The sequence below is a fragment of the Lissotriton helveticus genome, chromosome 12 (genome assembly GCF_964261635.1).
Source record: "Lissotriton helveticus chromosome 12, aLisHel1.1, whole genome shotgun sequence".
NCBI lineage: Eukaryota > Metazoa > Chordata > Amphibia > Caudata > Salamandridae > Lissotriton > Lissotriton helveticus.
Genome location: NC_136073.1, coordinates 179,264,308 through 179,408,486, shown reverse-complemented (window position 1 = coordinate 179,408,486; position 144,179 = coordinate 179,264,308). Strand labels below are relative to the sequence as shown.

At 43.9% G+C, this 144,179-nt stretch overlaps 1 protein-coding gene across 1 annotated transcript; it reads right to left on the bottom strand.

Moving 5' to 3' along the window:
• Positions 1 to 37,734: 37,734 nt before the first annotated feature.
• On the bottom strand, positions 37,735 to 133,250 carry LOC144799561 (arylamine N-acetyltransferase, pineal gland isozyme NAT-10-like). The gene is made up of 2 exons (XM_078670928.1): positions 133,122 to 133,250; positions 37,735 to 38,774 (listed from the first exon to the last, which is right to left on the bottom strand). The coding sequence occupies exon 2, from the start codon at positions 38,764 to 38,766 to the stop codon at positions 37,894 to 37,896; it is 873 nt and encodes a 290-aa protein (XP_078527054.1). The 5' UTR covers positions 38,767 to 38,774; positions 133,122 to 133,250; the 3' UTR covers positions 37,735 to 37,893.
• Positions 133,251 to 144,179: the final 10,929 nt, after the last annotated feature.

The window sequence follows — 144,179 nt, the reverse complement described above, 5'->3', positions numbered from 1 at the left end:
GATTCCGATTAAATTATCTGACTCTTTTTTTCGGGAAGTCGATGGTATCACCTCCAAATTTTTATGGAGCGGAAAACGTGCTCGGTTGGCATACAAATATTTACGTAGACCCTGTGATATGGGTGGTTGTAACTTCCCGGATTGGGAAAAATACCAGACTGCTTTTTTGGCCTCTCAAGGTGCCCTCTGGTTTTCTCCCCCAACCCGTCATATCCCTCTATGGCTACTCATAGAACAGGATTTAGCTGCTCCCTTACCACTTGCCTCTTTGTGTACTACTTCCACTCTACATATTCTATTCTCCCGATCTATCATCATTGATACAATCATCGCAATTAAGAAAGTTGACAAGAAAACGGCATTTCCTCTGCACAAGACTAGATGGTCTTCCATTTGGCGTAATTCCAAAATTAAAATCAATAACACTCCCGCACTCATGTCGTATTGGGCAATGAAGGGTGTCTCTCTTGTACAACATCTGTATAATGAGTCTGGTGAGCCCTTACCTTTCTCTAACTTAGCGCTCAAACACTCTCTAACAAATCTAGACTTCTATACTTTTCTTAAAATCAAGGTTGCGATCTCGAAAACTCGTCTTCACCCCTCCTCGTCCACCATCTCTCTGTTTTCTATCTGGCTCAAAGCGGGTCATGTTGCTTCCCACATTTATAGGTTTCTATCCTCTTCTTCGCTTCCTGATCAGACGGTTGCACAGCAAAAATGGTCGCGTCATTTTGATCACAATATTACGGACCATATCTCCTCCGAAGCTTGGCAATCCATTGGCAAATTAGCGTTACGTAACAAAATTGCTCCTTCCTTAATACAGTCCAAGTTTTTCTCGATCAATCTACTCCACTGGACTCCGGTGCGTCTTCATTCTCTCAACCTTAAAGAGGATGACCTCTGTTGGAGTTGTGGCGTTGAGGCAGGTGATTTTCCTCATATGTTCTATAATTGTTCCTTACTTAAATCTTTCTGGGACCTTATTCAGCGACATTTGTCTCTTATCTTTGAAATTGAGCTCCAGCTCTCTTTTCCTTTAGTTATTTTAGGCCCCTGGGCGGCTCCTACGCCTCTGCCCCTTGAGCCATTACAATTACAACTGTTAGACCTTCTTTTATCTGTAGCGATCAAAGTTATTCTTATGGAGTGGAAGTCTTTCTCGTCTGTCTCCTATCACACTTGGTGGGCATGGGTTTCCTTCTTGCGCAGTGCTCACACTTCAGTAGATCTAGCACATCTGTCACCTTCCATCTCTAGTGGGGTTTGGGCAACTCTGGATGAATATATGGAACTCTCTGCGAATGGTGTAGTCCCTCAATTTCCTGCTGTTATGTCTTCCTAATTTTTTGTTTGGTAAGTTACATTACATTGGGTTGTTCCTGTGGGATTCCTTCTTTCTTTCTTCCTCTTTCCTGTCCTCTCTTCCCGTTCCTTCTTTCTGCTACTTTTTTCCTTGCTCTCCTTCCTTCTTCCTGTTGTTCCTCTTCCCTCCCCCTGCCCCTGTCCTCATCTTACGGACTGATACGTTCTACGCTCTGAACAATGTATTCCTCTTTTGGCTCAATTCATTACCCTCATTTTAGGTGCCTGTTCTCCAATTTTACTTACATTGAGCTTGTTATTGCTCAAATATTGCCCATGTTTTCACATTTCTGCTCATATTGGAATGTATCGCATCTTTGTATTTTGTTTTGGATATTATTTGGATCATTATTTCTCTCAATAAAATCCTCTTGAAATGAAAAAAAAAAAATAGGAGAAGGTTGCCATTGCAATGAGTAACCTCCTACTCTGTCTGTAAAAAGTGCAAACAAAAAAAAATAATTCTTTGCAGCTGGGTGTCTGTTGTTTAACACTGCAGGAAGCCTGCATCAAATCTCCCCTCCAGCTAGCTAAATATGCATTTAAAACAGCAATTTAAAAGTGAAAAAACACACAATCTCCACATAATGATTAACAGAAAGAATTTAATCTTTTTTTGCCCCTTTTAACTACCAATAGTTTGCAACTTACTGCTTTTGATATACGTTTGATACCACATCAGTTTCATATCATAGTAAAACAGGCTAGCCACCTGACATAACCATGTGTTTTCTGGGGCAGTAACAAACCATTTGAGCGTCCCACTTGTATTTCTGTTAATTAAACAGTTCAACCAATGTAAACTACAGATTTTTATCCATGTTGTCTTGTGGTGCTACAAAGCCATTGCAGGGTTTAGGTGACGTGCAAACTCCTCCTCCTTGGGGCTCCGTAATTTACTATCCTGTCACTACAACCCTTCACTGTTTTTAAAAGAAGATGATAATACCCATTACATTTTACACGTTTTTCTTCAATACATGTGCCCAGTGGTTAATTTGACCCGGTGGTATCACCCTCACTCATTTTTTGGGGACTGGCATTTATTTTTCCTCATCCCGTATTGACCGCCAACAAGAGACAGAGCAACACACCAACTGGAAAGAAGAAGGAAGAGAAAGACAGGAAAACAGGCACAAAAGGAGAAAGCAGAGACAGGCAAGAGTGGAAATTGGTATTTTGCTGCATCTTTTTGTCTCTGCATCCAGATTTATAATACAACAAGTAACATTACACCTACAGCAGTAAAATCTTATGATGGTACCACCATTGGAGTCTTGTGCTTTTCTAAACTCGAAGTGTACTTGCCTGTGTCACCAATTCATGTCATGGCGTGTGTATCCAAATTGCAAACCTGCCTTAAGACCCTTAACGTGGTGCTGTATTTGTGGAAATGCACCGTCTATTCACTTTTTTAAGCAAACGTTTGGAGTGATATTTGGTGCTGAACCCACACGCGAGGTCTGGTTCCTGGCGCAGATAGCCATGGCTGCAGCGCACAGAGACACTACACTGCCGCACACAGAGGGAAAAATTAGAGGGAACATTGGTTGCAACATGTGCAATGTTGCACAAATTAGCCACTAGAAGAGGCATAGAATTGGAGGAGGAGGATGTACTACCTTACAATGATAACCAGCCTCAACAAACCCAACCAAGACTACATGGACCTGACGCAGCAGAAGGGAGAAGAAGAAGGGCAGAGATAACTCAACATTACTTTTAATAGAGGTAATTATTATACAACACATCTTTCTTTTTAACTGAAATGTTTTATTTTTAAAAAAAAATTAGCATGGTTTAAGGGTTCCTAACACATCTTAGTACATGCAGTGTGTGAACAGCAAATTAAATTGCATTTACTGATCATAGTCATTGAAATGCATTTTCTTCAGATGTACTATGTACAAAAGCTATGTAGGTAATGAAGTAATTTCCTACTTCTTGCGTCCACGCAGCTCTAATGCCTTTCCAGAATTTTTTGCTTCAACCAAAGTAGGCCTCTCAGTAATATCTTGACTTCTGGTGCTTCGACGTCCCCCAGGCACAGAAGGTTCATTCAGGCTACTTATATTTGAGGCCCCAACATTCCCTCCAACATGTAGTAGGCTCCCACTTGCAGCTTCACTTTGCATACCCTCCACAACATTCATGAGTGTCATCATGCCCCTGGCAACTTCACCGCAACATTGTGACATTTGCAATTGCATGGCAGCTGTTTGCTTTGAAAGCTGAGATGTAGTGTTGCAAAGACGGTGCAAGGCCCTGGTATACCCTTGCATGCTGGACATTGCCCTATGATGCCTACAGTCACTAGCTAATTGCTGTGCTGGTATTGTTGTACACAGTTTCTCCATTGCTGTTGCCACACGGTCAAGTTTCTCGGATGTCGCTCCCTATCCTTGCTCAATGATATTTGTCATTTTCTGAATGCAGTTGTGTATGCCACCAATGTCATTACTGGTTTTAATAATTTTGCCCTTCATGACACGGATGTCTTTGCCTTGCAGGCGCTGGACTTTCAGGATTTTAACCTCCACATCACTGGCGTTCCTTTCATCTTCACCTGGCCTTTGGTTCTGTGAAGGTCGTAGCCTGCACCTATAGAACTCTTGCAACCTACTGCGCCTGATCTGCTGTGTGTTTAGGGTTGCTGGGGTTGGAGCAGCCTGTGGTTGGTGGACAGATACATTGACATCTTCCTCACTCTCTGAGTGTTGTAGTTGGTGCACTCTGCTTGTTATTCTTGTACGTGCCATTGTGGGTGAAGATGTGGCTGCATTTGATTCATCTGTTTCTTGAAAGTTCTGACTGTGGAACTCAGACCATTCATGTTCATTTCTGTCCTGTTCTGTATCTATGATTGAAATAGTGCAAACAGTCAGTTACTTTTTTGATTTGCACTTAAGAATGTTTAAAATCATGTAATTTACAAATAAAACCTACATATTGCATTAAATGTCTCCTAATCTTTCCTCTTTAGTGTAAAATATTAACTTTTACCGACTTTGCCATAGTACTTCTGAACATTATTTAGAAATGACTACAACTCCCATGATGCATTAGTGCAGTAATCATAAGGGTTAGTAATTACTGCAATTACATACATTTTAAATTCTATAGTCAGTGGACTAATTCATGAATACTACAACAAACTTAGGGGTCTATCAAACTCACATTTACATGCAACACACATGTTGTTTTCTTACCTTTAGATGTATGTGCATGCTCAGAGGTGTCAATATCTATTACGCCAACAACTGCCTCTGGAGTAGGGGTGCCTTCCACCAAGTCCTCAAGGGGGGTATTAGGCCTGTCACTGGCTGCTCCTCCGCTAGTCTTCTTAGCTGCCTTCATCCTGTTGGCAATCCTTTCCTTTGCACGACTGCGCAGATCATACCATCGCTTTTGTACATTTGTGATGTCACGGTGTGCAACCCCAACAGCGATAATTTTTGCTTGGATTGAAAGCCATAGTTTTCTTTTTGCAGCTTCTGGAACTTTCAAAGATTGCATCCCAAAAAGCTGGTCCTGCCTCTGAGTGACTTCCTCAATTAGAATTTCCAATACTGTGTCACTAAATGTAATCTTTCTTTTTCTGGCTTGTAAATCTTCTCCAGCATTTTCTGAGGCCATTTCCCCTTCTGCTGCAGGCTCACCGTCAGCTCCAGTTCCTCCTAGCTGAGCACCACCTGCCAACTGCCTCTCCAACACCACTCCCTAGAACCAGGTGTGTGCAATCAGTGGCTTGCTTCCTGGTTGTGATGTCATGGAATGCAGCAACATGGGAAAATCGCAATTTGCGAATTCGCAAAATGTGATATTGCAATTACAGAATCTCAAAATTAATGCGATTCGATAAAAATTTCGATTTTTACCGAATCCCCAAAAAAGTGTGAATTTTATGATGAATTTCGTTTTGCAATTCCTTATTTGCGATTTCTTAAAATTCGCAAATAAGAAATCTCAAAATGATATGTTGATGCATGTGCCCATATGCCCCTAGAAACCTATACCAGCCTAAAATGTTAAAAAATCACAGTCGGGCAAGAATAGATCTCCAAGGGAAGGGGGAAAATTGGAAAAAAGAAAAAAGAAACAAAAGAAACACTCCACTGCTTGCAGTCCAAGTCGATCCGACACTGTCTCTGCTTAAGATGCTCTTCAATAAGGATGTGCTTTTGTAGTAACTAGATATCTACGTTCAAAATCTATAAATAGATGGTTTAACATTAACTTCATTGACTATACTCTGTTCATCATTAAAATAAGTGATTCACAAAACACCTAAAAATACCTTCTATGTTAAACACACCTTTTGTTTTGCATTGTTAGCTTTTTCTCTTTCTCTCTTTTTCTAGAAGATTGATGTAAATATTACTTTTCCTAAAATACGTGCTGTGGAAACAAAATGAGGTTAGTCATTATTATATCACATCACCAATAAATTTGTGTAATTCCCTTAACTGTGCATGTACTAATATTGTCTCAATTGAGTCCTATTATATTAACTCCTTAAATAAGTCGTCTTTTAATAAAAGCTTCTTCCTTTTAAAAGCTAGTCATATTTTGTCTTTTCCTACATGCGCTATATGCAGATATACTTATGAAGTTCACAGTCTTTTAGATAATATTATCCTGTGTACTGTTCTAAAATTATAAAGGTAAGTACAGTTTTCTCAAAAGTCTTTTTCTTTTGAATACACGCTTATTTTTTTTACTAATATAGTAAATGGAAAGATCTTACTTGTCTTATTGTGTCTTTTCTTTTCTTGATTGCTGATCGGACGTTTTTGTTGCTCACCGGAAGATTTAGGGCGCCGGTACTGGGAACCGGAAGAAAACTGCTTCAAGAGTTGCCAGGGAAACCTGACATGTGTCCGGAATTGAAAGGGAGGCCGAAGAAGAGCTTTCCCCCGAAGGCGCGTCATCAAGGAAACAGAGCGTTGCAGGGAAGTCGGAAGATATGCTGACGAAGCTCCGCTGGATGTCAGGTAAGGAAGATTCACAATGAGCGCAAGCACGTCTCGTTGTGGGTATGAGTCTTTTATAGGCTCGCACAAGGGTGGGGTTTTCAGGTAGGGTGGGGGTGAACATGTGGCAGAAATGAGTCAGCACCAACATCCTCGACTTGCTGAACATACAAATGAGCTCTTTTTAAATACCAGCACGTGCAAACTGCAAATCGTATCAATCATATCCTGTACCATGCCTTATTTACATATGAATCAGCTTATTTACATAAAAAGAATCTTTTTTATAATATATAAAATAAAACATATTCTCACAAGGAAACCATAATCTAATACACCACATGGGGCTGAGCTGAGTCTATGGTACATTCGTTAACATTCACCATTATGATCACCATTTCCTTCTTAAAGCAAGTACTCCAAGTGTAGTATTTAATTACACACAATGGGAACACTGCTTCACACCAGCAAGGTGCAGCTCAAATGCATTCGCACAGAAGTTTGCATATTTTTCTGGTCATGATCCAGCTGTCCCAGAGTCTTAATATTATAAACTCACACTCTCACGGGCTAAGAAAACTATGCTTACTGACACCAAGTAGATTTATTCTGCATCTTTCATTTCCCAGCTATCTGACCAAGGGTTTGGCTTTTGGAAAGGCAATGTTGATTTGAAATCCCTATGGGGAAGTAAAGATTGATAGGTTTAGTGGAACAAGGCTTTATTTAGTGCACGCCTTATACCACAACAAATAATTTTTCTGAACAAAACTGAGTAGCAAACATCCTGTCTTGTCCTGGCCCAGAAAATAGATTTAAATGTACCAAACATTCCCACTTTTGTATGATTTGCAAACTGACAACAATTCACAAATTACACGGAGGAAACATTAGACACTATGGCCCACATGCATCAATATCGGCTTTTGCGATTTCTAAATTGCGAAAAATAACGATTCGCAATTTAGAAATCGCAAAAGCCTATGCATGAATATTTTAGCTTTTTTTTTGCAATTCGGTAAAAATCGCTATTTTGCCAAAATGCCCATAGGAATGAAAGGGAATTGCGAATTCGCAATTTGAAATCGAAATTCATCAATGCATTTCAAGGGTGGAGAGGGGGGTGCAAATGACCCCCCCCTGCACCCATGAAATTTACTTTTCAGTATAAGTTACATACACACATGTCCTAAGGATATGTGTGTCTGTAACTTAACAGTTTAAAAAATGCATTTTTGTGCATTTTTGAACAATTTCGCAAATTACCATGAGGTTGAACTTCGTGGTAATTTGCACTTCCAATTTGAAAAATCGCACAACTTTAAGAAATGATGCATAGCATTTTAGAAATTGCACAATTGCGATTTCTTATGTGCTATCGCAATTTTAGAATTTGCAGAAAAAATTGCAATTTCTAAAATAGCATGATGCATCCCAAACAGCACTTTTGCATTCGCAAACGGCCGATTTTAAGGAATCGCACCGTTTGCGACTCCAAAAATGCTTGATGCATGTGGGCCTATACTTCGCAATGGCTCATGCAATTCTTCAAGAGAGATGGTTAGTGAGGCCGTTAGATACTAATGGATGTCAGGCATGTTTTTTGTGTGAAACCAATGGGTTTAAGATCAGCAGGCCCGAACCACAATACTCGCAGAAACAACACTCGAGGGTGGTAACAACTTACAGTTTTGGGAAGTTATATCTAGATTGACTAAAATCCTCAACATTTTCTCAAGTGAAATAACACTTGTCCCTTCTCTCTGATTATATGGGATTACAGGACTTTTTTAGTAGGTTTTCAAAGTCCACGTAAAGTGCTTTCTGCATTCAATATACAATGATTTGTGGGAGGCGCTAGGGGGCACACAGCGGAATGGCTGCTTAGCCGTGCAGCTCCGCCGGGCGGATCGCATGATTGCCGATAATGCACGCTTAAACAGACCGGAGCAGGGAGAAAAACACTTCGCTCTGAGGGGGAGAGTGCAGGGCACCTGCCGGTGGCCATGAAACAGGACTTGCTGTGCTGCTGATCAGGTGCGGACGGAAAATCTGCTAAGCCCGGGACGGCGGAAAATGGCGGCCGCTGCCCGGTCACCAGCCGGCCGGGCGCGAACTGAAGGCGCTAGCTCCTGTCGCTAAAATGTGGACGTAACGGAGTAAGCGGATTGGAATGCGGAGAGGCGGGACGGGACTCCTCTGCCGCTGGACCTACGAGGACATTCACGGCGCCAGGTCTGCGGGTTGAAGCAAGTGCGCCCGATAGTGAAATGGCGGCACTGTGAACCTGTGTGTGGCGGGTCCCCTCGGAACGGCTTTGCATGGAGCCAACAGTGATTGTGTGTTCACCGGCGCTATCACACGCCTGAAAGAAACGGATCAGTTCGAGTGAGGCGCAATCAGGGTAATTCCCGGTGGTACGATGACAGAACTTGCTGTTAACGGTCATCGCAGACAAAATGGCGGCGCCCATGCACCGGACAAATCAGCGCGCAACGCATAGTGCTTGAGTGCCTGCACAGCGTGATGTTCCTGACCCCGTAGCCTGCATATATCGGACAGGCAGACACTTTCTCTGCGCTAAGGCTGGGCGATATAAATCATATAACAATATTGCCCCCCAGAATGAGCGTGCACAGTGCATAAGACACAGGGATCCGGGCTGCTTCCAATTTTGCTTAGCGCACTCCCTGGCAGCGCTCTGTTACAGGCAGTTCCTCATGATTTTAAATATCCCGTTTTTTTGTATCTTGGTTATTTTCTGTTAGCGCAAACTTTCTCCCCTGGTTTTAGAATTACCTGGCCTCGCTTACCTTCACGCTGCCACCCTCACCTGCACTATAATAGTGGAAGCACCGCATTTCGCGGGTCCCTCGCCAGTGTCTTGACGGCGGCCATATTGCTTGAGGGGTGAGTTGTAGCGCGGTCTAGTCCTCACTTAGGAGGCGCGACCATTTAAATTGGAGGCAAATCTTAGGCGCGCTCTCAATTTTGCTTAGCGCACTCCCTGGCAGCGCTCTGTTACAGGCAGTTCCTCATGATTTTAAATATCCCGTTTTTTTGTATCTTGGTTATTTTCTGTTAGCGCAAACTTTCTCCCCTGGTTTTAGAATTACCTGGCCTCGCTTACCTTCACGCTGCCACCCTCACCTGCACTATAATAGTGGAAGCACCGCATTTCGCGGGTCCCTTGCCAGTGTCTTGACGGCGGCCATATTGCTTGAGGGGTGAGTTGTAGCGCGGTCTAGTCCTCACTTAGGAGGCGCGACCATTTAAATTGGAGGCAAATCTTAGGCACGCTCTCAATTTTGCTTAGCGCACTCCCTGGCAGCGCTCTGTTACAGGCAGTTCCTCATGATTTTAAATATCCCGTTTTTTTGTATCTTGGTTATTTTCTGTTAGCGCAAACTTTCTCCCCTGGTTTTAGAATTACCTGGCCTCGCTTACCTTCACGCTGCCACCCTCACCTGCACTATAATAGTGGAAGCACCGCATTCCGCGGGTCCCTCGCCAGTGTCTTGACGGCGGCCATATTGCTTGAGGGGTGAGTTGTAGCGCGGTCTAGTCCTCACTTAGGAGGCGCGACCATTTAAATTGGAGCCATGCTTACGCGCAGCGTAATCGCGCAGCAGGATCGCCTGACTTCCGCCGGAGTTACGCCTGAGTTCAGCCCGTCTGCGCCCGTCCGCGCTGAGGACGGGCTGCAGGTCGGGCTGGACTCGGTTGCTACCCCTCTCTCTCCTTCCGAGGTTAGCAGACAATACTCTAGGGTCAACCTCCTTTCTCTTAAACCGCGCTTGCTGCCTTGTGCCCATCGTCTTTCGCCAGAAGGGATTCTATATGCCCGCTGTTGCAGGGCATGTCTCTCCTCCTTTAATTTTGTTTCCAATGACTCTACCACTTTTTCGCCCCTTCCTATTTGTCCACCCACCTCTTTAAGAACTGGCTTTCTCATTAATGCGCGCTCACTGGTCAAGCACAATGTGGCTTTTCATGACTTCGTTGATGCTCGACAACCGGATTGGGTGTTCATTACTGAGACCTGGGCATCCGACACCTCTGGCCATGACTTGTTGATGGCCATTCCCGATGGCTACTCTCTGCACAGGCAGGATAGACTGCTCCGCAGAGGTGGAGGGATTGCTATTCTTTTGAGATCCTCCCTCCCATGTAGCATTAAGCTTTTATCCGGGCCTCAAGATCGCTTTGAAGCCTTTTATTTCTGTATCACCTGTGCCCCGTCGGCATCTTTTACAGGGATCTTAATATATAGGCCTCCTGGCCTTAGATCGGGCTTCCCTGCGGACCTACTGAGAATCCTTGAACCCTATTTTGGTAAGCCTTGTCTTACCATCTTGGGTGATTTAAATTTCCATCTTGAGGACACTAATTCAAGTGACACTACATCTCTGGTTGAGTCACTTGGAGCTTGTGACCTTCAGCAACTTGTGAGCAGTCCTACTCACACGGCTGGTCATATACTGGATGGGGTGTTTTCCAACGATCCTAGACTATCGACTGGCCATCCTCTTCCACTGGTCTGGACTGACCACTTCGCTGTCCCGTTGGAATTTATTCTCCCTGCCCCTAGTTCTGTTAATCAGACGACTTCCTCACATACACTCAGGAGGAACCTAAGGAATGTTACGGACAAGGCTCTTGTTTCCTTTGTCTCTTCCACTGATTCTCTTGTTGGTAAGGATGCAGGTGAGGCAGCTTCTGATCTAACGAACTCCATAGTCAGTGCTGTTGATAGGCTGGACCCAGCTTCGTTGCGATATGTAGCAAGGCGAAAGCCTACTGCTCCCTGGTTTTCCAGCCAGCTGAGACTTTTGAGGCAGGGATGTAGGTGTACTGAGAGAAGGTGGAGGAAATCATGGGACTCTAGGGACCGAGAGGCTCACAAGTTTGCACTACGGGAGTATAAACTGAGAGTGGTAAAGGAGAAGCAGGAATACTTTGCCAATCTGACCAGCTCTCTTTCATCTCCTGGGGAGCTGTTTAAAATCGCTGATTCATTATGCTCCCTCCAACTCCCGGATCCTGTAGTCCATTCACAGGAACTGTGCAACAAGATCTCTGATTTTTTCCATAAGAAGATTCTTGATATCCATGCTTCTCTGGATGTCGAACGCCTTCTATTGGATCAGAGTATTTCCATGGAGCTTTCTAGTTTTGATTCTTTCAGTAAGGATTCTGCTATTCCATCTCTATCGGAATTCCCCCCCTTGTCGTTGGAGGAATTGAATCTCTTGCTGGATAGAACCAAATCTTCTTCTCCTATGGATCCTCTACCTCTTAAAAAACTTAAAGAGTGTAGAAGCAGTCTTCTTCCTTCCATGCTCATGGTTATGAACAAATCTATTTCCCAGGGCTCTTTTCCAACGGTATGGAAGAAGGCCATTGTAAAGCCTCTCCTCAAAAAACCATCCCTTGACCCTGGCCTTTTAAAAAACTTTAGGCCAATCTCCCTTCTTCCGGCACCTGCAAAGATGTTGGAAGCACACCTAAATTCTCATTTGTCCGCCTTTCTTGATCATTCCGGATATTTAGATAACACACAGCATGGCTTCAGGAAACACCACAGCACAGAGTCCGCTTTGATTCTTGTGGCCGATAAGATCCGTCGGAAAGTGGACTCTGGCCAATCTACTGTCTTGGTTTTACTTGATCTCTCGGCCGCATTCGATACCCTGTCTCCCGCCATTTTAACATCTCGGCTTAGGGAGGCAGGGGTCGAGGGACCGGCTTTGAGTCTTTTGAACTCTTTTCTTTTAGAAAGAGAGCAGAGAGTGATGCTTGGGAACTACCTCTCCCCTGCCAAGTCTTTGCAATGTGGGGTGCCACAAGGGTCGGCCTTGAGCCCGACCCTGTTTAACATCTATGTGGCCCCCCTTGCTAGACTTATAAGATCGCAGGGGATGGAGGTAGTATCATACGCTGATGACACTCAAATCATGGTGTCTCTGGCTCATTCCTCTGTGGTAACATCTGCCTTGAGCTTCAGGGTATGCATGCAGTTGGTGGCAGACTGGATGACTGTCAATTCCCTGAGGCTCAATGGCGAGAAAACAGAGGTACTGGTTTTTGGAAAGAACCAGGATGTTTGGTCAAGCGAGTGGTGGCCTTCGTCTCTTGGCACCTGCCCCTCTCCCTCCCAATCAGCCAGAAATCTGGGTGTGATATTTGACACCTCACTCTCTATGTCCCCTCAAGTAAACTGGACCGTGGCCACTTGCTGGGGTGTGATTAGGACTCTAAATAGAATCCGTGAATACCTTTCTCCCCAAGCTCGGAAACAAATTGCAGTCGCTCTTGTTGGCTCCAGGCTGGATTACTGCAATTCCCTGTACATGGAGTCCAACAAGAGCCTTGTGCAACGACTGCAAATTGTGCAGAATGCGGCTGCACGTTTTGTATTGGCCCTTCCTAAGGTGGCTTCTGCGACTAAAGCCAGGAAAGACCTTCACTGGCTTCCAGTGCAGCACAGAATTTCTTTTAAAATTCTTTGCATGACCTACAGAGCATTGGCGGAGGGATCAATGAGTGGGATTAGTTCCTTGCTCGCTCGTTATGTTCCAGTTAGAGGCCTTCGATCCGCTGAACTGCTCCAACTTGTCGTGCCACGGGTCAGGCTGGCTAGATGGGGAGCTAGGGCCTTTTCAGTTGTGGCCCCCCAGCTCTGGAATTCGATTCCCATTGAGCTTAAGAGGTTGCCATCAATTGATTTGTTCAAAAAGGAGCTAAAGACATGGTTCTTTAGGAAGTCTTATCTCTAACTGAACGTTCCCTGGAGTGATAAGCTGTGATTCTGATGTTAGGCGCCTTGACGCCCATGGGGCAAAGTATGCGCAGAATAAAAACATTTTCATTCATTCATTCCCGCCACACAGATGGTTTTTTCCCTTGAGCACTCGCACAGCACCTCCAAGCGCACGAATACAGGTGGGATCAGCATCGGACCACAGCACTGACGCCAGCGCCGCCTGCAACTCCTACAACATGGGGATGTAGCAACATCTCCGTCCTCCTACATGCTACACGAAGCGGCTGCAGATGTTTTGATTTCGCGACTTCTACGGACAGCGATGGGGCTATAGAGCAGGCGGCAGATCCGACTATACCACTCCGCTCCAGTGACAACTACGTGACCGGAGGCTGTGGTGAGAACCATTATCACCTGGCGAACTCCCTACTACAGGCAGCCAGATACACGCGTAAAGACTTCACAGCGGACTGCGTCTCATACCTGCACAGTCACTTAGCCTTGCATTACCACTCCGGGGCGTTGTACAATGGAGAAGCCAGAAAAACAACAAACCAGGCTTAACTTCGAGACGAAGAAAACGAATAAGAGCCAGACTGAGCAAGTGGAAGGGGAACAGGACACAGATTCCCAAGAAGGCAATGTTATGGACAGTATCCTCAAGGCCGTACAGGCATCGCGGCAGGAAATAAATGCTAAACTGGACCTCTTGACGGGCCGAATGGACACCTTGGCGGCGAAGCTAGACAAGCAAGGCGAAAGACTTGACACAGCCGAAAACAGGATTTCCACTGTTGAAGACGATTCGCGCGCCACGGCAGCCAAGTGCAAAGGTATGGAGAAAGTCCTGGAAGTTATTAAGACCAAGTCGGAGGAATTGGAAGCGAGATCCAGGAGGAACAACATACGGATAGCGGGTTTGCCGGAATCCACAAACACAGGACGTATGGAGCGGTATGTGGAAAACCTGTGCAAGGACTTATTCGGCGCCGACAACCTATCGCCCATTTTCATAGTGGAGCGTGCCCATCGCTCCCTGGCCCCAAAGCCAAAGCCAGGTGCCACACCTCGACCAATAATAGCAAGGGTCCTCAACTACCGGGACAGAGACACTCTTTTGCGGCTGGCAAGAGAGAAGGGAGTAATTCAGCATCAAGGTAACAAGCTGGAATTTTACCCGGATTTCACGATGGCGGTACAGCAAGCGCGCAAGGAATTCAACGATGTCAAGGCCAAGCTACGTGATCTACAGATACCGTACGCCATGTTGTATCCAGCGCGTTTGAAGATCACCTGGGACGACAAGCCAGTGTTTTTGGCGACACCCAAAGCTGCAATGGAATTCCTGAAATCGACTGCCTGCATAGGTAAAAAGACTCACTGCAAGGATAGGCATTTGGACTCTGAATGAAGTTAAGACTGTCTATTACCACGGACGTTGAGCCTGAACACATGTAGGCAGTGATGGTTCCGACTACGAGAGTATGAGTCCCGGAGGGTAAGTCCTTCCTCCCCTAAACTTGAACTCTTGCAGGCAGCTAGAGATGTACTGATTTGCACCTTCTCTATTTATACGACCTATGGGTATGCAACTCTAAGGGCCCTTCTGCGCATTGACAGGGGGAATGCTTGAACAGTTAGCAATGTCGTACCCACTTAGATGACTGCTGTCAACAGTCTCAGGTGAACATTAACTGTGCTGGCGTACTCCCTGTGACCTTCCCTCCGGGGATATCCAGCTTTTCCTTGGGCTCCACCGGACGCTGGAACAGGATCAGAAGGAGACACTCCTGGTCGTACCTGCGGGATCTGTTTATAACCCATAGATCCGCCCCCATCTTTCTGTAAAGATGGTAGGTTGCACCCTCGGCGGACCTCTACTAGGGCGGTCCACAATCGGTTATGTTTCTCATGGAAGTTTTACGGGGAAAATGGCTTCGGCAGGATTGGGTTGCTGAAGTGGGTGGGAACTGGGGTAGTTGGGGTTTGTTGTTTTTGGAGCCAAAAAAGCAATTAAGATGCACTGCTGGAAGCCATATTGAACGATACAGCAAATGCAAGGCGACTCGTAATGTAAGCTTGCATACTATTGTGCAGGGATTGAATGGATTGCAGTGTATTGCACTATGCACTGATAAGGGCCTCACTTGTGTTGTCGACAACTGGTTGGTGACGGGGGCTGGGATGTCAAGCTCTATTATACTGGACAGGCAAGGGTTGGGCAGGTCACACCATTTCCTAGGATGGAATAACGAGAATGATGACTAGGCATGTCCTAAATCTAATAACGTGGAATGTGTGCGGATTTACTAATCCTAAGAAAGTTAGACAAATCTTTGCTAGTCTCGACAGACATCACATAGATATTGCACTGATTCAGGAAACACATATCGACCCCACAACACGGAGATCGATTGGCACACGCTGGGCGGAATCCACTCATTCGCAGCCTATTCTTCCTACTCTAGGGGGGTCATGACACTGGTTAAGAAAGGGACCAACTACAAGGTCACAGGCACGATTATAGATACCAATGGCAGATATGTGATTGTGTCCGGAGTTCTTAGAGGGCGATGTATAACAATAGTGAATGTGTATGGCCCAAATGTCGACGCTCCGGAATTTTTTCAGGAACTATGGGATCACTTGTTGGAATTCACTGACACGACTCTGATCTGGGGAGGTGACTTTAATGTAGCTTTGTGCAACGCAGTAGACCGCTCCACATCGTCCATAGAACCACACAAGAAGTCCGGGGAGAAACTGAGGGATATGATGGTAGAAATGGCACTTAAAGACATTTGGAGGGTACACCACCCGACAGAGCCTGGCGCAACCCACGTAAACTTGGCACACGGAAGTTGGTCGAGAATAGATTATTGGTTGGGGACTGACAATGCCGTCTTATGGACCACCAAAATTGACACGCACCCCCGCACACTGTCTGATCACAACCCAGTGGCATTTTCACTTCAGGTACCTCATTACACGCCCCCGCCTTTTAGTTGGCGATTTAATGCAAAGGCGTTGTTAGACCCGTTATATCTCACAGCCATAACTGTGGCGATTAAAGATTACTTTCAATTAAACGAAAATTCAGTAGATGACCCCTGTGTCTTATGGGAAGCATTTAAAGTGATGCTTCGAGGGGTATGCATTAGCACGACATCAGGAATACTTAAGGACATTAGGGCGCAGATAACTAGGCTGGAGCGAGACATTTCGTCCCTGGAACAGGAATACGCCACCACGGGGAATGTAGATTTACTGGGGGAAATCAAATTAAAAATGACTGACCATCAGAAATTCGCCGAAGACGAACTGAACTATGTCACCAAGCGACCCACAGCCAGACATTTCGGCGAGGGTGGACGACCTGGCAGGGTACTCGCGAGAAAAATATGCCAAGGGAGGGGCTCACACTTCATAACTCAGATGAGGGACAAGAATGGGTCACTACACTCACACCCCGAAGGGATACTTAACAGTTTTGTGGATAGCTATGCAGAGCTGTATACGTCTCGCAAACCGGCCAAACCACAAGAAACTTTTAGATACCTACAGGATATAGCCATAGCTTGGTTGTCGGACAACCAACGGGAATACCTGGCACAACCCATTACTGTAGAGGAGGTCACTGCAATTATACAGGCACTCCCCAACGGGAAAGCACCGGGGCCTGATGGCTACTCTTGTGAATTCTATAAACAATTTGCTGACATACTTGCCCCTCATCTCGTCGAGATGTATGGCGCCGCCTTTGACCAGGCGATACTACCACCGACACTACGTGAGGCAGTGATAGTCACCCTCCTAAAACCAGGTAAAAAGCCAGATCTCTGTTACTCTTATCGTCCACTGTCGCTCCTGAACGTGGACTCAAAAATCTTGGCCAAAATATTGGCGGATCGCCTGCAACCGCTGATGACAAACCTGATATTACCTGACCAGGCCGGTTTCATCCCCACTAGAACCACATCGCACAATACAAGAACATTATTCGCACTATCTCACTACCTTAAGCCGCAGACCAATGCAGCAGCCGTACTGTTGTGACGCTGCTAAAGCCTTCGACTCCATTGAGTGGGCTTTCATCCGCACGATCCTACAGAGAATGGGCTTTCCGGCGCGATTCATTGCATGGATTACATTGCTGTACACGAGTCCTATGGCAAGGGTTAGAGTAAACGGGTACATTTCGGAGCCTTTTGAAATAGCGAGGGGGACAAGACAGGGGTGCCCGCTGTCGCCTCTGATCCTTGCCCTGACACTGGAGCCACTTGCATGTATAATAAGGCAGATGCACAATCATTCGGCCTTGCATTTTCCTTGGAGACCTCTGCACATCTCGCTATATGCGGATGATACGAGACCCAGAACAGAACCTCAGCCCGTTGCTTCGGGAATACGTGCGATTTGGGCGTCTGTCTGGACTGCAAATTAATTGGGACAAATCGTCCATAATTCCGCTTACGGACTCTACCGCCCCTTTTATACCTGATTTCCCTTTAGAATGGCAGACGGAACCCATCAGATATTTAGGAGTGTGGTACAGTCGAGATCCAGAAGAGGTCATTAGGACTAACTATGGGAGGGTGTTCACGGAACTGGAGGGCAGGGTAGCCAGATGGATACAACTACCACTATCACTAGCTGACCGAATATCAATCGTCAAAATGAATATCCTACCTAAATTCCTATACTTATTCAACAAACTACCGATTACACCTCCCAAAGCGCTTTTCACAAACATAAAGTCCCTTGAGTTAAAACTCATCTGGGCAGATAAACAAGCTCGCATTGATCTACACACCCTAACATTACCCTACGAACAAGGGGGGTTCTGTGTACCGGACTTTCACCTCTACTATCTGTGTGCGCAGGCCCAATATGCAACACACTGGTACCACCCCACGCCATACCTCACGCACACAGCGGTTGAAGAGGGTGACGCCTCACCAATTCCATTGACTGCGATAGTGACACATAAAAGACCCCCACTTCACTCGAGGGATATAAACACGATAGACACCACTGCCCGTGCGTGGAGGTCATTAGGGAGATTGACACACAAATTACCGTTATATGCACCAGCGCTTCCGCTACACTTTCACCCGGAGGTGTCAGTGACAAACGAAAAAGTGGGTATGGACATGCTAAGGAATATCGGTCTAGCTACATTTGGGGACCTATATCACGATGGAACATTCCGCAAGACGGAGGACCTGACATATATAAGTAACCCAACACTACTCTACAGATTCACACACTATAGATTACAAAGGGCGATCCAAGACCTTTACCCAGACTACCCGGAAGAACCGCCGACTTTACAGTCACTACAATTCATCATAACATCTTCAAACACATCACACCTGGTGTCCAGGCTATACAAGGTAGCTCAAAGCGAAATCCCACATTCTTCCGAAAAAGCAATGCAGAGATGGAATGATGCTTTACCTGAAGCATTGACAGAAAAGGACTGGTCCATCGCCTGTACACTTCTTAGACTACTTACCCCAAATGGGAATCTGCGCATCACACATCTGAAGTACCTACATCAAACATATCACACGCCAAAAAAACTACACAAATACTGCCAGATGTAGGAGGTGTGGATGTGATGAGGCGGATTTTGCTCACTTAGCCTGGTATTGCCCAAAGATATATGAGTATTGGGAGAGGATGACTGTCATTCTGGGCAAAATGGTAGGAACTGACATAGAATGTACTACGAAGGTATGCCTGTTGGGCCTTACATCCGGGGTCAGAGCGGGGAAGGGTACGTTCTGTGCGGTAGCTCTGCTAATTGCAAAAGGGCAAATTTCCAGGTGCTGGGAGGGGAAATATGTCGTAACATTAAGATGTGGCTTAAGGACATGACGTATTGCAGGGATAAACTACTTACTTATGAAGAGGAATTGCCCAGTCGATCGCGCCCTAAAGACTTTTGGTCTTACTTGTCAGATTACTTATTAACTGTTGAGGGAGACGATGAATCTCTGTAGATCTGCACGGTCTGTGGGCGAGTCTTGTATTTCAGTGCACTGTTAATGCATTCAGCACAACCAGGGATAGTGTGTCGCCTTCTGGTACACCAAGGTTATGATGCGCACAAATGGCTGCAGAGTGTAGAATTGCCCTACGGCTCTTAATTTCACTGTTCGAAATGTTCTGTTTTTGTAATTCATAAAATACGAAAAAACTGAAGATTCATGTAATAACTAGGCGCAGTGGGTTCGAGCTGCTAGCTGAATATAAATGGACTAGCTTACAATATGCCGCTGGACCCGTGGGTTGCCAGCTGAATGGCTGTGTACACATGGAATATAAGCTACTGCCACGTGCGGCCGGCCTCCGGGTTGTTGGCCATTGGCGGTGATATCTGTGATGACTTTATGCCAATAAAGATTTTGTTGAACTTCAAAAAAAAAAAAATATACAATGATTTGTGGAGAATGTTGCAGCAGGAAGCTGATTAGTGACTGAGCAAAATTGACAGGGCATATTTATAAAAGGGCTTTGTCAGTAATAGATAATGTTACATAGAGAGAAGTTAGAGAAACTACCATTTACTGTTGCAGAAACACCATCCGCAGATTGGATAATCTACTGATATTTCTCTACCAATTTTGATATTTCACTTCCAATACAGCTTACAACATAATCAAGTGGGGAGATTTGAGATGTTATGAGAGGGGTATGAATACAAGTCCTGGATCTTACCTTTCAAATTTTCATGTAGCAATAGGAACACAGGTTTTTCCTAGCGGGACTGACCTTGCAACATTCCTTAGTTTGAAGGGAAGTTTTACTTTGTGGCACAAGTAAAGCATCAAAGGCAAACTTGTCATGTTATTTGAAGGGTTACAAAGCTGCTGTGATCTGTCTGACTTTTAGATTACTCTCAAATGAGAGTTACCTGATGATGAATGATCAAGACTGTTGTGGGATGAGACTGGGTTTACCTATCTGGTTACAGTCTCTCTAAATTGTCGCCTGTTGTACACATGTACTGTTTCCACCTGCCAGCACAGTTAGGGATGGAACACTTTGGCCTTGGCCACGTTTTTAAGACAATTGGTTCTGGGTTGGTTAGCACCTTCCAGATAGTCTTCAGAGTTATTCCATCATTAATACACTCCATGCTTTGAAGCATTTTTGGAAGCTTGCCACTTGTTTCTATTTGTTTGGAGTATGCTTTTTTTCTGCTCCACAATGGATGTGCCATCACAAAGCAGAATGGGGATTGCACTAACACACACTTGCTCCTATGACGTGGATGCATGATGCTGTGTTTTGGCACACCCATACTTCAGGAACTGAATGAACTCTGGTTATTGTCCTTTCAGCCTGCCTAGCCACAGTGCATGCAGTCCATTTTCCGCTGTCTGCTGTGCACTTTCAAGTCTGCCCTGGACATATGTGTGGGAAATCTCCCCCCAATACTCCTCCAGGGAGGAGCAAGACCAAAGCATGTGTAGAAAGTTTGCATAGGGTGTACCACAACGCGGACACTCCGATGCGGCCGCAAGGCACATTGTGTGTAGTTTATGTGGTGTTAAGTAAACCATCTGCAGGATAGAAAATTGGATACATTTAAATCGGGTATTATTGGAAATACCCTAGGGGTATTCTAAGATTCAGGACCATTCTTTGTCAGTTAGTTCTCTCACTAAGTCAGTTTCCCATTTGAGTTTCAGGGGATTGAGCGCTATCTTAGGATGTTCCGTCAAGCCTCGGTAGAGCCATCGTACCAGGTGGCTTCCTTGTCCCACTGTATGCAGTGCTCAAAGTAATTTGAAAGCAGCAGATTCCATATTATGTGCCACCCAGTGTTTGCATACATAGTGGAGATTACTAGCGTAAGTTAGAAACAGAGTCGGCAACCCTTGGACTTGTACAAACTCTGAATGAAGGACGTGATCTACGAATAGTGAACCGACTGCAGCCACCCCAGCCTGATCCCAGGGGGCAGCCTATGGGCCGTCAATACGCCAGAGGAGATTGGTAGACCGCAGAGGGGGATATTTGGGTGGTACGGTGTACGGGTGTTAGAGTACTTTAAGGCCATTTTGCCGTATATCAGGCCAGTGAGCAGCAATAATTAGTCTTCTTGTAATACCCGGGAGTCTGGACATAGCAGTGTATATAGCTTCTCTTGCTGTCAGTGTACTGTTGTGTATCCCATTTAAAACAGGTCATGACCAACTAACCAATATCATAACCATTGCAAGTGCCAGCAATGCAATAGGCTTTGTAATCAGGAGCTCCCATTCCTCCCTTGGATACCAGTGGTTACAATTTAGACAAGCTAACTCTATGATGCCATTTTTCCCAGACAAGATCAGTCAGCATGGAATTCACAAGTTTAAACACCCTGGTCGGGAACACCAATGGAAGATTCACAAAATGATACTACAACCGAGGTAGCATCACAATTACTGCCAGTGCCAACTGACCTGCAATGGATATGGGTAGCCTGATCTAAAAAGACTCCAGAGACCTTAGGGAATTAATTGTGCGTACCATGCTCCCTTCCAGTATATCACGAGATTCCTGATAAATCTGAATTCCTAAGAAACGGAAGGAGACAAGTTCCATTTTCATAGCAGCCCACCAAACTGAAGAGCAGGTTCCTTAAAAGTGTCATAGAAGGAATACCCAGAGGTCTTAGTGGAGTTTATTTGTGAACTGGACATGCAGCCAAACTGGCTAAGTAGTTCGGCCAATTTGGCTGTATTCATCTCGAGATCTTTAAGATATAGGAGCATATCGTTAGCGTGTAAAGACACAGAATGAACAACCTGACCAATTGAAATTCCAACATTAGGCATAGCATGACAGAGATGTGGGCTAGTGGTTCTACTGCCAATACAAAAAGGAGTCTTGGCTGTGGGCAGGGAATATAACAGTTTTACCCACTGAAGGTACTCCAACGAAATACTGTACCACTGCAAGGTCGCCAGCATAAAGCCTCACCCAGAATGTCAAAAGCTTGCTGGATGTCCAAAGAGAGGCATTCAGCATAGAGGAACCGGTTACGGGCTGCATCCATTATCCCAAACAGTCTACTTATATTTAAAGAGGAATTATGGTGTGGCACAAAGCCAGATTGGTCTATATGTATCAACCGTGGGAGGAGTGGAAGCAGGCTGCTGGCTAGAATTTTGCTGAGGATTATATACTATGTATTATGAATTGAAAGGGGTCTGTATGAGGTCAATTTGGCAGGCTGTTTGTCTGGCTTCAGAAGGGACGTCACCAATGCTTCTAAGGTGGTAGGTGGCAGTGCCCCCTCCATAAAGGACTCATTATAGAATTTCTCCAATTGTGGCGCCAGCTGTGTTCCAAAGATGGAATAAAATTCTACTGGAAGGTTGTATGAGCTCCACACTTTGTTACGGGCCATGTCTTTGGTGGCCCCACATATCTCATTAACCGTAATGGGGTATGCTAGACACTTTTTATCTGTGTCTGCAATAGTGGGTGTGGGTAGTCAAGCATGAGATAAGAAGTCAGAGAGCTCCTCCGGTATGGGGGGCAGCGGCGTCACATAAAGTATTGCATAATAATCATGGAACATTGTATTAACCTATACCTGCTCAGTGACTTACTGTTGTGTGGGTTCAATTAGGGTTAATTTAGATGTGGGGGAAGGAGTTGGCCGAATTAATTAGGCTAACATAATGCCCGACCTATCTGCTTCAGAGTGTGTCCAATGTACATATGCCCTCTGATTTATTAAGCATAGTCTCTCTAGAAGTTCAGAATACTGGATTCTAGCCTCCCATTAACTCCGTTGCATTTCCTGCATTTTATTGAGCTGCAATCTCTAGAGGGCCTAGTCTGCTCTCAAGTTTTGTAATGTTGCTAGTGATCTCATGCCCAGCACCAACCACTGCGCTAAGCAATGCACCACGGGCCACCACTTTGAAGGCATCCTATTTCGTTAATCGGGAGGAAGATGTGTCAGTGTTTTCAGAAAAATATGTGGTGATGGTTGTGGCTAACGTGGTTTTAAACACTAAGCATTCTAGAAATTGAGGTTGTAAACGCCATGTTGGTATGAGAGAAGGGACACATCCCCAAGTAAGTGTAAGTTCATGGGGATTATGATCAGGTATTGTTTTACCAAGATAAACAGTGTGGCTAACAGACAGGACCAAGTTCTCTGTATAGAAGAACCTATCCAAAGGGAAGTGTAAGGCATAGGGGCATGAATAAACGGAGAATTCACAGAGAGCTATATTATGCTCTCTCCATATATCACTAAGTCCTACCCGTCAACACAGCAGCACAATTCCTCAGCTTGTTTTTCTACAGACGCATTTGGGAGGTGGGGTGGGAGCGGTGTAGGTTTGGGTCTAACACTGCATTGCAATCCCCTCCCAGAAGCAGTGGGCATTGTGACCAATCCGCCAGTGCAGACGACAAGCTGGCCAGGAATTCCGCCTGGTCCAAGTTGGCTGCATTTACACATCATCCCAGAACTACCTGTTCTCCATCAAGTGTGGCCTGAAGGAAGACAAAACGTCCCTGCATATCTATAGTGGAGTCCAACACTGCACATGGGACCCCAGCTCGTATCCACACAACCGCCCCCCAGTAAAACCCGAAATAGGTGGTGTGGTATAGTTGCCCACTCCAACCCTTACTGAGCTTATGTGCTTCAGAGGACACCAGGTGTGTTTCCTGAAGGAATAATATCTGTGTGCGGCGCTTGTGCAGTTGAGCAAGTATCCTGTGCAGTTTGTGGACTGAACCCATGCCCCGGACATACCAAGTGATAAGGTTGTAGGCCTTATTTACTGTCGACATAACAGTACTGAGAAAAAGTAGAACAGATTTACTACCTGGAGTCAGGCACGACCCCTAGTGCTAGTACAAGAAAAGACCACCCACAGTACACAAGAAGAAAAACCACAATACTCGGTCCAGCGATTCTTTGTCGTTCGATCAAACTTGAAACTAAATAGGAACAATAGAAACTGTAAAATATTATGTGTATTTGTCGTAGGGGCAAGTCGACATCAGGTGTGAGTGGGGTACAATCATGAGTGGAAGAACCAAAAACCAGCAGGACCCAGGACCATAATAAATTCAGTATCCAGGTACAATCCCGTAGCCAACATATAAGTGTACAACAGGAAAATATGTATACATGATGCTATATGGTTCCTCTTGGTCGTGAGTAGTGTTGTTGCAGCCAATTCAGTCTACTTATATCACTGTCTGTAACATTTACCAAGCATCATCAAGGTGTCGATGGGTAGCGGGGCGCTACCCTGCCATGAAATGACAGCAGGTAGGTGCTAGCTTAAAGGATCCATTTTCAGTGATCATTTTCAAGGATTATTACTCAGCTGGGGAAACAGCGCCACACTACCAGCTGAATACATGTTTGAGGCATTGTTCTGCAAGGAGCTTGAAATGATGTGCAGACAGGTAGACCTGAGCAAAATGCCTCCTGCTGCCTCTCCAGGGTCTGCCATGGAGAAGGCGTGCCCCAGACACTGTCCTGTGTAGTGAGTACACTCCTGCGTCAACGGGGGTACGCTGAGACTTCTGCTGCACCAAGTCCCGGAGGCCCCGTCTCACGGACTTCGGAAAGTTCTGCTCCAGCCATTCCCAGGCACTCCCCGGCATATCAAGGAAGTGGGAGTGTTGCCCATGGAGTACCTTAAGTTTAGCCAGGAAAAGAAGGCCATATGTAAGGCCAGCTGTAAGTATGTGGGTTTTAACACCTAGGAATGAGGAATGTTTGCGTTGTACATCCTGTGTATAGTCAGGAAATATGGAAGCTTTGACCATCAGAGGGTCTTTGTTGCGAGCTGCTTGTAGGATCTCATTATAGTCCCTGAAATTGAGGATCTTGGCGATAACAGGGCGAGCATTTGCTCCAGGAATGGGCTTCTGTAGGGGACCCTATGTGCCCTCTCAACAGTAAACAGTTCAGAGAAACCGGTTGGGGCTACCTTCATTATGAGCAAGTCTTCGATATATTGTGTTGCATGGGGGGCCTCCGTTCCCTCAGGAAATCCCACGCTGTGGCGATTGTTACGATGGGACCTCCCTTCAGCACCCTCCTCATGTACCTGGAGTTGCTCCATCTGTTCGCGCAGCTGCAAACATTTGGGTGTTGTGTTCTTTCAAGCACAGGGCGAGAGTCTTCAAAAATCAATTCAGTGGTATTTGCCCTGTCTGTCAAGTTATGGTGGTTATCCTTCAGTAGGCTAATGTCTGTAGTGATCATCCGCAGCTGTTGCGCATTGGCCGCTCGAGATTCATGGATCTCCTTGAAGTATAGCATTCAATTTGTCCATGGGGGAGCTGGAGAGGTGTTACCCTCTGGTACGGAGTGGGTAGGTGAGCCCTCTGATGCCAAGGAGTCAGAGTGAATCCAGGCTGGAGGAGCCCCCAACTTGGTATTAGTGCATCCCATAATAGGCCTCTAGCTGGCCGTTCCGCTGGGACGATATGTAAAGGAGATTAACAGACAGAGCGCAGGGGCTAGATGTAAAGATTATACTGTGAAGATTGTTGTGTGAACTGCGAGACCACAGTTGCAGCCTATGCCTGGTTATTCATCACTGCTGGCCCCTCTGTCTCTAAGTCTACAAGGAGTGTCTTAAGAAGTCACATAGTGTAGTACAGGAAGTAGGGCCTGGCAGCACCTTTGTGATGAAACAACTCTGGGGGCGGGGTGGTAATCATATAGCTGCTCTCTGTATTTGCTTCCAAAACACAGTGGCTGCTGCCCACGGAAATGTGTCGAGTATACCCTGCGCCAACGTTGTGAGAGATAAGATATTCACACATTTTTGCAACAGTTAGAGAAAAGGTGAAGGATCACCGCTGAGGGAGTATTTAGTACAGATGGCAGTGTCTACATCAGACAGTCTCGGGGGAAGGGGGGTGCAGGGATTATTAGGGTGTACACTATTTCCCTGGGACAGCAACAGGGATCACTGTCCTTCCCCAAGCTACCTCACTCCCCCATGGGCAGGTCTTGGTGTAACAGGGCAGACCCTCATTCAGTATGTGTCCAATCGGACCTACAGTCTGTGAAGTGCAGCTGTCGGAAATTACATTTTTTTTCGTCTGTGGTGGGCAGCACGTCCATCAAATCCATGAGGCACCGCAAGCATGCAAGCGGCATCCACTTCATTTAAAGGCTGTCGTCAGAAGAAACCACAAATGCATCAGCCAAGCACAGGCCCCAGTACCACCCCCTGGGCACTGCACATCACTCCTCTATCAAGCGCCAAGGGGGCTGGCAGATTCCAGCCTCAGTGTCTTCCCCCCCACGTATCTGCAAGGAGCGGCCACACTGTCAGCCTCAACACTGCTTGGGTCTCAGTGCCGGATCACTTCACTCAGCAGCCACAAATACGGGCAATGTAGAACACCGACCAGTGTCAGTCAAGGTAGGCATGATCTGTGGACCTCCTCTCTAATCAGCAGCAACCAAACAGGTATTGAAGGTTATGCAGGTGCGCTGGCAAAGTGGCTGTTGTTCTTGAAACAGTTCCGGTTGTTTTAAACTTGCATTTTTCCACAGTCTTCTATGATTTTCGAATTTTAAATAATTGCTGACATTGCTTGCTGCTAAATACTGTTTACTCTGATCATGGCCATTTCTCCCCAGTCCACCACGAGACTAGCTCATTTGTGTAGAGTGAGCTTGATCCTACTTCCGGCTGCAAGGGAGGTTGACGCTCTAGTAGCCCAACCCCCTGTACATAACCAGAAGCTCCAGTCGCCGCACAGCGGACGTGCACTGGCAAAGTGGCTGGGGTATTATTCTTGAAGCAGCTTCTGTTATTTTAAACTTGCATTTTTGCACAGTCTTCTATGATTTTCGAATTTTGATTAATTGCTGACATTGCTTGCTGCTAAATACAGTTTACCTTTGCACATCTGATCACGGCCATTTCTCCCCGGTCCACCGCGGACTAGCTTGTTTGTGTGGAGGGAGTATGATCCTACTTCCGGCTGCGAGGGAGGTTGATGCTCTAGTGCCCCAACCCCCTCTGCATAACCGGAGGATCCCGTTGTTGCAGAGGGGGCGCGCCAGCGGCAAGCTTGTCTGCACCCGTCCGCACCCTGACGTCGCCAGGAGCCAGGGACCCTGGTCAATTAATCTTCAAGCAGGACCCTTTTCTGCATCTGTCATATTTTGCTAAGGAGATGCTGGAGATGAGGACAGACTCTATCCCTGCATGTTGGTCTGAGACCTGGCCAACCCCAGTGGGCCCCTTCTCATGTCAAGTCTGCCGGTTCCAAGGTATCTCTGTCGAGATGGCCCCGCTGAATGTGGAACCTTGCTGTGCCTCCCTTAATATTGACTCTCCTGCTCTCAAACCTGCCTCATCCACCAGTAACAGCACAGGCAAACCCCCCCATAATTCTCAGACGGGGTGGAAAAGCCTGTTATCTAATATCAGATCCCTGTCTAAGCACTCTACCGAGGTTTGGGATCTTCTCTCCTCAGTGCAGCCTGAGCTTAGGTTTCTGACCAAAACATGGCTTAAACTTCATTCTGTTCCCTCCATTATTCTAGCCCTGCCTGAAGTTTATGGGCTTATTCGGATGGACAGACAATTAAAGATAGGGGGTTGGAATTGCCATAGTATATAGAGACAGCATTATAGTTACCGCATTGGAACAGCGATGTAATACCAATATGGAAGTTCTGGTCTTTCGAATAGAATTTTCCTCCCAACTTAGTTGGAAGGGGGCCTTAGTTTATCGACCCCCAAGCCCTTTAGCTGAATTTTCATTACAACTCACTGAATTAATAACCCCCCACGTGATTTCCAGCGGGAATTTATTATTGCTGGGTGACTTCAACATCCACAGTGAATGCACTTACAATGCTGACACACTGATACTCTTGGCAGACCTAGCCCTATTGGGATTATCTAAGCTAAATGAAGGCCCTACCCATACAGCAGGCCACACACTGGACATTATTTTTTCTAATTCTCCCAGTTTTCAATGTGAGCCTCCTCAACAACAAACATGGTCAGATCATGCGTCAATTAAATTCTCCATCCATGGCCGAAGGGAGATAAATGGATCTAACCCTGTCACCTACCACTCCCGTGGACAATGGAAGAAAGTCACCCTGGAGTGCTTTCAAGCCTCCTTTTCAACGCCTTGGAACACTATACCGGACAACATTGAGAATGCTCTTGCCAAATACAACTCTCCTGTCTCCAGTGCCATTGATCAACTTAGGCCACTAAAATCACTCCCTAATCTCTCCAAGCATCCTCGGACTGCCTGGTTTTATCCCCAGCTTGAAGCTCAGAAACAACTATGTAGGAAAGACGAAAGATGATGGCGCAATACCCCTGATGAGAGGGATAAAAAACGGTTCTTGGTTACTCTGTCCGGCTACCATAGAAATATAAAGGCTGCATGTAAAGCTCACATTGCATCTCAATTAGCCCAGGCTGGCAATGATTCAAACATTTTATATCATATCCTTCAGTCTTTTATTAACCCCAAGGCCTGCGAGAATCTAGAGGTTCCTATACAAATGCTTTGCAACGACATCGCCAAATATTTCTCACCGAAAATAGAGCTCATCTATGGAAAAATTATCCTGTCAGGAAGCCAGTCTTTGGATATTATGACATCAGATCAGCCATTACAGGCAACCTCCCAGTTATTTGAGAGCTTCCATCCAGTGACACTGGCAGATGTAGAAACACTGCTTCGCACTGTAAAATCAGGTTCCCCTCTTGACACCATCCCGGCCAAAGTTTCCACTTCCCTGACCTGTCAATTGTCCCCTTCCATCGAGTGTCTTCTTAATCTCTCATTGAGAGGGGATGACGTTCCATTAGAATGGAAAGCAGCACAGGTTTTGCCTATCCGTAAGAACACCAATGCCCGCTGACGGGGTTCTCTAATCTCCACCCTATCTCGCTAGCAAGCTATTGGAGAAGCATATAAATAAACATCTCTCCAACCATGTTATGTAAATTGTAAATTGATACTTGTACTACTCACCCGCAAGGGTCTCAAGGCACTGTACGAATACCGCTGTGGAACCCATCCTGGCTTTCCCTGTGAGGTGTCCACTCCTGGGCACCCCCAAGGTGGAGGCCAGGCATCCTTAGCGTTGTGGGGGCCGTTGTGAAGATTAAGCAAGCTATTGCCCAGAGTTGCAGAGTGGGACTCCATGATTGAAATAGGCACCGAGGCGAGAATTATCAGGTCCGTGGAATTTTTGAGCCCAAGACCCACCGAGGCGGGAAATTGAACCCTGGTCCCGGGCTAGACCTCTGCATCAGGGTCTGCCGCTCTAACCATTGAGCCACACTTCTCCGGTCAACTCTGTTGAGTTGACCGGTAGCTTAGACTCTGCCCAGTCAGGCTTTAGGCCCAAATACAGCACATAATCTGCTCTGCTAGTGGTCACAGATAACATCAGGTTGACCCTAGACAGGGGCCAATCTATGATTCTTGTGCTGTTGGACCTATCTGCCGCGTTCAAAATGGTTTCACATCAGATACTGCTCAGGTGATTGAAGGAAGTTGGACTTAGAGACTAGGATTTTCAGTGGAAGATGAGTTTTCTATTTCTCGCTCTCAGACCGTCAATCTTGGCCCGTATCATTCAGCGCCTATGGAATTGACCAAGGGAGTGTCCCAGGGCTCCAGCCTGAGCTCAACCTTGTTTAATATCTATGTGGCTTCCTTGGCCAACCTCCTTAGGGTGTGTGGGTTCATTCCCATCTCTTATGCCGACGATACACAGCTGCTTTTTCCTTTCGACAAATTTACTCCGTCTGTACAGTCGGCCTTCTACTCTGGCATGAGAGCAATTTCAAACTGAATGAGGAGCAACTTCTTCCAATGTAATGTTGGGCAGATGGAGAACTTGCTCTTCGGAGAGGCCCCCTTACTATGGGCCCCTGAATGGTGGTCGGCTGACCTGGGTATTCCCCCTGCTCCAAAATCCTGTGTTAAGAACTTACGCATTTGCCTGGAACAGGCCCTTACTCTGAAGAAGCACGCTGCTCAGATAGCTGGTTCCTGTTTCCACACACTGGGTTTACTACGCCAAGGGTTTCCATTGCTCCTCAACTCGGAAGACTCTGACTCAGGCACTTATATTACGCTGTCTGGACTACTGCAATGGCCTGTTGGTTTCTGCTAATGAGTCTTTGCTTGGCAGATTGCAGGTAGTCCAGACCACCGCAGCGCGATTGGCCCTCAATGCCCCTTCCAGGACTGCTTCCCACCCTCTTCTCTGCCAGCTTCACTGGCTCCCAATACGTGAACGGGTTAAGTTTAAAGTCTGCTGCACCATCCATAAGGCTTTATTCAACACCGGCCCCATCTATCTTTCCAAGAAATGTACTCCTTATATGCCCTCTAGGTCCCTTCGCTCGGGATCTAAGTCCCTTCTCGTGGTTCCCCGAATCAGGAATGCCAGATTGCGCGGGAAGGCTCTTTCCTATCTTGGTCCCCTCTACTGGAATGAACTTCCACTGCACCTGAGACAATGCTCGGACCACCTACAATTTAGAAAGTAGCTCAAGACTATCTTCTATCCCTGATTTTGCCGTAGGAACTCCACCTCTTGTCGCCCATCCAAAGCGCAGAGATACCCCTCCGGGGGTCGATTGAGGCGCTTTATAAAAAAAACAATCCTAGCAGCGCCCTCCACAGGGGGCGATGCGGTTCCACAGCTTCACCGTCCTCAAGGCTCCCGCCGATCAGGCACTCTCTGGTGTCTGGCACCGCACTTGCCCTTGCACCCCAGGGACAGCCGCTGTGTTTTGCAGCTCCCCCAGCTTCAATGCAGCCAATGCTTTTCCCTCGCCTCACGCCGCGCCAGTTGTAGCGGAGCGGCAGGCCTCTGGGCTGCTTTGAACAAGCTGCGAAGATGTCACGGACAGTTGTGTCCACAGTACAGTCAAGTTGCCTTCTCTCCCTAAACACGACATTGGAGACACATTCAGTTGCATGCATATACAGTATAATATTGTTCTGGGGCTTTGGCATGGTAATATGGATGATACATATGACATCAAGCCTTTGTTTAGACTGTTGAGCATTTCGCTGGTACTGAGAGGTCAACTCATGTGGGAAATTCCAGCCCAGCTGATTCATGCTTATCTCAAGCAAGGGTTGCTGCCCAGCTCTCCACCAGGATGGGCAGCTTGATGACACTTTCGTACAGGTAATGGGGAGTTAGATCACCCTACAGGAATTTAACAGACTTACTCACCCTAGGCATGACAGGTTAGAATGCACTAGATATGAGTACAATATATTACAGTACTTTTATGCAAACATATATTCTCTGTAATAAGCAAAGTGGTAATCATATTATTCTGTTTCCGGCTATTGATTATTGCAGAGCAAGTATTTTACTCAAGAATCACAATGCTTCAATAAGTATTGAAATGCTCTACTGTGTATTTCTTATGTATCTCTTTGGGCATGCATTAGTAGCTAAGTGAAAGGGTTCTAGATCTGTTACCAGAATTTCTTTGGGAGTCAGGGTTGTCATGTTCTAAGATTGCACACCGATTTGTTAAGATGTCAGGTTAGAGGCACAAATGGTTCACTGTGCTCTAGCAGGAATTAGGCCAACATATCCGGATGGAGTGTGTGGAGTCAGTTTTGCACAGTTCTGATGGTTATGTTGTCCAACAAACACGCAGTTTTACTTGGGAAAGTGTAAGCTGCACAACATGATCAAAATTCTCTAACACAAACTACGGCTTAGTTCTAGTAACTTGGTTCAGAGTAGGACTTGGGGATTTTAATTCTTGTGAGTAACCAATATTGAGGTCCTGATCTTACTGTGATTTAAAGGGAAAGATGTTTTACTTGTCCGCTTTGGCTTTAACTGGGAGTCATTCGATTGGAACAGTTACCTTGTGCCCATACAACTATGGTTGCCATAGGTGGGATTTCTGCTCTCTGAACAGTCTGGAAGTTTCACTGCTCACTCTGATACGGCAAAATAGACAGCACGAGATGAGAGGAGTGGCTTCCTTATATAGGCCAATATAGAAGATGGTAACTAAGAGTTTTGCAGGATTTTGTTTCTGAAATCCCATTTCTCAAGATCTCACCAAAAACATAGTCTTATGCCCAAAACAAGTAACTGTAATGTTTGTGCATAAAAATATAAGTATTAAAACCAAGAAATACATTTTTCCCAGGTGCATGTGTAACAAAACAAGAGATGTGGCTGATACAAGGATGCCAGTATTGGAAGTATTTTTACACTTCATGAATGCACATCATAATGAAACAGCATGATTGTGAAGACTTAATCATTGTATACGTTTTATTGACTAGATAGTTGCTCTCAACAATGAACTCCAGTTAATGCATAGTTCTTAGTGATAAGATAATCGCTTTTACCAACAAATCCTAAATAAACTTCAGTTAATTTGCAGATCTTTGTGACAAGATAGCCGTTCTTACCAACCAATCCTCAGCAAGGTTTGTAATGCCTTGCCGTGGGACAATGCACACTGAAGTTGACTATGAGATGGACTTTTCACACCATCACTAATCGTGACCTGACATCCAAGAGACTTAAAGACTCACATGGAGTCAGGCAGAGGCCAACAGCAGAGTCTAATCCAGGTCCGGTTGCCACTGTTCAGCTGGGCAGTTGCAGGAAAGGCCTCTTGCAGCCTGTTGCCTCCCTATAGCTTTAAGATGTCAGTCTTATCAGTCTTGAAGGCTACTTCTTTGTCCTGGTTACAAGAGGGAGCAGGTCCAATCCTTTGGGGCTCAACTCAGGTAACAAACAGCATGTCCAATCCTCTTCAGTTTCCCTCAGGTCCAGGAATGTTCTGATGTGGGTGCTTGGAGGTGCCACAGTTGTGTCTGGCTCTAGGCTAGCTAGTGGGGGGAAATGATTCCTGGGCACCCCTTAACAAATGGGGTAACATTTTCTGGGTCAACCCTACCCTCTTTGTTTATTTTCAATATAGCTAAAATCTTCAGCCACACTAAACTTGGGACCTGAGGGATGCGGGTGTATACATGGGGAGTGTACTATGGGGAATCTTAGTTTCCTCCCATGTCTAACATCAAAAAGCAGTTTGAATCAGCCACTACACCCCTCAATAAAACTAGAGACATAAATCTGGTTGAAAAAAACAGTGTTCATCACCAACCAAGCAGTGGATACATAATAATAGTCTTGTCATTCAGTTCCCGTCTTTTCAAGTGCACGCCAAAGTGTTAAATGGTTTGGATGACAAAATACTGTGAACCCAAATACCATGTCAAAAATATAATTAACCTAAATATTGTGTCAAAAATATTGTGGAAGAGAATACCAACTAAAAAAAGGGGAACATTTAGTGTAATAAAACTCAAAAAAGGAGCACTGTCTGAGATTTGAATCAAGGCAGCATTTTAGGAAAAAGGTGACAACACCATAGCCTACTTCACAGGAACACAAAGTAGGGGGGCTAAATGCAGTGAGACCGCATGCCCTTGAAAAAAAACAAGAGAAATGCATAAATTGCAAGAAATAAAGCATGCTGAGTCCCAATACATATGGCAACATGGCCAAGAACTCACCAGAGGATCAACAAACTAATGTCATGTGGTGGATAGGGAAATTGTCGACATCACTAAGTTAGCATGAGCCCTGCCACAATGTTGCTGCTTTTGCGCATGTTACTACTTTACAAGACTCTGTTTATGCCTTTCACATGAGAACTGTTTGCTGTGTTCATTCTCTGCTTGTTCCTGGAGTTTAGTCTGAACATTATGAGCAAGGTCGATAAACAATGCCCCTTGTTATTCTGTTCTAGACAGGCCTTAGCACCTAAACAAAACACACTAACGCAGCTCCTGCTGGAAGCTCGTACTTCAATATTATGGGAATACATGTTTAGGTAACACACACTTGGAGAGGGACCTTTCCAGGGAGAAGAGTAACACCCTGCCTCGATGTAGAAACCCATTTATGCTTTAAGGTATGGGGTCTGCTGACAAAACCCAGAGATCTTCTATTAAATAATAATACCCAGTCCTGCCAAGGGGAGGGAAGTTAGGCACTGTAGTCCTTTCTCCATTATCTTTACACAATCATATCTCCCTTCATAATGTATGGACTGGCTGTGATGCTAACTTTTTTTTTTTTTTTTTCAAAAACCTTTAATGAAAAATGACAAAGACAGGTTACATAATTGCACCAAAATGAAGTACCATATACCTGTATAAAATAGAAAAGGACAAGGATGACCCACTATATAAAACTGCAAATGGCGACCGCATGGCAGACATTCAGTCAGGCATAGCAGGATAGAGAAACATTAAATGATGGGAGGCACAAGAGCAGTGAGGAGAGGAACAGGCCCAAGCAAAGAGTGCGGGGAAAAGGGGAGAGCTGATCATGGACCAACACCGGCGGCCGCCGCGGGCGCAGTGCCGGCGGGGAGCATGGGAGAGGGCGCAGGGCTGCGGGGTTGCGGGCAAGGAGATATGACACTAGAACCCCCATATGTCAGGTTGGCGAGATCTGGTAGGCATAAGGTCCCAGAATTCAGACAATAAGGTCTGGCAGCGCAAGGTGTCCTCGAGCCATTGAGCGAACTTGGGTGCAGGTTTGTGACCCCAGCACATGGAAACCCTACGACGCGCAAGGACCAGCAGCATGGCAATCAAGCGTCGGGAGGCATCTGGATAGAATTTAACAAAGCCCAGGAGGCAAAGTGGAGGATTGGGCTGTACCAGCGAGTAGGTGATCTCAGAGATAGCAGCGCAGACCTCACACCAATAGTCTAGTCGGAGACCTTAGGGCATAGCCAGGCGAGGTGGGAGAAATCTGCCCCTGGAGCGGAGCAAGGCAGGCAGTTGTCAGTGGGGATGAGCCCCAACTTATGCAATTGAACAGGAGTGCAGTAAAGCCTATGCAAGTATTTAAAATGAATAAGGCGCAGGCGATAGATGGGGGACAAACGCTTAGTCTGGTTACAGCAATATAGCCAGTCAGCTTGGGAAATGTCAATACCAAGGTCCGCTCCCCATGCCGCACACGCACGATCAGTGGAAATGGAGGTAGCCACCAGCGAGAGGCCGTAGAGCTTGGTCACCAACTTCTAAGGAGAAGAGGAAGAATACTAAAAATCAAGAGCAACCATCGAGCGAGGGGGCTGGGGGAACGAGGGATGGAGCTCCCTGCAGATCGCTTAAAGCTGATAAAAAAGTAAAGTGTCCATGGGGCCAGAATAATCAACAAGCAAAAAAAAAGTATTCCCGGGATAGAGATCTGCTAGCATGTTCAACCCTAAATGGGAGGCATGTTTAACCATACCAGAGGACTGAAGAGTAGGGAACTCCGGATGACAAGCGATAGGCATCAAGTTTGCTGAGAGTATGGGATCGCCGGAAAAGCGGCAGAGTCCCTCCCAGGCCCCGCACAGTGTCCCGACCGTGTTGATTTCAGTATGTGGGAGTGTGGCCAGACCAAACAGGGTGGTAGAGAGCGGCCACGGGGCTGCCAGATCCGCCTCCACAGCCACGTGCAGTTGAAAAGGAGTGGGGTGAAGCCAAAAATGCAAGAAACTGGCCTGAGCACATAGCGCGTATAGTTTAAAATTAGGAGAACCGAGACCACCGTGCGACATTGGGCGGGTGAGAGTGTCGTAAGCAATCCTGGGCTGCTTACAGCCCCAGATAAGAGAGATGAGCAGGGCACGGACCCTGTGAAATCATTGAGCAGTGAGGGGAACGGGTATGTTCAGGAAGAAGTGTAAAACCTTCGGGAGCACAACCATCTTGGTGATTACTATCTGACCTGCTAGCGGCAGCCGACTCCACAGGGGAATCTTAGACTCGAGCCAGTCAACGTGCGCCCGAAATTAGCCCCCCAAAGCTCGTCCACGTCCCTTCTGAGTCAGACTCCTAAATAGCGAGTAGGGCCTGATGCCCATACAAAAGGGAAGTCAGGGGTGAAGGGCACGGTGGCGTCGGTGAGAGGGAAAAGGACCGACTTATTCAAGTTCACCTGTATGCTAGAATAACCACCAAACCTAATAATCTTGCGCACAAGGGGACTGAGATTGTCTTGAGGGTTCCGGACGTATAAGGTGACGTCATCCGCATACATAGAGACTAAGAGGGCGAGGGGTGCAAATCCGATGCCCCTCTGGGTGCGGTGCTGTCAGAGTCTAGCTGCCAGTGGTTCCATCGCGATAGTGAAAAGCATGGGTGAGGGCGGGCACCCCTGGCGGGTGCCATGCCCGATGGGAACAGGATCGGATATTTGCACAATAACCCGAAGACGGGCAGTGAGAAGGGGGTACAACAGCAAGATTTTGCATAAGAAGATCGTACTGAAACCAAGGCGTGTGAGTAGGGAAAAGAGAAAGGGGCTGTGATTCTAACTTAATTACCGTAATACATTATTCTGCTTTTTGTGGCTCATATACTGCATGTTAGAGCACAATAGTTAAAACACACATTTTAAACTATATTCGTGTTTCGGTCAGATATTATTGTGGACAAGAGCGAGACTGTAAGCAAAAAGGTGTGTCTTTTGCAACGATTCCTGAGAGAGTGTTGTGTTCTGGGTTGTCTAATCATTTGCTTCACTGTTTTTGGGTAGGAGAGCGAGTGAGAGACTATAGCTAGTTGGTCCTGGGCTCATGGGCTATAAGGCGGTAGGAAGGCTCAGCCCTTATACACCAAGGTCCCATAATCCTGGGCATAGTTTTGTGTATGTGCAGAATCCCTGCAACACTAACCCCTAATCTCTTTCCCTTATGAAAACAAATACCTGCAGTGGTATGCTTGTCAATATTTTCTTAGTAAAACGTGGTAATATTTCTCTAGTTTCAAACATGCTAATTTGCATAGTGATTACATTACAGGAAATTAAGTCCCATGACATTTAACCTGACTGTGACATCACAGGAAATGTATTTCACAAAAACAGACTATAACCCTATTACTACCTATTTTGTATTCATCCACCGTATGTGATCTCCAAATTTGCCCTTGTCTGAGTTGCACCATGTGTTTTAGGGCCAGCCACTAAGACCATTTTCAACCTTCTCAGTACACTCATATACTTCATGGTCTCCAGCTTTATCCATCAGAGCTTAAGTATTGTAGTTATATTATTTGTTTGTGGTTTTAAGAGTAAAGCAAAAGGGGAGAAATAAATAGTGGGCTATAGAAGTGAAAAGGAGAGAACTTCAGAATAAGGGGGCGGAAAGAAGAGAAACAAGAGAGAAGGGTAGGTAACATAAAATGGGAAGAAATGAAGAATGAAGATCAAGGATGGAAGAGAAACGAACATACACGTTTGTTTTTGTAGGAGAAAAGAAAAAGAAGATTAGTACACAGAAGAGTTAGGGAGAAAGGAAGAAGCTGGAAATCTGAAAGGGGAAGGAGATAAATAGGAAGAAAGAGCAAAAGAAAAGATGGAAGGAGAATAGGAGTTGGGGACTGAAAGGCACAGGAATGAAGAGCTTGAGAAGTGAGTAAAAAGGATTGCCTAAAAAGGGAGGAGGGAGTAAAAAAGAGGAGGCGAAACAGTGGAAGAATTCCAAAGGGAGCTGTATGTAATTTATGTCAGTTTTAGCAAATCTATGAGACATGCAAGGTAGGTTGATTAGATAGATTTCTCCAGTTTATTGTTGAGGAGAAATGTCACATAAAATTTTAGCTAAATCGCAAAAGAAGCAAATTAATCTTGTCAACCAATTTAGAAACAAAAACGTTCTCTAGAATAATAATTTCTTTTCAAATCGACTTTTGGCCTGTGTGCTAAATTGTATAGAACGCTTTACTGTTCACTGGTACAAATCTTTTTTCTAATATCAAATTAAATTTATCTCTTAGAACCATCTCCACATCTTCATCATTAACTGTTGTGAATTCCACCAAGTCCATATTATCTTTGTAGTTGTATCTTGTCTCAGCCAAGGTCCAGCCAATCAACGCTCTAACACCATCAGTGAGTTGAAGAGTGCAGATAGATTTTTTTTTACACATGGACTCTGGCGATATCTGTAGGTACGTGTTAATGAGCAGGAAGTCATCGATTTTTCTCTCCTGAAGAGTGAACCGGTACACGTGTATGTGTGTGACTTTATTCAGTAGATCAGAATTCGAAAATCGTTCATCAGGAACAAACTGCTTTCTTTTGATTTTGTCAAAGTGCCAAAACCCGTTGACTTCTGTCAAGCGAAAGATGCCAGGACCCTGGGGCTGGTCTTTCCCTGATATCAGCTCCAGGGGCCCCCACATTTGATTGGAGGCACCAAAGCCAGCATCTACAATGTAGGTTTTGCCTTCAACAACCACTTTTAGGACAAGGTGAGATGACCTGTCACTATACATCGCCTGCACGGGAATGTAAACATTTCCTCCGTGCATTGTGACATCATAGCCCATGGTCTTTAGCACCCAATTCAAGAGCTGATTTTGCTCCATGCACCAACCTCCACGTCCCTTCTTCACAATTTTGTTGTAAATCGCATCTATATTCATCTGAATCTTTTCCTCGCAATGAATGCTGAGATTTTCAAAGGGCACTGCTCTAATGTGATGCTGGAAGATCTCCTTTAAATTTTGAAAGTTGCATTTTTCCGAGGAGCCCATGTAATGGATTCTTGAGAAATATTCTTCCAAATTCATTCTCTGTCCTGTGGAGAGTAAAGATTTTATCAGCTGAGCGCAGTTACACAAATAGCTACAAGAACATTATGTACTTTGTTTTTGTTAAGCTTTCTTTTTATTTACTGCGATTCACAATTTTTTACTATGTGAAATAATACAGACATAATGGACTTGGTCGAATGTTTTGCGTGTAAGATGTTATTGACAGTCATAGCTTGTCCCAGAAAAGTAACACCTTCCCCTCATAGCAACACTTGTTGCCTCTGTCCCACCTCACTCAGCTTTTAAGTCAGGGAGTTTTCAACAATGTTTCCTACCGGACATCAAAAATGGTGTGTTTTGCCCATTTTCAAGCCACGGGGTATTTTCTTTCTTAGAAAGGTTAATTCCGGCTGACAGGAGGTTTCATTGTAAAAAGTGACCCAAAACAGCCTTCCAGAGCCGAATTTCGGCCGTTACCGACCGGTATTTAGGGTTTGAGATGTAGGAGGCAGGTTTAAGGAGTCGGTAATTTACCGAACGGTAATTTAAGGAATCAGTAAATTACCGAATTCTTAAAATACTGATTCGTTAAATTACCGAAAGCACTCAAGTGAGTGAATTTTTCATTTAAGGATTCGTTATTTACCACCAACTACAAGTTGGTGGTAAATACCGAATACCTTTAAAAAAGCAATTATTTGCTTTTTTAAAAGTGCCATGTGGCAGACATACATGCCCTTAGGGCATGTATGTGTGCCACATGTGCACCCATGCACTATTCAGGGGTGCAACAGGGTGTCAAAATGACACCCTGCCACCCTTGAAAATGTTTCCCCTATTACCGATTCGGTATTTACCGAATCGGTAATAGTGAATGGCTTCCCATTCATTCCTATGGGCCTCCAGGCCCATAGGAATGAATGGGAATTACTGATTCAGTAAATACCGAATCGGTAATCCTGATTTTTACTGATTCGGTAAAATTTACTGAATAATTACCTACATCCTATTTACCTATTCTTAAATACCGAATCGGTAAAATTCGGTATTTAAGAATCGGTAAATAGTATTTAACTACATCTGGCCCCAAGTGTCCTTCGGTACACAGAATTAACCATACGTATTTTGTGGTTTTGTAACTGTAAAATACATCCGAACCTCCTTTTCACAATAATAAAAAGGATTGCTGCCTTCTAGACTGCAGGCACAACATAGCTCCCTTTACGGCAACATGCCTAGGGAGCTTAACGCCTTCACGGTCACTGCCCAAACCACAAATTTGCAAGGCGTCTCAAAATTAGTTCAACACAAAGAGACATTGGCGTTAGGTGCGAGACTAGTTCCCACAGCTTAAGACAGCTTAGTTGTAGGAAGGTTCAAGTAATCATGTACCCCTCAACTGAATGTGTTAGAAGCACAGTCTGTATCAAACTGAAATGTCCATCATCGCAGTAACAATCTACCTTCTCTATAGCAGGGCATGACCTTGAAGCATGCCTTGAAGCTAACAGAAGACTTCAGCTTGGTGGTAGATCGTCCATAAAAATACCGCTCCCGAGCCATACATCCCAGCATGCTGATGTGCATGCAGGAACTCCACAGGCAGTCACAACAATAGGTCACCACATAGCACTGCTTTCAAGAGATGCAGCAGCCAACCTGGATATAAGCAGGAAGACATCAGAGGATGTGGTGGGCATGTTGGATCTAGCTCACAGCTCTGCTCATGATAGATAGCAGTGAGCCAGATGGTGCTGCCATGAGGACAAGTGATGGCCATTTTGCAAGTCACTGTGAAATGTATTTGTCCTGAAAGTAGTGCTGAGAAGTTGTCTTCAGCAACATCACAAAATAGTATGATGGACGGAGTGTTGAAACTTTTCAAACGCTCACCCTCAGTCACAAATCTGGGTTTAATCCATCTTTATTTTGCTCGCCACGTCCCCCGAGTTTGAAACCAGCAATATGCAAATGAGTCTTGACCCTGCTCCCCATGGGAACAGTCCAGCCTGAGTTACCAGGCCAGGACCTTCCTGGAATGGAAACAAACAAACAAAGTGGTCTTCAGCACCTACTCATTAATTGTGTCTTGTCAGCCAGTGCATCAAATCATACCATGAAACTGGAGTGTTACAGACTGACTCCATTACTGCTGTTAAAGTTCAAATACCCATTTTTACCCCTTTCGTTACAATGGGTCACAGCCTATTTTTTTAACACGTCCAACACTACTATTGTTCATCAAATAGTGTTACTGTGGATTATCACATGGATCATTCAGAGATACACCACCTATCACAACTTCATTAAAATCCAGGAGAAAATTAGAAAATGGATGACAGTTTAATAATTCTATATTGGCAAAGGGTTGCAATATGGTGCTGAGGGGAAGAAAACAGTGCTTTCGGATTTATTAGGGATGGAAGAGCAAATGTTTTTCAACATTTTCTTATTATTTATCTCCATCAGCGAAAGCAGTAGGGGATAGTAATGAGTACATAGAAGCGCTGAATATGCTTAAGCAAAGTTTTACTGAAGTCCTCCTTATATTTTTTTTATTCACCTCACCCATATCTCCAGGTAGCAAACTGTGATTTTGAGAATATTGTGAATAACACATGTACGATTGAATAGTGGCATAGTGTGCAGATAATGAAATTAAGGATTTGCTATTTCAATTTAAAAAAAGAAACCTTTCCTTGTGAGATAATGATGAGGGAAGAATGATCTGTGTTCTTCCTCAAACATTGAGAGAAGACAAGCACTTCAACTTAGAAGGGGCATGGATGGGCAGCAAGTCAAGTGCACAAAAACAAACTATAAAATAAAATAAAGGAGATAGTCACATTAATGTCTGGATGATAACCTAATGGTTTACATGTGGACAAGAGCACCTTTCCAATACAAGGGTTGATGTGCTGTAGACAAAGAATGGTAATAATGCAATAACAAGGAGCACTTTACCAATATTTGTCATAAAAAGCAACCGAAGTGGTAGTTTAGAGTAAGAATAAGTCCATCTGTAAATTTAAACTTGAGTATGCAGTTGGAGAACACAATTATGTTGGATGAATCTGAGCAACTATGATGAAGGTTTTGGAGCACGTATTTTTATAGCAGCTGGAAAGAGAAGAAACTAGAAAAAAAATCCTACAATCTTTTTAAATGGGGAGGGATTATCTTCTATTAACAGGTATTTTGTGTTGGCAATTTATTTCAAAATCGAAAAATACTGAATACGATATACATTTCCTGAGAAGAACAACATGAAGGATGGTGCCACTGGGGAAGATTAGTTATTACTTTGAACGTAATAGACTACAAAAATACTAGTGTATACCGGTGTTCATGTTAAATAGCTAGGATTGGAAAGTCCTTTATGCAAGTTTGCTTCTCATAAAGTTTCTACATTGAAATGGGGACTTTCAAAGGGTTTTCTTATTAAATCTATTTAAAGGAGGGTTCCAGTTTCCATTTTGGTTAAATTGAGGGTAATGAGTGTCCACTGATTGTGCAAGAAGAACTAATCAAAAGGATAAAGAAAATGTAGAAGGTGGATACAAGTGGGTGAACCAGCTAATTCAAAGGAGCAGCTTTCTCCAGTTGTTATAGCCCACAAACAATTTGGAAATATAAGAATATGTGTGGAATCCTTCTTTTTAAACAAATGGATTCTGGTTAATTCTTACTTTTTTCCAAAGATCCAAGAGTTGTTTTCCTTTTTTCAGGGGACCAAATGTGTTTCCACATTGAATCTTCCAGGGTCTGAACATCAAATTAATTAAAACCTGAGCATAGACATTTAACCACATTTGTTACCCTGATGGACCCTTCCAAGCCACTTGATTGTGCACTCTGTGTTTCAGCTGTGAATGTATGCTTCATTGGGAGACAGAGAGAGAGGAGTTTTTTTTTGATGTGTAAGCTACAAAATCTTGGGAGACTCAAATCTAAGGAATCTCTTCTTATGGTAAGTTAGGAAGCATCCGTACTAATGCACAAAAATAACCTCCAGTCTTTGGTGGAGGTTATATTTAACTCATTATCTATTATAGGGTTCTCTGATTTATTTCATTCACTAGACTGATGTTGAAAAAACAATAACATTTAAATGCACTAGAACTCATGACCAGGGGTTTTGCAAGTCAAAGACTGTGATAGCTGGTTGATCTGGATTAGGATGTTTTCTTATTATGCTGATGGGTTAATGAAAGTGGATGCAGTTTTACAGGATTGGGTGCTGTTTTTTGGTTTCACCTGCACAGCGCTGTGCTTGTAAAATATCTTCTTAATATACATCTAAAAAAGGGGGCTGACATATTGCCCCCTTGCTTTTCATTCGTTCCTGTGATTGTGACTTACTTTTCCTCCATTTCCATTGCCTGTAGCATACTATTTCCTATTGTTCCTCATGTGTTTCTTATCAGTCTCCCATCACCCAATTACTGTTTTCATCCACTTGCTTTGCTGGAACTTCTTGTAGCATCTCAGCGTGCTTCAAGTAGCTCACTCACCAGTCCCCCTGGGGCCAAGGTAGGGGCCCACTCTAGTGCTCCTTTCTCACCACCTGTGAAGCCCCATGCAGCCAGCAAAATCCCCACATCAGAGGCAGGCACTTGCATTGAGAACACTACCAGGTACTCACTTAAATACATTCTGAATATTTTGTCTTTGCTTGCAATTCTTTCAATTAGCTTGGAGTGGTGCTGTTCTTGCTCACTGCTTCCGCTTTCCCTTTGGATCAGTGGTTGCAGAGGCATGCTCGTTTCATTCCAAGGTTTGGCATGGCTGCTTTGTGTCCCGTTTAACTTTAAGTAGCCCAGTACTTGCTCAGTGTTGCATTTCTTTAATTTAGCTTTAGCGCTCCCTTCTAGGCAACACGTGAAGAACCATGCAGGCAGTCGGATCGATGCATCAGAAGCAGATTGCCACCAGTTGCCACTATGGCACGGAAATGATTTGCAGAGATATTTACCTCTAGAACTGCTCACTCCACTTGTGCCTGTAAGGTGTTTCAACAAAATATACCACCTTGCTGTTTTCTGGAAACAAGGTCCACAGTGTGGAATTTATTTAATATCTGGCACTTTTTAGTCCTTCACTAACATAATCTCCATCCAAGGGGTATGCTTCATATTGTTTTTTATTCATGTTCCACTGGTTACAAAATGTTAATATAAATCGCTGGTAATTATGCATTTATTTTAATCTATACACATAGCACTGCTTATCTTTTATTATCTTGCATATATTTTTCTCTTCTCTCCGATACAATGACGCGTTGGGGCTTGATGATGAAATATTCAGCGCTGTTTCCTGTTGTGCCGAAATAAAGGACCTTACCATGTTGGCTGAGTCCGCCTGTCATTGTGTGCACCTCAAACTGTGGCAGCGTAATGGAAAATATTGACCAGCCGAGTAAGGTAACATCACTTCAACGATTGTGGACTGCAGGTTACGGAAACTAAGAAACCTAATTGAATGGTGACAGGTTTTTTGTGCATATATTTTTCAACGGGTGTAGAACTGGAGGCCCTTTCAGGGGCATGATATTATTGTGAAGAAGGCAGAACCCAACATGGGTCATATTGTGGTCGGAGGACTACGACTCCCAGAAGTCCAGAGATGACGTCAGCCAAATGGGGCATGAAATAGGATGAGCCGGGGACTCTTTTCCTTCGACGTCTGTCCGCTGCATGCCACCCCGTGAGCAAGGAGCAGAAGGAGCTCCGAAACGCGTTGGGGCTTGATGATGAAATATTCAGCGCTGTTTACTGTTGTGCCGAAAAAAGGACCTTACCGTGTTAGCTGAGTCCGCCTGTCATTGTGTGCACCTCAAACTGTGGCAGCGTAATGGAATATATATATATATATATATATATATATATATATATATATATATATATATATATATATATATATATATATATATTCACTGAAAGAACCATAGGTTATAAACCATATATAGTTAGGAATTAGCATTTAAAAAACCTTACTTTACTCACACAAAACCATTGAAATTCCATATATAGTTAGTTGTACTAACTATATATCGCGCACCCGCAATCCACTGCTGATCATGTCACATATTACATCATTCATGACATGGTCAGTGACATCACTGATGACATCACTGATGACATCTCAAATGACATCACTGATGACATCTCAAATGACATCACTGATGACATCACTGATGACATCTCATTTGACATTACTGATCACATCACTGATGACATCATTCATGTGATAATACGATGAACCTCTTCAGACTCTAATATAACCTTAGATACACTCAGTGTAAACACAGACTCACAGATTTTCATTCATCCATGAAGTTACACACACACCTAGTCAGTCATGCAAACAATCAATCACACCTCCATTTCCTTAACTATACAGTTAAACACACCTTACTTATTCAAACATATACTAAAACATATTTACTCACTTATACAATCCTGGATACAAGTTCACAATGATTCATACAGCCACTCACACATTCACTGGCTCTTATGCACAGTTATTTATATATGTCAACTCTCACATGTACTGTATTTTACATATGTACTTACTTTGACATGTAGCACTGAGATATCTATTCACTCACCAATACAGTCATGCACACAGTCAACCGCCCATACAGCTGTTTCCACATGCACTTTTGAACCCATACATCTATGCAGAGAGTCATACACCTCCCAGCCACCCATACACACTCTCAGTCTCCCATACAAATACTTGGGCAACCAATCAATAACCCATATAGTTAATCATATAGCTACTGATCAACACATGCAGCAGTTTACAGAACAACAGACATAATGATGCACAAATTAAGACAGTTTAGTCACTAACCCATGCACTCAGTGAGACACATTTAATCACTCACTCATACAGTCAGTCATGCACCTACTAAATCCTTTGTTCAGACACTTCTACATCCACTCATTCTTCAATATGTAAGACATATTTTAACTTTACAGAAACATACAGTCACTGGATGTTGTCATCAGTGATGTCATCAGTGATGTCATTTGAGATGTCATCAGTGATGTCATCAGTGATGTCATTTGAGATGTCATCAGTGATGTCATCAGTGATGTCACTGACCATGTCATGAATGATGTAATATGTGACATGATCAGCAGTGGATTGCGGGTGCGCGATATATAGTTAGTACAACTAACTATATATGGAATTTCAATGGTTTTGTGTGAGTAAAGTAAGGTTTTTTAAATGCTAATTCCTAACTATATATGGTTTATAACCTATGGTTTTTTCAGTGAATTTTCAAGGTTTCGTAAATGCTAATTCCTAACTATATATGGTCTATAACCTATGGTTTTTTCAGTGAATATATATACAATATATGCACGTCTGTCCACCGGGAGCAACAACTTGTGGAATATATATATATATATTCACTGAAAAAACCATAGGTTATAGACCATATATAGTTAGGAATTAGCATTTAAAAAACCTTATTTTACTCACACAAAACCATTGAAATTCCATATATAGTTAGTTGCACTAACTATATATGGCGCACCCGCAATCCACTGCTGATCATGTCACATATTACATCATTCATGACATGGTCAGTGACATCACTGATGACATCACTGATGACATCTCAAATGACATCACTGATGACAACATCCAGTGACTGTATTTTTCTGTAAAGTTAAAATATGTCTTGAGTGGATGTATAAGTGTCTGGATGAAGGATTTAGTAGGTGCATGACTGACTGTATGAGTGAGTGATTAAATGTGTCTCACTGAATGCATGGGTTAGTGACTAAACTGTCTTAATTTGTGCATCATTATGTCTGTTGTTCTGTAAACTGCTGCATGTGTTGATCATTAGCTATACGAGAGGCTATATGTGTTATTAATTGGTTGCCCAAGTATTTCTATGGGAGATTGAGTTTGTGTGGGGGTGGCTGGAAGGTGTGAGACTCTATGCATAGATGTGTGAGCAGTTTATTCACTAGGTGTATGAGTTCAAGAGTGCATGTGGAAACAGCTACATGGGCAGTTGACTGTGTGCATGAGTGTATTGATGAGTGAATGGATATCTCAATGCTACATGTCATAGTAAGTACATATGTAAAACACAGTACATGTGAGAGTTGGCATATATAAATAACTGTGCATGAGAGCCACTGAATGAGTGAGTGGTTGTATCGATCATTGTGAACTTGTATCAGGGATTGTATAAGAGAGTAAATATGTGTTAGTATATGTTTCAATAAGTAAGGTGTGTTTAACTGTATAGTTGAAGAAATGGAGGTGAGATTGTTTCTTTGCATGACTGACTGGGTGTGTGAGTAACTCCATGGATGAGTGGCAGTGTGTGAGTGTCTGTATACACTGAGTGTATCTAAGGTTATATTAGAGTCTGAAGAGGTTTATCGTATTAGCACAAGAATGATGTCAAATGAGATGTCATCAGTGATGTCATTTGAGATGTCATCAGTGATGTCATCAGTGATGTCACTGACCATGTCATGAATGATGTAATATGTGACATGATCAGCAGTGGATTGCGGGTGCGCCATATATAGTTAGTGCAACTAACTATATATGGAATTTCAATGGTTTTGTGTGAGTAAAATAAGGTTTTTTAAATGCTAATTCCTAACTATATATGGTCTATAACCTATGGTTTTTTCAGTGAATTTTCAAGGTTTTGTAAATGCTAATTCCTAACTATATATGGTCTATAACCTATGGTTTTTTCAGTGAATTTCAATGGTTTTTTAATAGCAAATATCATAAGCTGTCGAATGTCAAGTACGTGGTAAGTAAAAACATTTTCGTGTTTATGCACACTGATCTGCTTTGAATGCTGCCCCCCACCCCTCATTTCTATTAGGAGTACTCTCTCTTTGCAGATAGTGAAGGGTAGTTAACGCAGCCCTTTGCCCCCTTTGTAATCCGTCGTGCCTGCTTCTCTCTCCATTTGATTGATTGTTCTCTTTGGTTCATTCTCTATTTACAAACAAGCACAGAGTCGCAATACTCTGTTTAGTCTTTGCAGATAGCGAAAAATCGTGTAAAAAAACAAAAGGAATCGAGCAAAATCAGTAGGCCACTAATGGGATCTCTTTTTGACCTCGCTAAAATAGAAACATTAGGAACAACCTGTTGAAAATAGCAATGCGTATGTACATAAGCGGCGTTCATTTGTGTTCACAGTACCCCTTGTTGATTGTTTCAATCGAGCATTGAATTGTTCGATGTTAATTCTCTTAAGGATCTTCTCTACCTGCAAACGAGGAAGAATAGGAATATTCTCTCTCCCTTTGCAGATAGTGAAGGGTAGGTAACGCAAGCCTTTAACACGTCGTACCTATTTCATTCCTCATTGATTGATTGATTGTCCGAACATTGACTGTTTGGGAATTAGTTCTTTTTGGAGGTATTCCCTGTTTGCAAATAAACGTAGGAAAATCTTTGCAAGTAGTGAAAGGGTACGTAATGCGGACCTTTCTCCCCCGTTGTAATCTGTCATGCCTATCTACTCCCCACTGATTGATGCACCTGTTTCACCCGGACCATTTACTAGACATACGTCATCTGGCCCGACCAGAGAGCACCCCTAGTGAAAAGGACATATGCAATAATAACGAAGTGATCACTGTATCCTGTTAACAGAAACTTTAGCATGAAACAACCTGGAAAGAAAAGAATAGGAAAACGAAAATCAGTAGGCCACTGATGAACATGAACTTTTATTAAACAACGAACAAAGAAACGATAACATAACGTAATGATAAAACCTATTAATGTCCTAGAAACAAGAAAACGTTAAAATATGCCAGTGGTGAGAGACCAGAAAAACAGTAAGAGAAACCAAATCACCCCTCGCTGTCCCACCGCCTGCCACGCCAAAAAAATCGATAGACTAGGGAAAATGCAAGTCAGTAGAACATCCGCCCCCACTCTGGAAACTTCCAAGGTGGGGCAGGGTTCCGGCTACGCCCAGCCGGGAGCAGCCCATATAAGGCAGGTCCTGCTGCCACGCCTCGGAGATCCTAACGTAGGGTGTAGCCGGAGGAGAGGCCGAGACCAACGGGACCCGGCCAGGGAATTGCCTTTACAACGCTGAACAGTTGCAGGGGGGGGGAATGTCTCCTCGACCCTCCCCTCTCTCTCCCAGTCCGGCCGCGGTGGCCCTTGAGAGTTGCAGGTAGTCCCGCCACATGCTCTTCCGGTCCGGCCACCAACGGTCGGGGGGCCGAGACCGACGGAATCCGGCTGCAGCCGATAAACCAAGAAACCCGTTCATGGGGCCAGAGCCAGGGGCGTCCGGCCGACATCTACCGGAAGCCCGGCCCGAAGACGGACGGGACACTTCTTCTTTCTTGTATAATTGCTGCAACAACCCTGGGGGGGGATGTCTTGCACATGCCTCCGACCCCCCCCCCTCGTCCTCATCGCCTGGTCCGGCCATAACAAATCTCAAGCGAGACGCCGTGGGGTGCACTGGGAGGGAGAGACGGTGCGAACAGGCCTCTCCCGCCTCCCCAGTGGAGGCTTCCCAGCTGCACCCTCAGCGGTCCAGGCGCCCGGAAAAGAGTTCTTCCACTGTGGCCATGCTGCAACGTCTCGCCCGGCAGGGTGGAGCCCGTCCGCTCATTTGACCCCGCGATCGCCAGTAGCTACCGAACTCTCAAAATGGCGGTCGACCTGGCAAGAGCGGGCCCAGCATAAAGAAATGGCCCGGTCACTGGTTGACTCCACCACCGTAGTCCTCCACGACCTTGAAGATTCTAGAGGAGCCGCGGGAGTCTCCGACCCCCGATGGGGAATGACTGCCATGATCACCCGTGGAGTGACGAAACTGTATCCGCGGGACGTCGGCGCCAGCCTCACTTTGAATTACTAGAATCCTGCAGACCTCACTTCCGGTGAAAGCACAGTGTGACCCGGTAGGAAAAATTGTTGCACCCCCTCCCCTTTTTGACTGATAGTTCAAACCACCGATCCTTTCCTTTGCCCTTTTAACGGAACTTTGGACTGCCTCCCCCTCTTTTACATTTTCTAGAGAAAACAAAACATTAACCACTACATTAGCATAGCAGTTGACACCAGAACTGTTTTCAAATTGAAAACCAACAACATCTTCAACAGAATCCTTTTTGTTTCTGCTGTGACCCTGCTCCAGCACAGGCATTGTCCCCAGCAGTAATTCTGCAATGCCGGTAAGAATAGCTGTGGTGCCTACTGGACTCACTCACCCCCGCGGCGCCCCACGCCGTTATTTGCTGGGCGGCAACTTGCTAGACATCACCTTCGTGACATCCAGATTTCAGCGCGTTCTGCTGCCTTGGAACTATTCGCACAACAGACCGCTACTGACAAGAATATTTCATTATTGGTGCTGTCAATTTCAATAAATCTATTACTGTTTTTGTTTTGTTGTATATATTTATATGTTATTAAAGTTTTATATTCCTACTACTTTGTTGGAGTGCTATATATTTTTTATGTGACACATAATTGTAAAAACTTTGATGTACAAAGAGTCATTCCTGGAATCTTCCGCTTCAGGCTCGGTCCCCTCCCCAATCACAATACAGGATAGTTTTCAGATAGTAGGAACACGTGTGGTGTGACGGATCTCATCGGGTGTGGGCCTTGATCTACTATAACTCCTTTGAAGAGGGGTGATTCTTTACAGCTGGGGCCATAAACTACATCTGCAGGGCTAGCTGATAGCCTGGACAATCGGACACAGAGGAAGAGGAGTGTCACAGGGTGCGGTAGTGAATAGGGCGAAAGGGAGGTGTCGGGCGGGCACAGTGTGATTCTCAGGGAAGAGCAGCGCAGATGGGGGGAGGTTTATTGCCCATGCATAAGACAGAGAGCGGGGGTGACCAGTGCCTGGGGAAGATGCTTGCGAGGGTGAGGAGCCATGCTACGAATCGACAGCGTGCAGAGAGTGGGTCTGGTCAAGACATCTAAAATGGCTGCCGTGCACGACAAAAGTGTGGCATTTCAAAAAAGGCAAGATGGCGCAGACAATGTTTTTCAACACTTCCTCATTTCCTTCGAATCGAACGTTAACAGACGTTGGGGCATATTACCAAAGTTAAGCGATATTTATCGCTAACGATGCTTACCAACCAATTTTTTACCACTAAGCATCGTCAGAAATTATCGAAGATAAACCTTACTATTATCAAGGTTTATCGCAAATGCGATAATAAACGGCCGCAATGCATGAATATCGCTAAAAACTCAGCGATATTCATGCATTACCGAGCTAATACTCTTAGCCATGTTATCCACCTCCCATTGGATAACATGGCTAAGAACTGCTCAGGGCAGGTGTTACTTTTTGGAGATATTCGCGCTTAGCGCGAATATCTCCAAAAGTTGGTAATAGGAGATAGATATCTTGCATGTTGTAATGCAAGTTATTGTGGTATATGGAACTCATACCATAATCTCTCAGGAAAGCAGAAACTGATCCTTTTGGGACCGCCTAAAAAGGCCTAGGGGGTGAGGAGTACTCTACTTTGCCCCCTTTTCACGTTCCGAACTATTTTATTTTACTCTCTTCTGTAATTACACAAAATACCAGCGATAAGATGCATCGGAGACACACAGTGAGAGAAAGGAGGCCGGAGATGAAGAAGACATGTCAAATACACATTGGAGATAATATAGTGGCAGAAGGGAAGTAAATATGAGTAAACTTACCATGTAACATAAAAATGTTGCACTCTATACTATAAGTCTCATTTTATACTACAATCACTTCGCTACAACCTCATAAATTAAAAATAAAAATAAATAATGTCTCAAACAATTTTTGATTTCTAAATATAAATTTATTCTTCAGAATTTTCTAAATTTGAAACAACTAGTAACATGTCCTCATCAGTAATTTCCTCTTCAATCATCTCATCTGGAATCTCCTCATTAAAAGTCTGCAATGATGATTCTTGTAACTCTATGGTCTCCAAACACTCGATAAATTCGCCATCAAGAGATTGATCAAAAAAATCATTCAAGTCATCTCCTCCTTCTGACAATATTTCATTATTGGTGCTGTCCATTTCAATCAATGTAGTGGAATCATTCAAGTCATCTCCTCGTGACAATATTTCATTATTGGTGCTCTCAATTTCAATCAATGTAGTGGAATCATTCAAGTCATCTCCTCCTTGTGACAATATTTCATTATTGGTGCTGTCCATTTCAATCAATCTAATGGAATCATACAAGCCATCTCCTCCTTGTGACAATATTTCATTATTGGTGCTCTCAATTTCAATCAATGTAGTGGAATCATTCAAGTCATCTCCTTGTGACAATATTTCATTCTTGGTGCTGTCCATTTCAATCAATCTAATGGAATCATACAAGTCATGTCCTCCTTGTGACAATATTTCATTATTGGTGCTCTCAATTTCAATCAATGTAGTGGACAATTCAAAAGAAATTGCCACGGTCTCTTCATTGTGAGCCATTTTATTTTGAAATTGCTTGCTGTAAATTGCAGAAAAAAATAATCACTTTCATTTATCGTTTTTAGTAATACATAATATAAAACTAACTTCATCAAGTATTTAGTATAACAGAAGGACTGCAAATAAATAACAGAAAACATTTTTCAAATTATCTTCAAGTGTACAACATAGTTCCCCTTACAAATTAACAACTCACCTTTTTAAAAGTAGCAGAAGTGTTAGTACTGTGTAAATCAAACACCAGAAATTCACCACCAAAAATTCCTCACAAATGTACCTCAGACAGTAGTATCGCAAAATGGCTGTGGTTTCCTCTCATTTGACATATATACATAACCAATTAACTTTCATCACACACAAATACAAAACCAAAGTAACATTTTAATTGGTTCTAAATTTCAACACTTTCAAATGTGTTTTCCCCATGCAATTTTCCATAGGACATTTACATACGTCTACAGCCTGAATGGCTGAACGGAATTACACCAAACTTGGCAAAATGGTACATCAAACCTAAGAGGTCAGGAAGGATCTACTATGCCCCCTTATGGTCATTTCCCCCTTCACTTTGGCCTCCTCTTGTCTCTCAATCCTACCGAGAGACAAGATGGCGGCCGCTACGGACTGTTTGGAATGTTGACAGACGCCGGAGAACCAATCAGCTTCGCAAAGCTCCGTAACGCGAAAAGTACGCGAAGCGGAGCGCTGTTACAGATATATATCTTTTTTTGAACGTTAATTTCTCAAAATCCACTGGAGCACATATATTGAGACCTAGCAAAGGCACATCGGGCTACCAGTCCCTAATATTTTACCAAGTTTCGTGCAAATCCATTCAGCCGTTCGATTATTATTATTATTATTTTTTTTTGCCCCGCGGGGCCCTTTTAAAACCTCCACATCAAACCTAGGGGGTCAGCGAGGATCTACTATTCCCCCTTATGGTCATTTGCCCCTTCGCTTTCGCCTCCTCTTGTCTCTCGATCCTACCGAGAGACAAGATGGCGGCCGCTACGGACTGTTTGGAATGTTGACAGACGCCGGAGAACCAATCAGCTTCGCTTCACAAAGCTCCGTTGCGCGAAAAGTCCGCGAACCAGAGCGCTAACCGGTCCGCTGTTACAGATATATATCTTTTTTTAAACGTTAATTTCTCAAAATCCACTGGAGCACATATATTGAGACCTACAAAAGGCACATCGGGCTACCAGTCCCTACAATTTTGCCAAGTTTCGTGCAAATCCATTCAGCCGTTCGGGCTAAAAGTGAGGCCAACCGCCCTATGGAAAACTCAATGTTAAAAACACGTTTTGGGACCCCCCTTTTTTCTCGGCCCCCACTGGACGAACCCCCCCCAAATTTTCAAGGGCTGCTCAGAAACAAAATGTGCCATTTTCCTGAAAATTTCAGCCAATTCCGTCCACAAACGCCAAAGTTATTAGACATAGAATTTTCAAAAAACCCATAGAGAAAAAATCCTAACTATATATACCTACTGGCGACCGCCAGTAGGTAATATATATTATATATATATATATATATATATATATATATATATATAACATTTCTATGGCAAAATGAAACCCCTTACTTTGTTCCTTTTCAAATTAAATGTATTAAGTGTTACCACTTTATTCCAATCAAGATGACTTCAGGTGTGCCATACTTTTGTCATAAGTAAGACTGTTAGCGTTCTAGTTGTTCTTTAAAACACTCTGGGACATTCTGTCACTGGGCTATAGTTGGCCTACATCTGGCTGATATTTGGGCTACATTTGTGTTTTTTTTGTCTCTGGCGGCCATCTTTGGGCTACATTGGGCTACATTGGGCTTCATTGGGCTACATTGGGCTACATTTGGGCTCCAACATATATATAGCCCAATGTAGCCCAATATATATTTTTCAAAGTTAATTTTCGTAAAAACCACTGGAGCATATATCTTGAGACATAGCAAAGGCACATCGGGCTACCAGTCCCTACAATTTTGCCAAGTTTCGTGGAAATCCATTCAGCCGATCGAGCTAAAAGTGAGTCCAACCGCCCTATGGAAAACTCAATGTTAAAAACACGTTTTGGGACCCCCCCTTTTTCCTCGGCCCCCGCTTGACGAAACCCCCCCAAATTTTCAGGGACTGCTCAGAAACAAAATGTTCCATTTCCCAGAAAATTTCAGCCAATTCCGTCTTCAAACGCCAAAGTTATTCAACATAGAATTTTCAAATATCCCATAGGAAAAAAATCCTAACTATATATACCTACTGGCGACCGCCAGTAGGTAATATATATATATATATATATATATATATATATATATATATATATATATATATATATATATATATATATATATATATATATATATATATATATATATATATATATATATATATATATATATATATATATATATATATATATATATATATATATATATAACATTTCTATTGCAAAATGAAACACCTTATTTTGTTCCTTTTCAAATTAAATGTAGTAAGTGTTACCACTTTATTCCAATCAAGATGACTTCAGGTGTGCCATACTTTTGTCATAAGTAAGACTGTTAGCGTTCTAGTTGTTCTTTAAAACACTCTGGGACATTCTGTCACTGGGCTATAGTTGGGCTACATCTGGCTGATATTTGGGCTACATTTGTTTTTTTTTGTCTCTGGCGGCCATCTTTGGGCTACATTGGGCTTCATTGGGCTTCATTGGGCTACATTGGGCTACATTTGGGCTCCAACATATATATAGCCCAATGTAGCCCAATATATATTTTTCAAAGTTAATTTTCGTAAAAACCACTGGAGCATATATCTTGAGACATAGCAAAGGCACATCGGGCTACCAGTCCCTACAATTTTGCCAAGTTTCGTGGAAATCCATTCAGCCGTTCGAGCTAAAAGTGAGTCCAACCGCCCTATGGAAAACTCAATGTTAAAAACACGTTTTGGGACCCCCCTTTTTTCTCGGCCCCCGCTTGACGAAACCCCCCCAAATTTTCAGGGGCTGCTCAGAAACAAAAAGTTCCATTTTCCAGAAAATTCCAGCCAATTCCGTCCTCAAACGCCAAAGTTATTCAACATAGAATTTTCAAAAATCCCATAGGAAAAAAATCCTAACTATATATACCTACTGGCGACCGCCAGTAGGTAATATATATATATATATATATATATATATATATATATATATACATATATATATATATATATATACATATATATTTGAATTTATAAAGCGCCTGTTTACACTGTACTAGTGTGTCCCCGTGCTGTAAAACGGCAATAGCCAGATCCTCTCTTCTGCTATTTCTTCCAACCCGACCAGAACCTAGCCCCGCCCTAATCTTTGGGAAACAAGTGAGTCTTTATTTCTTTACGGAATACAAACTCTGACGTCTCCAGCCGGAGACTCAGAGGAAGTAGAGGAAGTCTGTTCCACTGTTGAGCTGCCAAAACACGAAAGGAATGCCCTCCCGTTCTCATTCTTCTGAATTTCGGAACCTGAACCTGCCCCGTCCCGCTAGATCTCAGCTGTCGGGTAGGGTGGTACGGGGTTTTACAGGTTATGGAGATAGGTGGGCCCTTTCCCCTGTAAGATTTGGTGGCCAACACAGAGGACTTTAAATATCACACGTTCCCTGATCGGAAGCCAATGTAGTGTTTTCAGTGCTCTCTTTGAAGGAGCTCTCTTGGGCAGCATCAAGACCAGGCGGGCAGTCGCATTTTGTATGCGCTGCAGCCACTGAGTGTACTTAGCATTGGCTCCCAAATGGAGGACATTCCCATAGTCCAGCCTTGATGTTATTAAGGCATGGACCATGGTTTTCATGGCTGTCAATGGCAGTAAGTCCAATGTCTTCCTGAGAACCCTCAGAATGCCAAAGCAGGTACCTGCTACACGTTTTGTGTGGTGCTCAAATGAGATTTTAGTATCGAGCCTTACCCCCAAGTTCCTCACTTGATCGCTGGGAGTGGGTAGAAGACCCAGCGCTGGAGGCCACCATGCCGAGGTCCACACCTAAGGAGCCTTCCCCACAATCAATACATCCGTCTTATTTCCATTCAATTTGAGGCAATTATTTGCCATCCAAGCCACCAGTTCCTGCAGACAAGAACTGAAGTTGCTGGCGACCTGCTCCTCTGGCTGTGTCAAAGCCACAACCAGTTGCATGTCGTCTGCATAGGACATGACTTCCACCCCAAATTTTTCTGTGATCTCTGCTACTGGTGCAACATACAAATTAAAAAGGGTTGGGCTAAGACTGGGCCCTTGTGGCACCCCCTGTTTCAGGCTGATGTCTTTGGACCGGAAGGGTCCCTGCGCCACTTGGAAACTGCGATCTAACAGAAAGGACTCCAGCCATTCCCATGCTTTACCCACCACGCCTCCCCTTTTTAGACACTGTAGCAGCGTGTGATGGGTCACAGTGTTGAATGCGGCACTAAGATCCAGCAGGATCAGCGCCGCTGTTTGGCCTTCGTCTGCAAATTTGCCTAAGGTCTCTGTGGGTAGCAGTAGCGCTGACTCTGTCAAATGGAGTGCACTTAAACCAGATTGGGTGGGGTGGAGCCACAGCTTCTTTCCAAGTTCTTGGTACCTTTCCCGAGTCAAAGGCGAGCTCTAGTAAGTGTCTGATATAGGGCTCTAGAATCTCCACACTGCCTCTCAGTACTTTAGGTGACGCAGGATCTTTAGGGGATCCTGATTTGATTTTACCAGCTATTGTGCATAAGGCCTCTCGAGGAGGGACACTAAGGGTAGTGAGGCATTCCATGCCTTTTACAGTGGTAGGAGTCTCCCCTCCCCTGCAGCCTTCTCTGGCCGCGTCTGGGAAAGAGGAGTTGATCCTCTCTACCTTGTGCACAAAGAACTCTGCACCCAATTGCAGGATTCCTTGTCATAGGAGCAGCAGTGCTGGAGAGGTCAGAGATCTCTTTAAAAACGGGGAACATCTCCTTCACAGAGTTGTCTGCTCCCTCTATCCTACTACTATAATAGGACGTCTGGGTTTTTCTAATTAAGGCATGGTATTCCTTAAGACCAATTGTATATTCATTCCTTTCTTTCTCAGAAAAGTCTCCCCTCCAGTGTCTCTCCAGGCATTTGCATTCCGATTTCTTACCCCAGAGTTCTGCACCAAACCATGGGCAGATTTAGTCTGTCTCCTTGGTGCGTTACTCGACCAGGGCGCAGTGCTGTCCAGTGCCTCCGTAATGCGCCTGTCCAGAGCCTCACAAGCTGACTCTATCCCCAGACCCCCAGGAGGCCCACCCTGGCCTAGGGCCTTGTTGAAGCCTCTGTGGAGAAGTTTGCCCATTTCCGGCGTATGTCCTTGATTCCCACCTTGCCCTGTGTTTTTATTACTGGTACCGCCGCCTTAAATGAGATCAGATAGTGATCAGACCAAACCACGGGTGTCGGGGGTTCAATGGACAGTTTCTCCCAATTCGCAAAAATCGGGTCAAGAAGATGGCCATGGCAGTGGGTAGGCAGTTCAGATTTCAAAGTCATGCAAGAAGCACTATGATCTGTGTGAAAATACTTGAAGGATATTATACAAGGTGGGATACTTCAATGCTTCTTTTCAGGTGGGGACTCATAACTAGGTGGAGGGACAAGTAGGAGGAGCATAAAGCAGTAATCTGTAGTGAGCGCAACTTGGAATTCTCAATTGAGTCAGCTTTAGTATTACTCAGTTGCATCAAGGCAGAGAGGATTCTAATCTGTCGGTACCCTTTCCTCCACATCTAAAATTTATTGAAAGATGCTAAAGAGTGCTCTTTGTGATAACCAAGCTGCTATGCCATGGCAGCCAGTATGTATGCATAAGGAGCAATGGACTTGCACATGAGTGGGTATGGCCTTTCTGGCAGGGGTATATCTTCCTATTGCTGTGTTAAGCAAACCATATGCTGTTTTTTCTTGGTCTTTGTTGTTGTTTTTTTTAAGTTAAAGTTTATTGAAACCAAACATAATAAGAAAAATAGGAGTAAGGTATCCAAACAATATAGTGTATATAATATACAGAGAAAATAAAAATACATACAAGAGATGCATAAAAAACTGGATTCAAATAAACAATAAAATCTGAAATAGAGAGAAGGGAAAAAGAAAAGAAAAAAGAAAAAGGGGATAGGGGAAAAATGGCATAGTGAATTTTATCAAGAAACAGAATAAAATATTGCAAGTATAAATACTGTATGCAGATAAGTGCCTATGAAATAAGAGTACAAGCAAATGTAAATATAAATTTAACAACAATATTGAGAATAGCTATAGAAAAAGACAACAGAGATTAATCATGGTGGCTTGTGAACATCATCTGACTTATTTGCATGGGAAGAAGAGGAGGGATGTGGGGAAGAGAGTGGGGATAAATAAGAAGTAAGAGGGATCCACAATACATCTCTTTTAACTGCTAGGGAGATAGGAGTAACATAATTAGTATCAAGTCTGTGATGAAAACATATGGCATTCCACCAGGCCGAGTAAGGAACTTTTGTCGTATCTTTCCAGTTGGAGGTTATCAAGTGAAGTGCAACAGCTAGTAGTAAGTCAAGCAATTTAAAGTGCGAAGGGGTCGGAGGCCAAGAAGGGGACAGGGAACCCATGAAAACAACTCAAGGGGAAAAGGGAACTTATGTGTTAAAGATGATATTTATTCGTGACCAAATGGATCGCCAGAAGGCGTAAATATTAGGGCAATGAAAAAGCATATGAATTAAATCAGCATTAGGGCATGGGCATGACCAACAATTGGACGAAATGTCTGGGGAAAAAGATGCTAACCTTGCTGGAGAGTAGAGTAGGCGGTGATAAATAAAATAAAGGGTTTGAGTAGTATTGGCTGCTCTAGAGGTTTTATGAATCTTTAACCATAATTTATCCCATAACGAAACAGGCCATGAGAGCGACAGATCATGTTCCCAAACCAATTCAGTCTTTGTCTTATGCCTTTCTGAAGGAGATAAAAAGCAATTGTAAATACGAGAAGCAGAAGGAGAAGAACTTAAGAGGGGAAAAATTGTGGAACACGGAGTGGGTAGAACAGAAGAAGAGGGGAGTGAATGAAGGTAGCCTTGGAGAGAAGGGAGTAGAAGATCATATTGTTTCTTAAAATAATTAGGAAGAAGAAATTGAGACTGAAGATCAGGAAAGGATAAGGGTACATTATCAAGCAAAAGTTGAGAAATCCATGATAATGCTCTGGATCTCCAAGATTTCCAGCAAAAAGAACGATTTTTAATGCGTAATGATTTATTATGCCAAATAGGTTGTTGAGATTACGAAATGAGAGAAGGGTATGAAGTAGGTACAAGGGGAGTTAAAATTTGACGAGTATGAGCAATAACGGAAGAATGCAAAAAGGAAGTATTGGCAGTAAATGCAAGTGTTTCAAGAAAGTCAAAAGGCGAAGCAAGGGATTTTTCAATGGATAACCATACTGGAGGATGAGTAGGGAGTTCAGTAGATAACCATCGAGAAGCCTGTCTGAGAGAAAATGCATAATGATAAGATTTAAAGTCTAGGAACCTAAGACATCCGTTGATTTTTATCTTTTTTGAGACAAGATAAGGCTATCCAAGGAGGCTTATTTTTCCGGAGGAATTGTGACAAGATTGAATCAATTCTTTTAAAATAATATCCAGGGATGTGGACAGGTATCATAGAAAGAGAATATAAAATGATGGGAGCTAGCATCATTTTTATAGAATCAAGTCTGCCCCGCCATGAAAGAAAGAGAATATGCCATCTGGTAATTGAATCAGTTAATTTCTTGGTGATATACTCGAAATAAAATTTTAAAGAATCAGAAATATTAGAAGAAAACCATAATCCTAGTATTTTAATTTAGTCGGTTGCCAGGAAATACCCGTTTGGGAAAAGTAGTGGCGGAGACACAAAACATTAAGGGGTAAAACTTCGCATTTATTCCGGTTAAGGCGATAACCTGAAACTTGCGAAAAAGTGTCAACCTGAGGGAGAAAGGAAGGAAGAGAAGTATCCGGGTTAGAGCGATATAGTAGAATGTCGTCAACGTAGACAGACAATTTAACTTGCTCGGAACCGAGATGAAAACCAGTAATCAACTTGTCCTGTCTTATTTTTGTCAAGAATGGCTCCAGAGCAACAATAAATAACAAAGGGGACAAAGGACAGCCTTGGCGAACACCTCTAGAAAGAGAGAAATAAACTGAAATGTTGCCAATGGCAAAAATAGAAGCCCTAGGACCTGAATACAATAAGGAAATAAGTGAGACAATTTTGGGGGGAAAACCTATCCATTTGAGGGCCTGAAACATAAAATCCCAACCAATCCTATCAAATGTCTTTTCAGCGTCTAAGGTTATGGCGGCAAGTGGGTAATGGAAAGAAGAAGCTTTGCTAAGAACATTAAAGAAGACTCTGGAGTTATCAGAGGATAAGCGTCCTTTGACGAAACTGGATTGCTCTGGTCCAATAAGTTCAGGTAATATGGGATCAATACGTAAAGCGAGTATTTTTGCAAAGATCTTATAGTCCGTATTTACAAGAGAAATGGGGCTATAGTTTTTACAAAAAGAGGGATCTTTATCATCTTTGGGGATTAAACAAATCATAGCTTCTTGAAAGGTTCCTTCGGAAGAACCAGCCTCAACAAAGGAGTTACATAAGAGAAGAAGGTGAGTAAGAAGAAGCTTTGAGAAATGATTATAGAATTGGATGGTAAAACTGTCAGGACCGGAAGCTTTACCGCGTTTTAAGATCGAAACGGCATAAGAATTTATTTTCAAGGTTACATCTGTTTCAAGTAAACCAAAGTTAATATGGGAAGAGGGAGGAGAGGTAAGTGATTGAGAGAAAGAGGATATGTCAGATTGAAGAGTTTGTGCTTCAGGAGTGTAAAGATGTTTGTAAAATGTAACAAATCCTTGTAGGATATCGGCGTCTTTAAAGACAGAGACACCATCAGAATTTGTGATGGACGCAATCCTAGTTCTGTCGCGGCGTGTTTTGAAGTAGGTAGCTAAGAGTTTCTCCATTTTATTCTGTCCGCCATAATATTGTGCACTACTCTTCAGAAGATAAGAAGCTGCAGCCTCAGTGGATAATTTATTAAAAGTAACTTTGGCGGAGATAAGGTCTTTTAAAGAGGATTCTGAGAAAGAATGGTAATAGGCATACTCAAGTTTTTTAATGTTATTAAGAAGTTGGGTAGATTGTTTTTCAAAATTCTTTTTCTTCTGAGAAACGTAATTGATTATGAAACCCCTTGCAGTAGACTTAAAGGTATCCCAAATTATAGTTGGACAAGAATCAGAGACGGTATTAGTAGTAAAAAAGTCTGTGGCAAAAGAGCTGAATTGGCTGGAGAATTTAGGATCCGCAAGAAGGGAGTTATTAAAACGCCATCTGCCAGAGGACGGTGAAAAGGGAATTAGATCAAAATCTACAAAAACCGGGGCATGATCAGAGATTAAGATAAAACCTATCTCTGAATGCAGAACATGTTGAGCAAGGGACCTACTAAAAAAGAGATAATCAATGCGAGACTGTGTTTTGTGTGGTGGGGAGAAGTAGCTATATTCTAAAAGGTCTGGATGACAAAGTCTCCAAATATCGATGAAGGATTTATGACGAATGGTGGAGGTAAATTGGGTGTGCATTTTAGAGGGTACAAATTTAACTGGAGAGTCTCTGTCTAATATTGGGTATTTAATTTGATTACAATCCCCACCAAAATAATATAGTCATCGTCAAAAGAAAGCAATTTGTCTGAAATCTGTACCCAAAACCGATTATCAACTGAAACTGGAGCATAAACATTAAATATAACTAATGGTACATTATCTAATAGCAATTTAATAATCACCCAGTGACCATCGGAATCAATTTCTTGACGGATAATAGCCACAGTAAACTTTTTGTGCCAAAGGATGACAACACCATTCTTTTTCCCCAAAGCTGGGGAAGAGTAAACATTGCCTACCCAAAATCTTTTCAACTTAGATGATTCAGTGTCTGATAAGTGGGTTTCCTGTAATAAGGCAATATCTGTTTTTAACTTAGTTAAATGGGAAAGCACTTGTTGTCTTTTAATCAGATAATTTAGACCATTATCATTTCATGTAGTAACTCTGAATGTGTCTGAGACAAGATAACAACATTAATCAAAAAGGTTACAATACAATGAACAATCGTGAACAATAAACTATGCATCATGTAAAAGAGAATACATTTGAAAATAGAGAGACAATAGGGAAGATATTTGCGAAGAGTAAAGAGGATTAGAGTGAGGAGAGAGACAAAAAGTGATATGGGAAAGAAAAATCGTAGATTAATGGATATAGAGAAAACAAGAGAGACAAAACTGGAAGAATAAAAAAGGAGAAAGAGGGGAAGAAGGGAGATGTAAAAGAGGGAAGCATTAGAAGAATACAGCAATAGAAAAACCAAAACAAGACATGAAAGAGGAACATACATATAAAGGGAAGATTCAATGAGACAAGGGGAGGGATGGACAGACAACATTCGCACATTCAGTGGAGTGTTGCTTCTGGAACAGTACAGGGCCATGCAAACCCCACTTTACATTGTTGGCCCATGGAGGGCCAGCCAGAGTCCTTCAGGGAATGACAAGTCCAAAGGAAGAGGAGGGTTTTAGTCCACAGTCTGTTTGGTGTGTCATTGGCGCTCAAACAGAATATGGCAGTCCATTGCGAGGTACAGGGTGAGTGTCACAGAGTGTATCGGGGGACAGTGCAAGGTGATGAGACAGAGGGCAGAACCAAGCTGAAACTGGCCATATGGTGGAGATGAATGCTACTGCATCCTTCTTACCACAATGGAGCTTTCATCCGCCTCTTTGTCCCCTGCTGTTCCATGTGCCTTACATGTGGGTGGTGCTGACCTCTCTCCAGTACAGTGTGGCAGTGACACCTCAGGGGTCGGAGGTGGAATGTCTGCCGCACTGTGTGGCACTGACAGTTCAGGGTGCGGAGATGTGGATGTGGTGGTAGCAGCAGCATGCATCAGTGCCAGGCCTTGCGGCAGCAATGCCATGAGGATGGTTTTGAGGTCATTGAGGAACCCAGCTACCACTCGCTGGTGTACAGCCGTGTACAGCCATGGCAGCCGCTCTTTCCGCCAATGTTTTGCCAATGTGCAACATTCCATCCATCATATTGTGTGTTTTTCTGTTCGCCCGATGTGGGAAGGGTATGCCCAGACGTGGGTCCCGTGATGACTACTCCACTGGAGTCAAGCTATCCTGGCTGATGACGGCTGATAGCCAGAAACCAGTACTAGGATGCTTGATTCCGGTCCAGGGAAGACATGGCTTGGCAGTTCGGGCTGGACAGTTCCCATGAGGCACAGGGTCAAGACTGATTTGCATATGGCCATGTCTGAACTGAGGTGGCGTGGTGAGCAAAATAATGATGGATTAAGCCCAGATCTGTGACTGGGGGTGAATGTTTTGCCAATGTGCAACATTCCGTCCATCATCTTGTGTGTTTTGCTCTCGCCCTATGTGGGAAGGGTATGCCCAGACGTGGATCCCGTGCTCACTACACCACTGGAGTAAAGCTATCTTGGCTGATGACGGCTAACAGCCAGAAACCGGTCCTAGGATGCTTGATTGATGATGAAATATTCAGCCCTGTTTCCTGTTGTGCCGAAATAGAGGACCTTACCATGTTGGCTGAGTCCGCCTGTCATTGTGTGCACCTCATACTGTGGCAGCTTAATGGAAAATATTGACCAGCCGAGTCAGGTCGGAAGGTGGCAACATCACTTCAACGATTGTGGACTGCAGGTTACGGAAACTAAGAAACCTAATTGCAGGGTGACAGGTTTTTTGTGCATATATTTTTAAACGGGTGCAGAACTGGAGGCCCTTTCAAGGGCATGAAATTATTGTGCAGAAGGCAGAACCCAACATGAGTAATATTGTGGTCGGAGGACTACGAGTCCCAGAAGTCCCGAGATTACGTCAGCCAAATGGGCCATGAAATAGGATTAACCGGGGACTCTTTTCGTTCGACGCCGGTCCGCTGCGTGCCACCCCGTGAGCAAGGAGCAGAAGGAGCTCCGAAACGCGTTGGGGCATGATGATGAAATATTTAGTGCTGTTTCCTGTTGTGCCGAAAAAAAAGGACTTTTCCGTGTTGGCTGAGTCCGCCTGTCATTGTGTGCACCTCAAACTGTGGCAGCAAAATGGAATATTAGGTATGGGAAAAATTTGCGAATTCGCGGTCCGCAAATCCGTACAAAATTGCAAAAAAAGTCAGCGAGTTCGCGAATTTACCCGCAAACTCGCAGATTTTTGCGCCATTTGCACAAATATGTGACCAGGTGTGCCTGTAACTTTGCCAGCGCGCCAAAAGGCACCGAGGTCCCTTGAGTGAGCTGGCCATTATAGTGGGGACGAGCGGGAAGATGTTTCATACCGCTAGTGTGTGGTGGACAGGGCCAAACGGGCGGGGCTTCTCTGCGAGTTCACATGCATCTTGTTTATAAAGGGTCAGAAACCGAGAAGAGCAGCAGATGAGGAGAAAGTAGCCTCCTGGTCACAGGAGCTACACGGGGATGGCGCTCAGGAAACTCATGGATGCAAAAATAAGTTTGGCACAGGACCCCAGAATCCTTCAGATGTCCAAGATAGCTCTGCTGCGCGTGTTGGTACAAAGCCATTCTGATCCTGCTCAGTGGGTTCAGGCGCATGCAGCTGCAGCTGCTGGACAATGTCCCATCTCATACTAAACTGCCCCGTACAGGCATATGCTGACGCTGGACAGTAGGGTGCAGTGGCATGCGGGTGCTCCACGCCTTGTACATGCGCATACCGGTGCCGGGGGGACACTTGTTTATTGGTGCTGTGTAGCAAGTTATGACTTTACATTTTGACTGCACCAGACGGTGGTACCACCTACACGGATCAGGAGCATCCAGGCACCAGACTTCATGGTGCAAGAGCATAATGGTGCTGTGCGGTACGGGTATATATGTACTGGGGCCAGGGGGACACTTAGCACAATGTGTGCTCATACCCAGAGGGGTCCCAGGCAATTGAGCACGAATGATTTTCACACTGAGAGGGCTCCGGGTCAGTTCAGCAGCACGGGGGCTCACACCCAATGGCCCCAGGGCAGTTCAGTAGCGCGTGGGCTCACAACCCCTGGGCAGCTCAGCAGCGCAGGGGCTCACACCCACAGGGCTCCCAGGCAGTTTAGCAGCGCCACCCTCTAGTTCATCACTGCCACCCTCTGGTTCATCACTGTCACCCTCTGGTTCACCACTTCCACCCTCTGGTTCGTCACTGTCACCCTCTGGTTCACCACTGCCACCCTCTGGTTCACCACTGTCACCCTCTGGTTCACCACTGTCACCCTCTTGTTCATCACTGTCACCCTCTGGTTCATCACTGCCACCCTCTGAATCATCACTGCCACCCTCTGGTTCACCCCTACCACCCTTTGGTTCACCACTGTCACCCTCTGGTTCATCACTGCCACCCTCTGGTTCATCACTGCCACCCTCTGGTTCATCACTGCCACCCTCTGGTTCACCACTGCCACCTTCTGGTTCACCACTGCCACCCTCTGGTTCACCACTGCTACCCTCTGGTTCACCACTGCCACCCTCTGGTTCACCACTGCCACCCTCTGGTTCATCACTATCACCCTCTGGTTCATCACTGCCACCCTCTGGTTCACCAATGCCACCCTCTGGTTCATCACTGTCACCCTCTGGCACTGCCACCCTCTGGTTCATCACAGCACCCTCTGGTTCACCACTGCCACGCTCTGGCTCATCACTGCCACCCTCTGGTTCATCACTGCCACCCTTTGGTTCATTACTGCCACCCTCTGGTTTTCCACTGCCACCCTCTGGATCATCACTGCCACCCTCTGGTTCATCACTGCCACCCTCTGGTTTGCCACTGCCACCCTCTGGATCATCACTGTCACCCTCTGGTTCATCACTGCCACCCTCTGGTTCATCACAGCACCCTCTGATTCACCAGTGCCACCCTCTGGTTTATCACTGCCACCCTCTGGTTCATCACTGCCACCCTCTGGTTCATGACTGCCACCCTCTGGTTGATCACTGCCATCGTCTGGTTCATCACAGCACCATCTGGTTCACCACTGCCACCCTCTGGTTCATCACTGCCACCCTCTGGATCATCACAGCTCCCTCTGGTTCACCACTGCCACCCTCTGGTTCATCACTGCCACCCTCTGGTTCATCACAGCACCCCCTAGTTCACCACTGCCACTCTCTGGTTCATCACTGCCACCCTCTAGTTCATCACTGCCGCCCTCTGGTTCACCACTGCCACCCTCTGGATCATCACTGTCACCCTCTGGTTCATCACTGCCACCCTATGGTTCATCACTGCCACCCTCTGGTTCATCACTGCCACCCTCTGGTTCTTCACTGCCACCCTCTGGTTCACCCTCTGGTTCATCACAGCACCCTCTGGTTCACCACTGCCATGCTCTGGTTCATCACTGCCACCCTCTGGTTCATCACCGCCACCCTTTGGTTCATTACTGCCACCCTCTGGTTTTCCACTGGCACCCTCTGGATCATCACTGCCACCCTCTGGTTCATCACTGCCACCCTCTGGTTCACCACTGCCACCCTCTGGTTCATCACTATCACCCTCTGGTTCATCACTGCCACCCTCGGGTTCACCAATGCCACCCTCTGGTTCATCACTGTCACCCTCTGGTTCATCACTGCCACCCTCTGGTTCATCACTGCCACCCTCTGGTTCATCACTGCCACCCTCTGGTTCATCACAGCACCCTCTGGTTCATCACTGCCACCCTCTGGTTCACGACTGCCAGCCTCTGGTTGATCACTGCCATCGTCTGGTTCATCACAGCACCCTCTGGTTCACCACTGCCACCCTCTGGTTCATCACTGCCACCCTCTGGATCATCACAGCTCCCTCTGGTTCACCACTGCCACCCTCTGGTTCATCACTGCCACCCTCTGGTTCACCAATGCCACCCTCTGGTTCATCACTGCCACCCTCTAGTTCATCACTGCCACCCTCTGGTTCACCACTGCCACTGTCTGGTTCACCACTGACTTCCTCTGGTTCACCACTGCCACCCTCTGGTTCATCACTGCCACTCTCTGGATCCCCACTGACACCCTCTGGTTTATCACTGCCACCCTCTGGTTCACCACTGCCACCCTCTGGTTCACCACTGCCACCCTCTGGGGGCCGGTTAATGTGTTACTGGATTTGAGCTTCAAGTCCGGCACCTGCTTCCTTATCTGTAACTGCTTCCTGTTGTGGTTTAATTTTTGTGCCAGCCTGGAGCATTGTGCCATACTTGTAACTATTCTCTGACCATGCTTCGAGGGTCAGAGCAGGGTCAGAGAATAGTTGCAAGTAGGCAACAACTCTGGAGGCGCCGCTCAGGAAGCACTTACAGGGTTACAGCAGGTGCCCAAGTTAAAATGAATTTCTTTGTAACCATTTTGTAAATGGTTACAAAGAAATTAGCTTCAACTTGGGCACCTGCTGTAACCCTGTAAGTGCTTCATGTACTTCAGTTTTTGAAAATCCGTCCCGAACGCGATTTCGCAGAAAATCCACAAATTCCGCAAACGGAACGGATTTTACGCCTATGCTTATGGAATATATATATATATATATATATATATATATATATATATATATATATATATATTTGAATTTATAAAGCGCCTGTTTACACTGTACTAGTGTGTCCCCGCGCTGTAAAACGGCAATAGCCAGAGCCTCTCAACTGCTTTTTCTTCCAACCCGACCAGAACCTAGCCCCACTCTAATCTTTGGGAAACAAGTGAGTTTTCAGCTCTTTACGGAATACAAACTCTGACGTCTCCAGCCGGAGACTCAGAGGAAGTCTGTTCCACTGTTGAGCTGCCAAAACACGAAAGGAATGCCCTCCTGTTCTCACTCTTCTGAATTTCAGAACCTGAACCTGCCCCGTCCCGCTAGATCTCAGCTGTCGGGTAGGGTGGTACGGGGTTAACAGGTTATGGAGATAGGTGGGCCCTTTCCCCTGTAAGATTCGGTGGCCAACACAGATGGCTTTAAATATCACACGTTCCCTGATTGGAAACCAATGTAGTGTTTTCAGTGCTCTCTTTGAAGGAGCTCCCTTGGGCAGCATCAAGACCAGGCGGGCAGCTGCATTTTGTATGCGCTGCAGCCACTGAGTGCACTTAGCATTGGCTCCCAAATAGAGGACATTCCCATAGTCCAGCCTTGATGTTATTAAGGCATGGACCATGGTTTTCATGGCTGTCAATGGCGGTAAGTCCAATGTCTTCCTGAGAACCCTCAGAATGCCAAATCAGGTGCCTGCTACACGTTTGTGTGGTGCTCAAATGAGATTTTAGTATTGAGCCATACCCCCAAGTTCCTCACTTGATCGCTGGGAGTGGGTAGAAGACTAAGCGCTGGAGGCCACCATGCCGAGGTCCACACCAAACGAGCCTTCCCCACAATCAATACATCCGTCTTATTTCCATTCAATTTGAGGCAATTATTTGCCATCCAAGCCGCCGGTTCCTGCAGACAAGAACTAAAGTTGCTGGCGACCTGCTCCTCTGGCTGTGTTAAAGCCACAACCAGTTGCATGTCGGCTGCATAGGACACGACTTCCACCCCAAATTTTTCTGTGATCTATGCTACTGGTGCAACATACAATTTAAAAAGGGTTGGGCTAAGACTGGACCCTTGTGGCACCCCCTGTTTCAGGCTGATGTCTCTGGACCGGAAGGGTCCCTGCGCCACTTGGAAACTGCGATCTAACAGCCATTCCCATGCTTTACCCACCACCCCTCCCCTTTTTAGACACTGTAGCAGCGTGTGATGGGCTACAGTGTTGAATGCGGCACTAAGATCCAGCAGGATCAGCGCCGCTGTTTGGCCTTCGTCCGCAAATTTCCCTAAGGTCTCTGTGGGTAGCAGTAGCGCTGACTCTGTCGAATGGAGTGCACTTAAACCAGATTGGGTGGGGTGGAGCATCTTATGAGCCTCAATAGGGGCTGTCAGCTGAATATTAACAGCCTTCTCCGTGATCTTGGCGAAGTAGGGCAGGAGTGTGATGGGGCACAGGTTCTCTAATTGCTCAAAGCTGATATTAGGCTTTTTTTTTTCAAGGGGAGCACCACAGCCTCCTTCCAAGTTTTTGGTACCTTTCCCGAGTCAAAGGAGAGCTCTAGTAAGTGTCTGATATAGGGCTCTAGAATCTCCACACTGCCTCTCAGTACTTTAGGTGACGCAGGATCTTTAGGGGATCCTGATTTGATTTTACCAGCTATTGTGCATAAGGCCTCCCGAGAAGGGACACTAAGGGTAGTGAGACATTCCATACCTTTTACAGTAGTAGGAGTCTCCCCTCCCCTGCAGCCTTCTCTGGCCGTGACTGGGAAAGAGGAGTAGATCTCTCTACCTTGTGCACAAAGAACTCTGCACCCGATTGCAGGATTCCTTGTCATAGGAGCAGCAGTGCTGGAGAGGTCAGAGATCTCTTTAAAAACGGAGAACATCTCCTTCACAGAGTTGTCTGCTCCCTCTTTCCTACTGCTATAATAGGACGTCAGGGTTTTTCTAATTAAGGCGTGGTATTCATTAAGACCAATTTTATATTCATTCCTGTATTTCTCAGAAAAGCCTCTCTTCCAGTGTCTCTCCAGGCGTTTGCATTCTGATTTCTTACCCCGGAGTTCTGCACCGAACCATGGGGCAGATTTAGTCTGTCTCCTTGTTGCGTTACTCGACCAGGGCGCAGTGCTGTCCAGTGCCTTCGTAATGCTCCTGTCCAGAGCCTCACAAGCTGACTCTATCCCCAGACCCCCAGGAAGCCCGCCCTGGCCTAGGGGCTTGTTGAACGCCTCCTTGGAGAAGTTTGCCAATTTCATGCGTCTGTCCTTGATTCCCACCTTGCCCTGTGTTTTGATTACTGGTATCGCTGCCTCAAATGAGATCAGAAAGTGATCAGACCAAACCACGGGTGTCGGGTGTTCAATAGACAGCAACTCCCAATTAGCAAAAATCGGGTCAAGAAGATGGCCATGGCAGTGGGTAGGCAGTTCAGATTTCATAGTCACACAAGAAGCACTACAATCATTACGATCTGTGTGAAAATACTTAAAGGATATTATACAAGGTGGGATACCTCAATGCTTCTTTTCAGGTGGGGCCTCATAACTAGGTGGAGGGACAAGGAGCAGGAGCATAGAGCAGTCATCTGTAGTGAGCGCAACTTGGAATTCTCAATTGAGTCAACTTTAGTATTACTCAGTTGCATCAAGGCAGAGAGGATTCTAATCTGTCGGTACCCTTTCCTCCAATTCTAAAATTTATTGAAAGATGCTAAAGAGTGCTCTTTGTGATAACCAAGCTGCTATGCCATGTCAGCCATGTGACACTAGTATGTATGCATAAGGAGCAATGGACTTGTACATGAGTGGGTATGGCCTTTTTGGCATGGTGTATCTTCCTAACACTGTGTTAAGCAAACCATATGCTGTTTTTTCTTGTTTAATGGAAATTAAGACAATTAATAATACTTGGAGTGATCATAATTCCGTATCACTCATTATTGATGGTAGACCAGAGATTATATCTTGCTGGAGGACAAGTGAAGCGGATGAGGTACACCTCAATGCCGTCATAGGTAGGGTAGCATGGAACACGCAAAACAACAGCAGTGTTAATAAACGTTATACAAAACAAATTCCAAGCAGGGCTGGAAATCAGTAGATACTTTTGTAGAAGACATGGGTTGTAAGAAAAACCTCGATCTTTCCAGAAAACTCAAAGGAAGGGTTAAGGAAGCGGGTTAACATTTCAACACTGACTTCACTTTTAATAAACTGATAAAGAAATTGCAAAGACTGCAATTTATACACTTTTGAAGAGAATGGAAAAAGTTGATAATCCTAGTAAAAAGAAGGAGAGCTAGGTGGAAGTTAGCACAAAAGAAAGATCAGGCAGATAGAATCTAGGTTAGAATTACAGAAGCAGTGAAACAAAAAAAATGTAGCTCATTTTGGAAGATCACTGGGGAATGTAGTGTTAGCACTTCTAAACCTAAAGTTATAATATTCCTTATTCTGTATTGTGCACCTACATTTCCTCCCCCCATGCTCCAAATAATATGGAAATGAATTGCATTGGTATTGTTTCCTCTGATTTTGACCTGTGGATTCGGAAGATATTCCACCTTTCGGCCAACAAGGTCACAAGTGAAAGAATTTCTTAGTAACGCCAGGAGCTAATTACTATTTTAAAATCTGAGCAAGACTTCTGGGCTAGCTATTTGACAGCATTATTTAAATACTGCTTCTTAACTGGAGTGACGCATAACTCTTGGGGAGGGAGTTATCATTCTTTGAATACATAAAAAATGCTCCATCACTGCTCCTAGTAATTATAGGCAAATTACGCTGCTGGAAGTCACTGGGAAAATCTTTGCTGAGTGTGTCTCAAATAACTTACAGTGTTGGGTAGAGGAACAAGCTGGATTTAGTCCTAATTGCTCCAAATTAGATAATATAACTGCATTGCAATAAATCCTGGACAAGTATGTTCAGAGGGGGTGTATACCTGTCTACGCGGCCTACATTGATTTTTCTAGCTCTTTCAACCATGTGGACAGGCCCACCCTGTGAGGAAAACTTAGCGCTCTGTGCATCCTGGAGGGTTTGTTAAAGCTTATTTTTGCTCTATGCATTTCTACATGGTGCTTGGAACCAAGTGTGGCATTGCAACAAAAATAGACACCTGGAATGGCTTAAAACATGGATGCCTATTAGCTCCTCTTCTGTTTCATTATATATTGTTGATCTGCCAGAACTGATGGGGCGGGTAGGAGGAGATGCTCCCATATTGGGGCCACTTCCTCAACCTTCCTGAACCTCAATCAACTTAAGTTGAACCCCGATAAGACGGAGTTGGTTCTTATCGGTGGTCCCTCCAACCCTTGGTCCTCTGCATTTTGGCCCCCCATCCTTGGTCTCCCCCCCCCCTCTGCCTCTGTTAGAACCCTCGGCATCAAGGTCAGCCAGGACCTTTCCTTGCGCCCCAGGTAAGCTCAGTAGTCTCTTCCTGCTTCCTTTCCCTCAGAACCATCCGTAAAGTCTCACGTTACTTTTCGGCTGAAGCCCTCAAACTTGTTGTTTCGGCAATGATCCTTTCCCGCCTAGATTATGGGAATGCCCTTTATGTCGGTGATAGAGCAAGCTTCGCATCGCGACTTGCTCGAGTCATGAACCTCGCCCGTGTGTAATCAATTAATACATTTTGTACGTCTTACTAATGTTTATTTTTATATTCGACCGAAGTAGATGAAGCTTTTCTATGTGTTTTCTAATATAACTAATCCATGTCTCTAAAAATGGCCGCCGTTCGGAAAATAGCTTCTGCGCATGCGTCAGTCTCACTCACGTGACCTGACGTTGTTATAAGTTTAGGTGGGAAAAAGTGCGCATGCGTAATACATAGCTTCGTGAATAACGTGCTGATGCTCTTGTGACAAGTGTATATGTTGCTAACATTTAAACTGCATAGTATATTTTTACAATGATAAGTTTAAAGTACAAAACCAATGATGTGTTTTCATACTGTCACTTCTGTGTTATTAATTTGTTTTCGCTTACTTTTCATGTATCCTCGACTCGGAGGGGTGCTGGGCTGGGGAGTCCATCTTGGAGGGTATTTCTGCGCAGACTCGCCAGAAGTTAATATGGCATTGAACTGAGGCCAAAGAAGGTTGATGCCAGAGCCACCCTGGGAAAAGAACACCTTCGCCCAGCCGAGGCATCATGATATTGTTTAAATGTAACACAATTGTATTCTTTCATTGTATTCTGCGCGTCTTTCTCATGGGAACCCCAATCTTGCTAGGCGGTGCCCAGAGATGTAAATTAGGCCTCCAAATAGTCTATTCTGATTGGTGTGTTACCCAAATCCTACCTTAGGACCAATCCAAATTGAGGGATTCTGACACTTTGCAACATTGGGGGGTGGTACACCGTCCCAAAACAGTATAACTACCCTGGGTTCACCTAGGGAAATTGTCCGACTTGTCTGGTTTAGCTGACCTGTCACTGACCCACCGCACTCAATAGGTGACTGAAGATACAGAGTACTGCGGAGCACTCTGTCCGAAATTGACCATAGACTAAGGTTTTACTAAACCTTAAAGTGCTGGCGGAGCACTTTGCTGGGAGTTCGCTGACCCAATCGGTAGCTGCAGAGAGGGTGGAGCGCAGGCGTTGCTTCCGAACTGCGGGTGCCGTTCCTGTCCTGAGGGTCCTGTCCTGAGGGTTTCCTGTCCTGATTCCTAATCTGAGGGTTTCCTGTCCTGTCCGGGGGTGTCCATTCTGCACCTGCTGTCCACTGAGGGGTATCCTTCCTAGAGGGTTTCCTGTCCTTAACCGACCCGTGGCCAGGGTTTGGTTTCCACACCAGTCTAGGTAAATATTGCTCTGAAATCTTTAAAATCTTGCACCTTCTGAATTTCTGTCTTTTGCTTTAATAAAGACATACCTTTGCACATGTTAATTTTCCATGCTTTTTCGCATCCATTGAAATCATAAAGTCATTTGCATTTATTTCATAAAGAGTTCCTATGTTACCCTACCTGCTAGAAATTATATTTTGCATTGCAGTTTGTCATTTCCTGATATGGTCTAGAACCTCCTTACTTAGACTGTCTAAAGAACTCTTGCCCTAAATGTATAGCATATTCCCGTTACATCTCGTTACATCTCATATTTACATTTCAATGATTACCCTGACTTTATTTCTTTATAGTTACGTACTTTTCATTATCTTGATTATTGATTGTCTTATTCTTGTAAACCTAATGATTTCTGAGAACGAACTTTAGATAAAGACTTTAAAACTTCCAGTTGTCCGTGGTCATTTGCTAAGAATATTTTTAATGTTATTGGTTGGGTTTGTATTTTGCTGCCTTTCCTTTTACAGCTAGCTCCCTGATCCATTGTGGTCATAGGTACCCGAATCGGTGGATGGTAAGTCGGGTACGCTGAGGAATAATGAAAGGAACTCACAAACTTTGATAGCAGACCGTGAGGTCATCCGATCAATGTATATGGTGATTTGAAATATATGGGCCCGAAGCCGGAAGCGGCGAAATTATTGGTCGGGTGACCCGCGCGCTCTATCAGTTTTTCTGGTAGCAGAGCTATGGTTAGGGACTAGTTAAAGGTTAGGTAGGACTAGTTGGGCTAGTCAAGTCGGTAGCTGCTAGTATTGATGCTGCTATAAGAGTAGGCACTTCGGGAGAACTGATAACTCACTTGAAATGTTTGCTCTGAAAAATTATGAAATGTTTTAAACTGTTTTCCTTATTATTGTATTGATATATGTATTAACCCATTCGTTAGTTACTGTTCAGTGTTGTCAGAACTCCCCGGGGAATTGAATGGCAAGTGGTGAATAGAATCCACTTGCCTCGAGGTCGCAGGCTCAAGGAAGGTTAGGTGCAGGTTAGGCAGAACCGGAAGCACTAACTAGGGCTTTTTCTGAATACATGTGTGAATAAATGTTAGTAACGAGGTTCATTGGCAAAATTCCCATAGTGGCGTAACCTAATAAGGGTCACATCGGAAGAGTAGCAGGTTCATCGGAGCTTGGGTGAAAGCAAAGGGGTCCGCTGGGAAACCTTAGACTCGGATATATCCCGGAAAGAGCGGATGGGTCTAGGGAAGTAACAGGTTCACTGATGCTAGAGTGAAGGGTAGGCGGAAGAGATCTACCCGTTGTGTGTGAAAAGTAAATGGAAGTAGTTTACTTGCAGTAAAACAACTCTTTTCTGTCTAGACACTTGAGCACTGTGGCGAATGTGTATTCGTCGTAAAATAACCAAGTACTAAGCACTTTAGAAAGAAAGAAAGTTTCCGTTACCTTGTGAAGGGAGGGAGTCAGTAGCGAAGCGTCTCTGACGTCACTCTGTGCCGCGCTGGGATTGGTAGAAACAGCGGGCGGGTAGCGGGGCTGGAATTGTGAAGGAGGGGTGAGCGCCGGAGCGTGAGAACAGTCTTGCGAAAGGGCCGCGCACCCATTGGCCGAAAAATATTTGAACTCGTGCACCTCATTGGTCGCACGGAATTACAAGACGCATTCGGATTGGAGGTAATTTTGTAAACAAAGTTAAACGTAGAAATCGTATGCGGCACTCGTATACTCCAGAGACTAGACCCGATCCAAGAAACCTAGGTTTTGAAAGGGATCAGTGGAAGGCTAATAGATACGATATTATGTACGGAACTAAGAGAAAAATGTCCCTTGTAAATAAGGTGAAGAATTACTTCAAAAAGGATAAGCCGATTCAAACTAGAGAAGGCGTTATTATTCCACCACCAAATACTCCCGCCTCTTTCATGATGTTTGACAGAGGGTACAATACATGTGTGTGGTTAGAAAATTGGGTGAAATACACCAAAGACGACGGGATAATGGCTTTTCCGTTAGAAGGTACCTTTAATGCTAGGATCCTATTCAATTTAAGAAACCGAATGAATGAATTACATCCCAGACCGAGACTAACGCAGTACGAGGCATTAGAGGAATGGGAGATTGAGGCTTTCCAAAGAGATAAACCCCGAATGGACAAAGGGCTGACCAAGATTTACCCAAAACTGAAACAAGAAACCAGAGATAAAAAGATGAAGCAGTGGAGACAGAGCATGATTGTTGAGGGACTGTTTCCCATGATGCAACCAGAGGATCCTCCTGGGGGGGGAAAAAGAACAGAAAAGACCAAACATTGGGGGCCCCCGGGAGAATCAGATGATGAATTATTAGATGACTTATGCATGAGAAGTCCGCCTCCTTATAATGAAGGACACCGACCTGCCAGTGCAGGAGATATTCCCCGGAGACCTCTACAAAGGGAAAAGGTCAGGTCCATAAGTGCAGGAGGGAATTATCTAATTCCTCCTTATACTGAGGATCTAGGGCCTGTGGAAACCAGAAGTATTTACCCCCGGAGACCGGCAGGTGGGGAGACGGGATATTCACAGGAAGGAGATTTCTGCTCTCGTCCTCCCTACGGAGGTGAGATGAGGTCCTTAGGTTCAGAAATGCCGTTATTACAGCCCCAAACCGAGGAAGATCCGAGAATTCTAGGCACAGGAAGTTTGTTTCAGAAGCCTAACTATGGCGGAGGGCCGAGTGAGACTCATCCCACTGCCCCGTGTTATGCTCCCATTCTGACCCCGCAGGTATTACATGGAAACTCCTTGGACAGGTCATTAGAAGAGAAAGAGCGAGAAGCGCTGGGAAGTCAGAGAGCTGAACTAATACGGAAAATGTCACAACTAAATGCAAGTCCTGAAGCCTTGACAATCCCAGTAACAATCGGACCGGTGGTTCCGTTGTATGGGGATCGTCAAGGGAGTCCGAAACCTCCCGTAATTACTCCTGTCATTGCACCGACCAGACCAGAACCATTAATTATAGATGATCAGACCAGTGAATGCGAGTCGGAGGTCTCGCTACTAGATCTGCCCATTAGAAAGACGGGAAAAAAGATACCGAAGCCGCACACGTTTAGTACGAGGGCAATTCAGATGGAATCAACCTCGGGCACTAGGAGTGTCACATTGGTGACTCCTGAAGAAAATGAAAGATGGAGTCAGGAATTGGAAAAGCCAGCGTCCCCAACGAAACCTTTAGATCTTTACAAACTGAGAATAGGCATAGAGGAATTGATGGCTGGAAACGTAGGATTAGACAGATTAAATACCTACTCCGAAGACGAAATGCTGTTTATCTGCAAAAGTCTCACCCGAAATACCCGAATACTTCATGAAAAACTGACAGACACTGCTGCTAGCATGGGAATAGATATTTCAAGATCGAAACCCCTGCAAAAACCGTATAGGGCAGATTTCTCAGACAAAGATTTGGAAAACTTGAATGATTCAGGGAAGAAAGCACAGGTCAAGGAACTATTGTCAGTATTGCAGAAATGGGGAGATGTGGAAAGATGGAAAGCCAGGTGGACCAAGAAAAAGGATGAGGCCAGGACTAGGCAGGTATCTCCCGAATATATTCTGAGGGAAACTGAGAAACCAGAACAGTTATGCCCCATGCGCGATGTAACAGGTGGAAAATATGTGCACGTTCCATGGTCCAGACAGGATATTGTGTCCTTTACTAACGATTTCCCGAAATTGCGCGAAAAGCCAGTTGACTGGTATAGACAGGTGGAAAGGTTCGTAAAGGTGCAAAAATGCCTGTGGAAGGACCTGGATGGGTTCTTTGACATTGTGGTTCCCGTAGATCTGTGGACCGAGTGTAAAATAGCGATAGCCTGGCCCAGTGAAGAGTACTCGAGGGATTCTAGAACAGGGGAACCGTCTGTTGAAGTGATGAGAAAGTATGAACAAGTAATTCAGCATTTGAAAAATAAGGTGCCCGCAAAGAAAACTGATTGGACCAAAATAGACAGGACAACACAGGAGAGAGAAGAGACAGTGCACTCCTTTTATGAAAGGCTGTTGCAGGTGTTCAAAACATACAGTGGAATAGATAACATCGAGATGAAGGATATGACACATTTTATTTACAGGTTTGTAAACGGTTTAAGACCCGAAATTTGTCAGTGGATAAAAGATAACAAAATCTGTTGGCAATCTAAAAAGATGGATGAGGTCCTACGGTACGCAAAGTACTGTGAGGACGAGATGGCAGAAAAGAAAAAGGCTCTCAAGGAGAAGGTTATGTGGGCTCAAGTGAAGCTCGCAGAACAGCAGGAAAAACAATTGAATGAAATGGCTAAATCTACACAGAATAAAGGTCCTGGGGGTGGGGGTGGAGGAAAGCCCCGGCCCAAAATGAGCAGGGAGGAGGCAAAGAAGAAATTTCCCTGCCACCAGTGCGGGGAAATTGGACACTGGCGAAACGAGTGTCCTTATCTGCAGGATGATAACGCCCAAACACCTGATTTAACTCCACAGACGCAGAAAGAAAGACCGAGAAAGACCCAACAACAGGTAAAAACGATTCAGTTGCCCCAAGCACCAAAGCAAGTATTTAAGGGAAAGTCCACGCAGGGTGATGACGTAGAAGTCTGGGAAATCAATGAGAACAGAAATACAGCAACTTCGCAGTATTTATTAAATGATACCTTCCTCTGTGATGACCAGTACTGACGGGGCCTGAGAGGGGAGGACGAGGAGTGCGTACTTGGCGCCTCCTTGCCGGTAGACCAGTCCGGACCATACATTGAAGGAAAGGTTGACGGAAATGATGTCACTTTTCTGTTGGACACTGGCGCTACCCGTTCTACTGTGAGAACAGTGGACGTTCCAAACCTACCCCTCTCGGGAGAAGCCATCCAAGTAGTGGGTGTATCTAATCAACTGATTAGTACTCCTGTTACCGAGCCCATGGAGATCTCAATTGGAAACTTTAAAGAAATGCACAGATTTGTCGTTTGTGACACCAGTCCAGTGAACTTACTGGGACGTGATTTGCTGTGCAAAATGAACTGTACCATCTTTTGCACACCAAAGGGTGTTGAGATTCAGACCCCAGATGAAGATGGCATTTATAAATTAATGTTAATCAGACCTGACTCAGAAATTAGACGAATGACTATGCAGGAATTGCCCAAAGAACTCCAAGAAACAGTGAAGCCAAAGGTATGGGACTTTACCGGAAAAGATGTAGGATTAATGAAAAACGTAGACCCCATACAGATAGCAATAAGGGACAATGCAGTATACCCTAATACTAAACCCTACAGAATGAATGCAGAAGTGAGAGGAGGTGTTGCCCTGGAAATACAAAAATTGCTAGAAGGAAACATCATACAGGAAGTAATGAGTAGCCCCTGCAACTCACCGATTATGGGCATCAAAAAGCCTAGTGGTAAGTACAGAGTAGTGCAGGACCTAAGAAAGGTAAACAAAATAGTGGTTCCTTGCTGCCCTATTGTCCCGAACCCAGCAGTGATTCTGTACCAGATTCCCTGGGATGCTGAGTGGTTCACTGTGATAGACCTATGTCATGCATTCTTTTCCATTCCCTTGCATCCAGACAGCAAATTTCTTTTCTCATTTGCCTTCAACAGTCACGTGTATGTCTGGAATAGGGTCCCCCAGGGGTACACAGAGAGCCCCTCTATCTTTAATCAGATCTTGAAAAAATGTTTGGAAACTTTGGTCTTACCTGGAAATTCTGTCTTGGTGCAATACATCGACGACCTCTTGGTGGCGTCCAAAAGTCATAGGGACTGTGTGATTGACACCATTGCCCTACTAAACCACCTGGGTGAAAAGGGACATAAAGTGGCCCCTGAAAAATTACAGTTCTGTGCAAAGTCAGTAAAATATCTGGGGCACCAGATAGAGAAAGGCATCAGGAAAGTAACGTCAGAAAGAGTGAGAATAATTCAAAAAATGCAGTTACCCCGTACTCAGAAAGAAATCAGAATGTTCCTTGGAGTGATAGGATACTGCAGGCAATGGATTGTGGGGTTTGCAGTCCTAGCTAGGCCCTTGATAAAAATGACCAAGAGGGGATCACCAGATGTTGTAGAATGGAATGATGAAAGCTTAACAGCCTTCACCAAAATGCGAGATTGTCTGTGCACAGCCCCTGCGTTGGGAATGCCAGACTACTCCAAGGAATTTGCCCTGTTCTGTGACACTCGCGAAAATTGTGCATTATCAGTCCTAACCCAAGAACATGGCAGAACCAGAAGGCCTGTGGCATATTTCTCTGCCACCCTGGATCCAGTGGCTGCTGGATTACCAGGATGTCTGAAAGCAGTAGCTGCTACCTGCACAAGTTTAGAGCAGAGTGGATCCATTGTCATGGGACATCCTGTAACTGTGTATGTTCCACATGGAGTGGTAATTTTGCTAACCAGAACGAAAACTCAGTATCTCACCCCTAGTCGGCTGACTAAATACGAGAAGATTCTCGTGGGTGCTGCGAATATAACAATTGTCAGGTGCAACATTCTGAACCCCGCCACTCTGCTTCCCGACTCAATGGATATGGAAGATGGGGAAGAAGATGAGCATAACTGCATTGATTTAACAGAATTGTGCACAAAACCACGCCCAGACATTAGTGAAACACCTTTGCCTAAACATGACATGGAATTGTTTGTGGATGGTTCATGCCTAAGACATGAACAAGGAGGCCTGAGTGCTGCCTATGCGGTAGTCTCCTTAACAAAAATTGTAGAAGCAGGTTATTTATTTGAAGTGAAGTCTGCACAAGTAGCCGAATTGATCGCTATGATAAAAGCTTGCAAAATTGGGAAAAACATACGCCTAACAGTGTATACTGACAGTCAGTACTGTTTTGGCGTTGTGCACGACTTTGGCCAATTGTGGCTACAGAGGGAGTTCCTGACTTCATCAGGTACCCCTATTCGAAATAGAAAAGTTGTTCAAGACCTTTTAGAGGCAATCCAGTTACCAAAGGAACTGGCAGTGGTCAAGTGTGCTGCTCACAAGAAGGGCATTGACTCTGTATCTTTGGGAAATGATTTCGCTGATCGAGTGGCCCAATTGTGCGCCAGAGATCGATATATCATAAATCCAAAACGGGGGGGGGGGCCTGGACACAGCTGCCAACTTCGAGTGTTTGAAGAAGTGCCTACATGGGATGAAGTAAGAGAATGGCAGCAGGCGGCACCCTGGCAAGAAAGAGAGAAGTGGAAGGAAGAAGGGTGTAGACCGAGACGTGAGGATGGTGTCATCTTGGGCCCAAATGGTATGCCTGTGTTACCCAGACACTTGCTTGGCACAATGGCGAGATTGATACATGAGGGATCACACATTGGTAGGGACGCCATGATTCTGGTATTCCAACAGACTTGGTACAGTAAAAAGTTCAGGAAAGTAGCAGAGTCCCTCTGCCAGAGGTGCCTGTCATGTCAAAAGATGAACCCAGGCAAGAGAACAATGGTGGAACTGGGGAAAATTGGGAGATCAGGGGGTCCCTTTGTGAGAATACAGGTTGATTTCATCACCATGCCACGTTGTGAGGGGAAGCGATATGTCCTTGTCATTGTCTGCCTATTCTCAAAGTGGGTGGAAGCTTACCCTACTCCCCAGAGCGACGCACTGACAGTAGCAAAGTGTTTACTGAAAGAACTGATACCTAGATTCGGGGTTCCAGTCACGATTGAATCAGATAAAGGCCGACATTTTCAGAAAGATGTGATCGACCAACTCTGTAAGGCATTTGGGATCTCGCAAAAACTCCACTGTGCATATCGTCCAGAGGCATCTAGAGTAGTGGAACAAATAAACGGGACTATCAAAACCAGACTAGCAAAATTGTGTGATGCATCTGGCATGACCTGGGTGAAGGCCCTGCCTCTGGTCCTGATGGGACTCCGAAGTATTCCAGACCGAAAGACAGGCCTGAGCCCCCATGAAATCCTGATGGGAAGAGTGATGAGACAAGCGTGGGTACCAGGAAGCAAACTGTTGAGTATTACTGATGATTTGGTGCTTGAATACTGCAAGAGATTAGGTGACCAAGTGCGTTATATCTCTCGCCAGATCGGAGAAGACGCCGTCGCCAATCCAACGACCCCTCTCCACAAACTGGTTCCTGGGGACTGGGTCAAGATAAAGAAGCATACTCGGTCGAGCTGCCTGGAACCGAGGTGGGGAGAGAAGCGCCAAGTGATCCTGGTAACGACCACAGCAGTGAAGTGTGCAGGTGTTCCCCATTGGATCCACGCCAGCCACACCCAGAAGGTACAACCCGACAAAGAGCCTGGAGAAGAAGACGGTCCAGCAGAGGGGCCTGCAGAAGCAAGACCAGAAGTAACTGACGACGCACAGCCCAGTACCAGTCGAGCTGAGGGGTCTGCAGGCGTTGGTCCAGGAGTAGTTGATAACAAGCTACCAAGAGTCCAGCCTGCTGAAGGGTACCCAGAAGTTGGTCCAGAAGTAGCTGATGACGAGCTGACAATCATATGGCCAGATGAGTGGATACCATTGATTGACCTTACCGAAGACCCCATCAGAACAAGTGAACGAATTTGGAAAAGTAGAGAGTGGTATAGAGAGGGAAAGCAAGGCACAGGCGAAGAACCTCAGACTCTTGAGATTCACATCAAAACTGAGGAAGGAGAAGGTCAGACAGGGACAGAACAAGTGGTCGATACTCCTCCACTGACTCCTGATATCGAAAAGGGACAGATTAGACCTAGTAAAGAGATTCGAGCGGAAGAAAATCAAGAGATCGAAGTGCTCGAACAGGATCAGATAGGGTTAGAAGAACGTGTTCAGGACACAGAAACAGAGACATTTGAAAAGCAAACACAAAATTCTCCTGAACAAGGCCAGATTAGTAACCAGGCAGAAGAAATAGATGCAAGTCCTGGAACTAGTGAGATAGGAAGGGAAGAAGAAGCAGAATTGCCACAAACTAAAGAAAATAAAAGAGCAAGAGAAGAAAACGAAATCCAAGTGCCAACTAAAAGACTTAAGAAAAGAAAGCACATTGAGCCTGGCTTCGTAAAGAAATTGAAGCTGAGGATAAAAACGGTGGAAGAAAAACGTGCTGAAGAAAGGAGAAGTGCTCGCATAGCTGAGCAACAAGAAGACACTTCCAAAAGAAGGAGCGATCGAATAAAAAGACAGAACAAAAAGTACAAGTCTCCTGAATGGACGCTCGTTTTGGAGGAATTTGAAGATCTTGATATAACTGACGAAAGCGACGGAGAACCAGTTGCCGAGTACTCTGCCGAAGAAGAAGACGAGCCACCGTGAAATTGCACAAAGTAAGCTACTCGTGCAGAGACACAAAGAGGGGTCGAGAAACTTCTTCTGAGCCAAAATGTCTGATTCAAACGTGAGTGGTAGACCTAGTCGCAGTTGTTGCAAAACATGCTGCAAGGTATGTGTATGTAGTATAATTATAGTGATATTAGTTTGGATAGGACTAACAGTTTTCATTCCTTTTGCGGTGAGCAAAAATACTAATATTGACCCTACTGAGATTGTAAATACTGACACTGAAGAACTGACAACACAAAGTGTAACAAGACATGAGAAAGCACTCAAACAAACAAAACGAGACCTAGAAGCATCAGATGAGAGAGGACTACATTATCATGAAGTTAAGAATAAGACACATTTAAATGTTTTCGCAAACTTGTTAATACATTATGTAGAGACTATGGAAATTGAGGATTGCTATGTCTGCATGAAGCTACCTACCTCTGTGGCTGAAGGCGTGACATACCATCACCTGCCCCTGACATACAAAATATCCTGTAGCATTTTAGCAAGCTTATTTTACAAAAGAGGACCATTACAGTACTATTACTCTAACAATGACGTGATCTTTTCTGAACTTCCTATCCGTGGGAACCTGAATCCTGTACATACCAAAAGGGACGTTACTCGCTACATGGGCGAATACTTTCTGACTATAGGTAATATCGACATTGGCGACGCACACAGAGATAACTTGACCTGCTCTTTGCGTGAACAGGAAAAGATGTTCCTGAACATGGCAGAGAAAAGGAGAATAAAAATACAAAGAAAGGCAGATGACGAGGGACAGAAAACGCCAAAATGGGCTGAGAACATGGAAGGCACCTCAAATGGTGGGGCGGGTCCTGCTCTGTTGCTGGATTTTGAAAAGAAAGGAAAGCTATGTCTTCACCGCGAGAAGACTAGCTACTATAATAAAATTTTCATTGGTTCCAGTCCACAATAGTGGATGTGTTGTCTACTGACACAGCTCATGGATTTCTGCTGGTCAATACCGAAATGGTTGCGATCAGATCAATGGTTTTGCAGAACAGACTTGCTCTTGACACCTTATTAGCAAAAGAGGGCGGAGTCTGCCGGATGTTGAAGGCGCAACATTGTTGCACTTATATTCCGGATAAAAGTGTACAGCTCAAAAGATATGTGAAAAACATTACTAATTTGGAAAAAGAACTCAAACCACTCGAGGTTGACAGTGCCTGGAAGAGACTGGTAGATGGTCTCTCAAACGTAGGTCATTGGCTTGCTAGCTTAGGTAAAAGCTTATTGTTCAAGGTACTGATGCCAATTGGAATTATAGGTCTTATCCTATTCTTCATATTTGTCTGTTGCAAATGTCGTAAGCACACCAGAAAGCATCAAGTGAATGCCAGAGGAGTGAAACGAAGTGTGGATGAGCTTGAATTGGAAGAAATGAATAATCAGATATACAAAAGGGTGAAAAATTCTCACCCTACCAAAAATGAGAAAGAAAAGCTGAATCGCTTGTTGGAAGAGATAGAGCTGTATAAGGTGTGAGAAGTTGGCATCTGGTTCCATTATTTTTGTGATGATAGTAAATATCATCAAAGAGGGGATTGATAGAGCAAGCTTCGCATCGCGACTTGCTCGAGTCATGAACCTCGCCCGTGTGTAATCAATTAATACATTTTGTACGTCTTACTAATGTTTATTTTTATATTCGACCGAAGTAGATAAGGCTTTTCTATGTGTTTTCTAATATAACTAATCCATGTCTCTAAAAATGGCCGCCGTTCGGAAAATAGCTTCTGCGCATGCGTCAGTCACACTCACGTGACCTGACGTAGTTATAAGTTTAGGTGGGAAAAAGTGCGCATGCGTAATACATAGCTTCGTGAATAACGTGCTGATGCTCTTGTGACAAGTGTATATGTTGCTAACATTTAAACTGCATAGTATATTTTTACAATGATAAGTTTAAAGTACAAAACCAATGATGTGTTTTCATACTGTCACTTCTGTGTTATTAATTTGTTTTCGCTTACTTTTCATGTATCCTCGACTCGGAGGGGTGCTGGGCTGGGGAGTCCATCTTGGAGGGTATTTCTGCGCAGACTCGCCAGAAGTTACTATGGCATTGAACTGAGGCCAAAGAAGGTTGATGCCAGAGCCACCCTGGGAAAAGAACACCTTCGCCCAGCCGAGGCATAATGATATTGTTTAAATGTAACACAATTGTATTCTTTCATTGTATTCTGCGCGTCTTTCTCATGGGAACCCCAATCTTGCTAGGCGGTGCCCAGAGATGTAAATTAGGCCTCCAAATAGTCTATTCTGATTGGTGTGTTACCCAAATCCTACCTTAGGACCAATCCAAATTGAGGGATTCTGACACTTTGCAACATTGGGGGGTGGTACACCGTCCCAAAACAGTATAACTACCCTGGGTTCACCTAGGGAAATTGTCCGACTTGTCTGGTTTAGCTGACCTGTCACTGACCCAACGCACTCAATAGGTGACTGAAGATACAGAGTACTGCGGAGCACTCTGTCCGAAATTGACCATAGACTAAGGTTTTACTAAACCTTAAAGTGCTGGCCGAGCACTTTGCTGGGAGTTCGCTGACCCAATCGGGGTCTTGATCGATAGCTGCAGAGAGGGTGGAGCGCAGGCGTTGCTTCCGAACTGCGGGTGCCGGTCCTGTCCTGAGGGTCCTGTCCTGAGGGTTTCCTGTCCTGATTCCTAATCTGAGGGTTTCCTGTCCTGTCCGGGGTGTCCATTCTGCACCTGCTGTCCACTGAGGGGTATCCTTCCTAGAGGGTTTCCTGTCCTTAACCGACCCGTGGCCAGGGTTTGGTTTCCACACCAGTCTAGGTAAATATTGCTCTGAAATCTTTAAAATCTTGCACCTTCTGAATTTCTGTCTTTTGCTTTAATAAAGACATACCTTTGCACATGTTAATTTTCCATGCTTTTTCGCATCCATTGAAATCATAAAGTCATTTGCATTTATTTCATAAAGAGTTCCTATGTTACCCTACCTGCTAGAAATTATATTTTGCATTGCAGTTTGTCATTTCCTGATATGGTCTAGAACCTCCTTACTTAGACTGTCTAAAGAACTCTTGCCCTAAATGTATAGCATATTCCCGTTACATCTCATATTTACATTTCAATGATTACCCTGACTTTATTTCTTTATAGTTACGTACTTTTCATTATCTTGATTATTGATTGTCTTATTCTTGTAAACCTAATGATTTCTGAGAACGAACTTTAGATAAAGACTTTAAAACTTCCAGTTGTCCGTGGTCATTTGCTAAGAATATTTTTAATGTTATTGGTTGGGTTTGTATTTTGCTGCCTTTCCTTTTACAGCTAGCTCCCTGATCCATTGTGGTCATAGGTACCCGAATCGGTGGATGGTAAGTCGGGTACGCTGAGGAATAATGAAAGGAACTCACAAACTTTGATAGCAGACCGTGAGGTCATCCGATCAATGTATATGGTGATTTGAAATATATGGGCCCGAAGCCGGAAGCGGCGAAATTATTGGTCGGGTGACCCGCGCGCTCTATCATCGGCATCCCTGCCTACGAATGTCGTCGCTTGCAGCTTATCCAAAATCAAGCGGCTCGTCTCATTTTTAGGCTCCCCAAATCTAGTCACACCACCCCTCTGCTAAAAGCTCTTCATTGGCTCCCCATCAAGGAGCGCTCACTTTTCAAGCTGGGCTGCTTGACCTTCATGTCTTTAGCTGGCACTGCCCCTGGCTTCATCAGATCCAAGATTGCTCCATATGATCCTGCTAGACACCTTCGTTCCTCCACCCAGTTCCTTCTCCTAGTCCCCCGATTTCGTAAGAAGAAATTGGGTGGTTCTAGGTTTTCGACACTTGCCCCCCTCTTTTGGAATTCTCTCCCTCTGACAATCAGATCCATCCCCTCCTATCTGGACTTTCGGGCTGCTGTGAAAACTCACCTCTTTTCTTCTGCTTATACTTCTTAAATCTCACCCCTTTCCTCCCTCAGTTTTAGTTTCTGTCTGCAGTGCCAAGAAACCGCTTGGTAGTAGAGCGCTATACAAAGACTTTTCAACTTCAACTTCATCTTCAACTTCCTTTGGGTACTCTATTATTTGTGGACGATATTGTTTTATTAAATCTAACACAAAAAGGATTACAGAACCGCCTTTATAATTTATCGTCCTATGCTAAAACTCAGGGAGATATTTACAAGGAAATGTTGCAGCACAGCACTGCATGCAATTTAGCATCACTTAGGGATGCACAGAATTTACAAGAATACAGTGCACCTCTGAGTTTTCCACTGAGCTGGCACAAAAAAAGCTGCCTAGTGCCAACACAGACGCATGTGTGCCATACTGCAAGGGTGCCTGCATTGCAGGGATGATTCACAGCAGCGCAGGCACTCTTGCTCCATGGTGCATAGCTGTCTGTGTTGCAGGCAATCATACCTGCAATGCAGGCACCCTTGCACCATGGTGCGAGTGTGTCTTTGTTACAGGGATGATTGTTTATGTGCAGGACAGGATACCGTCCTGCACATAAACAAACTTTTAAGGTGATGTGCTCTTTCTATGTGTGCTGCGAAATGCAACACACATAGAAAGAGCAAAACTGAGGAGAAATAAAAGTATTTCTCCTTGTTGGGCCAATCTAACATATGCTATTCAGTGGCATTAGTTTTTGTTGCTGCCTCAGATTTACAGATCCTTGTAAATCTGGGGCAATGTCAAAAAGTAATGAGTGTTGCGGTGGAACACCCACACCAAGACCCATTGCATGCCCCTTTCACGCAGATACCTGCATGAAAGGAGATGATATTTACAAAGTGCCATTAAGCCACGCAAAGTGACCTAATGCTGCTTCATAAATATGGACCAGGGTATTGCACCACCGGAACGTCAGAAAAAGTGATGTTCCGGTGGCGCAATGCCCTTGTAAATACGCCTTTCATATTTTAAAGGTGAATATAAATACAAATAAGATTAGAACGTTTTGCACAAGGGATTATTGTGCTCCTAAGAAATATATCAACAATAATGGCCTGTCCCTGTACACTCTGTCAACCCTCCCTCCCCCTTTTTCACAGTTGAAGGGTATAGTGAGGCTATACGATCGGTGGTAGGCTACACAGACACGGACACACAAATATGGTTTTTAAAGCTATTTGAGGGAGTGACTGTGATCAGCACATGCAGAGAGAAGGTTGAAGAGGATCCTCTATCTGACTGAATTAAAATACAGAATTAATCTAGGTTCTTGGACCACAGAGTGTACAGGGACAGGCCATTATTGTTGATATAGACTTGAGTGGGGGGCGGCCTGGTTCCCTTGCTCCTTCCCCCTGAGGCTTCTGATAGTATAGACTCCTAGGAAATATAACTGGCGTCTAGGTAATATAGCCCTGGAAGTAGTTAAATCTTACTGCTAACTAAGGAAAATCTTCACAGCCAGTGCATTTAAAGCACTATATGGAGCAACGGGTCAAAGGCACTTTAGCCACCTATTACCTGTCTGTGCTACAGATGGTGGATTATGTGGCAAATGCGGCAAATCCATTATTATGTAAAAAAATGACGTTGCCACACAGTCGCATAATTTCAGTGGACCTTCCTATTATCAACTTAAAAGTCATTTGAAAATATCTGTGGAAAAAAGTTCTATAGAAAATGACATTAGACTCTTTGATAAGAAACAGAGTTTATGTGAATTAGTACCAGGGCTGGACTGGCAGTAGCGGGCACCAGGCATTTCCCCGGTGGGCCGCCAGGCTGAGGACCAGTTTTGGGGCACCTGGGGGCCGTTTTTGTGACTCTGGTTGTCAATGTCGGCCCCCGGTAACAAAATTGCCTGAATCCGGCCCAAGCAAACCCCTCGGCCGTACCCCCTCTGCACCCCAGGGTGGGAGGCCGAGCAGTTTGCCAGTGCCGGTTTTGGTTACCAGTCCGGCCCTGAATAACACAGTCTTGTCAAGTTACGATACCACAACCTTACTTGAGCTAGAATTTAGATCACAGATTTTATAGATGCATTTTATAAACAGGCTAAATATTTTAACGTTAAACAGTGTGACTGGTGATTGGCGTCCCATAAAAACAGGAGGACAGATTATGCACTTTATACAAGGCTGCAATACAAACGTTAGATCATCTTTTATTTGTGTGTCTTACCCTAACATTTCCCCAATATAACTATTGAAAACCGCTTATTAAAGAAAATAGCATAAAAACAGCAAACTTATCAATTCAGCTATTGTACTGTCCAGCAAATGAACTGATGAGTTGCAATTTTTAAAATGTTTACATTTTTTTCCTTAAAAATGAATTAAGTGATGACATAAACTGATGTGCTGCAATATTTCTACATTTACTTATCATTTTAAAAAGGTATTACATCATTAAATGCTTATGCGGTTTTATTGGTGATCTCATTGTAAATCTAAAACGTTAATACCTTGAACTTGTTAAGCTAATCAATTAAGCCTAGGATGATCTTACCTCTCAATCTACTCTTTCAGTAGGTCGCCTCTCGTGTCTGATCAAACAGTGCGACTCCTATCTTACACATCACCCTTACCTTCCTTCTTCCTTGCCGTGATCTCAAAATCCACGTTTTCATCACCATAGCATCAAGGTCTGAAGTTTTGAAAGAGTGTGTAACTTTCTGGGTCTCGTTTTATATTTTGGGCTTGGTTACATATCGCTCATGATTTATGGTATTTTGCATTTGCAATTAATTCATCCGTTTTTAGAACACTGTATGAATATACTGTACGTATTGTTTATGAGACAGAAATTATGAACTGCATTTTGCAAGTTTATAATCCCATTTGGATTTACTGTACATTTGGCTAGCTGGTCTTTTTTTAGCAAACCCCTATGTTAGCGTTTTCTGTTTAACACACGCAGCACATTTTGCCGTCGCTAATCACTTTTGCGACTGGTCTGTGACTCTCAGAATGGTCATACATTGGGCCCATAATCCATTATAGTGTACTGCACAATGAAAACATAGTTAAACAATGTGTAAACACAGAGTTCTTGAGGCAGTTTTTAAAAAGTGAGGGGCATATTCTCAAGGAGCTATCGCTGAGTTAACTGCACTTTATCACAGCCAAAGTCGTGATAAGTCTAACGCCCCATTCACAAGCTGGTGCTAACAGCCCATAGCACCAGTTAACCTGTGATAGCAGCCGCAAAAAACATCACCACAGATGCCCCCCAACTATCGCTAATGAAATGAAATAAAGTATTTATAGAGCGCACGGTGGCCAAACGGCTTCCTGGCGCTGAGAGCTCTACTGAACAGAACAGACAGGGCCAAGGAAGTTAGCAGGGGTAGGCCTGGGCAAACAAGAATGTTTTGAGCGCTTTGCGGAAGTGTGAGAAAATAGGAATAGAACGCATGGAAAGAGGGAGGGAATTCCAAAACCTGGGGGCAAGGACAGAAAATATGGTTCCACCAGTGCGGGATTTGCGAAAGCGGGGGATAGTGAGGAGGGCAGAGGCAGACAAACGGAGGGTACGGGCAGGGGTGTGAGTGGAGATCAAGGAGTTGATGAACGCCGGAGCAGAGCGATCAACAGCCCGGAAGACTAGGCATCCTAGTTTAAACAGGGATCTCTGTAAGACGGGGAGCCAGTGAAGAGATTTGAGAACAGGAGTGATATGATGAGTTTTGGGAAAACGAAAGATAAGTCGGGCAGCCTGATTTTGGATTGCTTGGAGGCGACGGGTTTTGTAGGCAGGAATACCCACGAACAAGCTGTTTCCATAATCAAGGCGGGAAGTAATGAGGGCCGAAATAATAACTTTGAGGGAATCAAGGGAAAAGAAGCGGGAGATCTTACGAATCAGACGGAGGGAGAGAAAACAAGAAGACACTACAGAACTGGCCTGGCCGTGCATTGAAAGGTCATGACTGACCTTAATGCCCAGCGTTTTAACAGAAGGAACAGGGATAGGAGGGGGGCCAAAAATAGGGGGCCAAAAAGCAGAGGACCAGGGGCTGGATGAACCACCAGTCAAGACAAGCTCAATCTTATCAGGGTTGAGCTTGAGATGATTGGCGCTCATCCACCCAGAAATAAAAACCAGAGTGGAGCGAAAGAAAGATAGGGAATGAGGGGAAGAAAGATCAAAGACGAGCTGGAGGTCATCTGTGTAGTTGTACACAGAGACCCCCAGATCGAGGAGAGAAACAATAAGGGGACGGATGCAGAGATTGAAGAGAAGAGGGGAGAGAGAGGAACCTTGGGGAACCCCACATGACACCGGGAGGGGAGAGGCAGAGAAACCGGAGAGGTGAACAGCTTGTGAGCGTCCTAAAAGAAAGGACGTGATCCAAGAAAGAGCAGGGCCCCGAATGCCCGCTGCGCTGACACGGTCAAGGAGGATGGTATGATCGACCGTGTCAAACGCAGTGGACAGATCCAGAAGAACCAAAGCTTGAGGGGAGTTGGTATCGGCCTTGGCTTTCAGCTCATCAAGAACCGCGAGCACCACTGACTCGGTCGAGTGGCCCGAGCGGAAGCCAGCTTGGTGGGAAGCGAGGAGATGGTTCTGCTCAATATAAGAAGAAAGACAGGAAGTGACATAGCTTTCGAGAATTTTGGCAAGATAGGGAAGAAGAGAAATGGGTCTGAAATTAGAAGGGAGGGAAGAATCAAGACCAGGTTTCTTGAGGATGGGAAAAACAATCGCAGATTTAAATGAAGAGGGGACCAAACCAGTTGAAAGGGAGGCATTAAGAAAAGAAAGAGGAGTAGTAGGGCAAGAGGTGAAAAGAGTTCTCAACACACGGGCAGGGGCACAATCGGCAGGGGAGCCTGACTTGACTTTAATAAGTAAGGCTAGAAAGGAGTCCAAGGAGATAGGCGGGAAGGAAGCAAAGGAAGAGTTAGGCACAGGAAGGGCAGAATGAAGGGGAGGGGGTGAAAGGAATATTGGATTTAATTTTAGCGATCTTCTCGATAAAGAAGTCGTTTAAGGAAGAACAGAGGGCCTGGGAAGGGATAAGCTTGGGGCAGACACGGTCAGAGGTGGCCAGATTAGTGACCAAGGAAAAGATCTCTTTAGACTTATTAGCAGATAATGCTACCTGCTCAGAGAAGTACTTGGTCTTGGACGCAAGAATAGCTTTCTTATAATCATTAAGGAGACGTTTGTATTTAGCCTTAAGATCGGGGCAATAGCTGCGACGCCAAAGACGCTCAGAGCGTCTAAGTTCCAATTTGAGGGCCTTGAGTTCAGAATTGAACCACCTATGGGCCTCATGTGGACGAACAGACCTAACTATTTTAAGAGGGGCAACTAGATCACACCCAGAAGATAGCCAGTTGCTGACTGCGTCGGCCTGAAGATCGAGAGAAAGGCCGTTAAGATCAGGAGGGGAAGAAGCCAAGGAGAGGGAGAGGGAAGGGAGGTCCACACGGTTCCAGCTGCGTGCAAAGATGTTCTTGGGGCGGGAAGATTTGTGAGGGGAACCAAGAGTAATAGTGAAGAAAATAAGAGAGTGGTCAGACCAGGTGCAAGGAAGGATGCTAGGGGGAGAGACAATGTCCTGAGATGACCAGACTTGGTCCAATGTATGACCAAGATTGTGGGTGGGAGCAGAAACATGGGACAGAAGGTTAAGACACGAGAGGGTGGCCGTGAAGTCCCTGTACGCCAAATCCTCCCTGGGATCGCCAGGCCAGTAGTTGAAGTCTCCCAGCAGGAGAACCGAGGAGTTGTTAACTACTAGAGTAGCAAGGAGTTCCTGCAGGGAGGCCACAAAAAAAGGCATGCTCAAGGGTGGACGGTACACCAGGACAACTGTCAGAGGGGCGGAAAGGTTAGTGGAACGGGCGACCAAGAAGTCCACTCCAGCTATAGAAGGTTGAGGGAGAAGCTGGAATTGGAGACTGGTCCGAACAATCATGGCTACACCCCCCCCCCGATCCTGCCGTCAGGGCGGTCAGCCCGGAGGGCGTAGTAGGAATCGGGGAGGATGGCCAGGACATCAGGGAGGGAAGCCTCCGAGAACCAAGTTTCTGTTAAGAACAGAATATCAGGGGAATCGGAGGTAAGAAGGTTAAATAATTGCAGTTGATGCTTGCCTGCTGAACGGGTGTTAAGGAGGCAGGCGGAGGCAATATGGGAGGGAGAGGGTGTGGGTATAGAAAGCATAGGGTCCTGGGAGGGCAAAGAAGGAATAGCCCACAGGGAAGTGGCACGATCAGGATGGGGGACATAGATACCTAGGGAAGTGAGATGCTGCGTGAGGGAATGGGGAAGGGGCACATCAGCAGGGCAGGAAAGAAGTTGCGCGGAAGAGTATACTAGTAAAGAGGCAGGGGCTGTGGCCCCCGGTCCCGGCCCGTCGCGGACGGGCGCAGACGGGCTTAACTTAGGCGCAACTTCGGCGCGCCCGCTGCGCTCGTCCGCTGCGAGGCCGGGATAGGGGAGCCATAAAATACGCCGCCGGAAGTGATAAGGGCGTGGCAGAGGGTGGAGGGACAGAGGAACTGCCCCACCAACCACAGAGCAGCCCAAGATGGTGGCCACGCCCATCCCCGCCCCAGTGACCTGCCCGTCAGAGGGGGGAGAACGATGAGCGTGGGGCGCTCTGGCAGCGGGAGCCAAGAGGATGAAATGGCGGCAGGGGGTGCGCGATGTCCAGAGCGCAGCCCCCGAGCAGAAGGAGGTAAAATTGTTAGGAAAGTCTTTCCTGTTTAAAACACAGCGTTGCGCCACACCAGGTAGCGTTGTTGCTCCCAGCGAAGCCTCGGGAGATCTGAACGTTAGTAAGAGCTGGGGCGGGACTCAACCTGTCCAGAAGAAATTGCCAGGGGGGGAGGGACAGAGGAACTGCCCCACCAACCACAGAGCAGCCCAAGATGGTGGCCACGCCCGTCCCGGCTCCAGTGACCTGCCCGTCAGAGGGGGGAGAACGATGAGCGTGGGGCGCTCTGGCAGCGGGAGCCAAGAGGATGAAATGGCGGCAGGGGGTGCGCGATGTCCAGAGCGCAGCCCCCGAGCAGAAGGAGGTAAAATTGTTAGGAGATGCAGAGTAGGCGTTCCCGAGCAAAAAGCCGCAACAACACCACTCCACAACATTCTCAACGACCAGCCAGATCGGCGATAAGATCACAAAACATGCGATAAGAGGTGTTATCAGCAGGAAACTGACACCTGCTCTGTCCTGGTGCAATGTCGGTCCACAGCCTGCACCACAAACGGGAGCCAAGGCCAGAGCCACACCTGAAGAACAACAGATGCCATGGAGCCACTGATCATGCAGCCCGGACACCAAAGAGGGCAACAACACCCACCGCCACCACCCCTGGAACCCCCCTGGGACCCTCTCCCCTGGGACAAAGACATGCCACATCAACTACACAGAATTATGTACCAAATATACCGCCTGATGTCGCACAATCACATCTGGTTACATGCATGTGTCGACACAAAAATGAGCATCACACATTCACCTTCGAAGCAACAAATGAAAATGTATTAAAACAAACACAGAACAGAAATAATGTCACATGGCGGCACCCCTGGAGACACTCCGTAGGTCACTTACTGCAAGACAAAAATCATAATGAGAAGTTGTGTCCTGCAGACATCAAGGGACAGAGAGAGAGTGAAGGAGAGAGAGAAAGAGGGAAGGACAGATAGACGGACAGACAGGGGGAGAGAGCGATAGAAAGACAGCCAGGGGGAGAGAGAGATAGGCGGACAGAGAGGGGGAGAGAGAGATTGATGGACAGAAAGGGGGAGAGAGACACAGATAACAGAAGAGAGGGACAGGGAGAGAGAGTGCAGACACTGCGCACCCAGGCCACACTGCACACACTGCACACGTGCGGGTATTCAGTGAGTTCACCAGGTCCCAAATCTGAAACAGATCCATCATCTGAGTCCAGATACATGAATGGCACAGTACATACAATTGCATGCGACATCATCACCTCTCCGACCCTGCACACCCAGGCAGCTGCACCCCAGCCCCTCCAGCCGCCCAGCGGTGCATGCCCACCCCCTGCACAACCAGGCAGCTGCACCCCAGCCCCTCCCGCCGCCCAGTGGTGCATGCCCACCCCTGCGCACACAGGCCTCACTGCTCACCTTCCGCCACTGGCATGTAGAAAAGAGGGCCCACCATGTGCCGCTGTAAGCCACTAGCCCAGGGCCTGCGGACATGGCACCCTCCACATCATGGAACCCCGCTCCACAGGCCACCAGGTCTCACATTTGGTGCTGGTTCTTGATTTCTCCATGGAAGAGGACATACCAGTGCACCTGACATCATTGCAGGCTGCACACCGGCTCAGCCTCATAGGTGCCACTAACTCTGTGATCCAGGAGGTTCAGGCCTACACTGTGGTCCAGCAAGGCACACAAAACGTGAGCCGTCCGGACCACCATGACAGGGTATCATCGCATGCTGCACACCCGCTCAGCACTTAAGGTGCCGCTACCTCAGTGCACTGAAAGTCACTGTTACATTTTGTGTGTCTGTGCCTGCCGCAGTGCATCCGGTGCCACCAAAGAGTGCGCCGCTAGTCATGGACCCTCTATGATTGGGTATCGTGGTGGAGACGGCATCATGTCTCCTCCGGGCCTGCGTAATGTAATATTGCAGCCCCCTGGGCCCACATGCCCACATGCACACCACAAGGATACAACTTGAGAGAGGTTGGAAATGGCCTCATGCATGTGTGCCTGGCCCTTTTTATTGGCAGGGTCACATGTCCTGTGACCCGTGTGCTGGATGGGTGTGGTGTGGGTGAAAACCAGCTGGGATAGAGTGGCCGTGGCATGCTGACAACTAGACCTGTGAGTAGCAGTTTACTACAGTCAAGTCCTGGCACATGTAGCGTTGTTGTCCCCCCTGGAGCGTAAGCGTAGTGGGCTGACCTGGGGGGCTTGTGGGGTTCTGGTTCTCCACCGTACTTGCTTCGGCAACATCCATTGTGCTTCGCTGTTGATTGGCATTTGTTTGTCAGCTCTTTTTCTACTTTTATGGTGAGTTTTCCCACCTGACACGTGTGGATTGCAGGCCTGTTGCTGGTTTTCACAGATTGCAGTATCGCAATTGGCCTCATCGCAGCTTTTTTCACGTTAGCATTTCACATGTTTGTGGCGTGTTGTTGATTTTAACATGGTCATTTGACACGTTATCTGTATACCATCACATGGTGCAGTCGTGTTGAGAATGCTTGGTTAACACGGCATAATTTTCTGTGATGAACTGCGATGTTGGAAGTTGTGTTAAGTATCTTTTGGGATAGTTATCACACGTTCTTGAGAATATGCCCCAGAGTCTGTTAAGGTGGATTATGTGGCCAAATAATGGCCACATCCTTATTGAAACTTGAAACAGGAAATAGGTGGAACTTCACCAGAGTTGTTAAGTGTGTGGAAGGGCAGGAGGGAAGAAAACTTTGTATGATCAAGAGATACCAACATGGGAGGTTGGTAGGGTACTAGGTTCACTGTAGAAGAAGACCCAGATGAGGGTGTTCCTTCAACATGTTTAGAATGTTCGCTGATGGTAGAGTTATCTGAATCAAATGTTGCAGATTCCACAGTGGTTTTGGCAAAAAACTGGTTGAATATACAGAGGAGCCAATCATTTCTCCTTGTCCACTCCCATCAAAAAATGCAATCATATCCTTCCTTATAAGAGTTCTGTTGAGTTTCAAAGACTGTGCACATGAATCATGCTTTAGTCTCACTTTTGAAGATGATTGGGAAATAAGGACCCCTTCCAGAACCCACACTGCTACTGCACAGAAAACACAATGTGACCCAGCAGGTGTTCCCAGAAATGCATTTCTAACATCTCATGGAAAAAGCTGAAATGCCTTGCATCCATGTCTGGAAGTATGGAACACAAGTTTTTCTATGAACATGGATGAGGCCTGATGAGTAGAATTGAGCTCTGTTCAAAAGTAGTGTTATAAGGTTCCTAGAAATATAGCAGGACTGTGTATTAGACCAACACAAATGTCATAGTATAGAGACTCAGGGCCAGATGTAGGTGTCCAAATACCGGTCGGAAACGGCCGAAAATACTGATTTTCGGCCGTTTCCGACCGGTATTTGGACATTGGTATGTAGGGGCATGTAAAATTACAGAATCGGTAATTTTACCGATTCTGTAATTTTACCGATTCGGTAAAATACCGAATTGGTAAAATTACCAATTTTGTAATTTGAGATGTAGATAGCACTGTTTTCATTGCTACAAGGGTTTACGAATTCTTAATTTACCACCAACTAGTAGTTGGTGGTAAATTAAGAAAACCATTTAAAAAGCATTTTTTTTGCTCTTTAAACAGTGCCATGTTGCAAACATACATGCCCTAAGGGCATGTATGTCAGCAACATGTGCACCCATGCACAATTGAGGGGTGCAACAGGGTGTCAAAGTGACACCCTGCCACCCTTCAATATTTCCCTCAATTACCGAATCGGTATTTACCGATTCGGTAATTGACATTGATTCCTATGGGCCTCAGGGCCCATAGGAAACAATGGCAGTTACAGACTCGGTAAATACCGATTCATTAATTACCGAATCATACCGATTCGGTAATTAATTCGGTAAATATACCTACATCCCGATTGCCAGTTCTTAAATACCGAATCGGTATGATTCGGTATTTAAGAATCGGTAATCAGGGATTACCTACATCTGGCCCTCAGTCCAGATATACCATCAGTGAGTGTTGGTGGATTTCTGACTAGCTCACAGTACCACATCTAACCCCGAAACCAAACAGGGTAACACATATTGTTGGCAACCTTGGAAATGGCATTCTGATTCTGAAGTGTTTGATAATCTGACATGTCCAAGGTAAACACAAGAAAGACACAATAATGCATTTTCAAATATTTACTGAAATTATCCGATTCTTACATAAAAAACATGAGCTGCGATTATTAGAAAGATGAAACATGTTACTGTAATCAGCATTTTTAGAACGGTAAAGAAGATGAACAATTGAACCATGATAATTGCTACTAATGTTTGCCTACTTACTCCTATCTGTATCTAATATATACTAAAGAGATGAAATGAAATGAAATGAAATGAAATTTGGGTTTTCTATAGCGCATGGCTGCCCGTGAGCGTCCCAGCGCTGAAGATTGCAGAACCTCTGGGGGGGAAGGCCGGTGGTAGGGAGGAAAGTTATAAAGGAAACAGATGCGTTTTAAGAAGCTTCCTGAATTTCATGAGATTAGTTTCAGAACGAAGATAAGATGGCAGAGCATTCCAGATGGTAGCCGCTGTGACCGAGAAGCGGCGTCCTCCCGTTCTGGCTTTTTTGATTCTGTGGACCGTGGCCAAATGGTGTTGGGCTGAGCGTAGGGGCCTGTTGGGTGTATATGGGAAGATCATTGCTTTCAGCATTGAAGGCCCTTGGTTTTGCATAGCTTTGTGAGTGGTACACAGGGCCTTAAACTTGACCCTTTCGCGGATCGGCAGCCAATGTAGTGCCTTGAGGGCAGGTTTGGCTGAAGCTCTACGGGAGGTCCCCGTGAGGATCCTGGCCGCAGCATTCTGTGTTCTTTGAAGGATGTTAATCTTAGATTCTGGGGCCGCCAAAAAGAGGGCATTGCAATAGTCCAGTCTTGATAAGACTAGACCTTGTATTAGCAATTTCTGTGAGGGACCTGGAAGTAATGGGAGGATCTTTCTGGTGGAACGCAGTAACCCCACACATGTGCCAGCTGTTTTCTTTTGCTTGCGTTTTCAGGGATAGGTCATATTCAAGCCAGAAACCCAGACTTTTTAATTCAGTCTTGGGTTGTGGGATAGGGCCCAAACAGGCTGGCCACATGGCAGAGGGAAGGGATGAAATTTTGTTTCCCAGCAGCATGAGCTCAGTTTTCGAGCCGTTGAGTTTGAGCCTTGAGGTGGTCATCCAAGCGTGAATTCCTTCTAGACAGTCATGTAGATTTTTGAGCTTATCCTCTTCAAGTGAGAATGATACGATCATTTGGGTGTCGTCAGCATATGTGACGGCTTTTATCCCAAAAGGGGAGACCACATCTTCCAGGGGGGCCATGTATGTGTTGAAAAGTGTAGGGCTCAGTGAAGAGCCCTGGGGTACCCCACACTGGAGAGGGAGAGTGTCGGATCGCACATTCCCTTCGCAAACCTGGAATGTTCTGTCTTGTAAGAACGATGAAAGCCAGTTAAGGGCTGTGCCCCTCACTCCTAGACTGGAGAGGCGCTTGATCAGAGTTTTGTGATCAACCGTGTCAAATGCAGCGATTAGATCCAGGAGGATCAGTAACACCGATCCCCCTGAATCCAAGATGCATCTGGCCTCCTCAACCACTTTAAGAAGGGCTGTCTCGGTTCCTTGACCAGGACGGAAGCCTGTCTGTGTGGGTCGGAGAAGGTTGTTGGTTTCAAGAAAGGCAGACAGTTGTTGGTTGACTACCTTCTCCGCAATCTTACTTAAGCCTGGTAGGAGGGAAATTGGGCGGAGGTTAGTGAGGTCTGCAGGGTCCATACCTGTTTTTTTTTGTAAAGCCTTTACAATGGCATGTTTCCATTTTGGGGGGACTACTCCTTGGTTAAGGGAGGCATTGATAAGGTTGGTAGCCAGATGCGAGATTGTAGGTCCGACTTGTTTAAGAATGCGAATGGGAGCTGGGTCGTTGGGGGAGCCACTTTTCAGGTTGGAAAGAGCTTTCAAAAAGTCGTCATTAGACAGTTGGGTGAAGCTGTCTAGAATTGGGCTAGTGATGAGAACTGGTGGAACGGCTTGGGGGGTGTGATCAATTAAAGGAGGAAGTGACTGTAGGATATTGGTAATTTTGTTTTGAAAAAAACAAGCTACTAGATTGCATCTGGCAACTGTGGGTTGTTGATTTGAGGGGGGATTGGGTATTTTGAGGAGGTCTTTAACTATTTTATAAGTCTCGCGAGACGAGCTGGAGGCAGCTCTGATTTTTTTCTCAAAGAAAGAGGTTTGTGCTGCTTTTCGCGCAGCTTTGTATGTCCTCATTGCTAATTTATATTCTGCCTTGATGGTAGGGTCCCATTTTTTTCTCCATTTGCGTTCGTGAGTTTTGCAAATTCGCCTTAGGTTCTTGAGTTCCTGTGTGTACCAAGGTGATTTGAAGGTGGTACTTTTGTTCTTAAGGTCTGTCTTGGGGGCTACTATGTCCAGGGAGGAAGTGAGCCAATTGGTAAAGTTGTCGTTGGCTCTCACTGGGTCAGGGTCTGGTAAAGGAGTGGAGCGTATTAACTCCTGAGTCCAGCTTTCAAAGGGTATTCTGGACCATAGTCTGTCACGTTCTTTTGGAATCATAGGGGAGTGCCCTCTGCCAGATCAGTTGGAATAGACTAAACCCCATACATTGGTCTTAGGTGTCAGGAAGCTAGCTTGTTGCAGTGCACAGGTTATATTCCTTAGCAGGATGAAGGTTGGACTCAGCAGGGATGCATCTCAAGCACAGTTTGCAGCTCTTCCATGATAATCTCAGCATCGAAATGCTCCTGTCAAAGAACTCTAGCATGGAAGCTGTTTATGTAAGAAAAGTACTGCTCTTAGCAACTGTGGCCCATGGCACAGAGCAGCTCGTTTGGTTTCATCTAGCTAAAATTAAGTGTCTCCAAACAAACACAGGAAGATATGAAAACAACACATCACGTTCTACATGTGCTACCCTGGAACTAACTGTACAGAATGTGTGTAAATAAAGCACCAAGGCAAAAGTGTACTACCTACTGGCACATGAACATTGACACAAATCACAATAAAAAATATTAGACTACTGTTTTAACACATAAAGTACAATTTAATTCCATATGAAAGTTGTTGTTTGATAAAAATCAATGAGAGATTAATAACATATGCATTCCTTCATACAAAAGGACAAATTATGATTAAAATAATTGATGGTTTCCTGTCTACGCGTTTCGACACCTAGCCGTGTCTTCCTCAGGACTGTACCATCATGATGCTGTAAAAAGATATTAAGAAATCTTTACAATCTTGTCTTTTCGTGAAAAAACAGTTTACATTATGAACAGTGATTTTTTGTGTGTGCCAGTATAGCACACACAAAAGATTCATACACCTAATAACAACGGCGGAGATAAAATAAGAAAAAAGAGAGAAGTGTATTGGATCTTTTCTTTGAAGACATTTACCCATGGCTTAAATAATGATCTGCCATGAGAAAATGCGATCCTCTAACAGTTATAAACCAGTAAGGTACAAAAATACTGGCAGTTCAGTAGTTATCCTGTGACTTTACTTATTGGATATAACCCAAGTAAATTTTACATATCAGTATATACAATAGAAAGCCCGATGTGAAATACCATCCATATCGATATAGTCTAATTTGCCAAACAGTTAGTCCCTGGATGTAGAATACTTTATAAATTAGAAAGCACCCTCTAGTTACGGAATAAATGGCTATACGCCTTTAAGGAATCAGAAACTCGAGTTCTCCAATGAAAAAGTACGCTATATAAACCAACCAAAATCACTGTTCGTATTCTTCTGCTGTGAACGGAGACGCCACCGGCTGCATACCCGGCAAGCTGCCTATCCTTGAAATATAGGTAAGACAGAACTACAAAGAACGCGTAAACTTGTTAACCGGCTATTCATTTAGATTAGTTTTAAGCTTTGCCAGTAAGTCCCTTAATCTCGGCAACAAGTAAAATTCTTAAACATCACCCCGTTCTCGCGCAACCGCGGTACTCTCCATTGCCAGAGTTCCCGCATTCATAGAGTGCATGGTATTTTCTCTGTTTTTATTAGATTAAGGAATATCTACACACGAGAGCACATCTGATACATCGCGATATACGCCAAAAACTAATCCTATCAGTGGAAGAGTTTGTGAACTGGGTAAGATGCCAGCAAACTAGGCAAAGATAAAGCCTTCTCCGCGTCACAATATGGCAGTTAACTAATGGACCGTTATTTATTCACAGATAGCTGCCAGTCGCATAACTATATCAATGTGTGACTTCGCGTACAAAACAGAGATATTTATGCGGTAACCTGACAATCTAGTGGGTGTCCCAAAACAGGTAAGCTGTATAAAAACTATATAGATGGAACGTGTGAGAGAGAGGAAACTGACTCTAAACAGAATATTAGAAATAAAAATGAGGTTAATGTAAGGCATCCTCATGTTTCAGGGTATTGGTACATCGCATTGAAAGACGCAGATTTTAAAAGAACATCCCTGAGATAGTATCGTCTCTCTATAATAGGTAAGTAATATAACCATATTAACAGACAGGTCACCCTAGATACCCAAACCCTACAAATAATGTAAGAAGCCCACCTTAGGATAACAATCAGCTCGATAACTCATAAATTTGCTGTATAATAATACGAAGGAAAATAAGTGGAATAATTATCTAGAAAGATCGAGCCTTAGAGGAAATATAAAAAGTAATTTACATACTTCTAGAAAAAGCATAGAAGGACGTACACCGATTACATTTATACCGTATCATTACAGATGACCACCCTCGTATATCTATCGCAGCAGTGACAAAATATATGTGTCAATAGATGGGAGACTCCAAAGGAAGTACAAACTCCCATTAAAAGGTTTCATTTTAAACAGGTAAGAGTGAAACACTGGCAGTATTAGAAAATCTGGCCATTTTAAAATTATAATAACCTGGATAGGTAACAGTGAATTAATGCAAAAGAGTGTAATAAACCTCCCCCTTTCTTCTCTCTCCTATCCCCTAAGAAATAGAGAATTTCCATCTCCTTACTACACTAAATTCTTTCTGTTATCGTTTTCTTTTTTCTTTTTCCTTTTGTCTTATCTAACTAGAATTGACTCACAGGAGAAATATGTAATCCATCATAAATGACTATGCCCAAAGTAATGACTTTAGAGATCCATGACAATAATATATCCGTACCATCGAAAAGTGGTAATATATACTGAACCATGTACATATATATCAGAGCCATGAATTGGTCCACATCCAAACAGCATTGGTGTCTGTATCTTTCTGATATCTGTAGCATCGAAAAGTGGCAACTAATATTGAACTATGTATATATTGTAGATATTTGTCTGTACAAAGAATTGGTCCAAATCCAAACAGCATTGGTGTCTTTATCCTCCTAATGTCGAGACATGTAAATATTTGAATGTATTGTGAGGCGGTATCATCATACCTATGTAACCGCTATACTGGCACCCACAAAAAATCACTGTTCATAATGTAAACTGTTTTTTCATGAAAAGACAAGATTGTAAAGATTTCTTAATATCTTTTTACAGCATCATGATGGTACAGTCCTGAGGAAGACTTGGCTAGGTGTCGAAACGCATAGACAGGAAACCATCAATTATTTTAATCATAATTTGTCCTTTTGTATGAAGGAATGCATATGCTATAATGCCAAAATTCTTTTATCAAATGTTATTAATCTCTCATTGATTTTTATCAAACAACAACTTTCATATGGAATTAAATTGTACTTTATGTGTTAAAACAGTAGTCTATTATTTTTTATTGTGATTTGTGTCAATGTTCATGTGCCAGTAGGTAGTACACTTTTGCCTGGGTGTTTTATTTACACACATTGTTTACCCTGACCCAGGAATCCGATTCTCATCAGGGGGTCCTTGTTTCTTTGGATATTACTAACTGTACAGAATGCAGAGTGTCAGTGCCTATCAAAGGTGCACATACAGCACATTCACGCATTAGCAGAAAGTATGGTAAATGGCTCCACAGGGAAGAGATGCCAACCTAAAGAGTTGAATGGAGAATACATGTGAGCCACACCACAGTAGAAGGGTTGAATTGAATAATAAGAAAAAAAATTGATAAGCAACCATAGTCTGAGTAGATATGTTGGTAGGCAAATGTTTATTAAATAATTTATATTATACATCAATACAATGGTGCACAGACATAATATCGACTCCAAAATATCGTTTGGACAGAATATCGAGTCAAAAATATCGTTTGGACAAAATATCGACAGGACAGAATATAGACAGCCAAAATATCGTTTTTAAGGTAAGTGAAGTAATATCGACTGTAAATAATATAGAAAGTGAAAATATGTAAGTATATAATATAGATAGTAAAAAAATCGTTTTTATTTTTAGGGTTCAGGGTCAGTTTTGGGTTTTTGGGTTAAAGGGTATTTTTAGGGTTCAGGGTCAGTTTTGGGTTTTTGGGTAAAGGGGTATTTTTAGGGTTCAGGGTCAGTTTTCAGATTTTGGGTAAAGGGGTATTTTTAGGGTTCAGGGTCAGTTTTCAGTTTTTGGGTAAAGGGGTATTTTTAGGGTTTAGGGTCAGTTTTCAGTTTTTGGGTAAAGGGGTATTTTTAGGGTTCAGGGTCAGTTTTGCGTTTTTGGGTAAAGGGGTATTTTTAGGGTTCAGGGTCAGTTTTCAGTTTTTGGGTATTATTTTATTATATTTTGTTACTATATATATATGTTTTAATAAATATGAAATAAAAAAATATTTATTTAACTTTCATTAATTATTTAATTATTATAAGTTAATTTAAGTAATTTTAAGTATATTTTAGTAATTAATTATTAATATTAATTTAATTTAACACTGTTTTTAGTAAATACGATATTTTTTACAACTATATTTTTGTAAACAATATTTTTAACTCGATATTTTTGTACTTACCTGTTTGTAGATAGAAACTCGATATTTTGACTGTCGATATTTTGTCAACGATATTTTTGATGGTCGATATTCTGTCCCTCGATATTATTTCAGTGATCCAATACAATACTGTAAGAAAATGGGTTACTGGTGGACAGGGGTGTGAACCCTGGTCAAGCAGCAACCACAACCCTTGCCAGGGAAAGGCACAATCAAACCCCAAATTAACCTGTGATCAACCCCCTGCTAGCTTGGCACGGAGAAGTCAGACTAAACATAGAGGCAATGTGCAAAGTATTTCTGAAACACTTGGAACAGTAAAACATTAAAAACACCTCACAAAAGGGGCCGACAGCAGGTTAGAAAAATAGGGCTTAATTTAGTAAAAAGAACAAGACCAAAACATAAAAAATCCAATCAGTAGAACCGAAGTTATGAATTTCTAATAAATAATGTGTAAATGAGCACCTAAAACATAAAGCGTCAACCATGGCTATCTGGTTGCGCTACTAGACCAGGTCAAAGTCAACAGTTTAGGATGACCGCGATGGAGCAGGCATTGTATACGGTCCCAGATTAGTCCTGCTGAAGTTTTACCTTCTCAAGTTTTGTGCCAATATTCCCATTGGAATTGGAGAGGGTTACGGGGAGCAAGGAGAGTGTCGCGGTGGTGGTCAGTGTGGTGCAAAGAAAAAGCCAAGTGTCACAGATGGGTGGACTGCAGTTTTGCGTTGGTGATCCCCCATCGGGGATAATGCTTGCTATGTGAAGGCAAGGGCAAGTAGCGACTCGCTCTGATGTTTGGTGCGAGGACCATGATCTCGGTGAGAACTAACCCATTCATGGTTGCGAAGACCTCAAAAGCTTGATTTCAAGAGTGCTGTACCACGCCACAGCTCCAGGATCTGAGGAGCACTAATTGGGGGCCAGGAAATCACTGCAGCTGGGTACAGAAGCTGGTTGTGGAGCCATTTATGTCCCTGAGGCACATAGAGAAGGAAGCCAACGGACTAGCCCTTTGAGCCTCTCTGAGGTCTTGGGTTCAAGATGAAGTTGCAGGTACAGTTCTTTCCCAGGCAAGGAGGCAGCGGGCAGCAGGATAGCACAGCAGGGGAGCAGTTCTTTTAGAGCAGCATTCCAGCAGAGTGACAGTCCTTGCAGTAGCTCAGCAGCAATTCTTCCTGGCAGAGTATCCACAGGTCCAGAGGTGTACTGAAGAGCTGGTGTCTGAGGACCTTCTTTCATACACAGTTGCGTCTTTGAAGTAGAGGAAACCTTCTGGAGGCATCCCTTTGAAGTGAACAGATGCCTTGCCTTCCGGGCCCTGCCTCTTGAGTAACTACAGGCGGCATGCAGCCCTTTTGTGGAGGCAAGACACGGCCTATTAAGGTGTAAGTTTGGATGTGCCCAGCTCCTTGTTCCTCCCTTCCAGTGATGGCCCACCCAGTCACACTAAGCTCCTCATTCAGTGTGGCTTTCCAGGAAAAATACATGAAGTCCAACTGTCAGCTACACCCAGTCATGTGACCTGGATACAGGTTGCAGGCACCAAGTGGCTAAAGCAAGAACAGTGCCAACTTTCTAACAGTGGCATTTCCAGAACTGCAATTTAAAATCCAACTTCACCATACGTTAGGATTTTAGATTGTAATTCCAAAGACACCAAACATGAACTGATTATCTCTTCCTACACTAGTTGCATCTCTGCCAGAGAGTTTTCCCTACCTAGCCAAAATCATGGAGTCCCATGTTAACATAAGTTTGACCAACTATCTGGAGGCCAACCAAATTCTAGATAGTTCTCAGAATGGGTTCCGCCCCAGGCACAGCCCTTTTGGCGGTCACTGAGCAGTTGTGGGCCACGCTAGACTAGGGAAATACTTCAGCACTTTTTTTACTCGATCTCAGTGCAGCCTCTGACACAGTCTCCCATAAAATCCTGCTTCAACGGCTTGAGGAGATTGGGGTCAAAGGCAGGACCTTGGCATGGTTTGCCTGATTTCTATCAGAGCGCTCCTTCCAGGTACATGCCCCCCTATCAGTCTAGTAACTACCCTCTCAGCTGTGGTGTTCTGCAGGGCTCTGCTCTGAGCCCTACATTGTTTAATGTGTATGTCCGCCCTTTGGCCCTTCTGGCAAAAGAACGTAACATCAAAATGGTATCTTAGGCGGAGGATACCCAGCTGGTATTTACTTTCTCCAACAACCCTTCTCAGGATCAACTAAAATTCCGTGCTGATGTGCTGGCCATCAGCGACTGGATGGCAAATAATTACTTACAGCTTAATTCAGCCAAGACGGAGGTGCTCTTGGTTGGCAGTGACATCCACAAGTGGGACAACCAATGGTGGCCAGCGATCCTGGGCACCTCTTCCCCACCGTAAAATGCAGTCAAAGATTTAGGGGTCTTGATCGACCCCACCCTCTCATTCGAGCCCCATGCTAAAAAAGTAGCTGGCACCTGTTTGGGCCTTCTGCGTGGCTTAAAACCCATTGTGGAATTCTTTGGTGCTGCCACCTGCAAACTGATAGTCCAAGCAGTTGTCCAATTGCGCCTTGATTACTGCAATGGTCTTTTGCTCAGTGTAAATAAAACAGTCACTGCAAAACTCCAGCGGGTACAGAATGCCACAGTACATACTCTGTTTGCCCTGCCTAGGAACTGCCACACCTCCAATCTCCTTAGCCACCTCCACTGGCTGCCAATCAAACAGAGAGTCCTGTAAAAAATGATATCACAAATAAACCCCTCTTTATTACACATAAGATCATACATGGCCAGGTCTCCCAAATCTTGCAGGGACTATGTACACCTTATGTTCCATTGCGAGCACTGCGCTCTGCTGAGCAATCAATCAATCAATCATGGCATTTGTAAAGCACACTACATACCCGCGAGGGTCTCAAGGTGCTGGGGGGAGGGGCGAAGCTGCTGCTGTTCGAAGAGCCAGGTTTTGAGAAGTCCTCTGAAGGTCAGAAGGTCTTCGGTCTGCCGCAGGCAGATGGGGAGGGTGTTCCATGTCTTGGTGGCGAGGTGGGAGAATGATCTGCTGCTGGCGGTCACTTTTCGGATGCGGGGAACGGTGGCAAGGCCGCAGTCCTGTGGAGCGGTGCTGGCGGGTGGGGGTGTAGAGGCTGAGTCGGCTGTTGAGGTACATTGGTCCGGCGTTGTGGAGTGCCTTGTGTGCGTGGGTGAGGAGTTTGAAGGTTACCCTCTTGTTGAAAGGGAGCCAGTGTAGGTCTCTCAGGTGGGGTGTGATGTGGCTGCAGCAAGGGATGTCAAGGATCAGGCAGGCAGAGGGGTTCTAGATGCGTTGAAGCCGTTTCTGGAGTTTGGCCGGGGCTCCTGAATAGAGTACGTTTCCGTAGTCCAGTCTACTGCTGATCATGACCTGGGTGACCTTCCTTCTTGTTTCAGTGGGAACCACTTGAAGATCCTGCGAAGCATGTGATGGATGTTGAAGCAGGCGGAGGAGCCGCGTTGACCTGCTTCGTCATGGAGAGGGTAGAGTCGAGGATGACCCCCAGGTTGTGTGCGTGGTCGGTGAGTGTTAGGGGTGTTCCTAGTGCAGTCAGCTACCAGGAGTCGTCCCAGGCCGAGGGCGTTGATCCAAGGATGAGGACCTCCATCTTGTCTGAGTTCAGCTTCAGTCGGCTGTTCCTCATCCAGTCGGCGACTGCCTTCATTCCTTTGTGGAGGTTGGTTTTGGTGGTGTGTGGATCCTTGGTGAGGGAGAGGATCAGCTGGGTGTTGTCGGCGTAGGAGGTGATGTTAAGGTTGTGCCGTCATGCGATGTGTGTGAGTGGTGCCATGTAGACGTTGAACAATGTTGGGCTGAGGGATGTGCCTTGAGGTATCCCACAGAGGATCTCGGTGGCTTCGGAGCGGAAGGGGGGAGGCGTACGATCTGTGTTTTGCCAGAGAGGAAGGAGGAGGTCCAATCTAGGGCTTTCCCTTGGATTCCGGCATCGTGGAGGCATGTTCGTAGTTTGCGGTGGCAGACAGTGTCGAAGACAGCTGACAGGTCCAGGAGGATGAGGGCCGCGGTTTCTCCGTTGTCTGGCAGGGACCTGATGTCATCGGTGGCGGTGATGAGGGCAGTTTCACTGCTGTGGTTGCTGCAGAACCCGGGCAGGGACGGGTCCAGGATGCTGTTCTCCTCTAGGAAGCTGGTCAGTTGTTTGTTGACTGCCTTTTTGATGATCTTCGCCAGGAACGGGAGCAGGGAGATGGGTCGGACGTTCTTGAGGTCCTTGGGGTCGATGGTGCTGCTGACTTTGTTGAAGATGTGGTGTGGGCAGGGGTCTTCTGGGGATCCAGAGTAGACGGTGCTCATGATCTTGATGGTGTCGTTGTCGTTGATGTTGGTCCAGGAGATCAGGCGGGTGGTGGTTGTGGGAGCGGGGGTCTCAGTGGTTGCCGAGGTGGTGACAGGGTAATGCACCGTTACTACGTGAGCATTACTTCGTTGTACTTTTTGTCCGCATTTTTTAGTGCACGTTTACCATTACTATGCATGCTGCTACATAGCATGCTTTTACTTCGTAAATGCATTTAGTACGCATTTCTTTACTACGAGCCGTGTGAGTTACGAGGAGATGTGACGTGCCAAGAGGAGAGAGGTAAGAGGGACTGTGTATCTTTATTAAGGGAAGGAGTCTGAGGAGTAGTTTTTTTAGTTTTAGGGTAGTGCAGGGGGTAGTGTTGTAATGTTTAGGGTAGTGTTGTAGTGTAGTGTAGGGTAGTGTTTTAGGGTTTAGGGAAGTGACGGGGTAGTCTAGGGTAGTGTTAAAGTATAGGGGACGGAGTGGGATTAGGGGTAGGGAAGTGCTGGGGGTAGTGTTTTAGGGTTTAGGGTAGTGTTGTAGTGTATGTGTAGTGTTGGGTAGTGTTTTAGGGTTTAGGGTAGTGTTGTAGTGTATCTGTAGTGTAGGGTAGTGTTTTGGGATTTAGGGTAGTGCTGTAGTGTATATGTAGTGTAGGGGGTAGTGTTTTAGGGTTTAGGGTAGTAAGGGGGTTGTGTAGGGTATTGTTAAAGTATAGGGGGACGGAGTTGGATTAGGGGTAGGGAAGTGGTGGGGTAGTGTTTTAGGGTTTAGGGTAGTGTTGTAGTGTATGTGTAGTGTAGGGTAGTATTTTAGGGTTTAGGGTAGTGTTGTAGTGTATGTGTAGTGTAGGATAGGGTTTTAGGGTAGTACTGTAGAGTATGTGTAGTGTAGGGGGTAGTGTTTATGGGTTTAGGGTAGTATTGTAGTGTATGTGTAGTGTAGGGGGTAGTGTGCAGGGGGTAGTGTTGTAATGTTTAGGGTAGTGTTGTAGTGTAGTGTAGGGTAGTGTTTTAGGGTTTAGGGAAGTGACGGGGTAGTCTAGGGTAGTGTTAAAGTATAGGGGACGGAGTGGGATTAGGGGTAGGGAAGTGCTGGGGGTAGTGTTTTAGGGTTTAGGGTAGTGTTGTAGTGTATGTGTAGTGTTGGGTAGTGTTTTAGGGTTTAGGGTAGTGTTGTAGTGTATCTGTAGTGTAGGGTAGTGTTTTGGGATTTAGGGTAGTGCTGTAGTGTATATGTAGTGTAGGGGGTAGTGTTTTAGGGTTTAGGGTAGTAAGGGGGTTGTGTAGGGTATTGTTAAAGTATAGGGGACGGAGTTGGATTAGGGGTAGGGAAGTGGTGGGGTAGTGTTTTAGGGTTTAGGGTAGTGTTGTAGTGTATGTGTAGTGTAGGGTAGTATTTTAGGGTTTAGGGTAGTGTTGTAGTGTATGTGTAGTGTAGGATAGGGTTTTAGGGTAGTACTGTAGAGTATGTGTAGTGTAGGGGGTAGTGTTTATGGGTTTAGGGTAGTATTGTAGTGTATGTGTAGTGTAGGGGGTAGTGTTTTAGGGTTTAGGGTAGTGTTGTAGTGTATGTGTAGTGTAGGGTAGTTTTTTTGGTTTAGGGTAGTGTTGTAGTGTATGTGTAGTGTAGGGGGTAGTGTTTTAGGGTTTAGGGTAGTGCTGTAGTGTATGTGTAGTTTAGTGTAGTGTTTTCGGGTTTAGGGTGGTGTTGTAGTGTATGTGTAGTGTAGGGGGTTGTGTTTTAGGGTTTAGGGTAGTGTTGTAGTGTAGGGGGTAGTGTTTTAGGTTTTAGGGTAGTGCTGTAGTGTATGTGTAGTGTAGGGGGTAGTGTTTTAGGGTTTAGGGTAGTGTTGTAGTGTATGGGTAGTGTAGGATAGTGATTTAGGGTTTAGGGTAGTGTCGGGGCGGTCGTACAGAGTAGTGTTAGAGTGAAGTGCACACACTGGGTGAAGGGGGACGGTTGTGTAGGGGTAGAGTTTTAAGGTTTAGGGTAGTGTAGTGTTGTTAGAGTAGTGTAGGGTAGAGTAGTGTTTGAGGGTTACTGTATGATCAGAAATGTAATTCTTATCCTAAAGCTATTAAAAAAAAAATAGAATTTCTATGCGTAGTAAAACCCTGCGAAGATTTGTACTGCTAAGTAATGCCACTTCAACGGTTTTCAATGATTATGCGAAGTAATGGTGTGCGTTATAAAATGCTGCTAAATAAAGGCACTTGCTAAGTAAAAACTGCGTAAAAAAAGCATGCTAAGTAATGGCACGCTACGTAACATTATACATTCGGTGACAGTGTTGAAGCTGTCGTGGATGTCTGCGATCTTGTGATGGAAGAAGGGGGCCAGCGAGTCGCAAAGGTCTTGTGAGGGTGGGATGTCGTTGGTGTTGGAGCTGGATTTGAAGAGTTCCTTCACATTGTTGAAGAGCTCTTTGCTGTTGTGTGCTCTGTTGTCCAGGCGGTCTTTGAAGGAGGCTCTTTTGGCGTATCTGATGAGGTGATGTCTGCGGGTGGGGTTCTTGTGGCCGTGTAGCTTTCCGGTGTTCATTCATGGATCCAGGTTTTTTAAAGTTTTTGGCAGGTTTGCTTGGAGGCCTGGAGGTCTTCGGTGAGCACCATTTGCTGTGTGTCCCACGTGTCCACCGGTGCAGAGCTGGGGGTCGCTCCTTCAAAGCCCAGGCCCCTGCACTATGGAACTCTATCCCACTTGCTGACCTCAGCTCCCACGATTACTGGGCATTCAGGAAACTGATTAAAACTTGGCTGTTCTCCTCCAGCTAGCCTCATTTCCTCTGTTCACCTGTCTGCTAGCACTGGGACGCCGTGTTGCTGGGGCACCCATGCGCTCTATAAAACCCTAACATAACGTAACATAACATTTAGAAATTACGCTTATGAAATGTTATACAGCATCTCCAAAGTTATACTGTGGGAGAAGTAGGCCTTGCAGTGGTGGAAAATGAATGTAAGGGTTTTTCACTGCCAGGGCATGTAAAATGTAGAAGTACATGTCCTGCTTTTTAAACACATTGCACCCTGTCCTCTGGGCTGTCCAGGGCCTAGCCTAGGGGTGATTTATATGTATTAAAATTGAAGGTTTTGGCCTGGCAAAAGGTTTATTTTGCCAGATCAACATGGCAGGTTAAAACCGCTCACACAGGCGCAATGGCAGGCCTGAGATATGTTTAAAGTGCTTCTTAAGTGGGTGGCACAACGAGTGCTGCAGGCCCACTCGTAGCACAGGCCCTGGGCACATGTAGTGCCTCTTTACTAGGGACTTACAAGTAAATAAATATGCCAATAGAGTATAACTCAATGTTACCATCATTTAGGGAAATACCTCAAACACTTTAGCGCAGGTTAGCAGTGGTAAAGTGCGCAGAGTCCTACGGCTAGAAAAAAGAGGTAGTTTGAAAGCACAACATTAGGGGGAAATCACACTAAGACAATAAAAGCCAGTTAGACACTACTGGTAGTAAAATACAATTATTAGCGGTTAAAGGTTCATGAGTGCAACTTTGAAATATAACATGAACAAGGTAAATTATTTATTCTGGTCCTTAAGATGCAGACCCATCAAAGAAATAAATTGGGATGAACACCCAATTAATTTGTTAGCACTCCCAGCAAAACAGTACATTGTTGCTTCTTTGTGTGTTCTATTGCCCGCTTCTTAAGTCCTGTAGAGAAGGACATAGGCAGAGGATATGGTCTATAGTTTCGGGGATGAATTGCAAAAAAGACGTTGTCTGTTTTTATCCTCAGACTTAACCCATGATTCCCCAAAGTGCAACAGTGGGCTGTATAAGAACCTAAAGCATAAAAAAAACGCCTTTTTTTACCCACCAAATTAAGTTGGAGTCAAGACATGATTGCCTATTTCTTGAGAATGTTCCTTCAGTATAATAGGACTTCTTTTACTTTGTTGAGCTGCTAAATCCCTTTCCTTCGATACAGTTCTGAGTAATCTGAGTACTTAGTCGACAGCCAAAGCAACTCTTATGGACCGATATATTGTGATGCCTACCTGTGACAGGGGTCACAATCCTACAAAAAGTAGCATACTTTGATTATGAGATTAGAGAGTACATGCAGTGGTTTGGTGGACTACTGTCTACACTACCCGACTTCTGCAGCATTCACAGGCAGAGAGTCCACTGTCAATGTTTGAGGGATGAGGCTAGCATGTGTTATCTTGGAGGAAGGTGGCGGTGGGTATTAAATGGTGGGAAGTAGGATGTTGCTGGGAACAGCATGCTGCTGATGGTGTTGTGGTGGCAGGTTCAAAATCAGGGACCAATAGAACAGTCAATAGTCGGGATGCATCTGTCACCCAGTTTTGAAGCTTGGGGCATATCCACCTCCAGAGTGCCTCGGTGAGGTGGCCAATTCTGCACATGAGTGACTATTGGAGGGAGTTGCTTCAGTATAGCAGGTGTCGAGCACAAATCCATTCTAATAATGGTTTTGTATTGGCTCTGCTAATGCAGCTCTTGACTTTGTAGGGATGGATAAAAGTGTACAAATCTCATGCGGCAATGAAGAGCTAAATAAATACAGGACAGACCGCAGAGGCTTTCCTGCAATGAGATGACCAGGTATTGGCCAGAGTAGTTTAACTGTGGGCCTGATTCTGGGTGACCATTACATTTTTGTCAACTCTATCGATTTAGGGAGCAAACCATTTCTTTTTCTGACAGCACTACCAGCCACCAGTCAATGAGGGAAATGCGACTACTTTTAACTTTTTGTTAACTTGCTGTTGTACTTATGCAAAGATGCACCTTTTTTGGACTTCTTTTCAGGGCTCATTGTACTCTCCTTCGACTCCAGTCTGGCAGGTGCTTACTGAGTGAAGCCAGCTGGTGAGCTGAAATCAGCAAGCCAGGGGTACAAGGAGTCACAATAAATTATTGGTTTCTGAGATGCAATCTGCCTTCACAGACCTTGAAAGTGTTGTTTGGAGTATGTTGGCACACAATATTGGACTTGTTGCCTGATGATGCCCACCAGGAGGAGGTGCTCAGGACACACAATACTTACTTACACATGTGATATGTTATGATGCCATGGCTGTAGCCCTAGCAGGCCTGGAAGAGCCCAGCATTCACATATTAATGCTTGGCCCCCTTAAATGCAACAGATAGCAGGCAGGGCTGGAAGGTCAAGAGATTGCGTTCAAAGCCAAAGCTTGGAGCATGTAAGCACTACAACCTCGGAATTAGTTCAACGTGAAAGCTAAAATTAAAGACTTTCTCTGCGCTGATAAACAAACTTCAGATCATTTGGTACATTTTCAGAAGATCAGCAAAACCGCTCCCCCATATTCATCTCGAAAAATTTGCATCATATATAAATAGCCATAATGAGCCATAATGAGTCACTATAGATATTCATTAGTGAGATGCATTGTCAACTCTCCTTTTTTTAAGAGGGTTTCCAACAAAATTTTTAATTTACTACGTTTTTCCCACGTTATCCTTCCTAAAAGACTCATCACGCATGGACCATTGTTTAGACCATATAGGGCTTTATATTACAAAGTCCCCTGGGCTCAAATGTGTTTTGTATGTGCCCACTGAGCACTTTGATATTACAGAAGAGGTCGCAGACACTTGTGTGGCCCCTTTATAATATGGAACATGGTAGACAAAATTATGCATCAGTAAAATGACACGGAGGCATTCCCAGATATGCATAGGGGGTGTTTCCATGCAAATGAGGAAACCCTTTACCATTGTGTCCGTATCGTATCACAGATTTAGGTGAAAAGGAAAAAATCTATCAAGAATTGCAATGTCTGCATGCCACATAGAAGGTGTCACACAGTCAAAGTGCTGACTTCCCTCCAGAGTGAGAAATGAGGGCACGAAGGAACCATAGGAATTCACTGCCCCCCCCCCCCCCCACCTTCCCCCCCTGAAACTGAGGTTGGGTCTCCGTCCTTATTGAAAGGAAGGCCGGCAGCTGGTCCACCTTTCACTAATGCTCTATTCACACTGCAGGAACATGCTCATACCTGCACAGTGAGCAGTACATTTTCTGTAAAAGGATGCTCCTTCCCAATCTCCATCCAGTACACCCAGTTAAGGGTAAGCTGTGCTGTGGACAATGGGCCATATCTGTATTAAAGACCCAGATTTGTTGTCCTTCTTTAGCTTCTTCCATCTGGGCTCTTCCTTCTTTTTAGTGCTTTGAAGTGGAGCTAGGATGGTATAATTAGTTTATAAGCAAACAATGACATCATGAGGGACACAAAGGCTAGTACACTGACTTTGCTGGCTCACACGGACACCTGACAAAGGGGTACCAAACAATGATGGTTGTATGATGGAACAATGCATTCCACTGCAGCGCATGCCTTTACCACGCATGCGTTACAACGTGAATGCATTTACCACGTATATCCTTTAACAAGCCTGTTATACAACATATTTTGTTGTAAAGCATGTATGATAAATGCCTATGCATGTCAAAAGTTTTCCTAATCCCTGCTCTCAGCCCTTAAGCTGGTTTCCTAAACCCTAATTCTAGACCCCAGCGCGACCCCCTTCCTGTTAAAAAGTTGCCCAACCCTTCCCTAAGCCCTAAATCTAGACCCCAGCGCGACCTCTGCCCTGTTAAAAATTACCCAGCCCTTCAATAAGCCTTAAATTGAAACCCTCCGCGCGACCCAGCCCTGTTAAAAGTTACCCAACGCTTCCCTAAGCCCTAAATCTAGAACCCTAGTGCAACCCTCGACCTGTTAAAAAATACCTGAAACTTCCCTAAACCCTAAATCTAGAACCTTGCGTGACTCCCTTCTAGTCTCCAGCCCTTTTAAAAAATAACCGCCCGCCCTGAACTCTAAATCTGTGCCCTGGCCCCCAGACCCTTTAAAATAAAATCAGCAATTCCCCTTAGCTTTTCAGGACGAGGCAACTCTAGTGAGGTACTACACACACGTAGTCAAAAGGAAGCGGATAGAACTCTACACTCCTCTAACAATGCTGATAGCCTTTACCACGCAGGTGCCGTTGCCAGCATATGCCCGCACCACATACATTGTAAATAAATGCGTGGTGACATGGTTACAGTGAAAAAGTGACAACGGGACACTGTCACTAGGACACTAGCAAGGGAAAACTGACACAGGGACACTGGCAAATGGACACTATAACTATGATACTGACACAGACAAACTCAACACCGAGACTAGGTGCTAGATGTAGGTAATTTCTATTTATTGATTCCTAAATGAAGAATTTTACCGATTCGGTATTTAAGGATCGGTAAATAGAATGTAGGTAAAAAAATCGGTACATTTTACCGATTCGGTAATATAAGTTATTATCGATTCTGTATTTACCGAATCGATAATAAGGTATACCTTCCCATTCATTTCTATGGGCCTGGAGGTCCATAGAAATGAATGGGAAGCCATTCACTATTACCGATTCGGTAAATACCGAATCGGTAATAGGGGGAGCATATTCAAGGGTGGCAGGGTGTCACATTGACACCCTGTTGCATCCCTGAATCGTGCATGTGTGCACATGTGGCGCACATACATGCCCTAAGGGCATGTATGTCTGCCACATGGCACTTTTAAAAAAGCACAAAATTGCTTTTTTAAAGGTATTCGGTATTTACCATCAACTTGTAGTTGGTGGTAAATAATGAATCCTTAAACCCAAAATGCACTCACTTGAGTGCTCCCTACATAGGATTTAAGGATTCAGTAATATACCGATTCCGATTCCTTAAATTGAGGAATCGGTATTTTACTGATTCCTTAAAATAACGAATCGGTAAATTACCAAATCCTTAAATCCAGCCTCCTACATCGCAAAGGGCTTAATACCGGTCGGTAACGGGAAATTTACCGATTTTCAGCCATTACCAACCGGTATTAGCCCACTTACATATGACTCCAGGTCACTGGAGCAAGAGACACTGAAACAGGGGCCCCAATACTAATATGGGAATAGTGGCTCTGGAATACTGACAGAGGGCACAGAGGCTAATGCTGGAACACTGGCACAGGGAAATTTAATTTGGACACTGACATAGGATGGTAGAACACAAAAATACTGACACTGAGATAGTGACACTAAGACATAGTGCCAGAAGAGTAAGACAACAGAAGAACACTGAAACAGGGACACAGGCAAGATGGACGCAAGACCAGTGTACTAAGAGGTGGTTACTCTAATTATTTTTTGTTTGATTAATTTAAATCATTACAATCACATAAATAAAAGAGAATCATTTAAAACAGCTTAAATACAAAGCCCATATAAGCTACATTACTATAAACAAATTTGAAGTGCAAAATGCATTTCTTTAGTGTTCCAACCCAACAATTAAGTCGGACAAATGTAAATCCCGAAAGTGCAAATGCATATTGAACAGATGAACGAGACCTTACTTAGCAGCAGAATTAAAATCAGTAACTTTAGACATTGTACAAATATGCTGCAGGTCTTATAACTGAATGATTTCTTAAGTCCAAAGTTCCAAGTCCACTAAACTATAACCAGACGTTAGTAGACAGCAAAAACAGCTGCAACGCATTCAAAAACATGTGCAAATGGGCTGAGGTTACATATTACAATTGACTAAAAACGCAGAGAGTTGATGGATCTGTAAAATAATTAATTGAGCTAGCCGGCTATTAACGAGTAAACAACAAAGACCTCAGTTAAGAAGCAAGTTGAATTATAAAGCAAAACACACTGCTGTGACTCCGAAACAGACAGTTTTTTCTCAGCCAACAACGTGACAAACCGGCAGATGAATGGAATAGAAGTGCCAGATAAACATAAAATCACAGCTTGATCGCACGTTTTTAAAAGGGTCTCAGCAAAGTTTGATGGTGTTTTAATAGATTTTAACATAAACACACTGATATGCTTTTACCTCTATTTTACTTTCTAGATATAAAATGACCAGCAGAGGTCAGTAAAATACCAGAATCACTTTAGCATTCTCTAGATTCTAGTCCATTGAAATGGTCTTCCAAAAGCAGCTATAGACAATATTATTATTTTCAAATCTTATATTTACAGTGAAATGACCACCGAAGGCCGTGATTTCATATTAAATACAGAGCTTTGGACTATACCATTGCTCACTGAAAGGCAATATTTCTCTCCATGTGTTCCCATACCTGGTGTGTTATGCAGTTTGGTGCTTACCTTTCCTCCATGTTAAAGAACAGTAGATGTTTCCGCACCCAGGCTAATGTGCTACATAGCTAAATACATATAAGGTCCCAAAGGCGAGACCGATTGAATTGCAAATGCTTGTTTGCTACAGTAGCTCCTTTATCCAACTTTATTCAAATAATGAAAATATTTGTTGATTGATTCACGGAGTGCTTGAAGTAAACTGCAGTTATTTGAGTAGGTTTATGATCCTTTAGGCCTAAGGCTTGGTGGGAATCCATCATATAAGCCCTCCATGGGCCAGTATGAGCAGAGTTGGTGATACTAATCTGCATATGTTAACAAGAGATCCTGTTTCCAATGAGGCCAGGGACTGAGTGTTTCAAGAATGCTACTTGTGATCAACCCAACCAGTGGTGCTATCCCTAAAGCAACTATGAAATCAAAGCCTCATAGATTGGCTGGCCCTCCAAGGCCTACTAGATCAAATGACCTCACGTCACAAGATCGTAGAAAAATTGAAAAGGAGGGGGGCAGCAGCATTAGACGCCTCTCTGCTCAAGGACAACATAGGGATGAGCGTACCCTAACATGTAACAATGATAAAGAAGGGGAGGAATTTACTGAAACAGAATTGAGCTCTACCTCGTCTTGTGATTCATCAAGCAGTTCGCAGGAATCAGACGACTATCTCTCGTTATCCGAGTTGGAGCAGAAAGGAGCTATCAAAAATCATAAACATAGGGGGGGATCACACTCAAGAGCTAGTAGACAATCGGCTGCGACACAGAGAGGTCGGCCTAAAAAGCTAAACCGGGATAAATTAGCTTCATCACAAAAACAGCAGGATGGAGTAAGACGAGGCGATCCACAAGAAGCGAAGGTGATTAAGGAACAGGAGCGGGGGCAAGCGCAGGGTCATGATCAACAACAAGACTCTCCAGATCCAGATACAGACATAGATAGATTTGACCTTTTATTCTCTACGCTTAAACAAATGCAAGAAGAAGCCCGATTTGAAAGTAAAAGAGCAAAACGAGCAAATAGGAGAATACAGAGATCTCTTCATAAAGTAAATGAACTGTACACTGAATTTTCTGGTAGACTGACGGAGGTGGAGCAGAGAACTGGCAAAGTAGAAGACGAGGTGGTAAAGTTTCAGGAATTCAGACAAGGGCAGGAGAAAACTGAGTCTGATATACTGTGGAAACTTGAAGACTTTGAAAATAGGCAGAGGCGAAACAACATAAGACTGCTTGGGGTGGAGGAAGGGAAAGAGGGTGGAGACGTAAGAGCATACGTGGTGGAGCTGTTGAAAGGAGCCTTTCCTGAGATGAATAACTGGGACTGGGATAAAGAGGTCCAACGAGCACACCGATTTCCCCTGTCACAAAAAAAGGGTAATGCGAGTCCAAGAGCAAGAGCTATTCTCGTTTATCTTGGGAACTATTTGCTAAGAGAGGAACTAATAACTAAGGCTAAACCGTACAAAAAACGTACTTATAAGGACATAACCTTTTTTGCTCTCCCAGACTTCTGTCCCACAACAGTTGAGAGAAGATGGCGTATGAGGCAACTTATAGTACCTTTCCAAAATCTAGGGTGCGAGGTTTATTTGCTGTTTCCATCTCGTCTTAAAGTAGGTTGCAATGGTCAGTTTAGAGTTTTCTTCTCTGAAATAGTTGCACAGGAGTATCTGTCCTATCTCCGAGAAGAGAGAACACATAGGGAACACTCCTAATCGGGTTGAAGATACAAGACAAGTAGTTTCCATAAAAAAGAAATAAAAATGTTATTGGGATTGCTTAGCTGTTCACTATTTGAATAATAGTTATATAACAAGGGAACACGGGAGAGTGGATGAGGGAAAGCCCCCTGGGGGCTCGGCTGTCACATATAGGTCAGGATTGACCTATTTGCCGGTAAGGGAGGGGGGGGGGACTTGGGGGGGAGCTAGGGGGGAGACAGGACACGGCACGGCATATGAAAGAGAGAAGTACTTCAGTGAATGAAAAAACTGAACTGAGAGAATGGTCAGGGAAACGAAAATATGAAAAGAGAAAGAATAGAAATAACGATGATACAGTGCTTATAGGATGTTGGATAACTAAGATAGACAGGAGTTTAAAACAAAAGAAAGAAGGAAAACATTTATTTGCTGAGGGGGACAAATATGAGGAAACGGGAAATAAGGTAAAAGGAAACAAATTGTATAATATGTATAACGTGAATCTGTATGGTAACAAAAAAATGAATTATCTATGGGGACTAGATATGTAACGTGGAATGTGTGCGGGCTAAATGATACTCAGAAAAGGTTAAAAATTTCAATGTTATTAAGACAGATGAATGTGGACTTTATTTTTTTACAAGAGACACACGTCATGACTTCACAAGAATTCTATTTAAAACAACTGGGCTATCAGGTACTAGTAAGTTCACAGCAGGGTGTCAAAAAGAGGGGAGTAGCTATACTATCTAGAAATAAAAACCTGCTCCTAAGAAAAAAAGCATTTGATCAATGGGGGAGGTGGGCAATGGTTGAATGTATGATAGATGGGGAATGGACTACGCTGGTAACTGTATATGGATCAACTGAGGATGACCCGGAGATTCTTCAATTTTTAGATGTGGAGCTAGCGACTTGGGCACCCAGAATTATTACGGCAGGGGACCTGAATATTAATGGGGCTGATGGTCTAGGCTTAGGTTCATTCGGTAAATACTCTGGGAGAAAGAGGCGTGTTTGCCAAGCCTTGCAGGGATTAGTGGCAAATAATACTTTATCTGATGTTTGGGGGAAAAAAAATGCTGGAAATAAGGGTTATACATATTATTCGGCCCCACATAAAATCTGCGTAAGATTGGATTATTTTTTTATATCAAATGTACTTATACCAGAATCAACAATAGAAAGACTCCCACGGATCCTAAGTGATCACAATCCCCTAATCCTTACACTACCAAAACCGGCAAATATTCGAGAGCAAAGACAATGGACTTTTGAAAGAGGATTATTGCAGGAAGAAAAATACGTGAATCACATGAAAGTATGGATCAAAGAGTTTTTTGAGATTAACAGAGATAGCTCTACTGTAGGGGTAGTATGGGATACTTTTAAAGCGGGGGTCCGGGGAGAAACCTTGAGCTTTAACTCTTATAAGAGAAAACAAGAGCTGATGAGAAATATTGAACTTGCAAAGGCAGTGCTTAAGGCTGAAGAGAAACTAGAGGAATGTATAGTAGGCGGTATCCCAGTAGATAACGTAATCTTGGAACTTGTAAAAGCGAAAGGGGATGCAGAGGGAGAAATCGCTAGAAAGGCTGCAAAATTATATACTGCAAAAAGAGAAAAATGTCACGAATGTAGTGAAACAGCGGGTAGAACCTTAGCTGTCCGAACAAGGCAGCAAGAAGCGTTAGGAACTGTAAGGGAGATTAGGGATACTTCTGGTAGGATTCATACAGAGCCAGGGGAAATAAGGGAAGTGTTTAGAAACTTTTATGAGAAGTTATATAAGGAATCAATAAGGGGAGATGCTACTAAAATTAGAGATTATCTACAGGAAATCCCGGTGACTAGATTTTCGGATGAAGAGGCAGATACTTTAGAGGAAGTCTTTCAGGGGGAAGAAATTAAAAACGCTATTTTGCACCTCCCCTCTGGAAAAGCTGCAGGCCCAGACCAGATCCCAATAGAGTTTTATAAAGTATTCTGGGACATCTTAGAAGCTGACATGGTTAGGACGTTGCAACAGGCACAAATTGGAGATTCAATACCTAGGTCATGGGGGGGGGGCTGAAATAGTGATAATTTTAAAGAAAGGGAAACCTCCGGAAGAACCGGGGTCATATAGGCCCATTACTTTGATGAACACGGATACTAAAATCTTTTCTAAAGTATTAGCAACAAGATATGCTAAAATAATAGATAGAGTAGTGAGTAATAACCAACATGGTTTTATACCTGGAGGAGGCACCACGCACCATACACGTAAGGTAATAACTTTATTCAATGCCACAGCAGTCTCAGGGGACCCAATGGCGATTATGTTACTAGATGCGGAAAAGGCATTTGATCGGGTCTCCTGGGACTATTTGTGGCATATCCTTGAAAGATCAGGAGTAAAAAAAAAGTATATTAAAGCAATTCAGGGGCTATACGTAGATCCTGTGGCCTCTGTGCGTGTGAATGCGGGGACTACAGCACAATTCCAGATTAGAAGAGGTACGAGACAAGGCTGCCCCTGCTCTCCGTTGTTATTTGCAATGTATATGGACCCATTAATTCGGAGAATAGAGACTTGTGATATAATTAAAGCACTGCCCACTCGAACTGGCTATTGTAAAATATTAGCGTATGCTGACGACGTCGCAATAATTACACCAACACCAATGGAGGCTATTGCCCAAGTGGAAATAGAAGCTTTGAAGTTTGGGGAAATCTCGGGTTATAAACTCAACACTAATAAGACCCAGATAATTAAAAAACATAATACCATGTGTACAGATACCCGAGTTGTCCAGGCAGGCACATATCTAGGAGTGTCTATCTCAGCTGATTTAGACCATTTAGTGGAAAAGAATTTAACACCCCTAATTAATAAAGTACGGAGAGATTTAGACAGATTAGATAATCTACATTTATCAATAGTGGGACGAACAAATGTAGTAAAGATGTTGATCTTACCTAAGTTCCTTTATTTCTTTAGAGCAATACCTTTATTATTTGAAGTTAAATTGTTTAAGAAGATAGAAGATATGATCAACAGATTTATATGGGCAAAGGGGAAAACCAGGAGAGCACTTAGATTTATGACACTTCCACGGGAGAGGGGGGGGTGGGCACTGCCAGACTTAAAGTTTTACTATTGGGCAGCAGCCCTGCAAAATATGTGTGGTTTAGCGGGGGGTGGAGAATCTGATGGGTGGATTGAGTTGGGATCACTAGCAATTTATGGTTTACTGTTGGGCCCAGAAGCAGAAAATGTTTTTTTAAAATATACTGAAATGAGCTATTACAAAAGGACACGATTTAGAACGTTACTAGCGGCTTATACTGTTTGGAAAGCCTTTACTAAAAGATTTGGGCTAGGGCGGTATAATTTCTACACTAGACTGAGAGGAAATCCAAACTTACCGGCTGAAGTAGTCTCTGATACTATATTTATAGAATGGTAAAGAAAAGGAATTAGAAGGATAGGTGACTTAATGGATCAGCAAGGTGTCTGCCAGTTTTCCGAATTACAAGCTAAGTATGCAATAGATAAAAGACAATTTTTTAAGTATTTACAAATAAGGAGTTCTTTGCACAACAAACAAGGTGGTGTGGCAGGATTTAGTAAAAATGCAATCATGGAAGTGATCGAAGCAGGTGAGGAATGCACTATAAAGAGATTCTATGCTGAGTTATTAAACTCAAAAGAGGATGATATCGAAAAATGGGCAAATAAATGGAAAGATAGTTTGGAAGTCAGGGAGGAAAGCTTCCATATGTCTCTGGAAATGGGGTATACACTGTTATGCTCAGCACCTCTCCAGGCGCAACATTACAAAACACTATACCACCTATACCATACACCGGCAAAGATAGCCCAATGGGGGGGGACAGCAGGAACTAACTGCTTTAGATGTGGAAATTCAGAGGCGGATCTAAATCACGTATTTGCAACATGTCCTCACCTGCAGCCACTTATAAAGAACATACAGGGGTTCTTGAACCAAGAATTAGGAATAAATACTCTCCTTACCCCCCCAATAATTCTCCTAGGGATAACGGAGGAGGAGAGACAGCACCAGGATAGATGGGAATCCTGTTTATTCTTAGCTATGGCAGTCATGAGACTTTGTATTGCATCTGCATGGCTGGATCCTTTACCACCATCATTTCACCAATGGCTGGCTAAATTACTATCAATATATAACTTAGAAATTGAGATATATGCAAGGAAAGGGAAAAAGGGAAGAAAAACTGGCAAACATATCTGGGATCCCATTACTCGCTGGAAAGAAGGGAGTATGGTTTGAAAGGTTTGAAATGCTTGAACAATATATACCTTGTTAAGATGTTTATTACTGTTTAAGATACATTTAGGTACGCTGATTTTGACCCAACTTGGGGGGAAAAGTTTGTAATCTTGTTTGGACCTTATTTATCAGTGCACTTACTTATTTATTTTATTTGATAGAAATATCTATTTTCTCCTTCCTTTGCATTTTCTTAAACTAACTATTACTTTTATGCCTTACCCTGCATCTCTTTTAATACATGATATGTTATGTTCTATGCAAATATTGCAGTGCCCTGTATGTATGTATGTAAAAAAGAAGGGGAAAAAACCTTTCAATAAAAATATAAAATAAAAAAAAAAAAGAATGCTACTTGGTACACTAGATCCTGTCATCTTTCCCTTTTAAGGGCAAAGTCTATTTGATTTTGGGGCTGGCCAATATACATCGGAATCCTAAAGACCGATTTTACCGCCTTGACCTACAGCAGGTCCAATAATTTGCATCTTTATTTTGAAAAATGAATAAGCTGTAAGATAGGGCTGGAATTAATTTAGCTTACATTATATTCAAAAGATGGGCATAATATGGACATGCCAGTTTGTCACAAACAGCCTTAAAGGAGAAGATGTGAGTAGCAGCCTCAGCCCTAAGTAAATCAAAGTGGCTTTTATGAAGGAAATGTTGTTATCAAACAAGATGCCAAGGTACCAATAGCTTTTATTTGTTTCAATTGGTTTCCCTCTTGAGCACCAGGGCCATGATCTAAATGGAGAAACTCCAATTGTCAGGATCTTAGTTTTTTTATATTATGCTCAAGATATTTTTCTAATGTATATTTGTCAAAGGAGTTGATGAAATGTTGCAAACCTGTATGTGTTTGATTAAGTAACTCTATCTTTTTGAGACGATGGTGGCGCTGGCATCCGGACCGGACCCGTGATTTATTCAGTTTATCACATCAGATCGTATCTTCTTTCCTTGATGGCTTTTTGATTCACTTCGTAGTATTTGGATATTGCCTATTATATACATATTTCGTTTAAATCGTCCCCGCCCAGATACCTCATGGCCTTATTTCTTACATTGTGTCTCCAGTGTCTCATGCACGTCTCCTGAGGTCATCATTCTTTCCGCTGGATGTTGAAACTAAGTAAGGCAACAATTTCTACCCATGTGGGCTACCTTTTGAGCCCGACTCAGATTCCCTAGGCATTTGTTGTCCCCTCATCTTATTCTCAAAGCACCCAAAAGAAGGTGTGACCCTTGCACCAGGTCTCTCACATTTACGGTGCACACGTCTGATGGATAGGGGTCTTTGTAATTGTTTATACATATTTGTCTTTTGTATCTATTTTATTGACTATTTATGAGCTATTTATGAATATTGATATAATTGCGTATTATTGAAATACACACTAAACTAAGGATATATATCCTAACAAAATGAAAACGTACATATTATCAAGCTTTTTATAAAAGCGTTTGGTGCACACTGTTTTAGCTCTGTGGTGATGATGTGACTTATTCCCCTCTGCTTCAAACTTAGACGTGATCCTTTATTTAAGAAATATTTTTCAGGCAGTGGGGTTGGTTTGTTTGTTTGTTGACGTTTGCCTTGTACCCGTGTCTAGGGTCCATAGCTGAAAGACCGCCAGGGTCCCGCCATCATTACCAGGAAATTTCAACTGTGTCGATGCCGGAAGAGGCAAAATCGGCTGTCAGAGGGAGGACCACCTGTTTCCCTGCAGGGGCAATCCTGAGGTACCTTCCTGTCTACGTGGCTTTGGCAGTAAAATCTCCACACCTATGTTGCGGAATGGAAGGTATACAAGGCAGAAATTCCTGCCACTGCTATTGCAGCTTGATGACAAACAAAACCAACACTGTTATTGACACAATCGATGGTAAGCTACACTCTTACCTGTTACCTATTGACTTAACTGTTAACATATGCACAGGACGCATGCATTTATAAATCTCTCTTACAAGCAATTACATATCAATGTGCAATGCATATGTCTGTAATGTTGATGTTTAAGAAATGTAAAGAAACACACTAAAAATGAAAAAGTCACTATACAGGTGTGTTTATAGAAATTACTAAAACTCTCACATTAAAAGCATATGCAACACACATCATAGGGATAAGTGTAATTTAACATGATGTAGAAATTGTACTAGACAATGTGTAAGCTTTACCTTAGAAATTAACTGTGAAATCAATGTCAGCCACAAATTAGAAGAATTCAACATATACATCCTTGTAACATGTCCCTTTGTCAATTGCAAGTCCTGTACTGTATCCAATTTCAATAGTCACAAAACATTTCACACTGATCAATAATCAAGGTGAAACAAACACGCCGGTAGTAAACACCCAAATAGAATTTGCAACACCAATCTTTGGTGCGTGTGGACATTAGTATGATGAATGCCTGCACCTAAATTAAAATGACCATCACATTCAGTGTTAACCAGTGTATGCACTTAACAAAGTAGAAATAAAAAAATCAGTTGTATTACCTGCCTTCATGGTAAAGAAAAATAAGTACTTCACATTTTACTCTGATACATTGCTAGAAATCAAACAGTTGCTAAGGAAAATTAAAGCCATGACTAATTGGGTCAAATCAGAAGTGTGTATTTATTCAACGAAAAGACATAAGCTCTCAAAAGAATAACAGGAAGGAATGCCAAAGCACTCCAAATGAAATGTTCAAGAAACAAATGAGGTTCAAACAGGAAGGACCTATGTTATACAAAACGGGTTTCTTTAATGTAGAGAAACCTCGTTTGAGTATTTCTCAGTATAGTCCTGTTCCACAAATCAATTTTCTCCAGTTTTCAATACACTGGTGAAAGCCGCCATGTGTTTCATCATGCAGTGACTTTTTCAAGGCTATATAACATTGAGAAGTAGAGTTTTAGGAACATTATTTTTTTCAAAATTACTCAATGGAGAAGATGAATGTAGAGACAAGCTTATAAGGGAAACTTACCATTTCAGAATTGTTAGTACAAAATTAAGTGTTGTTACGAAGGAAGCTACAAACAATATGGTAAGAGACTAGACCGAATCTGTAATGTGACTCAGGGGGTTGAGGTGTGAAAAGTAAGTGAATATAAAAAGTATGTGAATAGTACATTAAAAGAAGCGTGGTGTCGAGAAATAAGTGCCACTGTGCACGATTATCATAAGTGAAGTGAAAAGATGGAAAATGATGCTCGACTCAGTGCCCATCTCTTTCAAAATGATAGACTTGGGGGTCTAACCTGAGATGTATTAAATGTCTTGGTGTTGGGAGAGAATACTGAACAAATTATGTTCCATTTAAAAGTGGCACTACCAACGGAGGCCTTGTGCTGCTCAAAATACCAATGACTGGTCTCATAAGAGAAGTGAAAGGCAGGACTGATATCAACTGACTAAAGCCCCATATTGCATGTATGTTCCAAGAACACATCAGGGCCATAAAAAATAACAATTCCAATTATCCATTTGCCTTACATTACAATACAGCACACTCCATCTTGGAAATAACTAACATCAAGTTTCATGGGATACCACAAGCTACCACTAATCCAAGAGGATGGGATAGAGTTTTAGCCCTGAGAAGAATGGAAACTAAATGGATTCTTAAACTGCGTGAAGTAGAAAGGGGTAGAGAATTACATATATTTTTGACAGACTAATGTACTAACAATCTATGTCCTCCACATTACCACAGCAATGCACAACATGACATGTTCGATTATGTACAACTCATGGCCATGTCCTAGTAAGTACTGTATAATATGTGCACTAGGCATTACACATGTGTATCTCTTTAGCGCAATCATGTATGTAGTCTTATCCCCTTATCTGGATTTGTTCAGTTTCTTTACTTGCTACTATACAGCAACCATTATTTTATAAAGAATCTGCAATGTAGTGTTTGATACTATTATCTTAAACCAATTATTAGGAGTAAAGGTGGTTGACTTTCCGAAAATGTCTGATGCTTAATATCACACACAATGAAATTAAGTATGTAACATTATGATTTCTCGAAATATTTCGACATGGATCAGGTATGTCTATTTATCATATTGCTACATGTCATAACGCAAAGCGCCTAGAACCTATATTTTTCTGTTACAATCTGTTTTCTACTTTGGTCCTATGACTCGGTAAAGCACAATTTCTTGCATGTTTATTGTTCTTCTGACAGCATTTCCCATAATATTAGATGCTTAATATCACACACAGTGAGATTAAATATGCAACATTATAATTTTCCTGAATATTCCTACATGGATAAGGTATGTTGACTTATCATATTGTTAAATTTGATAAGGCTGAGCAGCTAGAATCCATACTTTTCTGTGACAATCTGCTTTTTACTTTGGTCTTATGACTCAGTTAAGCACAATTTCTTGCTTTTTCACGCCTCTTCTGTTGGTAATTTTCCTTACAACCTCTTCCTGGGAAATACACAATAATGGCTGCCACTGTGCAGGATTGACAGAACACTTCCTTTTTGTCCATTGTGTCTTTCCTGGGATCGCCAAAAGGACCTAATTAAACTGGTGTCCGTTTGGCAAATATGCTGTTTCACCAACAGGAGTAGTTTGCGCTGGATACAGGTTAGTTTACAGGGCTCCTGTTTGGCACAATTTTTGCCGACTATAATAATGGGTGCGGTTAGTTTTCTAACAGTGTATTGGGAACTGTAGAGTGCTTTATACACCAATATTCCGCGTGTGTATCGATTAAATAGCCATGAGGATGGCTATAATGTCTTTCTCTTTGTTCCTGATAGCGACTCGTCAGGGTCCCAGATTTTGCCTTTTATCACAACCACATCCCAAAAATTGACTTAAGGTCACCTTACTGTAACCTTGTCTCATAAGAGTTTGACTGTTTTAGCTTTATATATTTTGTACTGAGAATACATTACAGGCTCACGTGACATGCACTTTCTGTCCATGGTGACTTTGCCTCTGTTTGCTTTATATAAATTCTTCTCAATTGTATCCAGAGACCAATTTGGAGCTTATTATGCCACCAGGTCTTGTTTTACTGTCTAATCGGCCCTAAGAAGTGAGTACATAAGGAGGTGCACGAATTGGCCACCCAAGACCTCAACCCACCCAGCACTTGTAACTCACTCGGTAACAGCAAAGGGCCAGCCCATAGAACAAAGGAAGAAGCAACTTACCCGACGACCCAAAACCCTCAAGTGGCTGGCCAGTGGTACGTGACATTAATCAGCACCAACCTTCGGCTCTCAAATCTAACTCAGAAGCAAAAATCGAAACGATCACTCCTCCACTACCCAATATCTGTGAACAATCTAACTTCAAAGAGCGCAGCCCCAACAAGGGCAACAAAGCAGAAAAATTACAAAATTACAAACGAAATTTTTCAGCAAAGAGCCAGTCCGCAAGCGCCTAGGCAGCAGAAATCCAGCTAACAAATGTCAGCCAGCGTCTTCACAAATAATCCTGTTTGTCCCAGAGTACTAGTCAAAAGGAAGAAGGGACGTCCTAAACCGTGGTAACATTCTTCAAATTCTAAACGCAATCAGGAGACTGGCCGGGATCAGAACCCAAGACCTGCTGTCAGTAGAATTTGAAACCTTCAAGCATCTCTCGGACCAAGAGGCAACTAAGACGGAATGGGTAACACCAGAACTAGCAGAGAGAATCCTCCGCGAAGAACAACAACTAGAAGCTTGGGGGATCCGAGTGTATCAGCACGAGCAGTTGGTTACCTGGTCCCGCTGCTCCAACATCAACCTGCTCCCAACAAGAGGCTATCCAGCAGCCCGAGAGCGCACGAGCAAGTCAACTCAGTCCTCAAGGGAGCCCGCAGTACCTCTGTTACAGGTCCAGACACACTCAGCCCCACAACGGGGTCGATGGAGGCAAGAAGGAAACCATCTCCCAACTGATTAATCTTGGATATCCAAAACTATAAACCTAAGAACAGACACTCCATGACCCAACATCGAACAGGGAAACAATGACGGGAATTTAAAACTCTGCTCATGGAACATCAAAGGCCCCGGGACTAAAATTAGCGACCCCTCACTACTGTCATTTTTTCAAAAGTTTGACTTAGTACTCCTACAGGAAACTTGGCTAGAGGATCCCCTTCATCTCTAAGGCTATAAGACCTACCACCTTCCTGCAGTCTGAAATTCAAACTTCGGCCATTGCAAAGGAGGACTAACTGTTTACGCTTCGATCAAAGCCATAACCACAGGAAAAGAACTAATGAGCAAAAACACTACAAGTGCTTCCCTGTAAGAGATCCTTGCCACTTGTTAGATGGTATGCTGAAAGCATCTTTACAATCTTCAGAGTTAATGAGGAATGTTATTGACTTTTTAGTCCATTCTGGTGCACTGTTTTCTTATGCACAGGAACTAAAATGCAAATATTTATTATTTCGTGCTTTGTGTAGCATCAAAGAAAGAGTCATCCCAACTGTGTCCCTTAGCTGATGGTTCCCAGTCAGGGGGTTAGGAATGCGATATTATCTATGTGGCGATGATTTACAGAGTTTTTCCTGAGTGATGATGCCAAAGGCAAAAAATGTTAGGATCTTTGGTCGCGTATTGATAGACACCCTTGTCTGCCTAGCGTTAAGCATAATTGGTGTAGATGTTAAACATCTCCTGCAGAGTAGGCTGGGCGACACCTTTAGTGACTTTGGCACTGCAGCATAATCCATGTTAGAGTGCTTGCCACTTGGTAAGCAAAGCAATTATGAAGAACAATTCAGAAACTGTTATTTTACGATGTATGAGAAATGGCTTGCAGTGATGCATAGAAATGTACCTTCACCAATCATGGCATTTGAAGTCGATGAAACCTCACTGTGGTACAATTTCTAGATCCCTTCCGTAAAGGGAAATTTCTTCGGTAGTTTCAAAAGTGCTGCTTCATTTTTGACCACTTCAATAACTCTGAAGGCAAGCGTCCAGCTCAATGCAATTGTTGCAGAACTTGCCCTGAGAATCGCATCTTCAAGTGCACCAGTATTGTAATGGTCATTGGCCAGAGTTAACAAATTGTGTACTGGCTGTTTTGGCATTGCCCTTCTCAACTGCCAATGTTGAGAGCGCCTTTTCACAGAAGTTTACATGGGAAAGAAAGAGCGAGCGCACATGACCAAAGACTCACTGAAGAAGTATTGTATGGTGTACTACAATAAGTCTATTTGGACCTCATATACACTAAACGTACACTGTCTATATACCACGGGCTATCAGTGCAGAAAGCAAGCAATAATAAATGCAAAACATTCCATAAACACCGGAAAAACACTGTTTCTGTTGTTTTTAATGGAAACGAAAATGTGTAACCACTGATAACCACTTTTTTGTTAACTTATTGAAATCACTTGAAAATACTGAAAAAACCCTACCAGAATTTACCAAAAATAGAAACTGAAAAAAGGAAAGCCTACTCATTAATTAACCCCATAAGTGCTGCCGTCGGCCAACGGTCGTCACGGGCACTACCTCCCCAGTGCATTCAACTATGGCTAAATAGCCACTCCATAACATGTCTGAAAGACAATACCATTGCCAACGCCAATACTTCTCGGATTCCCGTAACCTATTGGCTTTGCCAATGCTTGTTGTTGATTCCTATGAGTATGTTGCTTTAAAACATAACGTAACTCTGGCACGTTGTGTTTTTACAATTTTATATATAATTTATTTGACCAATGGACATTATATAAGCCCCATTTGCATTGCATAAGTCCAGAATAATATTTAGCCCTGGGAGATTGCCCTGAATCATAGGATATTGAGCCTACTCTGGGACTCAAACCTGGTACCCTGCTCTAAAGCCGGCAGCCCTGGCCCTAATCCCATACCGTCTACTCCACATTTTGTTTAATCCAAAATTGCTTATTTCCTTACAAACATTTTTTGTTTGTGCAGAATGAATTTCTGAGTTACTAAATTATATACTCCTGTCCACAAGATTAGCTGCATTGTGAACACTCACTATTTGGTCTGCAAGTTTAAGGTCAATGGTGCAGAAACTAAAATTAGCGACCCCTCACTACTGTCATTTTTTCAAAAGTTTGACTTAGTACTCCTACAGGAAACTTGGCTAGAGGATCCCCTTCATCTCTAAGGCTATAAGACCTACCACCTTCCTGCAGTCTGAAATTCAAACTTCGGCCATTGGAAAGGAGGACTAACTGTTTACGCTTCGATCAAAGCCATAACCACAGGAAAAGAACTAATGAGCAAAAACACTACAAGTGCTTCCCTGTAAGAGATCCTTGCCACTTGTTAGATGGTATGCTGAAAGCATCTTTACAATCTTCAGAGTTAATGAGGAATGTTATTGACTTTTTAGTCCATTCTGGTGCACTGTTTTCTTATGCACAGGAACTAAAATGCAAATATTTATTATTTCGTGCTTTGTGTAGCATCAAAGAAAGAGTCATCCCAACTGTGTCCCTTAGCTGATGGTTCCCAGTCAGGGGGTTAGGAATGCGATATTATCTATGTGGCGATGATTTACAGAGTTTTTCCTGAGTGATGATGCCAAAGGCAAAAAATGTTAGGATCTTTGGTCGCGTATTGATAGACATATCCCATACCGTCTACTCCACATTTTGTTTAATCCAAAATTGCTTATTTCCTTACAAACATTTTTTGTTTGTGCAGAATGAATTTCTGAGTTACTAAATTATATACTCCTGTCCACAAGATTAGCTGCATTGTGAACACTCACTATTTGGTCTGCAAGTTTAAGGTCAATGGTGCAGAAACAAAAATTAGGTTCCTGACAACCATGTCAGGTAGCAAAAGAAAGCTATAATTGGGGTGCAGTGGATCTTCACACCTCCAGTCCCAGGTGTCACTGCACCTGCTGTACCTTAATTTTCCTACACCCCTCTAGAAGATAATCAGCGGTATTTTGGGACCTTTAAAGACTGAAGAGAAAAGAGTACACTTACTCGAAAAAGGATTTCAAGTTGCTCAGAAGAGTTGTTCTTTCAGTGCAGCAGTTTTCCTCACTTTCCGAACTTTGGCCTTCCCTGTCTCTGCAGCCTCTTGCCCTGTGCATTTCCGATCCAGTTCTTCTGGTTGAGCCAGCACAGAGAAAGAGAGGGTGGGGCCTAGACGTGCTGTGAATGATTAACTTCTCTGCTCTTTGGTACATATCGCAGTAGGTCTGTCAATTTGCTAGTTCTCTAATGTGTGACATTTCCGTTCCTTCAGTGTGGGGTGGTATGAAATCTCTCTGTCATATGTGAGCTATACATTTGTCTTAGACAATCTAACAATACAAAAATATTGCAAGGAAGTACCGCCTCGCTTACGCATGCACATGGCTTTTTACATCTTCTCCTGTGTCTAGTCTCTCTTCTTTTCTTTTTGATTTTTTCCTCCCCCTTTTTTCATTTCTCTGCTTCTTTACAGCTTTCTTTTTTCCTTACCCTCTTTCTTCTCCACTTGTAACACGCCTCTTTTTTCATGCCAAAATAATACATGCAAAAATATGTCACAAAATGTGCTGCATTCATCTGCAAAATTTGCCTTTTCTTACCACATAATTTAGGCAAATATGCCCCATGATTTGGTTCTCTCCACCTGCATAATTCCAGTGGCCCTTACATAGATTGACAATTTCTTGAGACAATGGAAATACAGTTGTCTGTTGATTCTCAAATATTTACCGGCAGCAGCGAATTAGAAGAAAAATGTTTAGTGGTGAGTAGTGTTACTAGGATGTGTTGTGAGTGGGTGATGGTATAGTAAGCAAGAAGCACAGTGGCTTTCAGTACGGTCTGGCAAAACTGAGCGGGATATTTAGTGTTTTTGTTAATGACTGCAGATTAGTGTAAATGTTAGTGAAGCATGTAATATATGCAAAGGAGCTAGTTCTCTGAACGGTGGAGATTGACAAGGTATAGTGACTGAGAGACATGTGATGCTGGATGAAGGAGTGCCATGCAGGTTGCATCAGATTTATGAGATTAAACCATATTACAGGAACATCTCATGTGGAGTCCTATGGTTCATTTAACACATCAAAGTATTTTGAGAGTTACAGTCTTGGATTCATTTTAGCGAACAAATTGTACTAACAAAGTGAACAATTTGTAAAAGCAAAGCCAAGAAACAAATGCGTGTCAAGGTCACATGATGTTTTATAATGACCTTGCGCAAGTGCTTGTGCTGGGTATTGTTGGCAGTATTGGTGCCGCCAGAAACTAGTTGGGTTTTCTAGATGAGGAATACAGAATATCTAGGAAAGTTTGGTGTAAGGTTGCTGGGGTGAGGTTGGATGATAGGCTTCTAGTACTATGGATGAGTATTACTGTAGGGCTATAGTGTACTGGGCCATAGGTTAAACGGTGTAAGCACAATTGTTTTCCAGGTGACAGTGATAAAGCTGGATGTAAACAAAGGGCACAGTGACCGCGAGATGCAAGGTATCCAGGTGTGGGTATTGGCATGGCTGGTACAATGATCTGGCTGATATATATATATATATATATCCTACTGGTGGTCGCCATAGGTAGTTATATATTAGGACCTAGTTACCATAGGAAAAATGCAACATTCTATTCCCCAATAACTTTGGCATTGATTGATGAATATTTGCAAATTTTTTAAAACTTATGGCCCCCTTCGGTCTGCTATTATCTTGAAACTTTCAGGGTGATTCAGCAAGCACGGACCGAGAAAAAAGGGGGGTCTTAAAACATGTTTTATCCATGCAATTTCCTATTGGAAACTTTAGACACGGCTACAGCCCGAACAGCTGAACGGAATTATACCAAATTTGGCAAAAAGGTAGCCCTTGTTTCAGAAGGAGCCCTTTTCATTAAATGTTGTAAATCCGTTTAGTAGTTTTTAAAATATTAATGGAAAAATAAATATATATATATATATTTGTGCTGAGCCTAACCACACATCTCATCGTGCGATCTGATTGGTTGTCAGCACTTCATCCAAGAACAGTTGGCAGCCATCTTGGGACCAATATACATGTTAGCACCTCATTAAAAAGCATTGCAGTTAATATAAGGTTTTAAGACTTTAGATACATTATAAAACATTTGTTAATGGTACCATTCTCATTTTAGGAATTGTGGTGTGTTCTAAGTTGAATCATGTTTGAGAGAAAACTATTTTCTGTAAATTCACATTATCTTTCTCAGTCATGTGAGAATGAAGTCTGACATTCTCAGTAAAACATGTTCTACTGCAGCTTCCCAGAGTGTTCTAAAGAACAACTAGAGAGCTAACAGTCCTACTTATGACAAACGTATTGCACACCTGAAGCCATCTTGATTGGAATAAAGTGGTAACTCTTAAAACATTTAATTTAAAAAAGAACAAAATAAGGGGGTTAATTTTGCCATAGAAAGTATGATTAGTGCTGCAGAAAGAAAAATTAGGGCACATTTTGAGTGACTTTTCAAATCCTTTTCTATTTCATAAAACAATTCTGACATGCAGACGGAAACATGTACTTTCAATACCAGCAGCAGACTTCCCTGGTGAACAGTAGCTTTACTACAGTTATCTAATAAGCAACTAGAGTGCTAAGATTCAGAATTTATGGCAAATGTGTGACACATAGGAATGCCTTCTTGATGGAAACAAAGTAAAAAACTGAAAGTATTTCCTACTGAGGAGACTGCAGTAAATGAGGAAATTAGGAAACTTCATTACAAGTAAGTCTCCCAAGATCGCCACCAGAGACAAAAGAGCCCAAACGTAGCACAAATATCATCCATATGTAGCCCACATATAGCTCAAAGACAGAATGTCCCAGAGTGTTCTTAAGAACAACTAGAGCGCTTACTGTCTTACTTATGACAAATGTATGGCACACCTGAAGCCATCTTGATTGGAATAAACTCGTAACACTTAAAACATTTAATTTAAAAAGGAACACAATGAGGGGGTTCATTTTGCCATAGAAATTGTGATTAGTGCTGAAGAAAGAAAAATGAGGGCATATTTTGAGTGACTTCTCAAATCCTCCTCTATTTCATTAAAATTCTGACATGCAGATTGAAACGTGCACTTTTAATACCAGCAGCAGACTTCCGTGGTGAGCAGTAGCTTTACTACAGTGATCTTATGGGCAACTAAAGTGCTAACATTCAGAATTTATGGCAAATGCGTGACATATTTCAATACTTCTTGATGGAATCAAAGCGAAAACTGAAAGCATTTCCTACTGAGGAGACTGCAGTAAATGAGGAAATTAGGAAACTTCATAACAAATAAATCTCCCAAGATGACCATCATAGACAAAAGAGCCCAAATGTAGAACAGATATCACCCAGATGTTGCCCACATATGGCCCAATGACAGAAGTGTGCAAAACACTTTTTATCGATTGTGTTTTTGCAGTTTTATATAGTGCAAACTTGTCAGGTATTGGAGTGCTTTACATGAGCATTGGTTACATCACACAAGAACAAATTCATTTTGGTTTTAGACATGGTGAGATTAAGTGATTTGACTAGAATCACAGAATGTCGAGCTGAAGCAGAAACTCCAACCTGTTTCCCCAGTTGCAAAGTCTGCAGCTCTGGAAGTAACACCACATCCTCTCCCCTAAGTGCAATATTTAATCAGGTGGTCAACTGGATAAAAAAAACATAAAGATAACAAATAGTTGAAAAGTGCTTTGTCGCTATATGAAAACTCAGAAAATATGACTTCATTTTAGTTTTTTAGAGCCCTAACCATAATTTTGATGCAAATAAGACCCTCTCATATATGTAATTTTTAAAGGAAATGTTCTATGTATTACAGTTTTGATTACATCAAGATGACCTCAGGCGTTCCACACTTTTGTAACAAATATAGAATGTTAACAATCTAGTTGTTCATTAGGATACTCTTGAGAAGCGGAGGCCAGGGGCACGGACTCTGAAAATTGAAGGCAGGTAGGAGGGTGCAGAGGCAACGATTTTACCACACTGGGCAGGCAGGAAGGGCAGTGGCAGCACAACAGACTATGGAGGGCAGTGGAAAGGGGGGCAGGGGCAACAAACCAACAATACAGGACTGGCAAGAGAGGCTGTGGCAATATAATAGACCATTGTGGGCAGAAGGAAGAGGCAGTGGGGGGCACAACCATACTTGCCAACAGACTCGATTCAGCCAGGAAACATCCAATGTTTGTAAGCCCAAATGGGCTTTATTTTATCTGTCTCCTGTCTACAATTTCCTCTTTTTCAATGTAAGTCAAAGGGGAAAATAAATACCCCTGTTTTTTTCCAAATCTCCCTCTTACCAAGTTCAAAATGTTAAGATGTATGGTACACTGGATGATGGAAGGCAGGAGGAATAGGGGTAGGGACATGGACTCTGAAAGCAGAGGACAGGAGGGACATGGAGAGTTGCACCAAACTGACCCTACAGGGCAGGCATCAGGGTTTTCAGCAGCACAATACACTACACAGGGCATGCGGGATGGGAGTGCAGCACAACAATCCATAGAAAACAATAGGGAGGGGAAAGGACCATGCACATGGACAACAGAGAACAGAGGGGAAAGAGGCAATGGCAGCTAGCTGACCATAATGGAGAGACAGGAGAGAAAGCTGCAGCATAACCGACCATAAAGGACAGGAGGGACGGATCGGGGTCATTACAATGGAACAGACAAGCCAGGAGGGAGGGAATAGGGTCTGCACATGGAAACAGAGGGCTGGGGGCAAGGGGGCAAGGCAGGAGCAGCAAGATGACCATGGAGGTCAGGCAGGATGGGCACTAAAAGCAAGACACACCATGGAAAGCAACAATGAGACTATAATGGCATATACACAGACCATGGAGGTAAGGTGGGAGGGGGTCAGGGGCAGCTTGTCGACCTCACAGAGAAGGTGGGAGGGGCCGTGGTAGCACAGAAGACTATGCATGGCAAGTGGGAGGGTTAGTGGCAGCACAATGGCTATGATGGGCAGGAAAGAGGCTGCAGGGGCATGCACAAAGGACCATGAAGGATAGAAGGGAGGGTCAGGACCTGGGCACAGACAAGAGCGTTCAGGGAAAGGGGCCTCACAACAGACCATGTGGGCAGGCAGGAGGAGCAGTTGCAGCACAACAGAGCAGGGAGGGCAGAAGGGTGTGGCAGTAAAATGGACCATGGGGGACAGGAGGAAGGGAATAGGGGCATGGAATGTGGACAGGCAGAGTGGAGGTGGAAGGGACAGGTTATAGTCATCTGACAATGCTAGGCTGGTGGGAGGGGAGTGGCAGCTCAACAGAACACTCAGAGTAAATAGGAGTGGTAGGTCCATGGAGCATGGTGGGCAAAAGGATGGAGCATGGGCATGCACACAGACATCGGAGGGCAGGGGGAAGGAGAATAGGGGCAGAAAGCTAAGCACAGAGGCTAAGCAGGAGGTCAATGATGGGGTATAGAATCGGTCAATGGGGGCAGGAGGAGTGGACTGGTGCATCCTGCTAAATGGAGGGCAGTGGCAGCACTTCAGACCATGCATGACAGGACAGAGGAGGCGAGTCTGTGGATTCAGACAACAGAGGATAGGGAGGAGGTGGATGGGGCAGCAAGCTAACTGTTCAGAGAAGGCGGGAAGGCCAGTGGCACAACAACGGCCAAACAGGGCTGTAATAAGGGAGCAGGGACATGGACTTGGACAATGGATGGCTCGAAGGAGCTAAGGCAGGAGCAGCAAGCTTGGGTGGGGGCAGCGGAATGCCAGGCCCTGCTTCCAACCCCCACCATCCATTGTGATATGCATCTTACTTAACGTTAAAAAGTAACCTAGAAATGTTTTGAAAAAAACAAAGATTACAGGGACGGTATAGTTAGACTCAGATTTCACTCATACACAACTAGTGAAATTCATCAGTTATAGTTACCTGAGCTAACTATAACTTACGCCCCCGCAATGTACTGCTAATTGCATCATTCATGACATGGTCAGTTACATCACTCATGACATCCCTCATGGCATCTCAACTTAGCTGTGAATGGAATGGAACTATAATCGCTAGAACTTTATTTAGGGATAGTGTGTGTATATTAACACCCCTTTTTTTTCTTTTCTTTCATGTAAGAACCATTATAATATGCAACATGTCCAGATTAATATGGCCACTAGCCTTTCACTTTAAAGTAAGTGTAGTCCATTGTTTATGTTGATGTTTGCAATCCTAAGTATGTTTATTATGAATAAGTCACATTGACGAATATACAGGTATGGCGGTCACGGGACATGATATGCTGAAATGACGTGTGCATATTAACACTTGTTTTCTTTTCTTTATTGGATCAATTCCTGAATTTTCACATCGTGACCAGGCCAATATGGCCGCCAGCTTTTTGGATTAAAGTAATATGTAGTCCTTTGTTAATGTTGGCAACTGTAGGCATTTGTTCATTTAAATAAGGATGCTACAATGACGTCTTGTATCGGTATCAAGGTTCGGACGAGCCGAAACGCGTAGATCACATCCTTTGCAGATTAAATAATTCCAAACTACAGCCTGAGTGCTGATTCCTTCCTTGTAAGAGTGGGAGATGAGTAAATACATATATATAAAATTCACTGAAAAAAACACAGGTTTCATGGACGTCATAGTTAGATTGACATTTCACTCTAACATAACGAGAAATTCGGCCGTTATATTTAGTTGTGCTAACTAGAACTCGTGCCCCCGCAGTGCACTGCTGATGATGTCACATATTACATCACTCATGACATGGTCAGTGACATCACTGATGACATCTCAAATGATATCTCAAATGACATCTCTGATGACATCATCCACGTGATCATCTGATGCACCTCCTCACACCCTAAAATTCAGACTACCATTCTCAAAACCATAGACACACCAATACTAGTACAGCTACAATATTCTGTGCACTATGCATGCAGACCTCTAACCAGCTACATACTATTGATATGCTCTCCAAATACCCAGTTAATACCTGTTCAATCTAGGAATCCTTCTGTCTGTTCCATGCACTACTCCATTCACCCATACAGCACTATTTACGTATCCTATCACTCCACCAATACCTAAGCACTTATAAATTCAGCACGCACTTTCTTTGCAACACTGAAATTACTCCCGTTATTAGTCGTATACTTAAGGGATTGCGTCGTCACTACCACAAGTGCAGGTACAATATTTTGTACACTATGCATGCACACCTCTAACAGTCAACAAACTATTGATACGCTCTTCTAAATACCTAGTTAGTACCTATGCAGTGTAGGAATCCTCCTGTCTGTCCCGTGCATTTCTTCAATCACCCATCCAGCAGTATCTACTTATCCTATTACTCCACCAATACCTAAGCAGTTATAAATTCACTATACACTCTGTTTGTAATACTGTAATTATTCTAGTTACTAGTCATGAATTTATGGAATGGCCTAGCTACTAACACAAGTGCAGCTATACTATTTTGTGCATTATCCAAGCAGACTTCTAACTAGTTACATACTATTGATAGACTCTTGTAAATACCCAGTTAGTACTCATGCAGTGTAGGAATCATCCAGTCTGTCCCATGCACTTCTTTAATCACTTATCTACCACTATCTACTTATCCTATCACTCCACCAATACGTAAGCACTTATAAATTAAGTGTTCACTCTGTTTGCAGCACTGTCATCATTTCAGTTACTAGTGGTATTCTTATAAAATAACCTAGGCACCAAAACAAGTACACATAAAATATTCGGTGCATAATCCCTACAAATCTCTAAGCAGATACATACTATTGGTCCACTCCATTAAATACTGAAGTAGTACCCATGCAGAGTAGGATACCTCCTGTCAATCTCATGCAATTCTTCAATCACCCATCCAGCACTATGTTCTTATTGTATCAGTCTTCCAATACCTAAGCACTTATGGGGCGGATTTACAAGCACCCTGCACCACCAGTACATCACTTTTTGTAACATAGTGATGGCGCCATGCACTCCTTCATATTTACAAGGAGAGGAACAGCCACCCTGCATGGATTTTCCTCTCCTTGTAAATACGACCCCTTCATACTCAGAACTTTGCATTAAAGGGGCGTTCCATACGTGTTGCTGTGGGTGTTCCCACGCAGCACCCATAGAACAAGACACATCTCCAGATTTAGGAGAAATCGTAAATCCGGAGATGTGTGTGAACGCTGAGCCATCCTAGAGTTGGTGTAGCAAGGCGCAACAAGGAGAATTGTTTTCATTTCTCCTTATTTTTTCCTCTTTCAATGCATGCTGCATTCCACAGCATACATTGAAAGAGGAAAATGCCTTTACTGATTGTTTTGTGCAGGAAGGTGTCCCTTCCTGCACAAAGACAATCAACGCACGACACAGACATCCTTACACCATGGTGCAAGGGAGCCCGTGTCACTGCATGGCTGCAGTTTGTGCAGCAGTGCAGAGGGAAGCACAGAGTTCCAACATATGCATGTACATATGTCACATTCCTGTGCTTCGGAAGTGCCACAGTGCAGGACAGCTAAAGAGCTTGCAGTGTCACACTGCACTACTTCCTCATTAATCTTCACCTATAAATTCACCATACACTACTAATGCATTCTTTCAGTCAATCATGCTGTATACATATATTCAACCAAACGTTCACACATTACCTTGCAATTATAGTTCTTTCTTTAACCAGATAAGGTAGTTCTAATAATAACTTTTTTTTTCTTCTTTTTTCTTTTGTATTTTTTAAAAAAATGTTTACAAATTTGCATTTTTTTTAGTGTGTTTTCATAAAATGAACAGAAAAAGAACAAATAAAACAGGAATCTTATGGAATTCCTTATCGTTCCAAAAACAGCAAAAACAAAATTAACAACGATGGTTGCGTTGCGCAGCACAAACTGCATCCACTGACTGCTCACCGAAGCATATAAGTTTCTTACACTTCACGCAGTTATGCTCGAGAAAGGCAAATTCTGGCCTAATGTCCGTTGCAGGTGTTCCTGAGGACGCCCCAGACGTTCTTGCCATAGCAGGTATGGGGTTCAAAGCAGCTCGCCTCATTTCCTCCAGAGCAAGATTGAGAGGATGTGTGTTCCGGAGATGCTTGTACATAGAAGCAGTGCCACAAGAGTATTTTTTTTCACTGCCTCTTGACAGGACTTGGCCACAAATTTTGCACGTCACCTTTCTCGCATTTAGGGATCCATTAGGATGGCGGGCGCTGACGCAAAAAGGGACCGCCCGCAATAAGGGCAGGGGTCCAGTTTGGGCCATTAGGATGCGCCCGCCACAGTGGCGGGCGCAGCCCATATTTTTAACGTTGTGGCAAGCACCGCCCGCCGCAATGCTAAAAATGCACACAAAGCAGTTCAATGTACAATTTGACAGGCACCACACGGTGCCTGCCACTTTGTATATTGAAATGGGTACCCCCCATGTGCACCCCCACTCCACCAGAATCCTTGGGGGCTCGCAATGGGCCCCCGCAAGTGATTCCACCATGCCGTTGCCGCCACGGAAAGGCATGTGACCGCCCCCATCACAATATGGTTGGCGGTGTCTAACAGACACCGCCACCATATTAAACTCTTTTCCACCCGGTCAACTTGTTGACCGTGTGTAAAAGCGGTGGATGGTCTTTCCGTCCGCCGTGGTCCTCCCGCCATAGTAATATGGCAGGGGAAAATGGGTGGTGGGCGGGGGTGGATGTTGGGCGGATCGCCACCTCCATGTGGGCAGTGGCGATCCGCCCGACATCCTAATGGGGCCCTAACTTTCTTCTCTCCAGGTGGAAAAGTGAAGAATTTCCACACAACAGATTCCGGCCTCTGTGTACATGATGCCTCCTGCAAGAATTCTTCTTCAGAAGATATTTCCTCCTGCTGCTGCTGCTGCTGTCTAGATGCCATTTTGTTTGATATTTTTTGAAAAACACCCAAAAAAACAAGCAAAAAGTGTTCTTGTAGGAAAAGAGAAGTCTCTCTAAAGATGCTCCCACAAGAATTATTAAAATGGGTGGGTTCCTTCAATAGTTACAGTGGAAAATGTTATGAACCAATGAAAATCTTTTTTTTTTAGGTCACATGGGATCCGCGCACTCTGCGCTCATGAAGCATGCACCGACCCGAAAATATATTTAAAAATAATATAAGTACAAATATATTATTTTTATGAATATCTAAGATAATCTCTTGCCCTAATATGTATCTTAAAGACACATACATATAATTTAGAACATCAACATTTTTTGCGAGAGTCGCACGCCCAGCGCACCCCAGGATGTATATGACTTCACGCGGGACCCGCCACCGTTCAAGCGTCTCATACCGTAATGCACATGTGTCACGAATGCGCGAGAGCAGGAGTCATTGACTGGTCGCAAACCAATCGCGCACAACAAGTAATATAAAATGTATATGATGTAACTGAAAAACACACATCCGTCGCACACCATACGCGGATCCTTCACGACTTTTCTAAAATGTTGGCTAGAATCCACGCACCCACCCTAATGTGTACGCTTTAGGGTGCGCGACTCCGAGAAAAGATTGGAAAAAAAGAAAACAGAGACAGTGATGCACACATTCACATAGTTTAGTTACTAAACCATATATTAAGTGAGACACTTTTATTTACTTACTTAAACAAACAGTCAGACAGCTACTAAATCCTCCATCCAGACAGTTATATATCCACTCAATCTTCAATATAGATTGGTATATATATCGAATACATATTTAAATTCAAAACTAAACCACATTCAATTCAATTCAATTCAATTTATAATCTTTATTCGGTTCTTAAAAAGACACCATAAAAGCACATGCACAAAATACACAGTAAAAAATGTTTTAACGAAGTAATTTTCATATATTTTTTTTAAAAAAAGATTAAAAAAAGATAAAATTGTCTGTCATCCTTATTCTTAAAAGAAGGGGAACAAGAGTTAATTGTTCAAGTGGGCAGATAATATTAGGGTCCAGATTCTCTGGTATTCCTCAACCGTATTGCCATCCGGATAAAATTTATGGTACAAAAAAGAGTGTAAGCATCCTCGGCTTCCT

Excerpts from the sequence above, each read along its gene's own strand:
- LOC144799561 (XM_078670928.1), bottom strand. The coding sequence starts at position 38,766 with ATGAATTTGGAAGAATATTTCTCAAGAATCCATTACATGGGCTCCTCG.